This window comes from Maniola jurtina, chromosome 8 (genome assembly GCF_905333055.1).
Source record: "Maniola jurtina chromosome 8, ilManJurt1.1, whole genome shotgun sequence".
NCBI lineage: Eukaryota > Metazoa > Arthropoda > Insecta > Lepidoptera > Nymphalidae > Maniola > Maniola jurtina.
This window is the reverse complement of record NC_060036.1, coordinates 515,177-623,697: the sequence shown is the minus strand read 5'-3', so window position 1 is coordinate 623,697 and position 108,521 is coordinate 515,177. Positions and strand designations below refer to the sequence as shown.

At 38.0% G+C, this 108,521-nt stretch overlaps 1 protein-coding gene and 1 long non-coding RNA gene across 2 annotated transcripts; both read right to left on the bottom strand.

The window, feature by feature from the left end:
* Positions 1 to 13,726: 13,726 nt before the first annotated feature.
* LOC123867338 (lachesin-like) lies at positions 13,727 to 97,124 on the bottom strand. Its single transcript, XM_045909337.1, has 10 exons — positions 96,910 to 97,124; positions 52,612 to 52,709; positions 51,317 to 51,521; positions 43,646 to 43,804; positions 37,367 to 37,495; positions 35,238 to 35,375; positions 30,346 to 30,495; positions 28,100 to 28,189; positions 22,572 to 22,676; positions 13,727 to 15,875 (listed from the first exon to the last, which is right to left on the bottom strand). The coding sequence occupies exons 1-10, from the start codon at positions 96,977 to 96,979 to the stop codon at positions 15,856 to 15,858; spliced, it is 1,164 nt and encodes a 387-aa protein (XP_045765293.1). The 5' UTR covers positions 96,980 to 97,124; the 3' UTR covers positions 13,727 to 15,855.
* LOC123867339 lies at positions 68,352 to 73,634 on the bottom strand. Its single transcript, XR_006796390.1, has 3 exons — positions 73,623 to 73,634; positions 73,150 to 73,155; positions 68,352 to 68,462 (listed from the first exon to the last, which is right to left on the bottom strand). It is a non-coding gene; the product is annotated as an uncharacterized LOC123867339 (long non-coding RNA).
* Positions 97,125 to 108,521: the final 11,397 nt, after the last annotated feature.

The window sequence follows — 108,521 nt, the reverse complement described above, 5'->3', positions numbered from 1 at the left end:
ATATTGGCTAGCCGCTAAAATATCAGGCTTTGAAATCTCATACAACTTTGCATGGTTTGCCCTAAAAGATATCCAATCCATTTCCAAATTTTCAGATCTGATTTCTACATATTCTTTTGTTATTCTTTCTTTTGGACTTTTTTTGAAATTGGATAAATCCCTTTTGATTGAACTATGTAAATCTAACTGTACGTTTATTAGACCTTCCATTTTGTACTTAAATTAAATTATATTGATCTACTTAGCTATTTATTGACCTATTAAATGTCTACTAACTATCTTTCAAAATATTTACAAGTGTATGAAATTACGTGAAAATTTTACAAGTGTTTAAAATTTCATGAAAATTTTACAAGTGTTTGAAATTTCATGAAAATTTCACAAGTGTTTGAAACTTGTACTATTCTAAGGGAAAACGGACATAGGTTCCCCGTTCCCTCGTTTTTATTGAAATTATACTAAGTCTAAACTAACATGCAATTTACTCTAAGTTAAGATTCTCTAATATATTTACAAGTCTTAAATTTTATGTTCTTAGCTTAAATTTTCTAAGTGGTTGAAACCATATAAATAAAGTTCAATTTTGCTTGAAATTAAACCGCTGATATAAAGTTCAATTTTGCTTGACAAATAATAATTTGAAGTTTGTACTCACAGTTTGACACTTCACTTTTGCACTCACACGTCACGATGACAGCTGTCAGCTTGACTTGGCACCTGTCAGACTTGACTTTGACACCTGTCAAACTTGACTTTGACACCTGTCAAACTGGTCCTTGGTAGTCCATCCTTGGCGTACTAGGGTTGTCCTGCTCTGCACCACTCGTCTCGCTCGCTCTCGCTGGTCCACGCTGCTGGCGCCCTCTGCCGGCGCCTGCCACCGCTGCTGGAACCACGTACTCTGGTGTCTGCAGCGATCCACTGCGAGTACGGTGAGTGGTCCACTCCAGTGGACCACTTGTTCTTCAAAAAAGATCCGGTTCGAAGGAACAAAATGTTCCCGCTCCAGCCCGCCGTGCTCTGAGGGACCGCAGGTAGTAACAAAAAAACCACGGTTTGTTCTAAAGAGGCTAGGCCGGTTTATTGAACCCAAGGACGAACACACCTGGCTTAAATTTTACATGAGTATTATATTTCTTAAGTAGCCGACCAAGACCGCGATATACAAGTCTTACAGCGCCATCTATTATCTGGTAGCGAAAGTTGTCTTTAATTTTAAACATACCGCCCGCCAAGGACATTTAGTGAGAAATGGCCTTAATTAAATATGAGACCTGTAAATGATACTGCTCAAATGTTCTTGGTGGGTGATCTCACATAAATTTTGAACTTTGTTTAAATAAACGCTTGAACTTACATAATAGTAGAAATAAAACAAACCAAATTAACCCTTAAATTAACAAAGAGGAGCTTGACCTAACCTAAGAAATTAAATCATTGTAATTACTTATTCATTAACGGGTAAAATACATAATTTGGACGTGGGTCTCTTAATGGTAGAATTTTTTAATTTGTTTTCAAAATTTGAAGTCAGTGGATACAACCACCGTGGGCGCCTAAACCACCACCATCAGGAAGCGAATTACAACCACCATCACAGCCGCCCAAAACTTACCTAGCTGCACCAAAGAACGTGGCACAAACCATCTCCACCATCTATCCACCACCATCTCCATTCGAGTCATCAGAATCCGAGAAAAGCGGTGGCGCCAACCGTGCCGTCACAGCTGACGTAGTTGCACATACTACATCTGGCACAGAAATGGCCAAGCGTGCCAGGCCGGATACCTCATCATCATGGTCTGATGACCAGGAGGATAAGCGGCTGAAACTTTGTCACGTTCCCACTTTGCTGCCACCCGAATCCGCCGCATCGCAGAGCCCGGCGAGAAGCCTTCCACCACCAGAGGCACCTCCCATGACACTAACCCCAGAAAAGTCTCCATTACTGGAAGCGCCCCCCTCTGCTTCTGAGTACCTCACCACACATCTGGAGCCTCCCCGCTCCCCAACAGCACAGTCAACCGCACACTTCGAGTCCTCTAGCTGGCCAAAAGACTCAACCAGCTATGCAGGACTCGCCTCACCCACTAGCAGAGACGTAGATATGGAAGTGTCCCAGCATACTGCACCGCAGCCGAGTACGTCATACGCTGCGACCGCAGCCATGCCGGCCGCACCACGAAACCCTCCGCCACGTACCGCAACTACCGCTGCTGCCTCACAGCCAGCACCACGATCCTCCTACCCGCCTCTGGTCGTCGAGTGCTTACCCAACTGGACGAAGCACTTTGAAACCTTAAGGCGAGAGCTTGGACATGCACCTAACGCGCGCCCTCTTGGCCGGGGCGTCCGATTCCTTCCAAAATCGGCAGATGAGTTCAGAGTTGTACAACGGTACCTAACACGTGCTGCAAACCAGGATTCCACGATATCCTGGTTCTGTTACAGTCCTGAGACTGAACGGCCCACGAAGGTGGCTATCCGAGGGCTACCCTGGGATACACCTACAGAAGAGGTTATCGCGGCGCTCCGAGACCTTGGGTTTCCAGCTAAAAATGCACGTGCCATTCCTCCACCACCTGGAAAGCATGGCTGCATATATTTCGTACAGTTAGCGCACCTAACCCAAGAAGAGCTCCGTGATCTATATGCCATTGTTGAGCTCTTATACATGCCAGATATCACGGTGGAGGCGTGGCGCGGATCAAACAAGCCTCCCCAGTGCCACAGATGTCAAGCCTTCGGCCATGCATCTACTAATTGCCATCGACCGCAACGGTGCGTACGCTGCGCCGGAGAACACCCTACCCGTGACTGCCAGAGGTCCCGGGAAGATACGCCAACCTGTGCCAATTGCGGACAAGCTCATGCTGCGAACGACAAGAGATGCGTACACTACAAGAGAGAAGCGAGGAGAAGGGGTATTCTTCCCATCCCACCCCCACCCCGTGCATCTCAGAGACCTCAGCAACAGCGGCAGACGAAACAAACGGCCTCCGCACCTCCCACTGTACCACCACCTACAGATGCTGCAAAAACAACTCCCGTCATGCAAAACTCTCCACCAGCTGGCGTTGACATCGTGAGGAATGAACCCATAAGGGGTCCTACAACCCTTGCGCCGCCCGCCAATCCACCAACTGAGAGAGGACAGATTCTCCGTAAAAAAAAGAAGAGGAGAAATCGAGCCGCCCGTCCTCTGCGCGCCGAGCCAGCGGCTGCCTCCACGCCTCATTCGAGACAAACAAGGGAGGAGGCCATTGTTCACCTCCCACCCGCCCAAGAACACGCCCAAATGCCCACTGAATCTACTGTTCCAGTATCCACCCAGCTAACCACTCTAACAAATACCCAGATCTGGGCGAACCCACAGACGATCGCTCAGCCCACCACTCCAGCTTCAGTTCAGGTGCCAACCCAAGCACCCGCACGACCAATGCAAGTGCCTATACAAGGAATCGACCAACCGATTCCTAAACAGCCCGCCCAACAACCCACGCAACCACCCATCTCAAGACCCTCTCAGCGCCACGCCCAACAGCCCACTCAAGGCCCACCAACTAACACTCTATCATACACATACCAGGACCAGGGGGAAGCGCAAACCAACCCGGACGTCATGGCCATAGTCCGGGTTGTGGTGGAGGCTCTTATGACCGGCTTCACAGCGTACCTTCAGGGCCAGGGCGTAATGCCAGCGATTGCAGCAGGAATAGCCGTTCTAACACGACACCATTCTTGCTGAAAATACTGTATTGGAACCCAGGTGGCATTAGAGGACATGTCCGTGAGCTAACTACACTCGCCCAGTCGCAGGACGTCCATGTTATCCTCCTGGGTGAGACGAAGCTCGCGGAACACGTTGAGCTCCGAATCCCAAATTACTTCGTGTACCGGCGCGACGAAGTCTCTCCCCGAGGCTATGCCTACAGAGGAACGGCAGCCCTGGTGCGGAGGGACATTGTACACGAAGAGCTGGAACATGCACCGTACAGATCCCTGCGTACGCAAGGAGTGCGTGTTCAAGCCGGGGAGGAGGAGCTTAAACTATATGCCGCCTACAAACCTCCGAACACAACTTTCTACAGCACCGATATCCAGACACTTTTCGAGTCGCAAGGCCCCACACTAGTCGTGGGTGACTTAAACGCTAAGCACCAAGCCTGGGGCTCGCGTGTCAATACCACGACCGGAAGGCAACTACTCGAAGACAGTGAGCGCCACCATTATGGTATTTTGGGACCAGGATCACCGACCAATATACCATCCAACCATCACCACCAGCCCGACGTCTTGGACATCGTGTTGCACCACCAGATCGACCATCCCATCAGTGTCGAAACCTTATATGACCTCGACACCGAACACTTGCCTATTCTTGTCACGCTGAACCTTCGGCGCGACTTTACTATACCGCGACCTCCCAGAACCACAACAGACTGGGAGAAGTACGCCTGCGCGTTGTCGGAGTTTGAGCTGGCAGGACCAATATCGACCCCAGTGGATGTTGACCGGGCCGCTCGCACAATCATGGTAGCCATACAAAACGCCAAAGATGCGGCAACGACCACTAAACCACACGCTGGCCGAAGGGATCTACTGCCGAGCTCGCTCCGAGACAAGCTTGAGAAAAAACGTGCCCTACGCAAGCTTTGGGCGCGTACTCGCTGTCCGAGGGTCAAGCGTGACCTCAACCGTCTTACAGAGGAGTTGGCACATGCACTCAGCGCCCGCGAAGATGACGCCTGGGAGGATATTATCGACGCGGCGTCAGAGTCAGATACCACCCTGTACCATCTCTGTAAGACTCTTACTGGAACTACCACACCCGTCTACCCTCTGCTAGACCGTGAAGGTAGACGAAGGTACTCCGCCATTGACAGAGCAGAGATCATGGCGGAGCATATGGAGGGTCAATTCACCCCTAACCCATCGGCCATCGATGACACCACGTCCAGACATCACACAGCGATCTACCAACAAGTGGAAGATTTCCTGTCGGCCCAGATACCTCCGCTCCGGGGAGAAGATTATATCTCCCCATCTGAACTAAGAAAGGCCGTCCTCAGACTACCGAAAAAGAAGGCACCAGGCCCTGACAGGATCCCGATCGCCGCGTTACAACAGCTGCCTCGAAGAGCCCTCGTAGCACTGACGAGAATCTTTAACGGAGTACTCCGTACCTCACACTTTCCTGAGACCTGGAAGCTGGGAAAGATTATCACTATCCCCAAACCAGGGAAGGACCGCCGCCTGCCAGGAAGCTACCGACCGATCACTCTTCTGCCGCACATTGCCAAGCTGTTTGAGCGTCTATTGCTGCGAAGGCTCACTCCCCATTTACAACCGAGGGATGAGCAGTTTGGCTTTCGCAGCAATCATTCCACGACGCTCCAGCTGGCAAGAGGACTACACCACATCGCCAGTGAGAAGAACAGAGGGTACTGCACCGTCGGGGTCTTTCTCGATATAGAAAAGGCCTTCGACCGCGTGTGGCACGCCGGACTCCTGGCGAAACTTCTCTCTACTAACTTGCCACCCGCGATCGTGCGGCTGGTAGCATCATACCTGGAGGGCAGGTCTTTCTATGTATCAGTGGAAGGCGTGGACTCCCAGCCTCGCCCAATACGTGCCGGAGTACCCCAAGGCAGCTGTCTGTCACCATGTCTGTACGCGGTGTATACAGACGATATCCCTACCCTCGCCGGACATCTGCGCGAGGGGGAGGAAGACGTACTGTTGTCACTCTACGCTGACGACAGTGCGTATCTTGCGTCGTCCTATCACCAAATCGTGGCCACTAATCGCATGCAACGCCTGTTGAACCTGCTTCCTGAATGGCTGGACAAATGGAGAATGGCTGTCAACGTGGGGAAAACAGCAGCCATTCTGTTCGGAGTTCGGAAGCCGCTACGTCAGCTCCAACTTCGAGGCCAGGGCATAGAGTGGCAGACTTCGGTGTGCTACTTGGGGTGCCGCATCGACTGTAACCTAAACATGGTTCCCACGGTGGACCACGCCGTGAACCACGCAAAGGCGGCCACGTCGATGCTGTACCAAGTCCTCACCTCAAGACTATCACCGAAGACCAAACTTCGAATTTACGGAGCCTATGTCCGTTCGCGCCTGACGTACGCGGCCCCTGCGTGGTACGCTCTTTGTTCGGCTTACCAGAAGCGCCGGCTACAGGTTCAACAGAACAAGTGTCTGCGCCTGATTGTAGGAGCTCCGAGGTACGTCAGAAATGACGTCATCCATCGTGATACCAAGACGCCCACCGTGGAGGAGTACGTCCACGCACTTGCGCGGCGCATGTTTGCCCGCGCGGACCATGGACCGTACATACACCTCCGTGGGATAGCACCACTACAACACAGACCACTCAATGGGCGTCCTTTACCTCGTGAGCTTCTGCAGTCACCCGTACCAGCGCAATTTGCTGGTGAAGATGATGACGACGAGGACGACGCAAGCATTACTGGACCTGACAATACCCCCTTGCGCGATGGCGAGTCCATCGCCCACAGTACGGGGGCCCTGGATCCAACACACATCCGAGACCTCGAGGCCCAAAGCCAAGAAGGCAGGCCTTAGCCGATAACGGCTTAAAAGACGTTACCGGGGAAGTGTTCTTCCCCGCGCCACACCCGGGCAAGGAGGCCACGCCTCGAGGCCCGTACCCCCGTCTTGACCTAGGTCAGATGGAGAAGACCCCGCTGCTGCAAATATAAACTAGATTTTTTCTCTGGAAACCCCCTGATGTTTATAATTCGTGGTCCTTGAACATCCTTGATCCCTAAATTTTGAAAATTACCTACTATTATGCACATATATTTTTAGTTATTGGTTTTAGCCACTGCCTTATGACACCGACGATAACTTCGGCGAATTTTAATGATCCGCTGACCCAAAAAGAGGGGTGTTATAAGTTTGACGTGTGTATCTGTGTATCTGTGTATCTGTCTGTGGCATCGTAGCTCCAAAACTAATGAACCGATTTTAATTTAGTTTTTTTTTGTTTAAAAGGTGGCTTGATCGATAGTGTTCTTAGCTATAATCCAAGAAAATCGATCAGCCGTTTGAAAGTTATCAGCTCTTTTCTAGTTACTGTAACCTTCACTTGTCGGGGGAGTTATAAATTATTAATTTACACTTGTTATATTGCAGATAACGGGTGCATACTACGATTAATTTGGTGGTTTTAACTGCCAGTATCTCGACTCAGTTGCATGAGTCGTGGCCACGACGCGACGGGACTGCAGTGCTGCGAGAGATGAAGTTATATATTTATTTATTTCATTGCTGTCATGTACTAATAATTATATAACTTAAGGCTAGATAAGTATAGTTACATGACGCCCTGTCAGGGCATCGCAATTTACAATACATTACATTTATTATACGTTCAGTACAGTTCGAGCTGTCATGGGCAGTACCGATCTACTAGCTTCAAGGTTGTGATCGTTGCGTCAACCTCGAACTGGAATTCCAACGAGTCGCAGGGAGCCGCTGCATTCAGGCGGCGCAAGACCGTGGCGTGTGGAAGTCCTTACAAGGCGCGTCGTGCGTGGCGTGTCTAGCAATGGACGTCTGTCAATTGATTATGATAATGATAAAGTTATTAATCGTGTTTGCATTATATCGTATAGTTCTGGGAATTCCGTCATTTGGTTAGCAAAACAAATGGATGAAATCGGTTTGCGGTCGGATCATAATAGCGCTCCGGGGGAATATTCGGATATGAAACCGATAACTGATACCCGTATAATTTGATTGATTTGAATCATTTTAGCTTACCACAGTTAGCTAAAGCCCATACCATACACAGTTATTTTGCCATCTCTCTCTTAATATCGGCACCTTAAAGTCAAGACTTTAACAATGAATAGGCGTCTTCGAGGCAAGCGCGCTTCATTTTTTTTTAATTTACAGACTAGCGCTTGGCTACAATCAGACCTGCTAGGAAGTGATGATGCAGCCTAAGATGGAGCGCGCTTGCCTAGAAGTTGCCTATTCACTCTTGACTTGAAGGTATTGAAAGTGGTAGGGAAAACTGATGCCGAAAGGGCTTTCCATATCCTAGCGGTTTGGATTAGAAACGAGGAAGCAAATCTTGCCGGTAAGTAGATCCGATTGCAGTCATAATCTATAGAGTAAAAAACGGTGATAACCGAGTAATTAAAGCCTTAATGTTCTTTCAGAGGGTCCTGGGTTCAATACCGGGCACGCACCACTAACTATTCGGAGTTATGTGGGTGTGTGGGGTACTGTAAAAGAAAACTGCATGCCTGAGAGTGCATGCATGTATATCCTAGGAGTGTGAACTCTGTTAATGCTCACGTGGTCAGCGTGGCGCACTATGGTTGATAAGCTCAATTTTTATGAATATTCGTATTTCTTTTTTGCTTTGAATATTTTTGTAAGTGTTACATTATTTAAGAGGTTCTAAATTCCGATTACCCAGATGATAAACAAAATTTTATGATCCAATAAGGTTATGTTATTGAGAATTAAATTATTCATGAGGGAACGATCCCGCACCCCGGGATCGAGGTTATGCGTCAAATGGAGATTAAAGCTCTTTAATGGCATAATCATAATGATGTGTTTACTGGATAGTTAAATGCTTTAGGGTGTAGAACTTAGGGCAGTTGTAGGTACGGTAGTAAAAAATCGGCCTAGTGCGAGTTAGACTCGTGCACTGAGGGTTCTGTACTCGGGTATTTTTCCCGACATTTTGCGCTAAAAATCAAAAACTATTGTTATGCATAAAAATAAAATAAAAATCTATTTTAGAATGTACAGGTAAAAAGCCCTTTCATATTATGATACCCCACAGACGGCTAACCCAGAACTGTGACATATTGTGCTAGGAATGTCATGCTGAAGTGTCGAAATCGTATCCCGGTAAGATGTTACCTCTTGTAGCTCCGGACAAAGGCTGAGACGTAGCGGGCTGACGGACGGGAGCACATTTCAATTGACAACACAAATCTTTTCCGGTCGCCGCGCCGCCCGCCTACTGTGAGGCAAGGGCGAACGGCGCAAGGTACAAGGAAAAGAGTTTTTATTTCCAAACTAGCTATAGTTCAGCCAAATGAGTAGATATCTGTGGTCAAGCTATTCTCGAGTGGAATTTCTAATGCAAATACAGGCTGTAAACCAGAACGACCTTAACACAGTCAAATGCCAATAACCATTTGCCTTATCTTATAGCTTTAGTGATTTAGTATTTGTCAAACCCGCATTGTATGGCGTGCAAAATTTGGGTCAATGCGACGCGGCATTGACTTCGAGTGACCTATTTACCACTTTTTAAATTATCTCATCAGTAGGTAATCATCAGTACTATCACCTGTCTTCGTTTTTGCTAGCGTTCTGGTTACACCCTGTATATCATCATGAACCTATCGCCGCACCGACTAACTACTGAGCATGGGTCTCCTCTTAGAATGAGAGGCGCTTGACTGGGGCCAATAATTATCATCATCTCCACCCATTACTGGCCTACAATTGAGCGAATCTTCTCTCAGAATTGGCATTACACACACTTTTGAGAACTGTATGGAGAACTCTCAGGCGCGCAAATTTTGTCATGATGTTTTCTTTAAGCTTTAAAGCAAGTGTTATTAAATTGCTTAAAATGAATATAGCTTCGCAAAGTTAGAGAAGTAGGTTTTGCCCGGGATCAAACTGCGGACCCCTCGTATGGGAGCCGTTCTTTTAAGCGGTTAGTAACATGCGAAAATACAAATCCCCTTTAATTCCTATCCCGTGGGGATTTTTAAAAAAAATGCCCTCATTCGTTGTCTATAGGTAACCTCTATGCAAAATTTCAGCTTTCTAGGTTCATGAATTTACAAAGACCATAGAATGATGTAATGGAGACCGCATACCGGTAAGCGCATTGTAGAACGACCTTATAGCTCGCTGGACCGATGACCTGGTCGAAGGTGGCGGGGAGTGAAAGGATGAGGCAGGCGGAGGACCGATTTTCGTGGCGCACTCTTGGAAAGGCCTATGTCCAGCATTGGATGCATGCAGGCTGATGGAATGGAATGGAATAGAATGATTTGGTTGAAAAACTATGTAGAACTGCAGTATCTTATGCTCTATCCCAACTGCTAATAAAAACCAATCCGTGGCCTTTTACTTTTGACTTGGAAGGGCCGTTAAATTACAAGGGACAAGCTCTTATTTATTTGGCAGAAACGGGTAAAAACTTGACGTGCGATAGATTAAGTGCTGTCTCTCAAACGTCCGTTTAGTTGAAATCTATCCTGATCTTCGTCCAACAACTTCTATGCCTATACGCACAAGACGGTCATTCCAATCAAATAAGAAAAATTCGGGTTGCTACTCGTTTTAGCTTACAGCTTGATATATTTTATGTCATACCAGTTTTGACAGTTTCATAGGTTATAAGGTTCCCTATAACGTATCTCCATAGAAAACAGAAACCCTTAGCAGCCTTAGGTATAGGATCACGTCGTTGTCTGTCTGTCTGTCAAGAGTCTTCAAGACCCGTCAAGGGAATCTAAACCTATAGGGTAGCAGCTGTAGGTAGCTACTCCCTATTGACCAAGAATCATGTAAGTAATAATAAAAACAAAAACATGAAAAATCCGAAACCGTGAACACAAAAAAAAATTCAAAACTCTCAAACCAAAAAAAAACTTAATTTGTCGCTGCTAAGACCCGAAAAAATAAAACTGTTCTGTCGAACGTACAAAACGCTTCGTGCGCAAGTCTGACTTGACAGTTTATTTGTTTGAAACATCCCTTTTATAGATACTAATTTATATCAAGGTCCTCTCCTCTTCATTCTAAACAAATTCGCCTGTCCATCGCTTCTAAATATTTTTTTGGGTCGGAGTAATTAACCAAATGTAAAAACATTTAAAAAATATCCTTACCAAGTACAAGTTGAACAGAAGTGAATTCCTTCATAATTTCAGGCCATTTCTCAATTAAAACGTTAATTACTAATGAGCAGGCGAGGCTGTGAACCCTGTAATATTAAAACGCCCGACGTCGGTAATGGCTCTACGCTTACTTCAGTTTTACTACTAGTGGTTCTTCGTCTGTCCGATTTAAGGTGGAAATCTATAGAGCGAACTTTGAATTTGCTTAGACTTACGAGTAAGTTTCAATTAAAACGAGACAGATTTATGCCAGCGGTATAACGCTGTTTCGTTTCTAATCCCCGACCCAAAAAGAGGGGTGTTATAAGTTTGACGTGTGTATCTGTCTGTGGCATCGTAGCTCCTAAACTAATGAACCGATTTTAATTTAGTTTGTTTTTGTTTGAAAGACATACAAATGAGTTCAGCCGGTTATTCATTCATATATTTTACAGAAAATTAAAATGCACATACGCGGTCTTATTACGAGATCTCCTCCAGACAACGCTTTTCTCAAGGATCTATGTATGATAATAAAACTGGGTGGGCTTTTGTTAAGGATCTATCTATCTATCTATTCTTATTATCTTAATAAGGGTGGTGTGACAATATGGCGAGTCAAGAAGTCAGTCATTACAAAATACGTAAATATTTACAAACTTCATAATATCTACACGAAAAAACCGACGAAAAAATACAGACGAGACAGTAAATAATCTCCAAAAGGGAGTCCTAAATATCTGGTTAAACAGGAAGTATTCCCGCGGGAGTCTTTATTTAGACAGGTTCGCTAAAGTTTCCTCAGCCCAGGAAAAGGGAGAGCCCATAAAAAGGTATGTGTCCAGCTCTTATTCATGCTAAGCATGACATCTAGAGATGGGCATTGTTGCTACATTTAATTCATTTTCAGTTGCCTAGTGAAATTATTTTTTTTTGTTCACAGGTGAATTTTAAATATCTGCAATTACAATCGTTTGGTATATTAATTTTAACTAGGAGTTTTGATCAAGATCAATAGTGCTGATATTATCACAGGTTCTTTTTCACGGAAAGTGAATTTTCGCACTTACACCTGTCTTGTACATTTAAAGAAGCGACGCGAGTGTTAATATGCTGTGTTGTTGAGTATTTTCACTGCCAATCTTTAGGGTCTTAGCTTAGTGACCATGTGCACGAGAAAGTTAAAAATAAAACAATCAAGTAATTAATACGCTTCCAAATAAAGGATTAAAAATAAAAATGTATTGATTTCCAAACTTTGTGAGATTTGCTTTGTGATTTTTCACATGCTATTTGTGAAATGTCCCATTTCTAGTCAGAAAAATAAATAAAGGATAGATAGAAGAGGGAATTCTAAAAGATAGATACCTTGTTGTGGTTTTCTGTGTCTGCATAAATCTGGCATAAAACCTGCCTTTTGCTGCTGCATTCATTGTCCCCAGAGGTCGTAATTTAGTTCGATGAGGCCTGGTTTATTAGAGGGAAGCTCTAGAGAAATGAACAATAAATGCAAATGTTAAAAAGAATTGTGACTGATTTTATATTTTTTGCTGAAGAGCCAGTATGAAGTTTGCAAAACTTGCAAGCGTGTGCAAAAAATATTTTTATGACAATTTTTGTAGTTCTTCACGATAATCAAAACGATTCGACGTCGTTATCAATCGACAGACGTCCACACCTGGACATAGGTCTCTTGTAAGGACTTCAAGACAAAATAATATGAGGGTTGCATCATGAGAAACTACCAACAAAAATAGCCACAGCCCTTAACCGAAGTAGGCTTGATGAAAAAATCTAAATTACAAAACGGGCAAGAAACAAAATTAATTCCGGATTTCACCTGTTTTCTATTTTCCTGCCGGCTTTTCCTGAAATCATGTATTTAGGTCAAACCAAGCTAAAAGGCGGCAGTCGCCAGGATTGACGAGGGTCTGGTGTTTTTTGTTTTAACCTAAGGTCTGATTGTATAGATATTGCCAACTACATTATATTATACCTATAAATGGAAAAGAATTTAATAGGTGTTTTAAAAATCCCGTGGTAACTTTTGATTTTCCGTGATAAAAATATGTCAATTTCTGGGACACAAGCTACCTCCGTACCCATATAAATTGGTCAAGCGTATGTGCCATTAAGAATCCCGTGGGATCTCTTTGATTTTCCGGGATGAGAAGTAAAGTCTGTCCCGGGATGTAAGCTCTGTAACAATTTTTTTCTAAATCGGTCAAACTTTTTGGCTGTGAAAAGCTAGCAGACTGACAGACAGACACACTTTCGCATTCATAATAATATTAGTGTGGACTTGGTCACACATCACACTTTTACAAGCATTGATTCTTCAAAAATTTCAATATTTCTGCAGAAATTTCAATACTATACTTTGGTGGAAGACTTTGCAAGCTGTTATATTGACAAAAGATTTATTTCCGGGCTACGCAATAGGTATTTGACGGTTGAAAATTTGAAAAACATATGTTTTTTCCAAAAATTTATTTTTCACAACGAAACATATTGATACATCCGGTTTTTATACATTATTTATTAATCTAGCCATTTACATAATAATTTATTCAATTTTGATGCATTTAGAAAATATAAAAATAATGAGCTTAAATTAATTTAGTACCTGCCTAGTTATACTCGGAATATTATGAGCAATGTGCTATGAACTTTAATTAACATGATTTTAGACAATATTTCGGTAAAGATCCTAGAACTGCAGTAATTATTATTAATTTATACATTTAAGTTCATTATTTTAAAATGATACAGTTTTACGAAAAACCAAACTTATAACAGAAGTAGCCCTCGCTTTGCCATAAGCTACGGCCACACTCGTGCGTCATGAACGCGGGATGCGGGATGCGATGCGAGAGCATCCCGACGCGAATTTATACGTGAACACCTACACGACTCTTCTAGCCACGCAGGTGTGCATGGCGCCATTAAATATCATGGTAGGTGACCGTCGCGCGACTGACGTTCCCGTTTCGTATTCACTTTGGTCGCTTATGTTCGGGTGATGCAAAAGTTTATTTTTGCTATAGCTATGTTATCATATTTTAGATGATTCCTTACAAATAAAATATTCTAGGATAAAAATGAAAAACTAATAACATTATTAACAGGTTTACGCATATTATACTTATTTACTTTTGCGTGAGTTTATAGTCTGATATGACTAGTTCGTGCGAAATTATTTACAGCAGTAACTTAACTTATTACTTCAACATTTTATTAAACCCTATTACATAATATTTTTTACTCTATGTACAGTTAATTTGTTTATTTAGTTCATAAAAGTTTAGCTATCGTTGGAATGCGAATTTCGAAGGTGCTATTTTAAACAGCTGTTTGAACGTACATTTCATGTTTTGCATTGAGCTATTTAAAAAGTATACATATTTTATTACATCCGAATATTGAAGCGCATTTGAAGTCCAATTAGCAAAGTAAAATACCAGCGTTAACTAGAGCCACACCTGCGCGTCATGAACATATGATACGGGAAGCGATACGGGGGCGTCCACGACGCCAATCTACATGTGAAGGTGTAATAGCATATGTAATAGCATAGTGTAGATGCCATTATCAATATCGTGGGAGGCGACCGCAGCGCGGCTGACGTTCCCGCTTCATAGTCGCTTTGGTCGCGCAGGTTTGGATAATGCTTTATAAACGGCTACGCTGGAGAAACGCTAGTGGGAAAGGGCAGGCTAATCAATTCCACTGTTGACACAAAATATGTAACAAATTATAGAAGTCACTTCAAACTCGCCCCGAGTCTCAACAAGTTCAGTTTTCAACAAGTCTCCAATTAATGGTCGATTCACGCTTTGCCGAGGCCGTGAGGTGCGGAGTTGGGGAGTTTCAACCTTGTCACGGGCTAATTTAATTATGTCTTAACTTCTGATGCTAAAAAGATCTTGTTCGTCTTGTTTATCTTCATTTAAGTTTCGCTAAGTGTTTTAACTGATCGTGAAGTTTATCAATTAAAAGCGGACCTTTTTTAAATGAGTTTAGGTATCTATTGTTATTTTTACAAACTGATTAGGTGATAAGTTAAAATTTTGGAAATTCATACACTTTAAAATTCCTTATTTTCTTTATTTATACTCGGTAGATACTGGTTGTTAAATGTTTAGTTATTATCTTTAATTTTGCCATTTTTCCTTTAAACCTAAAGATTTTAGCACACATGTTATCTTGTTCATCATTTCAACTTCAGTATCTACTCAGAATATTAATAAAACAGCTACAACAGCTATTTGTTTTTGTGAAGCGAAGCTTCATATCAGTCACTGGAAATGGGTAAACTCGCAAAAAGTGTAACGAAGGGACGAACATAGCCATAGAACGCACCTCATTGACTGGCAGTATATGAGATAGAAAATCAAGGTGCCCGCTCTCTCATTTGCCCACTGACAGTTAATAGAACAATGGTTAATTTTACTTCTTCTTTCTACGGTGTCCCAAGATACCTCTAGTTTAATCTTCAAAAAAGTACTTATAATCAATAATTATAATAGGTTATGTATGTATGAACATTGTACATACTTTATTGCACCACAAAACACAAATGACAGGTTACAAAAAAGAAAACTTAAAATTCAAGTACAAAAAGGTGGTTTTATCGTTAAAAGCGATTTCTTTCAGACAACCTTAGAGAAAAACGCTAGAGACTTGAAATTATAATGATTTCATCATATTTAAAATTAAAAAAAATCAAAACAGGCCCAAGGTTGAAAACTCGGCATAAACCCAACCCACTACCCACAGCCTCAGTCCAACACTCATAGTCCACGTCACATCACAGTTACACAACCCGAGAAGGTCACGCGAAGAGCACAAGCGTCAAGAGCCACAGGCTGCAGTGCAGACGTGGCGCTGCGTCAGGGAGGGGCCAGCCCTCGCCCCAGGGGGACTCGGCGTGTCCCCGCGCTTCCGGTCACATCGTTGTCACCATTTCTGTTCAACAAATATAGGTGTTAAGACAAGTACATGAGTTAATGCCTAGTGGTTAAGATTTCCACCTCTTATTCGGGAGGTGGGGGGTTCGATCCCGGACACACACCTCTAACTTTTAGGAGCTATGTGTGTTTTAACTTTTTAAGCGATTAAATATCATGGTGAAGGAAAACATCGTGAGAAAACCTGCATGCCTGAGGGTTCTCTATATTATTCTCAATGGTGTGTCATAATTATTACGATACAGACGGTAAAATACATAATATGGAACATATTTGACTAATAATTGGATTTATTTCCTAATTGATGCAGTTTTCGGCGGAACTTCGTTAACTTTAATATTACAATGAACTTCTGGCAAAATTTTGAATATTTCAGAATATACAGCACATTGTACCAAAAGCTTTTAAAGTCCCTAGGACGAATATGCAGAAAGTTTTATATGAACAGATCTCAGTGAAGTCAAAGACACACGAAGTCTTTTTGGTTGAAAACTTTGCTTTAACAGAACTATATTTTTAAAGGATACAATGAAGACTCCTCAGAACTTTAAATAGAATTTAGTTCTAAGGTATCTTCAGTTTCTCCAGAAGAAAATTTAATTTTGGTATCCGAATTGAAGAGAGTCTCGAGGATTTGTATTATTATCCTTGGGCTTTAGACGATGTTGATATAGCTTTTGACTTAAACTACCTTGTGTAACACCCACCGATAACAATAACTTTCCATTAGTTTCAGCTTAGGCTTATAAAGCTACGAAACTAACTTAACGGACCCAAACAGCTTTATTAACAAGATTATAATATTAAAGGCCTGCACAGACGTGTCAGTCTTAGGGATACTTTGTTGTCCATCGAAATAGCTTATAACTGCATCGAATAACGTAGGTATCAATACGAGGGACTAAAAGTACCGCTTGCAAAAAGTCCCCTAAATATGTGCGGACATCCATAAAACGTACTGCACACAAGGGTAAATTAAAAATTTATAACAGCCCCCGACAAGTGAAGGTTACAGTAACTAGAAAAGAGCTGATAACTTTCAAACGGCTGAACCGATTTTCTTGAATTATAGCTAAGAACATATTCGATCGAGCCACCTTTCAAACAAAAAAAACTAAATTAAAATCGGTTCATTAGTTCAGGCGCTACGATGCCACAGACAGATAAACACGTCAAACTTATAACACCCCTCTTTTTGGGTCGGGGGTTAAAAATCCCCTCATCTGTGCAGGCCCTATGGTTGACTTTCAAATCAGGCGTAGAAGTTGAAGGTTAAATGTATAATTACCGGCCATTTAGTAGTATTCTGTTTCAGCAATAAAACTTTCAAAATTAATCACAATTTACAGTCTACTCTTATTTTAAGAGGGTCGTAAAATAGAGTTAAGGACTTTTTACACGGACAATTAGTTTATAGCTCTTTTTTCCGCCATTTCAAAATTCATTAAGCTGTATTTTCTTCTTTATATTTAAAGGTATCAATTTAACAATAAAAAAAGTAAAAAGTAAACAAAAAGTTTTGTATTTCTTAAAAGTTCGTAATGTATTTAAATAAAACATCTAACTGACCCTAAAGGTCAACGGACGTTGCGTAGATGGGCGCTGCGGGCAAAAATCAAGTGCAGGCATGGATTTTTGTAGCTATCACACCTCTTCTATTTTAATATTGTTTTTAACCCCCGACCCAAAAAGAGGGGTGTTATAAGTTTGACGTGTGTATCTGTGTAAACTAATAAACCAATTTTAAGGCTATCCTTGCCAACGATCCCCCGTCGATTTCCTACGTATGATATTATTGTTCTTATCTCTATCTGCCCTGGTTCGTGCATTCTCGGTTCCTAGATCGGTACATTTGTGATAACCAAATTTCAAATTGCTGTGATTGGCTGAATTTACCATGTTCTTGCTGCGACAGTGAGTTTGAGCCACTAGCGGAACAATGTTAGCCGGTCAGAAATGATTGCAATTAGTCAACCTGTTTGACGTCCGTGTTCTGTTTTCGATTACAAAAAAGAAAAAATTGTTGTTGCAATCATCAATTTTAGCAAATAGTGAAAGAGAGTCGGCCAATCAGAGGTCACAACTACCGTCACACTTTCTGTCACACTATGGCAGTAGGCATACCGAGTAATGAAAACAATTTTTCATTCTGTCTAGGTCGAAGTAGGGTTGCCACCTGGCTCTTTTTGATTTACAGGCTACCACCATCAAAAATACGGGGTTTAGATTCGAAGAAATTTGAAATTTTGAAGTATTTGAAGAATATATATATAGGCGGTGTTTCTCTCTGAAATGCATGGAAAGCCTATTTAGATATTTCAGTTTATTTATAAGTTTTGTATTTTTTCTCTGTATGTTGCCGTATCTTGATTGGTGAACTGTGTTTGCAATGTGGTTTTAAATAAAAGATTTATTTATTTAAATAGCTTTTAAAAACTCTTAGTGTTGTAAAGCAAAATGTTATACATTTCATGCATACAATCTTCTCATTTCAACTTAAAATTACATTTAATTTGTAATTCCACCTTCACAGTATCAATACTATGGCCGTAGCCAGGAATCGATTGCGGGAGAGGTTTTATTAGGGCCGGAACTGAATCCTGTCATGAGGAAAAAAACATTCGCTCAACTTTATGGGCTAATTACCTGGTTAGTGGAATTTCGCCTTTCAATTTGACAGTGAGATAAAATACAACAATAAAAAAGCGCGAGCGCAGTGAGCGTAAGTGTTTTTGGTTCAATACAGAAAAAATTAAAATGAAAGGGAAACGAGTGTAGCCATAGCAAGATTTTATTTTTAAAGCTTCCTATCCATACTAATATTACGAATACGACAGTATATCTATTTGCCTATCTATTTGTTACCCTTTCACGGCCCATCTTCTTTACCAAAATTTTGGTACTTACTATTCAGAGGTAACTTGCATCCCAGACATTTTTTTTAGGCGGCTTTTTAGCCCGGAAAATCCCCCACGGAATTTTTAAAAATCTAAATTCATGCAAACGAAATTGCGGGGTTTACACCAAGTAATAGAAATTCAAAGCGCGAGTGAAGTGAGCGCGAAATGTTTGATATATTTCCAAAAAAAAATTGGTAAGCAAATGCAAGAAATAGTGTAAGTATTATTTTAGGCTTAGGTTTTTGACGGCTTCCCAGGCGCAGTCGCCATTTCTAAATTTCTGGTCTGGTGGGAGGCTTCGGTCATGGCTAGTTATATGGTTAGTATTTTACTCGAGAAATCAAAAACTGTTATGCATTAAAAAAATATGCATAAAAATAAATAAAAATCTGTTTTAGAATGAACAGGTAAAGCCCTTTCATATGATAACCCACTTGATATATGTAGTTATCTTACTTTGAAAATTGAAAATACTAATATTTGTTCATGAACACATGACAGACGGATAGAAGGACAAATGGACAGACGGACAGACGGAAAGACTGACAGACTGACAGACAACGAAGTGATCCTATAAGAGTTCTTTTTTGCTTTTGAGTTACGGAACCCTAAAAATATTTAGTTTTATTTGCCCCGTATTTTATTTTCATAATTACAGGTTTCTGTATCCTGAAATACGGGGTAACCAGTAAAATACGGGGCCTCTGGCAACCCTATTCGGAAAACACTGTCACATTCAAGTTAATGTCAAATATTTTGTTTTCAATTACAGAAAGCTGCATCAATCATTATTACAATATTTTCTTTGTTGTGATTGGCTGAATTTTTGAGTTTCAGCCAATAAACAGACTGTTTGCCAATTAAACGTCATAACAATATAAATGCCAGAAAGTTTAACCAAATAAAACAAACTTAATGAGAACCTAGTGAGAATGCAAACGGCACACAATTTATAATACATATTATGTTAGTCGTATATAATAGATATTATAGTAGTCGTTCACTTTGGTAATAGTCAGATTGTCATCAGTAAAATTGATATTGGTCGATGTATCGTAAATTATTGTTTCTTTGTTATTAATTTTTTTGTATACCAAGTAAACACTTTGTCGTTGACCTCAACCCTGATGCTGTAAGAAATTGCATTCCTAAATCCTGGTGATCCCTCGGGATTTGAAAAGGATCATCCGTTTAAATATTCTTACGTGATACAGAAACAAGTTGCATCCCGGGGACGGGCTATTACGGAGAGGCAACTTTTGTTCTGGGAAATGAAAGGATCGGGATTTTTAAAAACCTAAATCCACGCGAGCGAAGCTGCGGGCATTAGCTAGTTGTAAATATATTTAGAAGCTACTATAAGATAATAGATAAGGTACTTATTTCCTTATATTTTTATTGTATGGCAGCGCGCGGTTTTTAATTATAAATTGCACGTCCTGTCCTTTTCTGTAATACATTTTTTTCTCAATATCTACCGCTTTATCTCATAGCAAGAGTCCGTAAGACATAATACAGTGAAAATAAGCAAAATATACAATTTTTGCAGTTTCCACGTCAGTACCTGTCGAATTTTTCTAACAGTGTAAGCAGCAGAGCTGAGTTTACCATCAAGTGTTGATATGTGGGTGTTCCATAGAAGCTTTGCATCTAACATTATACCGAGAAACACGGGGTTCTCCTTTATTTTCAACATATGATTATTTATCAATGAATTTATGTCATTTAAGGTCCTGGTATTGGGCAGTGTGAATTCAACACACTTAGATTTCTTTGCATTTGGAAGTAAATTGTTAGCAATAAATCAGAGAGTGACCTGTGATATGGCATTACATATAGTATACATTGTCAAAAATTATAATATTAAAGCTGTGCGTATTGCGTGAGGAATAGGTTGCAAGAGAGTTGCAACTTGCAGGGTTTGATGCATGCGCTATTGCCAGCAAACATGAGACATATTTTTATCTACAGGCAACGTCTACGCATAACGGTAGGTAACGCATACGTCTAACGCAAGTTGAAATGTACCAGTGTATTTAGTTAGACCTATCGACAAGTTTGGAGTTGGGTGCAGTCTAAATGTGGCCCGTGTGTTTAGACTGTCAGTTTCTGTCAGTTTCACGTGTCGTCCCCCGCACTTCACCACCCCGCTTGCACAAATCGAGACAGCACGAAATTTTCAAGATTTCTGGGTGTAATTTCTGGTTTTCGTAGTTCCCACATAATTATAACAATATAAAATATATAACGATAATTTTTTTACTACATAATATTCATTAAATTTTCTAGGTCTGTGGTTTTTCCAAATTTCATTAAATTGCTTCGTTGTCTAGAAAAACGAGCACAAAGTTGGGCCTTTTTTTAAAGAAAAATACAAATCTTTGAGCCCCTGTAATTTTAAAACTACATATTTTTAGAAAAATCTAAAACACCACAGACACAGATATTAGTTTCTAGACTATGTCTGCAAAATTTCATGGACTTTGGTTGCTTAATATTCAAATGAAATGGGAACTACGATTGTATGGAGTAAGTGACGGAGAGAGCTCTGTTAATTTAGTTTTTTTTATTTGAAAGGTGGCTTGATCAAGAGTGTTCTTAGCTATAATTCAAGAAAATTTCAGCCGTTTGATAGTTATCAGCTCTTTTCTAGTTATTACTGTAACCTTCACTTGTCGGGGGTGTTATAAATTTTTAATTTACACTTGTATCTTATAATATCAACATTAAGTACATACATCGATCTCCACATATTCAAATTCAAATTCAAATTATTTTTATTCAATTAAACTTTTACAAGTGCTTTTGAATCGTCAAAATAATCTACCACTGGTTCGGTTCTGGCTGTTCCTACCGAGAAGAACCATACACAGAACATGTTTCTACGTGTGTCCGCTATAGAGTTTGAAACCATCCAATTAGGAGGGCTTGTACTTTTACTTCCATCACTTAATATTTTAGATTAATTAACTTGACGATTCAAAGCACATGTGAAAGTTTATTAATTGAATAAAAACTCTTTCCATTTCTATTTTATAAAGTTATTTCTATGCGATTCATTCCTAAGTATATACAGAAGTTTTACTTCAACTAAATTGTGAATACCACTCCTTAAACCTTGTGAATAGACTCTTACATTTAAAGGATCGTTTCAATAATTTTCTGATAGCAATGAGGTAAGATATTACGCAAATTAGGTATTCGTAAGCTTTTCATGGCTTTCAAGATATTAAAAGCAAATTTGAAGCAATAAAATTGATAATAATATCTGGTTTATGCGGCAAATTGTGATAATAGGTGTTATTTTATTTTCGTTGCTGACATTTCTTGAAAGTAGAGTTACTTTTTTAACCCCCGACCCAAAAAGAGTGGTGTTATAAGTTTGACGTGTGTATCTGTGTATCTTTCTTATTTTATTTATTTTTATAAATATTATATTTCTATATATTAATTATATTTCTGTCTGTGGCATCGTAGCTTCTAAACGAATGAAGCGATTTTAATTTAGTTTTTTTTTTGTTTGAAAGGTGAAATCGAAAAAAATCGGTTAAACCGTTTTTTCAGCTCTTTTCTAGTTTCCTTATAGAGGTTTTTGTGTCGGGGGTTTTTTAAATTTTAAGTTGTTAAAGTTTATAAACTAGTGCTGACTGCAATCAGATCTGCTGGTAATTGAAGATGCAACCTAAGACGGAATGCGCTCGCTTAGAAGATGATTTTTGCATTTATAATATGGATAGTGATTCATCTCTACACTAGAGAAGTCTTCACTTGAAAGTGAGTGAGGTTATATTTACCCAGATTCTGCATTTGATGTTGGCTGAGTACAATGTAGGAGTTTTCGAGCGCTGGGTCCTCTAACACTCCTCGATGAAGTTGCTCCAAGTGCATCTCGGCATCATCTAGAAAATTCCAAAGATTAATCACCAATTAAAGTATGCTTAAAGTGAAAAGTTTTTGATCAATGTGTCCTACCAATTATGACATAATAGTACAGAGACGTGGATTCTCATAAAAATAACTTTACACCACCTCCAAGTTACACAGAGGGCGAAGAAAGAGAAATGTTGGGCCGGTCTGTGTCTTACATAGGGTCCCTAGCTCTGCTCCCTAGTATACAGACAAGGAATGACTGAGATCGTTCGAAGAGAGCCGGCTCTTAAGTGGACCTGGGCGGGGCACTTAATATGTCGTAAGGAGGATGGATGCTGGAGTCGGGAGCTGCAGGAATGGCAACCGCGTACTGGTAGCAGAAGTATTGGTCGACCACTTGCTAGATAGCGCGATGATATCGAAAAATAACAGGAAGTATGACCTGCTAAAGAAGAGGCCTTAGTCCAACTGCTAGAGGCTATAGATGACTAACTGAGTAAGTACAAGGTTGAATAAGTCTAGCGACGCAAGACTGTGGTGTGTGGAAACTCCTTCAAGAGACCTATATTAATGTCCAGCAGTAAACGTCTATCAGTTAATAATCTTCTTTCTTCTTTCTGCTCTGGTTTCCGCACTTAAACGTTTTCGTCTGTTGTGCGTCAGTTAATACTCATGATGGTGATGAAAAAACGCGCACAAAAAGTACATAAATTCAGAATATAATATCACTGCCAAAGTATTGTCCTCACGGAATATATAGCTCTGGCATATTCAATTTGCGTTTAATGGAAACTTCTACGTGATACTAAAATCAATATGATTGTGCAAGCACCACAAGTTATTCATCATCCTGCTGAACTAACACGATATCAGTATTTGGTCGTTGCTCGCTCGTAAATCTATTTGACGTCGTTTCGGCGTCAGCGCGACGTGAACCTGTCGTGTGTCCCAGAAGCGCTCAGGCAAGTGGGTCGTGCTCAGCCTAGTGTAGTTGCGGGCTGTGGTAGCCTCGTGGGTAACTCGTCCACCTCCTAATCGAAAGGTCGGCAGTTCGAGTCCAGGCATGCACCTCTTACTCTTCAAACTAGTGTGTGTTTTGAGCAATTAAATATCACTTGCTTTAACGGTTAAGGAAAACTTCATGAGGAAACCTGCCTGCGTAAGTGTGCTCTATAATTTTATTCAAAGTTAGTGAAGTCTGCTAATCTACACTGGGTCAGCGTGGCAGACTATGGATTAAACCTTCATTACATGTAAGACACATGTTCAAGAGTGGGCCAGCAATGGGTTGATCAAGATGAGGTAGTAAGATGAATATTACGGATGCAAGCACTACAAGCTTACAAGGTATTTGGTTTTCGCTCGCTCGTGAATCTATTTGACGTCGTTTCGGCATCAGCGTGACGTGCGTGGCGAGCCACCAGAGCCGCTCTCAGGCAAGTGGGTCGCCGCTTAGTGCTTCACTCCACGAGCATAATGATCGCATGAGGGTATAATGTGTATGCTCTTTTATGTGGGAAATGTGGCGATTATATTTCTGCGACCGAATTCTGTAGCATTTGCTCAAATTCAGTATTTTTCTTTTTTAAGACTTAATCTCAAATCGTTTTGAAACATACTGCTTGCTAACCGAGATGTTTGTGCTAGTGGTATTTGCACAAATTTTACAGAATTCGTTTTTCATTTTCTTTCACAAGAAAATTTACAGCATTTACTCAGCCTGAGTATAATTCGTTGTATTGTTTTGTTTTCGGTATTGAATGGCGTAGATATATAGGTACAATTGGTTTGACAAAATGCTAAATACCTAATATTTAGTTATTATTGATTAAACTTCCACGAGTGGATTTAGGTTTTTAAAAATCCCGTGGGAATTCTTTGGTTTTCTGTGATAAAAAGTAGCATAATATGTAACTCTCCGAAAAATCACGTCGAACCGTTGCTGCATTGCAACCTGATTGGAAGATAAACCAACAAACCGCCAAACAAACACTTTCGCATGTTTAATAATACTAGCAACCCGCCCCGGCTTTACACGATTGCAATTTAGTGTTGCAATTTTAATGTGAAATAACACACTAAGTTCAAGTCCACGACTTACAGTTGGGTAGTGAATTTCACGACACTCCGTATAATGATTAGATTCATAGTAAAGCGGACTATAGCAAATTAAGTTTTTGGTTCCTTGTATATCATGGACTTCCGCAAAATAACGCCTGCTTCTATACTACATTCTACGAAACATCCGTTAAAATCCAGAAACATAAAGCAGCAGTAAACATAAAGGTCTATTTGATGATTTCTGAGTACGACATAAAGGCTGCTGTATTAATTGGAAATGAGTCACATTCCGCTGAAAGGATTTTGAGCATCAGTATTTCGAATGAAAGCCAAAGAGCTGACATAATTCACAATTATTTTGGTAGGAAATGATACAAAATATTTCCCAGAAAAGTTTCGATGTCCTTTAATATTTTACTATCAAATTTTCATTTTTAATTTATAGGAGTATTTTTCGAATAAGATGATTCCTTTTAGATGAATAAGCTCTTGAGTATAATTTTTACAACAATTGAATAAGTTTTGAGATAAAAATCGAAATGAGGTCAAAAATTTTGTACCTACTCGTAGGTGGCTGTACTTGTTTATATTATTTACTGTCAAATGACATCGAATATTTTATGCATAACACCGCGTTGTGGCCGTGATAACATAAATTATACCTCATTGCTTCGTCCTTTGAGATTAGGTATACATTGTAGTAATACGTCAAAGTATTGCCTTTCTACCACTTGTTTGAAAGCAGAAAATCTGCACTTCTATTTTTTGTATTTTTTGTTGGTACCACTGGAGCGTTCCCATCTCATTCGCGTTTTAGTGCCTCGCCGATCACCACGTTATTCAAGTTTTAAAAAACGTTACAAAAGCGTAGTCACCAAAACGATAGTGATTTATTTATTTATTTATTTGTTACATATTTTTATGTTATAAGGTTTTATTATAATAGTGTCTGGTGATATGATATCACTATGCAATTAATGTTTTGTGCATTGCGATGTTACCTTGACATATGACAACATGGCGATGTTACTTTCACGTGATTTGGAATTCCGGACCATAAGGTATTTCAGTGAAGACGTGTTACCTAATTCTAAACATATTATGAATAGCTTCTGGGACTGTTTACGAATCAAACTAGTGATATGATATATATGATACGTCACTTGGAATCCCGAAATAAAAAGGTATTTACAGTGAAATGTTGCCTACTTCTAAGGATATTGTGAAAATTTGCTAGGATTATTTCCATATCACACTAATAAAATACGACATTACTTTCCTATTGTGTTGTGTACATCTTGTGGGGATGTGACCTTCACATCAATTAGAATCCCGGAACATGAAGGTGTTTACAGTGAAATGTTATTTATTTCTTAGGATATTGTGAATAGTTGCAAGGACTATTTCCGTATCACACTGAGAATATGACATCACTTTCCTATTGTGTTGTGTACATCTTGTGGGGATGTGACCTTCACGTTAATTGGAATCCCGGAACATGAAGGTATTTAACAGTGAAATGCTGATATTTCCGTATCACACTGGTGATGATATGACATCACTTTCCAATAGTGCTGTGTACATTTCATGGGGATGTAACCTTCACGTCATTTGGAAGCCCAGACCATGAAGGTATTTACAGTAAAACATTACCTATTACTAATGATATTGTGAATAGTTATTAGGACTATTTCCGTATCAGACTAATGGAATGATATCAATTTCCAATCGGTGTTGTGTACATCTCATGGGGATGTTACCTTCACATCATTTGGAATTCCGAAAGCTTTGAAAATATTATCGTGATGGAATACATTTAAAAAGGAATATTATTACCTTTACTTTGATTATTATTTGTGAATGAAATGTGTCTACATGAATCATGAGATATCAAGTGCTATTATCGAGTAAAAATGAGATCATTTGAGATTTACACTGAGCAGCTGATTAAAATTTATTTTAAGTAAAATAAATTTGAATCAGCAGCTTTAAAAGTATTTTATTTTTACTTATAATACAGTGATTATAAAAATCACTAAGTATCTACTTAAATACGGATGAAGTAACCGTAATTATGATAATATCTTTTATTTATTTTTGGCTTTATTTTGCTTGTCAAAATTGATAATATAAATACAATATTATTAAACCTAGAAGTGTTTTAATATTTCACTATCTTTCAAAATCTACAATGTATACCTAATCTCAAAGGACGAAGCAATGAGGTATAATTGATGATTAAACGAACTTACCTGAAGTGAAGTTCTATCCCAATTATACGAGTTGCTTCGTCCGAAGAGATTAGGTCCCTCCCAGCCCTAGGACCCCTGATAAGTGAAATATTAATGTTCCAGGCAGGCTTTCAACTAAATGAGATGGGAACGCTCCAGTGGTACCAACAAAAAATACAAAAAATAGAAGTGCAGATTTTCTGCTTTCAAACAAGTGGTAGAAAGGCAATACTTTGACGTATTACTACAATGTATACCTAATCTCTTCGGACGAAGCAACTCGTATAATTGGGATAGAACTTCACTTCAGGTAAGTTCGTTTAATCATCAATAAAGCGGCCGGATATGGCACGGACGTGGTAGGTAGGGCCACAGGTAGGGCCACGTTATGTACCTAGCTATGCCCCGTCCCGTTAAACAAATCTGACTATAATATTTAATATTATTTCAATCAAACACCTTCAACCAAATCAAACTGGAGTAAATTTAGAATATTTTAGATACTACACACAATATATTTCTCATATCACTACCCTCACTACCCATCACTACCCATATTATAAATGCGGAAGCCTTATTTGTCGGTTTATCCTTCAATCGCGTCGCAATGGAGCAACGGATCGACGTGGTTTTCTACATGGGTATAGTAACCTACCCGAGGAGTGGCATAGGCTGCTTTCTATCCCGGAAAATCAAGAGTTTCCACGGGATTTACAATACCTAAACCTAGTCTAAAGCTAGTTTTCTCTATAAAGAATCAAACCTGGGATCTCCCATTAATATAAGGCCACACTACTGAGCTAGAGAGACGTACTAGCCTTTTTTTAATTCATTACAGGCAAGCGCTTGACTACAATCACACTTGATAGAAAGTGATGATGTGGTCTAAGATTTGACGCGTTCACCTAGAAGATGCCTATTTACTCTTGCTTTCAAGATACCCGGATTGTAATAAGTAAGAAACACAGATCGCGAAAGATTAATCCAAACCTTAGCCATTATGAGGAATGATGATGCAAAACGTTTCATGCATGTAGATGGAATATGGACGACATAAGGATGGAAACTCACCCGACGTCTTGTGGTTCAGTGGTAAAATGGTGCCTAGCCTAGGATGAGGAACTGTTGTTGTTCTTATTGGATAGTTTAAATGAGCTCACATGGCTGCATGGTGGTGGTGGGTGGCGGCGTGGTGGTCGTGGTGGTGGTGCTCGTCGTGGTAGTCGTGGTCGTCGTGGTCGTCGTCAACACTGGAAATAAATTTGTGGTTAACGCTCTGTCATATTAACATTACTTGATCGATATGAAATATTTTTTATCATTACTAGATGATGCCCACTTTGTCCGCGTAAGTTTTGATTTTTTTAAGTCCCCTGACTGTTTGATATTTAGAAATAAAAAACAACCTACAAGTATTATTTTCCCGGGTGCAAATTATCTCTATACCGTGTGGATTTAGGTAATTTAACATCCTGTGGGCACCTATACTCTTTGATTTTCCGGGACAAAAATAGCTTATATCTTTCTCCGGGATGCAAGTTAGTTCTGTACCATATTTCATCAAAAGCGGTTAAGAGCAAATGGATCGTCACAAGCTAAATCCGTGTGGACGAAGTTACGGGTATTATCCTACTTGATAATGAGATAGCTTACATCCTGGAATCGGGTATAGTCTATGGTACTACTTTTTATTCCGAAAAACCAAAAAGTTTCCACAGGATTTTTGAAAACCTAAATTCACACGAATAAAATCATGGGGCATCATCTTGTAATTCAATGAAGTTTAATCTTTACAAAATAATTCATTCTTTATTAGCAATAACAATTGTCAATTTTATACAAGTGTAAATTAAAAATTTATAATACCCCCGACTAGTGAAGGTTACAGTAACTAGAAAAGACCGAAAAGACCTGATAACTTTCAAACGGCTGAACTGATTTTCTTGAACTATTCCGCGCCTACGATCTAAAGTATCTGAGTTTTCCAAAACATCATTTTCAAATAAATAATTATGTATTTAGGCAACATCCATCTTGACAGCTTGACATTTGTCAATTGACATAATATTAAGAACCTAACGGTTATCTAACCTTCTTTGCTACAAGAAAACTAGAAAAGAGCTGATAACTCTTAAACGGCTGAACCAATTTTTTTGGAGTATAGCTAAGAACACTCTCGATAAAGCCACCTTTCCAACAAAAAAAAGTAAATTAAAATCGGTTCATTCGTTTAGGCGCTACGATGCCACAGACAGATACACAGATACACAGATACACAGATACACAGATACACAGACACACAGATACACAGATACACACGTCAAACTTATAACACCCCTCTTTTTGGGTCGGGGGTTAAAAATAAAGCTAAATCTAAATCAAAACGAAAAATAATATTAATTAAATTAAAAAGTATTGTTATTATATATTTTAAATTAAAAATATTAAATTAATTAAGATTTATGGTATTCTTTATTTGAACCGCAGATAAACTCTGGTAACAATACATTTAGAGCTCGTTTTATTTATACGGAGAGGTTTATTTTATTGACTCTTTCTTGACCGTTGTTATTCTGATTGAAAGGTTTTGCGAAGGGATTGACCCGTCCATTGGACCTATGGTCATCCTAAATAAACAGAATTACATCAAATAAAAGCTGTTAACGAAGTAGGTACGTTTCTGAAATTCAACATTCGATTGGCTTTCGAATTATAAGGCACCTATACAGATTTTTAATCCATAGTATAATATAATATTATAAATGCGAAAGTGTGTCTGTTTGTCTGTCTGCTAGCTTTTCACGTTCAAATTTTGAAAGACTTGACGTTTGGTACAGAGGTAGCTTGCATCCCGGAAATCGACATAGGCAACATTTTATTCCGGAAAATCAAAGAGTTCAAGCGGACGAAGTCGTGGGCATAATCTAACATAAAAAAAGCAAGTATAATAATATAATATTGGTATCAAATTAAAAGTACCTACCAATATTATAGCTAACGGGAAAAACGAAAGTCCAGCATTTCATATTCTAACCCTGCATGTTAGAAACGAGGAAGCGAATCTCCTCGTATGAGTCCATGGATTTTGTCGTTGTAATTAGATAGATTGAAATATTATATAGTAACATATGAAGCATTATGTTACTATATGAAGCAGTATAGTATCTTTTTACTTATACAGGGTTAAATAAAAACTATCAGAAAGCTCTCGGCACGTAATTGTTATTATTAAAACTAACAATTTTTGTTCTACGACATTTTTTTTAACATAATTTATTCAGTTTTAGGTATGAAATAAATTCATACGAAATTTGAAAAGTCGTAGAACAACAAGTGCTGAGAACTGTCTGATATTTTTTATTTCATCCTGTATAGTAAACCATTCGGTAGCATGTCAGATACTTACTGTGTAGAAACAGCTCAGCTTGCGCCTTGCCCAAGCTGTTTTCAACGTGACAGCGGTACGAGCCCGCATCTTCTCTGGACATGTCTGCAACTTGCAGGGTCAAAGTGTGTCGATATCCTCTGGAAGTCTTGCTGAGTCTGTATTTTGATCCTGGGAACAAACAGGATACATTAGATCATCTATTTTCGACGTTTTTTTTTTTCTATACATAATTGCCGATCATGAAGGGTGATAGCCTGGTGATTAGGAATGTCTAGAGGTCCAGGATTAAATCCCAGATTTATTCAAAATTCTGTGCAGTTTAAATATCTCATGCTGTATCGTTTAGCTAGATGATGCCCGTAACTTTATTCAGCACCCCGCAGGAACCATGGTTTTTTACAAGATAAAAAGAAACGTATGTGATAATCAAAGGTATAATCTACTCTATTCGGAATTTCAGTGAAATCCGACGAGTAGTTTTTGCGTGAAAGAGTAACAAACATACGCATACACAGACACAAATACAAACTTTTGCATGTGTAATATTAGTGAGATTAGCGTTTCTGTATTAATTATTCAATTCTGTATTAATCAAACGACATTTCTGGCTATCTTTTCAGACGGAAGAACTAATGTTTAATGGAAAATTTCTTATTCGTAATGAGAATATTTTGGCAAGCGCTAAAAACTTGCAAATGGCATTTTGATACTGAAGCAGATAAAAACTAGCTGTCTCACAGCAATGGAATCAATCATTGGCGCGAAGCACTTGCGGACAGGCTGGCAAGTAGCCAAGGAATAAGACTTGACGACTAGCGACACTACAAACGAGTAGTGAACGAGGCTGACTAGACACCGTAACAGGCTTGCGACTCCTACGCTCCGCCTCAGGAAGGTCCAACAGTCATTTGTGGGAATGGGTATAATCTTTTATAACAAAATTCCTCAGCCAATTTTGGACTTGCCTTTACACAGGTTCAAAAAATCTATTAAAAATATGCTCCTGAGAAAAGCGTATTATACAATCGAAGATTATGTAAATGATAAAAAAGCGTGGGTTTAACCTGCAATTCGCTCCAGCAATGCGCAGGACTTCAATTGCTTTTATACATGGCATAATATTGTATATCAAATCTTTGAAAAGAGCAACCGCCGAGTTTCTTGCTGGTTCTTCTCGGTAGGAAAGGCATTCCGAACCAGTGGTAGATGCTTTTGACGATTCAAAAGAACTTGTAAAAGTCTAATTGAATAAAAATATTTTGAATTTGAATTTGAACAGTGAAATAGAACTAGTGAAAGACTTTTTAAACATAACAGATACTCTGTTTAAAGTAAAAAAAACAGTGGTTCAACTAGGAATGCTTGAAATTTTCATAAAGGTTCTGATAAATTATAAAGAAGGCACGAAAATACACAAGTCTAAGCCATCAATATGTTAAGTGGTGATGACTGATGAACAGTCCATGCTTATCAAAAGATTCAAAACCCATAAAATAAGTCAAGCACAGGAAAACAAGAGGAACGACATTCAGCAAAATGCAAATGATAATTTACAAATAGTGGCAGGAATTTGGAGGATAGCTGAGGAAAGCTTATGACTTCATTGAATTAGAAATTCTTGTATCTAATAGTGGACTTCCACAGACTATTAATTATGATGATGGTGACAAAGATATTATTTTGATATCAAAACAGCCAAACAGCGAGCTGTTACAGCAATGGTCTATCATTGGTGAAAAGTACGTGCACACAGGATGGATAGTAGCCAAGGAATTAGACTTGATGAAATAGAAATGGAACTAATGCATGGCATTTTGAATATAACCGATACTCTATTGAAAGTTGAAGAAACTGAATACATTCAACTAGCGTCATAGATGAAACGAATGAGAGAAATGAAGAAATCTGTTGAATAAGGTTCTTGCCCAAACCACATTAGTAAGAATTGAAGTGAAATTTTCCCAGATTAAATAACATTTTGATTTAGAAAATGTAAAAGCGGTTTTATAGTAGGTAAGAATGAGAAGAATCGTTGTTGGCAAAAACCGTCAGATGGAGACTTGACTTGATAAATGAGTTGCGATCAGTAAAGTGATTAATGAGGGAACATCAGTTTAAACCAACTTTGAAAACTATCCCGATAATTTTGTTTTACCGTTTATTAAAATTATCTTTTCACCTATTTATAACAAACAGTACTCTGACTGACTGACTGACAGACAACTTTCAACTTCAATCAGTAGACCTAGAGATTGGAAGTTTGGAGGAAATGTTCTTTTAACTTGCTGATACCCGCGACCTTACCTACGTGGATCTCGGTTTTTGCAAATCCAGTGGAACTTTTTAATTTTCAGGGATAAAAAGTAGCTTATGTCACTTTCCAGGTCTTTAACTAAATTTGTGCAAATGATGTTCATCCTTACTCCGTTGCGACGTAATTATAAGACATCCAATAAACCAACAAACAAAGACACTTTCGTATTTATAATATGGGTAGTAAGTTAAGCTAAGTTTAAGTATGATGATCATTTGAAATTCCAAAGGGATTTTATAACTAAATCCATGCAGATGAAATTGGTATAGAATAAGGTGATTGTTTAATATATCAAGGAAGTTTGAAACATCTGGACGTATCGAGAAGAAATACGCAACCAATGACGTTAAGTAGAGAAATGCTTTTAAAAGTTAGTCTCAATTTATGGTTGAGGGCACACTGAAGTAAGAAATACTTTGAACTTTTAGATCATGCTTTACAGTTACGTTACAGTTTTACGTTACAGTTGAAGAGGGAAAGATGATTAATTAGGTATATATCTCTTAATTTAACATTATGATTTAAAAAAAATCATAGCAGCTAAGGAATAAAATTAAGGAGAAAAAGCTATACGTCACAAATACTTAGTTTCAATTTATAACTTTTTGTTACGTACGAATTACTCGTAGGCTCCAGATTAATCAGTTCAATTTGATCCACTGTATAAGTGGTTATTATTTTTGCTATTATTATAACAGTAAATATATTTTATATCATAATAATTTAAAATTAAGCGATCATTTCCGCAATCACGTTTGTTGTGGTTGGGTAAATTTCATGAATGTAATGTAAGTGCGATGGGGTTTGCTATAAACGAAGTATTAACTCAGAAACGAGTAAATAATGATCACTTTCAGCAGCGAAATCAATCATAAGTGACTCTGTAGTGTAGCACTCGAGAACCAGTTAACTGATGAATAAGTTTGGTCTTGTGAAAGATTCCAAAATATTATAAAGTTTCATCGTAGCTGATCGAGATTTTAACGTAATAGGCCGAGATCGCATCCAAAGTCTTCGAATAGTGTATGTTGCCACTTGTCAGTGATGTCATAATATGGATTTAACACACATTTTAATTTTTTTTGTAGGATACAACTAGAAATTCACGGTTTTTGGGTTTTTACTTTACTTGTGCTATAAGACCTACCTCCAAGTTTCATCAATTGTCATTGACAGATAGACAGACGGACGGACGGACGGTTTAACAGACAGACTGAGAACGATCAAAAATAAGGGTTCCTTTTTTCCTTTTGAGGCGCGAAACCCTAAAAATTAGGATCCAAAGCTGGCGGAACGACGACGGAAAGCGCAGCGTTAGAAGACTTGTAATGTAAATGCAAGTGGGTTTGATACGGACGAGATTTTAACTCGTGAAATAACGATCGCTCTCAACACGGAATCAATCATAGGTGAGACGGAGCTCCCGAGGACTAACTGGCGACTGGCCAACAACTCGACACGACGACCTGTTAACTGATGAATGAGCATTTTGATCCTGCAAACGATTAAAAAAATATCTCGGACACTTCTTCCGACACGGGGTTTGAGAAAATATTTACGGGAATGTTATTAATTTGACTTTTGGGCCTGATTTTTCAATCATCAAATAACTTTTATCTGAGGAATAAATTTGAAGGTTTGACAGTTTTTGTACAGGAAATCTGTCAATACGTCAGATTTATTCCTCAGATAAAAGTTTTCAAGGTTGAAAAATCGGCACTTTGAATTTTGACTTTTGTGAATTCCACTTCCATGAATTTAGATATCAAATAGTTATTCAGTTTTGGAGATAACAGGAAACAGACAAATAAATACTAAATCACAATCTTTCAAATCGTAGTTAATGTTATAAGATAAATGAGAGTAAAATAAATGAAAATGAAGACGGCTTTTCAAATTTTCTTTTGATAATTACTTATTACTCAGTAATTACATCACCCCTCTTACACAAAAGATTGAAGTTCTAATTATCTTCAAGGCGAGCATAATTTTCGTGCGGAAGAAATATTTTTTCTGTTATAATTAAGAAAATTAGATTTTTTAAATTATGTAAGTAATTTTTAGGGTTCCGTAGTCAAAAGGAGAAATGGAACCCTTATAGTTTCACTTTGTTGTCTGTCTGTCTGTCCGTCTGTCATGTCTGTCAAAAACCTAACCTAACCTAAGCATTTTTGTGACAGGGGCTATTTCAATAACTAAACTAGTTAAGAATATGAAATTTCGGTATATTATGTAGCATATAATGCATTTAAACAACATATACTAAAAACTGCGATTTATAAAATAGTTTTTAAGCTGTGACGAAAACAAAAGAATATTTTTTGGGGTTTTCTTTCACGGTTTATTGCAACGTTCTAGCTCGGAAAAGAAATAATATTTCATACACCTAAAATAAATGATGTTCATATTTACGTACGGAACCGTAAAAGAGCGAGGCCCGACTCGCACTTGACCGGTTTTTGAGGAGTTGTGTAAAAATCACTATAGAATAGAATAAAATAATATTTTTACTCAAATAAACTTTGACAAGTGCTTTTGAATCGTCAAAATAATTTACCACTGGTTCAGTATAGAGTTATTAAATCTGTAGACTTACCATTTATGAGTCTCTGTTCACCATTCAAGATCCAGTAGGTCTGAGGAAGAGGGTACGCCTCAGCGGTGCACGTCAGAGTCACCGAGGATCCGGACAGAGCTCGGATGGCCACTCGACCAGCCCATACCGATGGCGCAACTGTATGGACAACAAGTGTAAATTAAAAATTTATAACACCCCCGACAAGTGAAGGTTACAGTAACTAGAAAAGAGCTGATAACTTTCAAACAGCTGAACCGATTTTCTTGGATTATAGCTAAGAACACTCTCGATCAAGCCACCTTTCAAACAAAAAAACTAAATTAAAATTGGTTTCTTAGTTTAGGAGCTACGATGCCACAGACAGATACACACGTCAATCTTATAACACCCCTCTTTTTGGGTCGGTGGTTAATAAACTAACCCGTCCTGATTTTTAGGGTTCCGTACCTCAAAAGATAAACCCGAACCCTTTTAGGATCACTTTGTTGTCTGTCTGTTTGTCTGTCCGTCTGTCCGTCTATCCATCTGTTGTATCCGTTGGAACATATTGTAACTATGAAGTGCCGCATCTAGGGGAACATTCATATCGTTGTTAGCCAGCCATTCATTCAACGTGTCCGAACTCCGAACCAACAGAGCGCGGCACGGCCAGCTTGTCAGTGGCCATTTCATTTCTGGCTTTCCCTCCAATTAAGGCCACCTGAGGTAGAGCATTTTTCCGCAAGTTCCACTGGACGAATTACATTTAGCCTTTTGAAAATTACTTTAATTTTCCTACTAATTTTACCTGTTATCTTTTTTTTTAGAAAGATCTGGTACTTTTGAAAATTTGATGGGGAATGTTTGGTTTTCCGGGATTTTAAAATTATGCAAAATTAACTAGCTGATGTCTGCGATTTCGTTCGCTTGGATTCAGGTTTTTAATAAGCCGTGGAAATTCTGAGTTTTCGGGATAAAATGTAGCCTATGTCACTTTTCAGGTCTTTTACTATACTTACTTAGACTGACTTTGAACGTAGAATTGTATAAATTATGTATAGTATGCATAACTATAGTATGCTGTACCATACGGATTAGTCAGTTGGGCGGATTAATTTAGCGAATTAAGCTTGTTTTTTTATAATATCATGACCAACATTTTGCACGATAAATCAAAAACTATTAAACAAAAAAAAAATCTGTTTTAGAATGTACAAGTCAAGCCCTTTCATATGATACCCCACTTGGTATAGTTATACTATTATGAAAATTGAAACATATTTTAATTTTTTTTTATTGATGTAACCACAAATTTGCGGTTTTCAGATTTATTCCTGTACCTTGTGCTACAAGACCTACCTACCTGCCAAATTTCATGATTCTAGGTCAACGGGAAGTACCCTATAGGTGATTTTGGCAGGCAAGACGGACGGACAGACAAACAGACAACAAAGTCTAAGGGTTTCGTTTTTCCTTTTGAGATACGGGACCCTAATAATCAAAACGATTATTATTTTAACCGACAAATTCGACAAAGATTTCGAAACAAAGCCAGATACAAATCCGCAAATTCCCTCACCCGGCGTCGTCGTTCAATCCAATATTGGTCACAGTTAAGCCGCACGATTTAATTTCGCGATGCAGCCATTGATTGGTCCCACACGTGACGTTTATTTGCAGCCCCTCGGTCACTGAGGACATGATATTCTTCGAACCTACACAACGCGCTGGCGATTGCGTGTACCTGTGTCCAGGGGTCACAAAAACAGAGTGCCTAGTTTCCCAAAATAAACAAAACGCGTAGTCGATAGTACCGATAGTGGTTTTAGCGTTCCGGTACGATGTTGTCACTGCATCATTACTTACTACCAGGTTAGATTAGTCAATGGTTAACTTGTGTCTGAATAAAAAAACAACTAGCCACGGCTCTTAAAACCACTCAATGGGTTTGAATATTTTAGTTTATGGAGCCTGGTATACATGTCCAGCTACTGATTAATGCAGGTTGTATTCATGGCTACTATTTTGGAAAAAAAGAAAAATGGCGGACTACTAGGTAGGCCAAAATCTTCAAAGCCCTTTGTGATAGGAGTTCTTTGATCTTACTAAACTTAGCCTACTTAGGCTAATTTATTAAGGATCCTAGACTGGACGGTAAGAGGACTCACACATGACGTTAATCTGTATCCTCTTGCTGACGGAGGGCGGCACTCCGTTGGTCGCTATACAGAGGTATGCGCCCGACGTCACCCGCTCCACTCCCGTTATATTCAGCCACTCGCCGCTATGTTTCGACACTGGAACAAAGACTTACTTTTATTTTTGTTATTTCTGGTTTTTAAGGTTTCGTACCTGAAAGGTGCCAACGGGACCCTACTACTTAGCCTCCGCTGTCCGTTCGTCTGTCCGCGTCTATATCCGTCCGTCTGTAAGCAGGCTGTATCTCGTGAACCATAACAGGTAGAAAGTTGAAAGCTCAGAATGTATATTCCTATCGTCGCTATGAAACCATGATCAAAACATCACCAGCCCACTACTGAGTACAGCTCTCTTCTGAGAACTAGGCCATAGTCCACCACGCTGGCTGGCCAAGTGCAGATTGGCAGACTTTGAGAACATTATTGAAACCTCTCAGGCATGCAGGTTTCCTCATGATGTTTACCTTCACCGTTAAATCAAATGATAAGTCTTAATTGCTTAAAACGCGTATATAATTCCGAAAAGTTCTTGGATATTTAGGCTCAAAATTCAAATAACACATTTTATATAACAAAGAAATTTTTGTTTTTGTAACCTCTCCACTGTTTATCCATATTCGCAATGAATAAATTTTTATTGAATTGAATTGAACAAATCCTCACTACGACAGCGTATTGACAAATTCTTCGGAATCACACTTCACACTATCATACTATCACACTAATAATATTATAATATAAATATTATATTATAAAGGCGAAAGTTTGTGTATATGTGTGTATATATGTGTGTGTGTGTGTGTATGTTTGTTACTCCTTCACGCAAAAACCTCTGAACGGATTTGGCTGAAATTCGGAATGGAGATAGATAATATCCTGGATTAGCACATAGGCTACTTTTCATCCTGGAAAATCAAAGAGTTCCCACGGGATTTCAAAAAAGCTAAATCCACGCGGACGAAGTCGCGGGCGTCAGTTAGTTTCAAATAAATCTAAAACGACGAATGACGTCATGGCTAAAAGCTGGCACATTATATAAGTGCAAAGTGCTATAAATGAAGTTGAGCAGTCGGACAGCAAAAAGTGCAATGTGTCCGTATTCTGTAACCATTAAGGCAACGCGGCGAGATGTTTCCACGACGTGTTGGCACGGTTTAAACGTTTTTAATGTTCCCGGAATGTGTAGAAATAAAATCACACGATACGAACCCGTCCAATGTTATTTTGTTGAAATTTCGTGGCGCTTGTATGGCTGATATCTTCAAATAGGTATTCAAATCTCAATGCTGTTCAGCAATAGTTGTTTTATCTGACTGTGGTAAAGCCAAAAGGAAGGGTTATGATTTTAGCAGTCTATGTATGTACCTACCTACCTATGTAGGGGTGGCGCTCCAAAACCGATATATCTATGCATGTATGTAGTATTCGTGTTGACATGATGTAGAGAGGTGTATCATCGCTAATGTATTTTAGTTTGAGGTATTTAGAGGTCAGTGAATATAAACGTAAAATATCTGTGATATAATATCAATGGCGAAATGGGGATTGTTAAATTCTTATAAGTTTATTTTGTTACCTATAATAATGACAGGCGAAGCTCCTATTAAAATATTGTTCATCAAAGAAAATAAATAAATAGATTTAAACAAGTGTAAATTAAAATTTTATAACACCCCCAACAAGTGAAGGTTACAGTAACCAGAAAAGAGCTGATAACTTTCAGACGGCTGAACCGATTTTCTTGGATTATAGCTAGGAACACTCTCGATCAAGCCACCTTTCAAACAAAAAAAAAACTAAATTAAAATCGGTTCATTACTTTAGGAGCTACGATGCCACAGACAGATACACACATCAAACTTATAACACCCCTCTTTTTGGGTCGGGGGTTAAAAATAAATATAATATTATTAGAGCATTTTTTGTTTCAGTAGCTATTTTCATCAATGTTTTTGGCACGGTTTCGCAACGTTTTTGGCGTCCTTACTATTTAGAGATGTAAAACTCCCCATTTGGAGAGAAATAAGATTTCTCCACAAATCTGGTTTAACGTTTTAATTTAAACTTTCGTGTAGAAACGAGATTTGTGTTGTTTGTAATCTGTAAACATAAAAATACGGCTTGCCGAAATTGGATTGCATTTATTTTAGCCAACAAGAAGGAAAATTAGATTATCAGAGTGAATAATATTATAAGCGGATTATAATTTTATTATTAACCGGAACGAATTTAACTACTATTGTTTTGGTAAGTTACATATTATTATGTAAATATTTTATTTTTTATTTTTAATAAAATAATTATAAAATATAAACTTACCTACTTAATTTTTAATAAATAAGCAATGTAATAGGAAAAGTTGGAATACTATATTGTTTTCATGTTATTCTGATAGATATTTCAATCAGTTTTAATGACTCTTGAACGCGGTAAGGAGATCTCGAGAATGGCCTAATTTGAATTTTGGTAAGAATAATATATTAATAGATTGAAGATGGAACTCATCCTGTTAATATCCTGAAAATAAAAATAAATAATAAATAACTACGATTATTGTTATTATATATGATTTATATAATCTCAATCTCATAATTTTAGATAAGCTGTGTAGTTCCATAATTTATATTCCATACTTTCTGTCATTATTAAATTACTAGATGATGCTCGCGCCCTCGCTCGCAAAGATACAACTTTTTTTAAAATTTTGTGGAACTTTACGATTTTCTGGGATGAAAAATAAAAAGTTTAGGAATATCTGTGTCCGGGATGCACGCTATCTCTGTGCCAAATTTTGTTAAAATCGTTTAAGCGAACGAGCTGTGAAATTGTAACAGACAAACAGACAAATACTTTCGGATTTATGATATGGAATAATGTAGAAATATTATGATTTTATGGATTATTTCCTTACTAATACTGTAAAAAATACTTTAGAAAAGTTAAAAAAACTCAACTGAAACGTATTAGGTACTAAAAAATCGATTGTGTAAAATAGTAGGTAGCACAGAACAAAAGTCCCTACTTTATGTTAGTGCTGAAACTAAGATGTACCCGAAAGGGGAAAACAGTTATTTTAATTTCTCACACCACAGACGCGGTTTGACTATTTTAATCTTCCAGTAGATAGTTCCACTGAGTTGTTCTCAAAATAGAAAATTGGATATTTACCGGATTTACCAAGAGGAATAGTTATTATTTATGTCAATAAGATCTAGTAGTTACATGTTTTACGATTTTAGTAATAGATACTTTTTTTGGCTGTTCTCGCAATTTATTTACATATAAGTTTTCATATTCATACCAATAATAACGGTACACTTTATATCTAAGATTTCATATTTATACCGACAATAACGTCTAGACATGTTTATGACTGGAAAAAGGAAACAATATTAATAAATTATAACCAAAATTTAGTACAATGTTCAAGCACTTCTTATATAAAAATAAAATAGTTGGCAAACGCTTTCCACTTAAGATTTCTTTTAAAAAGAGTAAAAGAGAGTAAAACAAAGTAAAAGCGATCTAAGGCTTTGTGCCAGCTTTGATAAAAACGCAACCAGCCAGAAATTATCTGCACGGAAAGTCCAAATAGTTTTCAAGTGTAAGTAAGAAACATTGATATAGGAACCAGAGATACATTGTTTCTCAGTAATGTTACTCAAAAAGTTATTGGGACTAGGGTGGTGAAGCGTGCGTTTGGATTTTATTAAGGTTTTGTGTCAATGCTTTAGCCACTTAAAAAAATGTCAATTATTAAAACAATTTTTAGTTAGGGTTTACGTTATTGAGAAAATATAGATACGTGCAGTCAAAGGTCGTAAGTCATTAAGAACCTTAAAATCATATTCACGTAGCACGGTAATAAGTGCGACAGGTTTTGTGATGCAATAGTTTCGTGGAATTGCTACTCGATTTCTGAGGCCGACCGTACATGAAAATTTCTGAAAATGTGTTTGTATGTTATTTAACTGCTAATTTTTATGGTCACATTTGGTACAGAGATAGCTTGCATCCTGTCAATAGGCATAGGTCATATCCTGTTGATCCTGGAAAATCAAAGAGTTCCCATGGAATTTTTAAAAGACCTAAATCCACGCGGACGTAGTTGCGGGCATCATTTAATGATAATATAAAGAAATAGATAAGAGCAGCGGTCGTTACACCTATCTGAGATGCAATCCACACAGCAAGAATTAATATGAAAAATAAAAGAGCTATGGTCTTCCATCGAAGCAAAGGTTGCATCAAAGGGGAGCCACGATCCTCAAAATTGAGGGAGCGACGCAAGAAGGAAATATAGAGACAAGAAATACCTATCTTTGGTTGTTTAATATCAATGTGGAAGATTCCTGATTGAACCTAAACGTCTCCTGAAGGAACTACTACGGCGCGAAGTTTACTCGGAACTGGCGAAGTTTCTCGCAGTTCCGACTAAATGATAATTGCTTCCTATCGTTTTTGGCAATATTATTGTTCGGAAACATAATTACCTATATTAATTAATGATCCTATTGCAATAACAAAATTAACATGAAAATAAAGTACGGAGGAGACTCAATAGAGCGCTTGCATTAATAAAAATATTAGTAGTCATGAATGGTACAGTATTTTTTAAAAGAAAATTAGCCATGCTAAACATGACTTATACTGCAACTGGTACGACAATAGTGCAACGGGTGGGGTTTGAACCGCCAACCTTTCGGAATTCAGTCGGCTCCTCAACCGTTGAGCTATCGAGGCTCTATAAATACAGGTTGCCTATTTAGTTTTGGCCTGTTTAGTTTTCTAATATTGGAAGCAGAGTCCTAGTAAACTAACTGAGGTCCGTAGTCTGCGCAGACCCTTAGAAATACAGTCCAGAGCACATTATTTCTAAATGCAAATAAATCCCGCAGCAAAACAACGTTATTATAAGCTGCTTTAATGAAAACAATGTTTTGCTCCCACAATGCGGTCTCCTAGCAGATAGGTGTTGTACAGTTTCATCCGTAAACTTTGTTGGGAAATCCTAGTAATCTGAAGTGTACCACATCTCTGAGTATTCAATAATAACCTTTATTTTGATAGCAGCAAGACTGAGAGTCCTATAAATTGCTGATAATAATATAATGCTGTACACAACAAAAACATTCTCATTGTTGGCGTAGCTAGAAATACTAGTGCAATCGTAGAGTACCTACTAGTAGTGTTAGTACGAGTACTAGTGTTGATATACAAAGGGGAACTTTGCCGCCTGTGGCTACCAATTCAATGTAAACCAATCTAATATGCATTCCGACTCAAACTTTGTGTGCTGTACGAATTTTCCTTTAAAGTTTTCTTGTTTGAGTTTGGTTGTTTTGTACGAGATTGACATTTTCAGCTGCATTGAATAAGTAGGTAATAGGTAAGTAATTAAAAAGCACAACTGCCAAAAAACAATCTAAAAAGTAAAATTTTTAACATTTGAAAAGTCGCCATACCAGCCGCTATTTTTTTTAAAATTTAACTATAGCCAAAGTCACTGGGGATGATATAGGTAAAGATTGACTTAGAAGTTATCTAAATACATAAAAGGAAACTGACTGTCTGATCTATCAACGCACAGCTCTAACTACTGGACGGATTGGGTTGAAGGCATGCAGATCTATATATCTATACGTATATAATAAAATTGTAGAAAAGTGGTGTCTGTACAATGGAAATATTTAAAAAAAAAGTAGCAGGGGTTGTTATTATATCGATGCCGAACCCGAAATTGTAATTAATTTTTTTTTGTCTGTTTGTCTGTTTGTCTGTGTGTTTGTGCACGCTAATATTAGAAACGGCTTATTCGATTTAGATACGGTTTTCACTAATATATTGTAGTAAGCTTCACTTAGCATTTAGTGTTTATTTCATGTCAATCGGTTCATAAATAAAAAAGTTATGTCAATTTAAAGAATCACGCTGCCCGAAAAGTCACTATTCCACGCGAACGAAGTCGCGGGCACAGCTAGTAGATAATAATATTATAACGTAGACATTTTTGAAAACTTAATTCCTAAAGGGGTAAAAATAGGGGTTTAAAATTTGGTTAGTCCACGCGGATGAAATTGCGGACATAAGCTAGTGGTGAAATAAAGAAACATCGAATTAGACCAATGATACAGTAGGAACAGCCAGCAACAAAGCTAGGTTTGCATCCGCCCATAGTTGCTTGTACTGACGGGTGCAAACCTAACATTGTTGCTGACTGTACATGTACATAGGTTAATTCATACATACCAAGCGTTTGGTTGTCAATTTTGAAATGCCTAGAGTCCTCTCTCCTCCAAGTGATGTTAGGTAGGGGGACGCCGGACGCCACGCACCGCAGTGTTGCACTTTCCCCCTCCTTCACTAGCACTTCCCCGCTGCTTGCCTCGTCGTCGATATCTGGTGGTACTGTAACAAAAATTTATTTATACCTAAAAGAAGATATTGAAGAAAGAATAAGGAAATGGGCGCCATAAAGTTGTCAGTTTTAGACCATTTTTGTGATGGGGGCTATCACAAAAACTAAACTAGTTATCTAGCTAATATGTTTAGGTATATCATGTACCACTGTATTTGAACAACGAGGTAATGCAGCCAGCGTCCTGGGCAACCTGCCTCGTTACAGTGATTTGGATGACATTTTCGTTTTGTAAGTATTTATAATATTTATGAATATTGTAATTAATTATTATTTCATTTATTATTATAACAAAATATATTATCTTCTGAAATTATTAAGCAATAAAGTTGTTTAAATAAAAAATAAATAAATTCTTTTTTTTTTGAGGGTTCCGTACCTCAAAAGGAAAAACAGAACCCTTATAGGATCACTTTGTTGTCTGTCTGTCCGTCTGTCCGTCCGTCCGTCCGTCTGTCTGGGGAAACCTATAAGGTACTTCCCGTTGACTTAGAATCATGAAATTTGGTAGGTAGGTAGGTAGGTAGGTCTTATAACACAGGTACAGGAATAAATCTAAAAACCGCGAATTTGTTTTTTTTTTTTCTCATTTAAAGAGCTGGGTCACTAGTGTGACCATGTGGCTCTGGTAGGTGCATACTATCCTATTGTAACACTTAAAACTATATCTACATACTAATAACTATTACCTCTAAGTCTTATATTTCTACGGGCCATCCTGTACAAATGTTTTGCTGCATCGGACGTTGGGTTTGTCAAAATAATATTAACGTATCCCAACGTCGTGTCCGGCACTTCAAAATTTGTGGTTACATCATTTAATAAAAATTAAATTAAAAATTTAAAAAACCCCCGACACATAAACCTCTAAAAAGTAAAAAAATAATAAGTAAGTATGTATGGGCCCTTTAAGAATAGTATAAATAGTAAAGTTTTTATCCAAGCGCTCGTTGCGCCAGGGGACCGCTACCTATCATAAACTATGAAAGTCATCTGTTGTAGAAAGAATAGTCTTTAGCGGTCCCCCGACGCAACGAACGCTTGGATAAAAACTTTACTATTTATACTATTCTTAAAGGGCCCATACATACTTACTTATTATTTTTTTACTTTTTAGAGGTTTATGTGTCGGGGGTTTTTTAAATTTTTAATTTAATTTTTATTTCACGCTTTTTAAACTTTTATTCATAAATTACCGTTAATTTGTGCCATTCTAAAACCCAATTTCTATAATAATATAAATCCAATAAGGCAGCTAATATCTCTTCAAAAGTAACATCAATGTTATGTTAATTATACGTTCCATGAAATATTTTTGACCAAACATCACTAAATCAAGAATTATCTGAATGACTCACATAGTTTAACACGACCAAAACGAAATATCTGTTTCTAACATGTCGTTGCTTTAAAAATGTCCCCTTTTTACGTAGTCGTATAATAGTTCGCTTTTCAAGATATACCTACGATTAAATTGAAATCGACTTTCACCCGATGAAATAAGGAATAAAGTGGCTTGTATTTCATTTTGTTTGTTATTGCATGTAAAATTTTTATTTGACATAACTTTCAAAAACCGGTCAAGTGCGAGTCTGCCTCACACATGAAGAGTTCCGTACAAGTTTTTTTTTATGTAATAACAATTCAGTTGTCGGATTTTTCTGTTTACTTGGGCCACAGGAGTAGAGTGCTTGGCCTATAAGATATTGCTACCTGCCTTTCATGATTCTACGTAAACGGGAAGTACCCAATTTATAAGTTTTGATTCTCTTGAAAGATGACACACAGACAGACAACGAAATGGTGAAGGAAAACACCGTCAGGAAACCTGCATGCTTAAGAGTTGGCCATAATGCTCCCTCAAAGGTGCGTGAGGTGTGCCAATACGTGCTTGGCCAGTGTGGTAGCTTCTCATTCTGAGAGGAGACTTGTGCTCAGTAGTAAGCCGGCGATGGGTTGATCCTGATGATGATGAATTTTTAACGTATTTTGTCAAAATAAATAAGCTGAGTTCAAGCAGATAAAATATAAAGAAGGTGAGTCTAATGCATCATACAAACCTGCGCGACAAAGCGACTACGATGCGGGAACCTCAGCCGCGCGGAGGGTCATCGCCTCCTACGATATTTAATGGTGTCATGCACACCTACGCGACTAAAACAGTCGAGGCTACATCTTTTTTTTTTCTACAGATACCTACTGAACCCTAAAAATAGTTTGACTATGGTTTGGGTTTGGGTTGATTGTTCGTGGCCTTTGGTTGACTGTTGGATACATTCGATGGTTGGATATTATAATTGAATTGATGTTTTCTCGTTTAACTGTGATTATAATATTTTATAAATTAGAAACTCCGCGCCTACGATCCAAAATATCGGAGTTTTCCAAAACATTATTTTCTAATAAATAATTATGTATCTAAGCAACGTCCATCTTGACAGCTTGACATTTGCCAATTGACATAATATTATGAACCTCTGTTACAATAGTGAAAGATCCCAGGGCCACCAGCCGTCACGTATTTTCTGACGAACGAAATGTGGACGATTGAGTAGTGTTAGTATGTACTAAGAACGCATGCCTACAGACCTGCTAGCTTGCTTAGACGGCCAATTTTCAGGTATCAGGTAATCAAGGTACATAAAAACATTACTTACCTCACGTGAATTCTCCAATTTTTTTTATTTTTAGCTGTTTTTTTTAAATATTAATAATTAATTGACATAAGTAAACTATAAGAGAGTGAGAGAGAAGTCAATATATCCTAATACATGTCTTACTCAGTCTCATGCGCGTAGATAATGATGCCCTCGCGCTCAAACCCACAGAGGCATTAAAATTGAATTTAGGGGATGATTGGCCCTCTGGATCGGTCTGTCTTCTTGTAAAAGGTTTTAAAATAGTTGTCTGGTGGACATATACATATAAAAATGGAGCATCAGAATTTACGTGCAGTTAAGTAATTACTTATTTTGGGAGCTTTAAAGCGTCTGCAAAGCAATTCGGCCGACGCGGGAAGTGCCTGGGAGTATTGGCGACATATTTTTAAGGATATTGCCTAAAATATACGTAAAAATCAGTTTGGAGAATTTACGTGAGGTAAGTAATGGTTTTATGTACCTTGATTATCAGATACCTGATAATTGGCCGTCTAAGCAAGCTAGCACGTAGGCTAGGCATGCTTTCTTAGTACTTACTAACACTACTCAATCGTACATATTTCCTGTGTCAGAAAATACGTAACCTCTGGTGTTCCTGGGATAAAAGTAATAAGAAAACCAGAAAAGAGCTGATAACTTCCAAACGGCTGAACCAATTTTTTTGGATTATAGCTAAGAACACTCTCGATCAAGCCACCTTTCAAACAAAAAAAACTAAATTAAAATCGGTCTATTCGTTTAGGCGCTACGAGGCCACAGACAGATACACAGATACACAGATACACAGATACACAGATACACAGATACACACGTCAAACTTATAACACCCCTCTTTTTGGGTCGGGGGTTAAAAAATAATTAAAATGTTTTTCAATTTCCAAAATAAGATAACTATACCAATTGGGGTTAAATATGAAAGGGCTTTAACCTGTACATCCTAAAACAGATTTTTATTTATTTTTATATATTAGTATTTGATTTATCGTGCAAAATGTTGGAAAAAAAACCCGAGTACGGAACCCTCAGTTCACGAGTCTGGCTCGCGCTTGGCCGGTTTTTGAACGTAGTAGCACACGCCGGGTATCTATCGCTCGTAGAAACTAAGACAAGAAGTTGGGTGGAGTTTCCTAAGTTTATTTGAGATAGCCCCCGTACTTCGTATTTCTGTTCGAAGTAAATAGTTTTGGGAATGTTTATCATCGCACGTCTACGATGTTTGGCGAAGTTGACAACCTTCCTGGTACAGTGGTGAGCTCTGCAGTCGTATTAGTAACTAGCATGTGCCCACGACTTTATCCGCGTGGACTACACAAATTTTAAACCCCTATTTTACCCCCTTGGAGGTTAAATTTTCAAAAATCCTTTTTTAGCGGATGTCTTCGTCATAGCTATTTGCATCCTTCGTCCTGTAGTTTGAGATGTGAGTTGACAGGTCAGCCAGTCAGTCAGTTTTACCTTTTTTATAATTAGATTAGTTTGGTTTAGGGGCAATGTAGAAAATGTGATGCAAATACTGAATACATCATCAAAATTATTTATCCAGTTGATAGAAGCCAAGGGCTAACTTGTCATGATATAAATAAAAGTTTTCGAAAATTCGATTCCTTTAGTCTAGTCAAACATCTCTGAGGGTTTCAATATTTGAGATCTCGAGATTGAGGGGTATTTGAGATCTTTTGAGGAACCTTTTGTTGAATCTTATCCGTGTCAATAAGGAGGCTATATAGTCCTTTTTCCAATTCTAACCATTGAAGCTTGTACCAGAGTCACACCAGAGTGAACTAGAGTGAGGGAATTCTCGGTTTTATTCTGAATCGACGGTATGTCAAATATTAGGTAGGCTATAATGACGTAGCATCATAAAAAATAGGGCTATCGTAGGGCTATCTGCATCAAATATACTAACATTTTGCATTTAACAGTTTGCAGTTCTAGAGTAGAGAAGTAAGGGAGGACCCGGGTCTAAAAGCTGTTCAGCATACACTCTGAAATATTGTAGCTCTTCTAGAATTTTGCGTTTTCTGCGGCGCCCGTGGTCGGGAGCTCAACTAAAACCGTTCGCATATTACTGTGTCAGAAACTGTCTGTCAATTCTGATGCACATCGGAGGACACTGCCCATAAATTGTGAACCAAGCCACGTCGCAGAATGTCGAATGCTGCCCGAACGGATGTACGCTTCTGATGATCGCAAAGCGAGTGAGACGGAAAATTTTCTGACAGTTTGTTAGCTTAGCTGAGCTTGGCTCATCATGGGCTCGGTGTTGACTTGGTACAAGCGCCGCCGCCATGTTGGACACTGACGCGTTGGTTCTTGGCGATCACGTGTAATACTCACCGACGACTTGCAGTAGGTGTGTTTGGCTCATCATGGGCTCGGTGTTGACTTGGCACATGTAGCGCCCGCCGTCCGTGGCGCTGACGTCACGCAGGCCCAGCGTCCACGCGCCGCCGCCATGTTGGACACTGACGCGTTGGTTCTTGGCGATCACGTGTAATACTCACCGACGACTTGCAGTAGGTGTGTTTGGCTCATCATGGGCTCGGTGTTGACTTGGCACATGTAGCGCCCGACGTCCGTGGCGCTGACGTCACGCAGGCCCAGCGTCCACGCGCCGTCGCCATGTTGGACACTGACGCGTTGGTTCTTGGCGATCACGTGTAATACTCACCGACGACTTGCAGTAGGTGTGTTTGGCTCATCATGGGCTCGGTGTTGACTTGGCACATGTAGCGCCCGCCGTCCGTGGCGCTGACGTCACGCAGGCCCAGCGTCCACGCGCCGCCGCCATGTTGGACACTGACGCGTTGGTTCTTGGCGATCACGTGTAATACTCACCGACGACTTGCAGTAGGTGTGTTTGGCTCATCATGGGCTCGGTGTTGACTTGGCACATGTAGCGCCCGCCGTCCGTGGCGCTGACGTCACGCAGGCCCAGCGTCCACGCGCCGTCGCCATGTTGGACACTGACGCGTTGGTTCTTGGCGATCACGTGTAATACTCACCGACGACTTGCAGTAGGTGTGTTTGGCTCATCATGGGCTCGGTGTTGACTTGGCACATGTAGCGCCCGCCGTCCGTGGCGCTGACGTCACGCAGGCCCAGCGTCCACGCGCCGCCGCCATGTTGGACACTGACGCGTTGGTTCTTGGCGATCACGTGTAATACTCACCGACGACTTGCAGTAGGTGTGTTTGGCTCATCATGGGCTCGGTGTTGACTTGGCACATGTAGCGCCCGCCGTCCGTGGCGCTGACGTCACGCAGGCCCAGCGTCCACGCGCCGCCGCCATGTTGGACACTGACGCGTTGGTTCTTGGCGATCACGTGTAATACTCACCGACGACTTGCAGTAGGTGTGTTTGGCTCATCATGGGCTCGGTGTTGACTTGGCACATGTAGCGCCCGCCGTCCGTGGCGCTGACGTCACGCAGGCCCAGCGTCCACGCGCCGTCGCCATGTTGGACACTGACGCGTTGGTTCTTGGCGATCACGTGTAATACTCACCGACGACTTGCAGTAGGTGTGTTTGGCTCATCATGGGCTCGGTGTTGACTTGGCACATGTAGCGCCCGCCGTCCGTGGCGCTGACGTCACGCAGGCCCAGCGTCCACGCGCCGCCGCCATGTTGGACACTGACGCGTTGGTTCTTGGCGATCACGTGTAATACTCACCGACGACTTGCAGTAGGTGTGTTTGGCTCATCATGGGCTCGGTGTTGACTTGGCACATGTAGCGCCCGCCGTCCGTGGCGCTGACGTCACGCAGGCCCAGCGTCCACGCGCCGCCGCCATGTTGGACACTGACGCGTTGGTTCTTGGCGATCACGTGTAATACTCACCGACGACTTGCAGTAGGTGTGTTTGGCTCATCATGGGCTCGGTGTTGACTTGGCACATGTAGCGCCCGCCGTCCGTGGCGCTGACGTCACGCAGGCCCAGCGTCCACGCGCCGCCGCCATGTTGGACACTGACGCGTTGGTTCTTGGCGATCACGTGTAATACTCACCGACGACTTGCAGTAGGTGTGTTTGGCTCATCATGGGCTCGGTGTTGACTTGGCACATGTAGCGCCCGCCGTCCGTGGCGCTGACGTCACGCAGGCCCAGCGTCCACGCGCCGCCGCCATGTTGGACACTGACGCGTTGGTTCTTGGCGATCACGTGTAATACCCACCGACGACTTGCAGTAGGTGTGTTTGGCTCATCATGGGCTCGGTGTTGACTTGGCACATGTAGCGCCCGCCGTCCGTGGCGCTGACGTCACGCAGGCCCAGCGTCCACGCGCCGTCGCCATGTTGGACACGGACGCGTTGGTTCTTGGCGATCACGTGTAATACTCACCGACGACTTGCAGTAGGTGTGTTTGGCTCATCATGGGCTCGGTGTTGACTTGGCACATGTAGCGCCCGCCGTCCGTGGCGCTGACGTCAAGCAGGCCCAGCGTCCACGCGCCGCCGCCATGTTGGACACTGACGCGTTGGTTCTTGGCGATCACGTGTAATACTCACCGACGACTTGCAGTAGGTGTGTTTGGCTCATCATGGGCTCGGTGTTGACTTGGCACATGTAGCGCCCGCCGTCCGTGGCGCTGACGTCACGCAGGCCCAGCGTCCACGCGCCGCCGCCATGTTGGACACTGACGCGTTGGTTCTTGACGATCACGTGTAATACTCACCGACGACTTGCAGTAGGTGTGTTTGGCTCATCATGGGCTCGGTGTTGACTTGGCACATGTAGCGCCCGCCGTCCGTGGCGCTGACGTCACGCAGGCCCAGCGTCCACGCGCCGCCGCCATGTTGGACACTGACGCGTTGGTTCTTGGCGATCACGTGTAATACTCACCGACGACTTGCAGTAGGTGTGTTTGGCTCATCATGGGCTCGGTGTTGACTTGGCACATGTAGCGCCCGCCGTCCGTGGCGCTGACGTCACGCAGGCCCAGCGTCCATGCGCCGTCGCCATGTTGGACGCTGATGCGGTGGTTCTTGGTGATCACGTGACCCGCTATCGTGAGTATTGTCTGTGTGTCCACGCGTAACCACGCAACCTGGTCAAAGGATAATTACATATTGTGTTTTATTCATTTTATTCTATTAGAGATAAAAATATAGGGTCAACGGTCTTTTAAACAGAAATGAGAGAAAAATAAAGTAACAGAAACAACAAAAAACTAAAGTGACGGAAATAAAACATTATTTAAAAATATGGTAAAATGGATCCCATTAGCAACTGGGTTGGTCCAAGCCGTCAGTGTTTAAAAAATAATAATTATTATTATTAATGCTGACTGAGTTAATTTCGGAGTCTTGATTTAAAATCAAAGTCACGTTACAGATGAGAAGGCGAGCATTTATCAACATCAGTTGAATGGTAGAGGATCAAGTAAAAATTAAAAATGTGTCAACGTTACGTTTCGACCATTAATCATCGGCAGACAATCGCTGAAACTTGGACTGCGTAATTTATAACGAAAATTGACCTTTGTCGCCGTGAGGTCTCGATGACACTGTGATTAATGTAATGCCATAAATTGTGGATTATTATCTACACGACTGCGCAACTCAAAGCAATGTTATTTTAATTAAATATTTTGTAGGATACACTTTATAACATGATTCTGAAAGAGTTTGTAGATTTGCCATTTAAAAAAATTAAACACAGTAAACTTTGTTAAGTCGCGATTATAATGGCAAGGTTGAATGGGAATCATACCTCAAAAGGAAAAAGGCACCCTTATAGGATCACTTCGTTATCTGTCTGTCTGTCCGTCTATCTGTCAAGAAAACCTGTAGGGTACATACTGTTGACCTAGAATCATGAAATGTGGCAGATTAGGTAGGTCTTATTGCACAAGTAAAGGAAAAAATCCGAAAACTGTAAATTGTAAACAATGTAAACAAAAAAAAAACGTGTTTCAATTTTCAACGTAAGATAACTTAACTATACCAAGTGGGGTATGACAAAATCATATGACATGGCTTTACCTGTACATTCTAAAACTGATTTTTATTTATTTTTATGGATAATAGTTTTGTATTTATAGTCGAGTAACTAAAACACTCGAGTACGGTCGTGTACGGTCTGACTCGCACTTGGCCAGTTTTTTGGCCACAATGAAAAAGTAAGTATGTAACTACCTTAAAGCTCTGTAAGTCATCCACTCTGCAGGTGAGGGCGGCGTCCCGCCCCACCGCCACCGTCACGTTGGAGCCCGGGCCCACGAACCGGGGTAAATCTGGAACAAGGACACAATGACATGATCAACCCATTGCCGGCCCACTACTGAGCACGGGCCTCTTCTCTGAGTCATAGCCCAGTGGTTAGAACGTCCAACTCCTAATCGGAAGTCGGGGGTTCGATTCCGGGCACGCACCTCTAACTTTTCAGTTATGTGCGTTTTAAGCAATTAAATATCACTTGCTTTAACGGTGAAGGAAAACAACCTGAGGAGGAAACCTGCATGCCTGAGAGTTCTCCATGTACTCAAAGGTGTGTGAAGTCTGCCAATTCGCATTGGGCCAGCGTGACAGACTATGGCATAAGCCCTTCTCACTCTGAGAAGGACACAATTAATGGGGCATAGTAGAAATTCTTGCAATATCCCGAAAAACACTAGCTAGTAAAAAATCCATAATATAACGGCTGTATGGCGTCAACTGTGATTTTTTTTATTCTGTAGTTCGTTTTCATTATTTTTCGTATTATGTAGTGCTTGACCTTAGCTTATCAGACAGATCTACAGAGCCCACTTTGACTTTGCTCAGGTTAAAACGAGACAGCGTTATACCGCTGACATAAATCTGTCTCGTTTTAACTGAAACCTAAGTCTAAGCAAAGTCAAACTCTTTAGATTTCAACCTTAGAGTAAAAGTGCAATAATATATTCGTAACTTCTCCAGTTCTAAATAAACGAGTGTTAAAATGAGCTGGAATAAATTATATTTTTGTATGTTCGGGACAGTTCCACGCTTCTAACAAAGTTAAGCGATATTTCACACACAAGTACGTTTCCCCAACAAGAGTGTCGGGGAAGAGGAAAGAAGGGGGCAAAGTTTGTGTAATTTAATAATTAATAGCTATTATAACTCAAAATTTCAAAAAAACCCCGACACAAAAACCTCTATAAGAAAACTAGAAAAGAGCTGATAACTTTCAATCGGCTGAACCGATTTTCTTCGATTATAGCTAAGAACATTCTCGATCAAGCTATCTTTCAAACGTTTTGGTTCGTTTAGGAGCTACAATGCCACAGATACACGGATATACAGATACACAGATACACAGACACACAGATACACACTTCAAACTTATAACGCCCCTCTTTTTGGGTCGGGGTTAAAAATTTATAATAATACCATTATCATATCTACTGTGGTTTATGACTGAATGAATATAATTTTACTGTACACCACAAAATGAATACAGAAAAAACACAAACAAAGAAAAATAAAAATACAGGCAGGCACAATTTATATTTAGGTATTAATAGAAAAATATTAATGATTAGACAGTATTTTGCAATTACCAACAAAAAGCCTCATCAGGTTTTTTAAGAATAGATTTGAATTGTCAAGAAATGATAGAAAATAAAATTGTTAATTTACCTAATGAGGGTAGTTTAATAAAATCTATAATGGACTCAATGGTTTTTATAGTTTTCTGTGATTCGAAACGATTATATTGTATACTTTCGGTGGCTTAGGTCAGGGGCTTAGTAAGTTAGATGTTGCGATAGCAATCGTGGTCAAATACTTTATTTTTGGCATTAGTTCTTTTAGGCCTCTATCCAATGAGGGATCCTTATCGATAAAATAACTGTATATGCACTAACACTAGGATATGATAGGATAGGAGGTTAAGAAACTAAAATGTAATAGTTAAGATTAGATATAAGGAAAAATTTGTAAGATAAGGAATAAATAAAGGCTTAATAATAATAATAATTAGTTCTTTTAGATTAAAAGTCTCGAATAATCTCTACGTGTTGTGATCTTTGCCCTTCGCGTAGGTTTTGGGAAGACATTCCAATTATTCGTAAAAATATTTAAATAATACGTACCTACCTGTTTTTTTTTTTGAGTGACGCTTTTAGTACTCACAAGGGATCAGCGATGGATTTTGATGATGAGGAATGCACCAAATTTCATGTTACTCGAAATTCGTTCATTGAGTTAGTCAAATTAACTAAATCCAGACTACATTTTAATTCACTTCAACTGTAGATTAGCGTAGTTATTATTCAAATTCAAAATTAATGCTGTCATCCAACATCATAAATTTAGTTCCACCGAGAACTAAATAGCTTTTAGGAACCAACTAGGTGGTTTTATATAACCACTAGATGATGCCTGCGACTTCGTCCGCGTGGATGGAGGTTTTAAAAAATCCCATGGGAATTCTTTGATTTCCCAGGATAAAATGTAGCCTATGTCCTTCCCCGGTTTATAAGTTAGCTCTGTAACAAATTTCATCAAAATCGGTTAAACTGTTGACCCGTGATAAGCTAGCGGACAGACAGACACACTTTCACATCACACTAATATTATAAAGGCGAAAGTTTGTATGTGTGTGTGTGTGTGTGTGTGTATGTTTGTTACTCCTTCACGCAAAAACTACTGGACGGATTTGGCTGAAAATTGGAATGGAGATAGATAATATCCTGGATTAGCACATAGGCTACTTTTTATCCCGGAAAATCAAAGAGTTCCCACGGGATTTCGAAAAACCTAAATCCATGCGGGTGAAGTCGCGGGCATCGGCTAGTTTATGATATTAAGTATAGAAGTACGGATATAAAGCACCTTTTCAAAATTACCCGCGAGCACCTTAAGCCTTGTGGATAAGACGTCGACCACCTAGCGGTCTGGGATTCGATGCTGGGCAGGAACCTCTGACTTTTCGGAGTCAAATGCGTTTTAAAAAATTTACTATATCTCGACGGAAAATATCGTGAGAACACCTGCATGCCTGAGAGTTCCCTACAATGCTCTGAAATGTGTGTGAAGTCTGCATATCGGCACTTGACCAGCGTCCCCGGTTACCCACTCAGTATTGAGCTGACGATCAGTTGATAAAGATGATGATGATGATCATTTCAAAATTGCCTATATAAAGTACACGTATGCTTTATTGTTAGACCTTATCAAAATATCCGCGGAACATAAAGCCCGCCGCACACAAAGGAGTAATCCAGCCGTCACCAGCCGTACATAAATTATGTATACACGTACTGGAGTCGTTTGTAGGAGGAAACTCAGGTATAAAATATTACCTTCCCGGAGTCCAGAGCCATTGGGCTCGTAAGCAAATCGACCTCAAGGTGCACCCTTACAATGATCTACCATTTTTCAGCCTCTCCAAAAAGCACCCAAGAGACTACTATCCATATTTTTGGTAACGGACATTTGGAGAGCGATCAGGGTTGTCTCATGTGTATTTTCAACAAAGTATTTCTACCTAACTTATTACAATAGGTAATTAAGTCCTTATGGATCTTAATCAAATAAAATCAAATTTATTTATTTCGAATATGACGTGTAAATAATGGAGATGTTATGAAAACAAAAAGAGTACAGCCGAATTCTTACCTTAACGAAACACAGTAAAATCCACATTAAGTATTATAATATTAAAGTGTTTTTAAAAACTTGAAATTTTTCATGTAGAAAGGTAGATCCCTACTAAGAAAGGCATTTCAGATATTCTACCCAAGCGAAACCGGGGTAGGTCAGCTAGTCTAAATAAATAAAAGGAAAAGATGTCTGACTGACTAACTGACTGACTGATCTATTACAATAATCACCGATCAAACTCCTGGACGGACCGGCCATGCAGTTAGCTAGTATGTCGTAGATATCCGCTAAGAAAGGATTTTTGAAAATAGGGGTTTGGTAGTCCACGCGGAAGAAGTTGCAGGCATTAGCTAGTAAAGTATAAAATAGTTAAAAATTAATGCTTTTAGTATTCATACCTCAAATAAAGTTTGTCCCAAAAACATACAAAACTTTATGATACAGCACTGTCGACAACCCTAAACGAGACCTAGAGAGCTCAAAACGACGATTGCTCCCTAGACAAACGAGTAACTTGAAAACACATCCGTGAATAAGCAACTTTATGGGCCAGAACTAAAGGTCCATTATGAAAAGTTTTGTCAAGAAGAGCGAAAACATACGTATTTCAGTTTCTGTTGTTTTTGTCGTATCTCTTATATGAAATTATATACTGACATGGCAGTTCGTTTTTCAAATTTTTCATAAGTGTTCAGTAAGAGTTATAGTAGTTTTCCGAAACAAAATTCAATTTAGAGCTAAAATTTTATTAAAAATCGGTTAAATACGAAACAGACTCGTGCACCGAGGGTTCCGTACTTGGGTGTTTTTTCCAATATTTTGCACGATAAATCAAAAACTATTATCTATATAATAAATAAAACTCTGTTTTAAAATATACAGCTAAATCCCTTTTATATATCACATTTGGCATAGTTAACTTAGTTTGAAAATTGAATACTAACTATAATTATTTGTTCATGAACAAATATTACGGAATATACGTACGCAATGATACGGAAACTCGAGAAAACCATAAATGTTTTCGAGACGTGTTAACTCGTGCTAGGATAGGTACCTACAATACAATATATGGGGCGTACAGTAAGTGGAAAGGGAGCTGTCACGTAGTGTTTGAAATGTGGCGTGTTACCAGACTGTATTGTTTTAGTGCACGTTTTTCTTTATCATAACTTAGTTTGAGTTTGGGATCTCTCTAGCGTGAGCAATACTCTGAATGTAGGTTTATATAAAAGCTTATGAGAACTCCCCTGGTGCAGTGGTTAGCGCTGAAGTTATAGAATCATTTTGTTGTCCGTCTATCTGTCTGTCCGTCTGTCCATCTGTTCGTCTGTCCGTCTGTCGTGTCTGTCAAGAAAACCTATAGGGTACTTCCCGTTGATCTAGAATCTTGAAATTTGGCAAGTAGGTAGGTCCTCTAGCACAAGTAAAGAAAAAAATCCGAAATCCGTGAATTTATGGTTACAACCCAAATAAAATTAAATTGTGTTTCAATTAGTAAAGTAAGATAACTATACTATAAGCGAGGTATCATACGCAAGGACTCTACTTGTGCATTCTAAAACAGATTTTCATTTATTTTTAAGCATAATAGTTTTTTTATTTATCGTGCAAAATGTCGGAAAAATACCCGAGCAAGGAACCCTCGGTACGCGAATTTGACTCGCACTTGGCCGGTACTATTATTTACGATACATTTGTAGATAACGTTTTAAATGAGAAGGTATTGCCTGCAGTCTTATCTTTCCGCTCAGTACACAGTAATTAGTTGCGAATCGCCCAATAAACACCCGTCAGCCTTATCGCGCAGCGCCATGCGAGTAAATGGTGACTGCAGAGTAACGCGATATTAATGAACGAGAATAATTATATTGAAACCAATTTAAAACGTACTAATAACGTATAATAATATTATAAATAGATTGTAGGTAGGTATCGTACCTAGTAGAGGAAACTTTTTTAATTTATTCCCTTAAACAGAGTTAAGTAGGGGATGAAAGTTCTCGTGGAACTATTAGTAATTTTTAAAGTTTGACAGGAATAATGAAATTAGCGTTTTAGTTTCCGAAACGCCAGTAAAAATGTATGTTGTGAAGTCTAACCATCAATCTCCATATTTCTAAATTCAAACAAGTGTAAATTAAAAATTTGCAATACTCCGACAAGTGAAGGTTACAATAACTAGAAAAGAGCTGATAACTTTCAAACGGCTGAACCGATTTTCTTAGACTATTCCGCGCCTACGATCCAAAGTATCTGAGTTTTCCAAAACATCATTTTCAAATAAATAATTATGTATATCTAGGCAACGTCCATCTTGACAGCTTGACATTTGTCAATTGACACTTGAATATTATGAACCTAAGGGTTATCTAACCTTTTTTTCTACAAGAAAACTAGAAAAGAGCTGATAATTTTTAAACGGCTGAACCAATTTTTTTGGATTATAGCTAAGAACACTCTCGATCAAGCCACCTTTCAAACAAAAAAAAAGTAAATTAAAATCGGTTCATTCGTTTAGGCGCTACGATGCCACAGACGGATACACAGATACACAGACACACAGATACACAGATACACACGTCAAACTTATAACACCCCTCTTTTTGGGTCAGGGGTTAAAAAGACAAATTTTACGTAAATAAACTGTCAACCCCTATATTATGTAGGTACCCCCTTTGTAAATGACTTTTTAAACATCCTTTCCTAGTACTTAATATTATCTAGGTACCTACTGAAAAAATTCAGATGGTTTCTGAGTTGTTGCCCATGGAAAATCCCATCATGCACACAGCTAGTAGGTACCTAGGTATTTACTATGTATAAAATATTTTAATGTTTAAACTATCATGAGTGATTTCCATTTTAAACTCGTCGGGCTTACATCAACTAAATACGTGATAACCGGGACGTTCTATACTGTAATGTATAAAATATTTCTCCGAATATTATTTGTATATTTATTTAACAGAAATGTATTCAATATAATTTTATTCTGGAAAAAAATTACTTAATATAATATAGAGTCAGCAAAACTTGTGACGTGAAAGTAAATTTATTTCCCGTGACGCCATAGTCCATGGCTCATAAAGTTTGTGTTGTGTTGTGTTTTCATAACTTTTATGAGTGTAACTATGTGTATTTTGCTAAATTTTAATTAAATGAAAGACCGTGATCATTTTTTTTAACCCCCAACCCAAAAAGAGGGGTTTTATAAGTTATGTGTGTATCTGTGTATCTGTCTGTGGCATCGTAGCTCCTAAACGAATGGACCGATTTTAATTGTTTTAAGTTAATTTTGTTTGCAAGGTGGCTTGATCGAGAGTGTTCTTAGCTATAATCGAAGAAAATTGGTTCAGCCGTTTGAAAGTTATCAGCTCTTTCCTAGTTTTCTTATAGAGGTTTTTGTGTCAGTGGTTTTTTAAATTTTAAGTTATACATCGTACAGCTTAATATAGAGCACAGCTTTATTTGTTGTATTTATTTATCGACTGGCGCTTGGCTGCAATCAGACCTGCTGGCAAGTGATGATGGAGTCTCAGATGGAGCGCACTCGCCTAGAAGATGCTTATTTATCTGTCTATCTATTAAGTTTTCACACTCATCTATTTAACCAAGTTGGTACATTGACATGGCTTTGCGGAAGAACTGTATCAATCATTTTTATAATCCCATTTGTTGTGATTGGCTGAATTTACAGTACTCTTGTTGCAACAATACACTATAGTCAAAAGTAAGTGAGCGTCAAACCAATCAGAGGTGATGCGATCATGACATTGCAGCTTTTCTCCGTTATCGAGCACCTGATAATAATAAAGATTCAACTTGATTTCACTCCATCTATAGGTACGTATATTGGCCCTTAGAAATGACTAATTTTCCTAACTAACTAAATCAAGATGGCACATCAGGCCGGCACAAAGGGAGGTCCGAACTCAAAAGGCGAAGGATACAGCTGTCAAACGCTTTTGTTTTACGCCCACTTCCAATTTTCACAACCCCAAGCCGGTCGGAGTCAGGGAGTAGGGACTCAGATGTAGGTAGCAATATTCTCGTAGCTTGTTAGCTACCATTACCTTTTTAGGGTTCAGTAATGCCAGAGAAAAAAAAAACCGGCTAAGTGCGAGTCAGACTCGCGCACTGAGGGTTCCGGGTACTCGGGTATTTTTCCAACATTTTGCACGATAAATCAAAAACTGTTATACATAAAAATAAATAAAAATCTGTTTTAGGATGTACAGGTAAAGCCCATTCATATGATACCCCACTTGGTATAGTTACAATATCTTATTTTAAAAATTGAAACACATTTTATTTTATTTTTTTAATGATGTAACCACAAATTCGCGATTCGATGACGAATATGTATTTATTGTGTATGTTGCACTTACGTACTTCAATTTATTTGGAGAGTGTTTGGTTTCATTATCTGATCCCCTCAATTGTGGTCTTCGTAATTAGCCATAATAGTAGCTTGGAAATTAAGTATTATCCAAGTGAAAGCATTAATTCATTTTACCAAACACACCAATTGAAGCATTAACTCAGTAAAGCTTTATTTACTTTCGTCACTCGTTAACTCGTTAATTGACTGTAAATTGAATTCGATTCTAATTAGTCTGAGCGACAATCGTTGCAGCCTGCAGTCACACGAACCCAATGCGTTATCCTTTGACAAGTAAATGCGTATCTAGAATCATATGCACTTTGTAACCCCCGACCCAAAAAGAGGAGTGTTCTTTTTTTTTTGATTAAAAATAATATTAGTCATTTTTTAATCATGACTAACATTCCCATTTCCCCTCCAACTAAGCGTAAAGCTTGTGCTAGGAGTGGGTACGACAATAGTGTTATAAGTTTGACGTGTGTATCTGTGTATCTGTCTGTAGCATCGTAGCTTCTAAACTAATAAACCGATTTTAATTTAGTTTTTTTTTTGTTTGAAAGGTGGCTTGATCGAGAGAGAGCTATAATCCAAGAAAATCGGTTCAGCCGCTTGAAAGTTATCAGCTCTTTTCTAGGTACTGTAACCTTCGCTTGTTGGGGGTGTTATAAATTTTAATTTACACTTGTTTTAATTCTAAATTTTTTAAGACGACTCAACTACAACTCAACTACAGTAAAATCTGTTTAACTGGGCCCTGAATATGTGAGAAACCTCTATTATTATTGATGACTAGCAGCTGACGCCCGATACTTCATCCGCGTGGATTTAGGTTTTTCAAAATCCCGTAGGAACTTTTTAACTTTCCAGGATAAAAAGTACCTCGCCTATGTCTTTTCTTAAATAAATGCAAATATTTTATTTTTTATTTTTTTATTATATCGATTGAATCTTGCAACTGCTCGGAATATTGAAGCGAAAGTAAACGATTAATAAATGTTATTCGAGGGTAATATATCTATGTCCATTTTAAACGTCAGACAAACTTAAAGTAGTTTTTATATATATATACTTTCGCCTTTATAATTTTAGTGACATAACGATACCCCATAATATGTCCAAGTTCAGGCATTTAAAAGGATCATGTGTCGATTTTAAAATGACATCACTGACCACACGCATTGGGCTTTACTTGTACACAAATATTTTATAGCAATGCATGCATAATTATTATCATTCTTCGGAGAAAATTATCTCCTTTCACAAAATTCGATGCAAATTAGTCTGTTTGTAACACGATTCGCAAACTCTACAATGAAATCATTTTATGCAACCATAGCGCTGCATTTCTATTAATTAATCACAGGTGATTAAAATTTCACACAACTATTAATTAAACCAAATTTGAATCAAAACAACTCGGATGATGAATGCTTTGCATTGCGCTGTAATTTTGAATTTCGTATTGTTATCATTCACCGGTGGAATGGTGCCCTAATTATAATTTATTAGCAATACAAATCTAACTCGCTCCAAAATTGCGGAATTCTGTTAATTGAGGCATGTGATTAATACATGCCAATCGCCAATTAGCCGTCTGTCCGTGTATTTGAGACTTCCAATCATTTATAATATTCCAGACTAGCTGATGCCCGCAGCTTCGCCCGCGTGGATTGGTAAGATCCCCTGCAGCATCAGGATTGAGGAGTTGGAATCCAAATTTTTTATGAAACAGTGTCGCAAAGTTCCTCTATCGATTAAAAAAGAAATTACGCAAATCGGCTCAGAAATCTCGGAGATTTCGGTGTACATAGGTCGAAAAACACAACTCCCTTTTTGAAAGTCGGTTAAAAAAGTAGCCTATGTTACTCCCTAGTCAATCCTCTACTTGTCTGTGAAAATCCCGTCAAAATCGGTTCAGCCGTTCCAAAGATTAGCCTTTTCAAACAGACAGACAGACAGACAGACAGACAAAAATTTTAAAAACGTGTGATTCAGTGTTGGTATCGTTCAAATAACCATATGAGCTTAATATGAGGTAGTTATTTCGAAATTACAGACAGACACTCCAATTTTATTTATTAGTAAGTATAGATAGTGTAGTGATCGAATATTTTGACCAACGCAACGCGACGTGCTGGAATAATTGGTCATTTTAATATTGGTTCCGCTTGATTTACTTATATTGCAATACAAGGGGGGTTAGTGTGGGTGAGCGTAGCGTCCCCTCGCCTCATACCCCGATTGCCATCTCAACATTGCACTTAAAATAATCAACCTTTGTACCAAAGTTATAAATATCATACAGTAGTAACTTTGAGTAAGATATCATAGACGAAGTAGTGTGAGTGAGCGCCTTACTTCTCTTACCACGACTACTATTCGCAATATATTCTACCTACGAACTTTCTAATTACCTACCATATACATTTATTTATAATTTTAATGACAACGTTATTACCTACTATATTTGGTTTTAGAATAACCTATATGTTGTTAGTTTGTAAGTACCTAATTGTTATACCTGGATTTTGAGTACTATACCACTAGATTAATGTGTTACCTTTAATACCTAATGTCGACGCTGGCGTACGGTAAAACTCAAGTGGCGAGTTTATGAATACTCCTGAACTATTGTAGACTGTGTAAATGTTTTGCTATCGCTACACTATCGCGCACATGATTCCTGGTAAACAGAACTCCTCTGACGCAAGAATATCTATTTAGAACTAGCTGATGCCCGCGACTTCATTCGCGTGGCTGTAGGTTTTTTAAAATTCCCGTGGGAGCTCTTTGATTTTCCGGGATAAAAAGTAGCCTATGTGCTAATCCAGGGTATAATCTATCTCCATTCTAAATTTCAGCCCAATCCGTTCAGTAGTTTTTGCGTGAAGGAGTAACAAACATACACACACACGCACACATACAAACTTTCTCCTTTATAATATTAGTGTGATCCAGCACAAGGTGTGTCTTGGCCCGATAGAGTTAAAAATATTTTGAATTTCATGCCCCGATTGCCATCTGAACCTGTCGCGTATTATAGTGTTCACGTGATTCCTCGTAATCAAACAGAGCTCCTCGCGACGCGGGAGGAGGAGGGATATCTGTTCAGAATCCGGCGCAAGTGACTCTCGACCCTGATAGAGCGGGAGCGGGGTGCTCTAAGCCGGGACATCGCGTAGCTTGAGTGTCGGTGAGGGGCTAACGACGGACTTTGCACTCGTTTTTCATGTTTTTTGAGTTGCCTTTTTCACCCTAATTGGTAGTTTGTACTCTCTTTCTTTTTTATTCCGGTACAAGTCAGCCCCTGATTGCGATCTCGGTAGAGGAAAAGTGCTGATGCTATCTAATATGGAAGTGAAGTAACCTAAAAGCGATATTATGGCAGTTTTCAGGGTGCCAAACGGGTCCCTATCACTAAGTCTTCGCTATCCGTCCGTTCGATTGCCTATTAGCAAACTATAGGTATTTCGTGAACCGTAAATATGTAGAGACTTGAAATTTTCACCGAATATGTATTTCTATTGCCGCTATAACAACAAAATATTATGTATTATAAAAATTTAAAAATGACTGTCATGAATATTTCAAAAATAAAAAAGTGTTATTAGATGAAGATGATACGGCACCCTTCGTGTACGAGTCCAACTCACACTTGACTGATTTTTAGGGTTCCATACCTCAAAAGGAAAAACGGAACCCTTTGACGGAACGGTCTGTCTGTCTGTCTGTCCGTCCGTCCGTCTGACTGTCTGTCGTGTCTATCAAGAAAACTTATAAGATACTTCCGGTTGATCTAGACTAGAATCTTGAAATTCGGCAGGTAGCCTACCTACCTTTCTTATAGCACAAGTAAAGGAAATATCCGAAAACCGTGAATTTGTAGTTACATCACAAAAAAAATTAACTTAACTATACCAAGTGGGATATCATCATATGAAAAAGTTTTACCTGTACATTCTAAAATAGATTTTTATTTATTTTTAGGCATAATAGTTTAGAATAGGGGATGAAAATTCGTATAAAATTCCGTAAATTTTCAACTTGTGTCTATGAAAGTGGAACACACTTCAACACACGCACACTTCAATTTCAAAATTCAACTGATAGGCTCTTATTTCTATGATTTATCGCGAGTCCTTGAGTGTAGTCGGTGTCGAGTCGTGTAGTGTGCGAAGACCTTTATGCTATTTTCTCTGAGCTCAGCTCAGCTGCTATTATGTGCCAACCGAGAGCGCTTTGGCTACTTAAAGTTGTTATAAAGTCTTGGTAAAAAGTTAAAAAGTTCGCTATTGTGTTGAAGCCGCAACGATCTTTGTGTAACAAAAGAATAGTACGTTATCATCTGGGTGTAGTTCATCGTCCAAACGGGGTCATTTCACCCGCGTTCACTGACCTTTCCTGAATTAATTACCCTTTACTTTAAATTCTAGCAAAACACCGTGATAAATTAATGGGTGATAATTTATTATGTAAATTTTGGATTAAAGACTTAGTCTTATTTATTGTGGAATGGGTCTACCCGCGAACTTTCCGCTGTGTACGAAAATCTAGCGTGGCGCGGTGAGCGGCAAAATCAAATATTCTAGTAATGCATCAGTCAATTGCATTAGTTATGAGTGATGAATGATCGATTGATGGTGCAGAAAATTAATCTGATATATTTTTATACAGTATTTCTGTATAAAAAATCGTGATTGTTAATTATTGTTTAAAAATATATTTTTTAGTAGCTTCACTTAGGTCCCGGTAGTGCGCCCCGGTAACATGGCTAATAATTTCTCTTCGGAGATATTGTTGGCTATGGCTAATGACCTGGCAGGGGGGAGGTTTCTCCGCGTGTCCCTCTGACTAGCAGAGGGCACAGTGGACGAAGCGGAGGATGGGACGCGGGCGACGTGCGCGTCCCAAGGTCGGGGGACGCACTTCGTTGGTGCGTCCCGGAGGTGCGGTGGTGAGGACCGAGCAGGTCCCCGGTGGAGGGTCTGCCTCGGCAGACGTCGCTGGCTGGGTCGCGGTTGTTTGCTTCGGCGTTCCCGTGACCCAGTCGCCAGGCGACGCGCAGTAGCGCCGCTGGGGTTTAGTGGGTATTCCGGTCGCCTCTCGGCCGGCGAGTCCCACATACCCTCCCTCAGCTGGCTGGCTGCCTCACGGCTGGTTGGCTAGCTTCCGGGAGGGGATGCGTAAATGCATTCCCCAGCGTCAACAAAAAAAAAAGCTTCACTTAGGTATGTGTTCAGTCAATTACAAAATATGTTATGTTGGGTAAGATTCAGATGCTATGTAGGTACATTGTACAGTACGTACAGTGGTGACGTAGCATAAGACTCAATTGTAGGCCTCCCTGGCTATGGTCTTATTAGTGGGAGGTCCCGAATTCGATTCCCGGCAGGGGTTTGGAATTTTATTATAATTTCTCTAGTCCCTTCCAGGTTAGCCCGCTTACATCTTAGACTGCATGCACTTACCACCAGTTGAGATTGCAGTCAAGGGCTAACTTGTATCTGCATAAATAAAAAAGGTTCTAATAGGCTCACTCTAAGTTATATCTAAAGGAAGAACAATAATTCATCAAATAATATAGCCCCACTTTATTCCTACATTCCTCGGCTACACAATAATCTTGCGTGACTTATTTAGAGACAGGTGACATACGATCGGTATAAGCTGGAAAATTCCACTAACTCAAGGCTTATGAAATATTCGGACAGATATATTATTTGCGCTGTAGACGTTTGGTACATGACCTCATTTCCAAAATGGATTCTCTCTGTGTAATCCATATTATCCATAATTCCACACGAATATTATAAATGTGATAATATGTCTGTTTGTCTGCTGACTTTCCACTGCCCATCCGTTGATTGATTATGACGTTTAGTCGATACAATAATTAGATTACTATAACTTGCATCCCAGGAAAGAACATAGACTAGTTTTTATTTCGGAAAATCAAAGAGATCCCGCGCGATTTTATTTATAAAATCTAAGTCCATTTTGACGAAGTTTTAGGCATTATATTATAAGTGGCAAATAGATAACTTGGATCCTGGAAACTACCGTGTTATAAAGGTTATAGCCTACTTTTATCATGGAAAATCATTGAGCTCCCACAAGATTTTACAAAACCCATATCCACGCGGACGTAGTTGCGATTAGTCTAGTTAACAATAAAATGTGTAGTTCTTCCATGTCCACTTTTTCTTTTTTTTTCTTTACTGTTACAACTTTCTGCTACAATTTTTATTTTTTATTTTATTCTATTCATATAGAAGTTAGCCCTTGATTGTGTTACGTAGTATATCTCACCTGGTGATAAGTGATGATCCAGTCTAAGATGGAAGGAGGATAACCTGGAAGGGGTATGGCAGTTTTCATTAAACCTATATTGTTTTGGTTTCTACACGGCATCGTACCGGAACGCTAAATCGCTTGGCGGCACGGCTTTGCCGGTAGGGTGGTAACAAGCCACGGCCGAAGCTTCCCACCAGACAGAATTAAATTAAAATAAGTAATAGCACTAAGTATTAAAGATTAATAAAATAAGTATTAAATAGTTTTGTGCGCTTCAACCGTGAGTTTCTAGTTTGAATCAGATTCTTTGTTAAAGAATTTTTGCTTTAATAAAATCTTTCTTCCGTTACAAAGGACTACAATCTTTAGAGAATGTTTTATTAAAAACCAAACGACGTGTTCTGGCATAGTTTAAATCACACTTTTTTGAAAACATAAGTATTTACGTATTATATATTATAGAGTAGGCATCGTGTCTGGTATGTTGGAACAGAATTTTACTAACGATTTTAGGAATGTTGGCATCATGCAATTTATTATTTTATTCAGTTCAATTCAGATGGATTCGAACTAGAAAAACATTTTTTTTTTTGTTTAGATGATCATTCCAGTCCAAAATATATAATTTTACACCAAAACTTATAATATTGGACAAATACTTGGGTAAGTATTTGTCTAAAGGTCGCTTCACAACGAAAAAACTATAGTATTTACTTGTATTTCTTTTCCATCTATGTTTTATTAAGATAAATAACAGATTCATAAAAATAATCAAACCCAACACTATTGTAACGAAATTAATTGGATCAATTTATAACAAACAAGGTTCACCCACTTACAAATTTTTAATGTACAGTCGCATAAAAAAGGTTCTCATTTCGAATCCGTAGGTGGATTAATTAAGCCTTCCATACACACGCACACCACTCCTTTGACGGATTGAATGAAAGCTGAGGGAAGTACGGTTCGCCAAATTTAACCAATTACACGCCAAGTGGTCTGTGAGCATACGGACGTATGTACAGACGAGTATATAATATTCGTTCGTATCTAAATGGACGAGAATTTTTAGTCAATTTTTTTTTTGCTGACTGCATTTTTATTAAAAACTAGATGTCCGCGACTGTGGAATTAGGTTTTTTAAAAATCCCGTAGAGAACTCTTTGCTTTTTGGGGATAAAAAGTAGCCTATGTCCGTCCCCGAGATATAAAGCTAACTCTGTACAAATTTCATCAAAATCGGTTAAACTATTGGGCCGTGAAAAGCTAGCAGATAGACAAACAGACACACTTTCGCATTTATATTATTAGTATAGAAAGTATCGGTTTTGATGATTTTTTTGTGCAATAGCACGTGCTGATAAGCGCTGGCCCCGATTTCTGGCAGAGATAATTTGAAAATTTCATCACTATTATCATCATCATCTACAGCTCGATCAATAGCTGAACATTTAAGGAGCGGACTGAAAACTGAAAGATCGGCGATTCAAACCCGGTTGCACTATTGACATACCTACTCTTAGCTATAAAATATAACAAGGGGAATAATAGTCATAATGATTGATATTCTTTTTTAGGGTTCCGTACCGTCCGTCCGTCCGTCCTTCCGTCTGGACGGTAAAATATATATACTTTTATTCGGGACTAATAGGCGCAAGCACAGTACATAGAATGAACATAGATAAAACATAAATACTAATAAATTAAACTTAAAAACCTAAATATTTACCTAAAACTTTCTATTTATTTCTATTGCTATAAGAACAAATAATAAGAATTACAAAATGACTGCCATGAAAAAAAAAGAAAAAATATACAATATTTCATGTACGATGGTACGAAACCCTTCCTATACGAGTTATGAAAAAAATATTATAAATTCACCAATTAGAAGCGGGATCGAGCGTTTTAAATTCTATTAAAGCGATGAACAAATGAATTGAAAAACACAAATACAATTGAGTTCCCAGTCCCGTTCATCCAGGGTTATAATATTTCGACATTCAAAAACCTTTTCTGTACCATTCCGTAGGGTTGCCGCTTTCGCATGGATCACACTAATATTATAAAAGCGAAAGTTTGTATGTGTGTGTGTGTGTGTGTGTGTATGTGTTGTGTGTGTGTGTGTATGTTTGTTACTCCTTCATGCAAAAACCACAGGACGGATTTGGCTGAAATTCGGAATGGAGATAGATAATATCCTGGATTAAACACATAGGCTACTTTTTATCCCAAAAATTAAAGAGTTCTCACGGGATTTCAAAAACCTAAATCCACGCGGACGAAGTCGCGGGCGTCAGCTAGTTGAATAATAAATGATTAGCCTTTATTTTCATCTTGAGACTTCATCATCAACCCATCGCTGGCTCACTACTGAGCACAGATCACCTTTCAAAATGAGAAGCCACTCACTCTTACACTGGCCAAGTGCGGGTTAGCAGGCTTCACAGACCTTTGAGAATATTATGGGGAACACTCAGGTATGCAGATTTCCTCACAACGTTTTTCTTCACCGTTAAAGCAAGTGATATTTAACTGCTTAAAATGCACATAGCTTCGAAAAGTTAGGTGCGTGCCCGGGATTGAACCCCCGAACCCCCGAATAGGAAGTTGACGTCTTAGCCACTAAGCTATTACCGATCTTATACATGGCACTTAATCTTTACTAATAGCATAAATGCGTAGTGACTATTTTTTTTTTACGGCTCATATTCAATCGATTTTGATAAAATGTAATACAAAAATAACTTACATCTAGAACACGGATATTGGTTTTTATTTTAATGCCGGAAGAGTTTCCATGGGATTTTCAGAAAATTTAATCCACATAGGCGTTGGCATATAGGCGAGTAAATACGCATCTTCTAGGTTATTACAACATCACAACAGTCATGATCACTTGCCAGCAGTCTGATTGCTAAGTGCTGTAGGTTTTGGAAAAGAGTTCGAACCCTTGTTACTAAAATTTCTGACAAGTGACAACCCTATTTGACAGCAATAATATCCAATTTAATTAAGCCAAGAGGAGGTTAAAGTATACCGGTCAAGTGGGAACGCATTGACGTTGAATCTCAAAGCTGCTTAACCGGCCTTGAAAACCAGGTCTGGGAAATTTTGCATGGAAAATGTCAAGGCTAGAAATTTCAACCAAATTTTCAATGCATTTTACTACATTTCCAACTAGCTTTAGTCCCTGCTGACGCCAGGAAATATAGTATTTCAGCAGAATCTTTTACCGGAAAAATCTTTCACTACATGTGAAAGACTATGAGTGAAAAAATTAATATTACCTACCTACTAGATTTTGATCATGAAAAAGACAAATTTAAGTAATGTCAGTATTTTTTATTTATGCTTACTTCTAAATAGTAAAAAAAGCTAATAAAATATCGTGCATCATTTTACAGGAGGAACAAAAAACTAAAAGCTGTTCAAACTTATCTATGCTTACCTACAACGATACAGTTATCGTTTTGATTGAAATCACGATCTTCGGACTCAGTTTTAGCACAGTTTTAAGCCGTTTTACTTAGAAATAAGTTCAAGTTTGTATTAGTGATCGAAATCAAATCTTTGGACTCAATTTTAGCACAGTTTAAGGCCGTTTTGCTTGAAAATGTGGTCTGATTTGTATTCAGTGGGCTGACAACATCCAAAATAAAGAAAAAAATACTTTGATCAGAAGCACAGTTCACGACAGTAATGAATAGAGACAGTAGTTGTAAAAAAACGTCGCGGCTTCAATTACACCTTAGCCTTAATTGGCGGACGTCAAACATAGGTGGGCTGTATAGGCTATGAAAGGACTAGGTAAAATTGATTTCATAATACCTCTACCCAAATATTAGAAAGCTAATGTTGATTCAGGATCAAACCGAGCTTTCTCACTCTAGTTCACTCTGCCTTTACCTACACCGTTTTATTCACCAGGTCCTCAATCTAAATAGTAATAAACACATAATCATCACCTTCTTTGGTCTAAGAATGCGTTCTTTTCAAAGGTCGTAAGAACCCTTGGAATGAATTAGTTTAAAAAGGTTCATTAAGGGTGTACTTATAACAAGAAAAGTTATTCGCAAAATAACATTCAAAGCGCACAAAGTCGCAGACAACCGCTAGTTAGCCAGAAAGTTTTAATTTGGTACGAAAATATACAGATCTACGTGGCCCTTTGAAGAGCTTCGTATACTTAAAAACTGTAAAAACAGGTCAAGTGCAAGTCCGACTCACACTCGAAGGGTTCCGTACCATCATACAAGATATTATAACGCTATATCCATACTTTTTAGTTTGCATGGCGGCCATTTTGACAGTTTTATTATTTGTTGTTATAACAGCAATAAACATACACACTCTATTATAGCTGTAATAGTACTTTTATATTATTCTGTCGCTCTACCTACACCAGTTCATGAGATACAGCCCTCTGACACACAGACGAACAGACGGTTGGACAGACAGTGGAGTCTTATTAATAGGGTCACGGGTACTGAACCCTAAAAAGCTGAGTAAAGTCAATTTTGTCCTACTTTACCAATTTACAACTTGATGGCAAAGTTCCTTGTTATTATTCCTTTTTGTTTGAACATGTTTAAAGAGCTATTAGGCTTCGAGAAATATCTAGTAAGTATAACAATTGAATTGGCGGCCTCATTAGTTCGGGGAACGAGATTATCTTTCGAGATGAAACTCTGTGGTCTTGGTAGCTCGTTTATAAATTACTAGCAACTTTCCCCGGCTTCATAGGGATAGCTTATTACAATTTTCGTAAGGATCTCTATTTTTTAAACAAAATATAGCCCAATAAGTAAATCTGTATTTCATTAGATGTACTCGGTGTGGATGGAACAGCTGCTTTTTATATCATTCAGTGTTCAAAAATTAAAACTTTAAAAAAATTCTGTCTATTAATTAATCTCTCGCATCCCGCCATTCAAATAAAAGGCTAGAGGCCGTCTGGTTCACCAATTATTATTTACCCGCACTGGATAAGTGAATAGTTAGACTGGGCCGTCAATAAAATAAAATAAAAAATGAAGCATGGCCAGAGAAGCCAATTATTCTGCACATTAAGTACTGGATTCAGAGGGGTAGGCTTTCCTATGACGTCCATAGACAATAAGAATGTGCTAAATTACAAGACACTAACAATACGATAACTTTCTCCTAAAATGCTCTGAACGATATTAAAAAAAACCCGTAGTGAAATGCACTGGAAAGTTAAGTAACTTAATTTTTTTTACTGAAATGGAACCTGTTGCTAATTAATAAGGAAAGAAATGAAAGTCTGTAAGTATAATATGGTAAGCAGTCTACTATTAAGCAAAATATTGCACTGATTGCCATTGATTTACTGTTTCTTACCCATTGAGAAGTTCCATCCTGTACCTTTGAAAATATTGACCAGAGCACGAAACTAAGTACCTGACAGTAAAACCTTTATAAAAAAAAGGATTATCAAAGTTAGCCAAGATTTGAATTTTACGGAGTAATATATACAAACCTTACCTCTATCCAGAATGAACCCTATTATTTTTGGGATAAAATTTGTTATCTTATTTTAAACTGAAGTTATTAGGTATTAGCTATTAGTTTGCTAAGTTGCGTTCAAATCTCTCCTAAACCTTTAAAAAAATATAACGTTTTGGGTTCTATATCCATAGAAATACTTCTTTCGATTAATTTTTAAAAATACTTCTATCTATTTATATGTATATATAAAACATACAAGTCTATCTTTATTTTTAAGTCTTTGTCAATTGAATACTCCTACATGTACCTAGTCGTATGAAAAAGCTTGTGGAACTTTTTAGCTATAAATGACTGGGATTCAATCAGTTTTGCGCTTTTTACAGCTGAAAAAAACGTCCGGTGAATTTATTTGCCTTCAAAGAGATGGTGAAATGGATAGTGGTTTGATGGTGAATTGAGCGCTGTAAATGGCTGTAAATAAAGGCTTGAACAGACACAATCATCATCATCAACTCATCGCCAGCTCACTACTGAGCACAGGTTTAGGGCACAGTCCACGACGCTGGCCAATTGCAGATTGGCTACCTTCACACACTTTGAGAAAATCATGGAGAACACACAGAGGCAGGCAGGTTTTCTCACGCTGTTTTCCATCTATTTTCATCGAATTCATCATATTGACTATTATTATCATTAATCTGCAATAGGTTTAGTTTCATGAAAAAATATTTATTTCATTCAAAATTAAAATCCGTTTCTCGATATTGACAAACAATATTTGCAAAGCTCTATTCAGAAAACAAAGCAATCCCTTTCCATTCATATAATAAATACAGAACAAATGTATCGTATCAATTTGTTTCAAACAATCACTAAGCTGACTTGAAAAGACTGAAGAAAACAGTATAAGTACAATGGTACCTACTTCGTCTCAATAACTTACCTTTCACGATAACCTGCAATAGAGACCCTATGTATGGACTGTAGTAATAAAATGATGTGATGTTTTGTATAGCGGTCGTTTTTGGGGCTATAATTCATTATTAAAGAGAATAATTAAAAAAAACCGGCCAAGTGGGACTCAGACTCGCGCACCGAGGGTTCCGTACTCGGGTATTTTTTCGACATTTTGCACGATAAATCCAAACCATTAATGCATAAAAATAAATAAAAATCTGTCTTAGAATGTACAGGCAAAGCCCTATCATGGGATACCCCACATGATATGATTCTTATAGTACAAGACCCTTGCCTTTATTGCAATGAGTAAATTTTAAGAGTAACCCTAGTACTCTCCCTAGCGCTTTTCATACATACGTAGTTTTTATTTTATATTATTTATTATTTATTGGTACACCAACGGCAAGTTCACCAAGCCCTTAAATTAAAATAATATTTAACCTTTTTCTGTATGTTACACCACTTATATACATATATACACATAACGATTGTAAGATAAACTATATCATAAGAATGACTGATCACTTATTATCTCATTTGAATATTAGCGGACATATTGACGGGCAACTACGGAACCCTACATTGCACGTGGCCCAACACGAACTTGACCGGTTTTTTTCATAAAAAATTTTTACTTAAAAACTAACTCTTGGATTCAGGATTGATTTTCCGGGATAAAAATGCACCTAGATGTCACTCGCCAGGTCTTACAAAATATCACGTCGATCCGTTGGCGTTGCTCCGTTGCGGCGTGATTGAAGGACAAACGAACAAAAAAAACCTTTCACACTATAATACCAGTATGGGTAGGTGATGCTCTAGAAAATACAAAGTACATAATACTGACCTTATCGTTATAAGTGCGATCTTCCAGACAGATAAAAATAGCTACAGGATGGCAAAAGAAAGGAAATCTTATACATGTGATTTCCTTAGAGACGCAAAATATTTATGATACTAAAAATCGTTTTTTCCTGTGTATCCGTCTCGTCCCAAAATACAATATAAATTTTATTGTTTCATCTTTTTTTGGTTCCCGTATCTCAAAAGGAAATTCTTCTGATTTTCCTTTGTGAGGTAAGTATTCTTACGGATAGTTCCTTTATTAGATTCTTTACATATTATTCGTTCATAATGGATACTGTTTAACAAAATAGTCATTCTTTGGCGTTGCTTACAACTGTACAATTATTTTATTTTATTTTAAAAGGTGAAGATACAGTAGTACCTACGCTTGTGCGTGTGACACCAAATGCATAGCGATTCAGTCTACATTGATATTGGTGCGTGGTTTACGCACCTTTGGACACCTATGAGCAATGAGCATGCATCAAAATATGGTTGGGTTATACCAGGGTTGGTTTTACTTGAAACTTTAATAAGATTTAAAGACGCCGCTCTTTCCTTTTGTCTGAAAATTTCCGTCGCTTAAATATCTGTTAGCCGAGATATTATCAGATCCGTCTCGCGATATTACTCGTTGGAGATTGCAGTCTGGGCGTCTTTGCAGATTAATATTAAACTTAAGAAAGGGTATAATGGATCTTATCGGATTATGTTCTTCAAATTACGTAAATTGTGTATAATTTTGCTGATTAAGAGGGAAGAAGATTTACTTACTTTAGTTTCTTTGCAACTTTTGCTTTGATTTTTCCTGTGAAATTATTAACTCATCTCTGGTTTATGCTATTTGTCTTTTGTTTTAAAAAAGCAGCGAAGTGCGAGTCAAACTCTTGCACCGAGGGTTCCTCGGGTAATTTTTCCGACATTTTGCATGATAAATCAATCATTCATCAAACTATTATGCATAAAAATTAATGAAAATCTGTTTTAGAATATAGGGGAAAGCAGGTAGGATTCGTACACTTTTTACTCTAAGTCATCTAAAAGCAAAACTAATAGATATTTCAAAATAATTTCAATGCTGCTGAATTGCCTATTTATCTGGCTTTAATTATAGTGTAGTTCAGTGTTGATACAAAGTAACATGGCGAAGCTATGACGAATTTTCCAAAAAATGCAAATCGGACGAAAGCACCCCACCCACACACGGGGTAGATTCATACATCGAGTCGGGTACATTTCTTTTTTCATTTCATTTTAATTTTTTTTAAATGATGTAACCACAAATTCACGGTTTTCAGATTTTATTCCTATACTTGTGCTATGATCTACCTACCTGCCAAATTTCATGATTCTAGGTCAACGGGAAGTACCCTATAGGTTTCTTGACAGACATATCGGATGGACAGACGGACAGACATGCAGACAGACAACAAAGTGATCCTATAAGGGTTCCGTTTTTCCTTTTGAGGTACGGAACCCTAAAAATTAAAAAAAATGGTTCTATGAAAACATCTATTTGCAGGCAGATCACAAACTACGAGTACAAACTGCGAAGCTATCAACTGATAGGCTCCGGTTATAGCCGCGATTTACATAACCAAATTGTCTCAAGCGGTTTATTCTTGCGGTGTCTGCGAATTTTACTAGTCTAAGGGTACGATATGAAAATAACCACTTAATTCTTCGACGAAGAAACATTTTTTACAAATTTATTATTTTCTACAATCTAAATGATAAAGAGAGATCACTATGGAGAACTCTTTGCCATGTAGGTTTCTTCGCGATATTTTCCTTCACCGTTAAAAAGTGATACTTAATTAATTAAAACGCACTAAGTTAGAGTTGCTTAGAACTCCTGACCGAGTAGAACCACACCGTCGTAACCACAAGGTTCAATTCAATTATTTTAGGTTAGCTTACAGACCTGACGACCTCAAGAAGCGGAGAGTGGGTGTATTTGTATTTTGTATTTATTTATTCTTCGTTTCAGACTTATAAAAGCACTTACGAAAGTCACAATACACTGAAAATGAGGTGGATGAGGAAGGCGGAGAATCGTGTGTGGTGGCGCGCTCTTGGGAAGGCCTATGTCCAGCAGTGGACGCAAACAGGCTGATTGATTGATTACAGATCTAATACTCCAAATATCTACCTAATATAATATAATCTTCTAGTATATACTTATTCAAGTGGTTATCACCGCTTTTGAAACCATATATTTGTATATTTTTCGCTGAAAATATTAGTATAATTTGGTTGGAAGTAATAGTGGAAGTATTTGCGTCAATTGGAGAGACTCCAGTCTATCTATCACAAACTCAATCTGGGAACGTCCGGTTAGAGCCCGTCACTCGCATTTGCTCGGCATTTCGAAAGTCCCAAGTCATTTACCTCGAAGAGGATTGGCATAGTAGCAGATAGGCGTTGTCACGACTTCGACTCTATAAATGTCCCTTTTGTTCTAAGACATTGCACAGATTAACCTTTGAACTCAAACGAATTAGTGTTTAATTCATCCAATCCTTTGAACGAATACCTATTATTATTAATTTAACATTTACTAGTAAAAACAATTAATAAGATATTTACAAGTAAGGTTAATAGCTCTGTTTCATATTAGGAGGGTCGGGGGTTTGACCTCGGGAATGCACCTCTAAAAAAATTTCGAAATTATGTACGTTTTAAGCAATTAAATATGACTCGTTTTAACGATGCAGAAAAACATCGTGAGGAAACCTCCATGCCAAAGAGTTTTGAGTTCTCCATAGTGTTCTCAAAGGTGTGTGAAGTCTGCCGCTCCGTACTGGGCCAGCGTGGCAGATTATGGTCTAAACCTTTCTCTTCTGAGAGAATAAGTAGGTTTATTGGTATGGGTTTAATAAAAACTGCTTTACCTTTTACTTAGCTTAACTACCAGGTTAGTCCGCTGTCATCTTAGACTGCATTATCACTTACCACCAGGTGAGATTGCCGTCAAGGGCTAACTTGTATCTAAGTAAAAAAGATAAGACCCATGCTTAGTAGCGGGCTGGTAATGGGTAATGTACGTTGTGTATATAGTAGCTCCTTAATTATTTTTCAATAATGTACAATGAATATAATAAGAGATGTAGCTACATAAAAAGCCGTAGGTAGGACTTATAGAAACAAAAATATGTTTTTTATTTCTATTATTGTATTGTAGCGACTTATATTATATAAAAGCAGCCGTGTAGAAACATTACCGATAGGCCGTGTCAGCGTTCCGTGCTCGACCCGTTCCGTTTCGTTCAGAATCATTGCTCGGTCGGACAAAAACGACCTAATGGAATTCATAATTATACGAAAAGTCATATTTCATATTCTCTTTAATATTATATTCTGTTCTCGAATATTGAAAACGCTTTACTTACTTATATTTAATTTTTGTGTTTCAGATGGAATGTTAAAGAGCTCAGATTATTTTGAGCTTTTCTTCTCAAATGTTGCTGCTATACTGGTATATTCTATTAGAAAAAATGACAACTTATAAAATGTGAAAGTTAGTGATATCCGTTACCTGTTTTTTCAAAAAGCGGGTCTTTAAGGTCTAAAGTATTATTTATATGGGTTATTTAAATAACGTTTAACGATTTTGACGTTTCGGACAGAGATAGCTTGGATTTCGGGTAAGAGCATAGGCTAGTTGTTGTAAAATTGCCTACGTTACGTTACGCGGAAGTCGCGGGTATTATCTAGTGCTAAAATATGTCTGACTTATCCCATGATTACGATTTCCATTAACAATTTAGCGCATTCATCGTTCACTCAGAGTTCATTCCACGTTCAGTCGCGCAATGAGTTGGAATGGAAAGCGAGGGAGGGTGCGTCGACTCGGAGCGGCTTATCACTAATCTTAATACACGAATGCTTTGTAAAGTTTGTACATTAGATTATTATCCATATTTCCTTATAAGTACTTCATTTAGTAAAATATGCGTCTACTTTTTACTGTCGTAATAGTATTTTAGTGTTTCCGCATTCTTGCGATGATAATGCGAAATTTCAGTGATGATCATCCTTTTATACTTCGAACGTCCGTTGTGCCAGATTTTTTTCTACGCGCAAATGCCGGCAACTCACTGGCGGTTCAAATGCAAATTGTTCTCCAAATGTTTATGGGCGGCGGATAATCATATAACGTCTATTTTAATGTTTTTTATTATTTTGTATTATAGCGGCAATATAGGAACGCATATATTCTTTATCTTTATTTATTTGCATTCATGTCTTACATCATAATAAAAAAAAATATAATATTACAACATGAAGCCCCGTCAGGGCGCTGCAAAGTAATTAAATATAAATAAAATGTCACGTATATAAAAATAAAAATAAATGAACGAAATGTTAAAATGTTATATTCTGTAAAGGATTCAACTCTTTATCTATTACGGTTGAAGAGATACGGTCCGCTGATGGACTGACAGCGAAAACTTGGTAATAGAGTCCCAGTGGTATCATTCAGGTAGGGAACCCTAAAGAATGAATTTATAATTTCGTATCTAATAATCTTGCCCAAAAAAAATATTTTAATTATTGCTCAATGAATCTTCCAAATTAGCCTATTCCAGCCCAAACCCACAACATTTGAACATCACGAAGCCAGCAATGTACGTGACATTTGTGTAAATTGCTGTTATTGCTTGTTGCTGTTATTGCTTATTGCTGTTATTACTTGGAACAAATCGGAGCTGAAATTACAATGGCTATTAATTCCGCAGGTACGCTTTATGGAACTGATACGCAACTTATTTGACTTATCAGCCATACTACGTGTTTAGATTGTGGTTTAAATTATAGGTAGAAGCGGTGTTACTAGTAGATTTAGTGGAAGAGCTATATGTTTGTTTAATGTTTTGTCCTTCAATCACGTTACAAAGGAACAACGGATCGACATAATTTTTTTGCATAGATATAGTTCGAGACTAGGAAAGTGACAAGTGCTACTTTTTATCCCAAAAAATCAAAGATTTGTAGCGGGATATTATCAAACTAAATTGTAAAATGTGGATTGTGTTTTGGAAGATCTGTGTGGTGTTCCTGTTTCTTTAGTATTTGGAGGTTTGGTGGTGCATATTGTATACTGCACGTTGTATGTGCTGTTGTTTTGGTTGATCATAGTGAAAAGAGTTTTTAGTTCCTTGTATTTTATTTTATTTTTACAGATCCTTGCTATCAAAGCGTTAGAACACAAACAAGTTAGACTTACTCTATTCATATTTACAGTTATTTTTATAATTAGTTGTGATCTATACGTGAAATCTATTTATATTTATAGTAAACACGTCGAGGCTCTGGTGCTTAACAATCAACTCGTTTAGCATAGAAATATACCGTATCTTCACTGTTTACCCGGTATAATCACGCTTAGGTAATGACTAACTTGACACAAAAAGCTTTCACAAAGTATTTTGCTTCTAAAACTCTATTCCCAAAAACCAGATCAGCAATTGGGCCATCGGTCAAGAGTGATTGCCCGTCGCAGCGGCCGCCTCTCCCGCTGCGAATTGATTGCTGCCATTCCTCTATTGATGTGTTCACCCGCCGCTGCTTTATAATGCTCATTCCCTAATTAATTTAGATGCTCACTACCTACATGGCATTATCCATCTCAGATTAGCTAACCTTGTTAGGCACTTGCCCCACTACCGATGATTAGAGAGAAACGAGTTGAGCTAGAAACTAGAAAGTAGTTGGCGAGCAACGAAAAGTCGGTGTGTATTATTTGAGATAGTTTTGTCGCTGGGTTATGAGTGTGCATGTGCGACGGGTGCTTACTCACATTGGAGGCTCAGAAAAGACCCTGAACTGTATGATCTGAAATTTTTCATGGAGTTTTTTTATAATGTAGACAAGGAACCACAGACGGTTATGCTAATCCTTAGTAGTGTCACAGTTTCTTAAAACTGATAGTGGCCAATCAAACATTTTTTTCAAATTCTGCTAGCAGAATAGCCGAATTTCTTTTTAGTTATTCTTGGTAGAAAGTGCTTTCCAAATTAGTGGTTAATACACTTGATAATCCAAAAGCACTTGTAAATTTTTATTTGATTAATAGATCTTGCAGTTTTTCTGTACTAATTTTGTGGTGTACAATAAAAATATATTCATTCATTCAAGTATAGGCTTAATACACCCCAGCATTCAGCAGATGTACACAATTTTTCCCACAAATACAACCATTCGTCATCCGTCAGCCCCAACGGATGAAGTCAGTGGGCAAATAAACACTGGCAATATTTATCAAAAGAGCCCGCATTGTTATTGTACAGGGCACATTCATAAAGGGAGACGGAGAGAAGCCATTTACCGAATCACATACAAAAATAATACGATTTCTGGGTATATTAAAAGTGCTTTTGCCTTTATTTTGCTTATGGAGTGGGTTTCTTATGTTTGCGAAGCTGAACGGCTGTTACTTCACTTAGTAGGCACTTAGAGGAAACTTAACTTAGGTAAAATAGTCACGAAGCACCTATCTTGCGAGTATTTTTTCTGTTGATTTGCAATGTTATTTTTTGGATTTGAGTTTTTGTGTGGGTACTTGCTTTGTTATAATTTTTAGAGTTCTGTACCTCAAAAATAAAAATGGAACCCTTATAGGATCACTTTGTTGTTTGTCTGTCCGTCTGTCGCGTCTGTCAAAAAAATTTATAGGGTACTTCCCGTTGACCTAGAATCATGAAATTTGGCAGGTAGGTAGGTAGCACAAGTAAGGGAAAAAATCTGAAACCCGTGAATTTGTGGTTACACCACAAAATTAAAACTTTACCAAGTGGGGTATCATATGAAAGGGCTTTACCTGTATATTCTAAAACAGATTTTTATTTATTTTTATGCATTATAGTTTTTGATTTATCGTGCAAAATGTCGGAAAAATTACCCGAGTACGGAACCCTCGGTGCGGGAGTCTGACTCGCACTTGGCTGGTTTTCTTATTTATTCAGATACAAGCCAGCCCTTGACTGCAATTTCACCTGGTGGTAAGTAATGGTGCAGTCTCAGATGGAAACGGGGTAACCTGGAAGGGGTATGTAGTTTTTATTAAACCCATACCCCTTTGGTTTCTATGCGGCATCGTACTGGAACGCCAAATCGCTTGGCGGCACGGCTTTGCCGGTTGGTTGGTAACTTGCCACGGCCGAACCCTCTCACCAGACCAGACCAGATAAAATTTAGAAATGACTAAATTCAAAATTTCCCCTGCCGGGAATCGAACCCGGGACCTTCCACTAATAAGCCCACAGCATTCACCACTGCACCAGGAGGTCGTCAGAAGGGAAACATATCAAGGAAATCTTTTCATACCTACATAAAATTATTTTGTAGAGCAAAACAAAAATAATATTGTTACTTTAGTAACAGATTCTTTCAAGCCCATACTCGAGCTGACGGATCTAATATTAACTTTTAATTGTAAAAACAAAACGGTACAAGTGGTTAAGCCAAACCAAATCCCTTTTGTTTCAAGATAAAAGCCGCGGGCGAACAAAATTTCACGTAATTCTCCTTGTATCCTCGCTCAACCCTAAAAAGTCCTTCGTCAAAACGCTCGTGTTCCGACCCTTCCTCTGTTCGCTAAATCACCAGTCATTTCACAGCGGTTTATGGAAAAATGGCTGTCTCTGGAATACTAAAGCCGGGTTCAACTTGCAGTTTCGCATGCGGAATTCAGAAACTGAATTCGGGTTATTACATGATCGGACACTTGCCTCATAATAATTGTTGCTTCACAAAATGTTATTTATTTACGATTTAGGCTTATTTTAACCCCCGACCCAAAACGAGGGGTGTTATAAGTTTGACGTGTGTATCTGTGTATCTGTCTGTTGCATCGTAGCTCCTAAACTAATGAACCGATTTTAATTTTTGAAAATCAAACAATGATATACAAAAAGATATCACCGAGATAGCAACAAAAAAAATGAATAAGATTTCCGTCTCACAATAAAATTGTTTTCTTAGAACCTACTCGTCTATGAAACGCTTAGGTACAAGTTTTACAAACTCTATCAGTTTCTAGAAAAAAAAAAACAGACAAACACTTACGTAATTTTATTTATGCCCGTTTTGTCTCATGTGACCAACCCTTTGTCTGTTCGCTAAATCACCAGTAATTTTGCAACGGTTTATGGAAAAATCGTCGCCCGTCCTCTCGAATGCTAACATCTCCGTGTTTGCGACGTGACAATTTGAATCGAACCATTACTGCAAGGAACAGAAAGCATTGGAGTCCGCATTCCAGCAGGGATTTGCGCAATTCCCCACCTTTACGACAATGTTTTATCCGTCGGCGAAATTGCTTTCGTTTTGCAGCTTTATGCCCGTTTGATTTTAGTACACCGGTTTTAAAATTTTCTGCAAGTGTTACAAGAAAAATACAATTGTTTTATTTTTAGTGTGACTCTCGGAACCGAGGGAAAAATCTTAGATAGAATTGTCTATAGCTAGTACAATGCCATTTTATAGTTTAGTATTTTCGAATTTGAAATTATAATTTAAAACCACGCGTTTCCTTTAGAGAAAATATTAAGAAAATATTATTTTGACAGTAGGCTCTCAATTTATTTACAACAATATAATTTTTGTAAGATATTCTAGAAAACTGGTGGTATACATGATAAACCTAGATGATAAACTATAAATCTTAATAGGCTTGCGACGCCTCCACTCCACCTTGAGGAACTCTGAAAGTCGTTTGTGGGAATGAATCAGTTTTAGATAGGTAGGTATACCTTTACATAAGTTTAAAAAACTATTCATTAGGTATAGATACCTACCTACTCTTGAAAAAAGCACATTATACAATCGAAGTTTATGTAAATAATAAAGGATTTGACTTGAAGCTCGCTCTAGTAATGCCCGGACTGCAAATACTTTAAATAGCTACATTAATAAAATACAAACTTATACACGAACTTTTGTTACTGAGTGACTACTTAGCAACAAAAGTTCGTGCAAAAGTTTTTTGAATAAAAAATCTTTCTTTAATGTATTTCTTTCATGAAGTTCTAAAAAAACCGGTCAAGTGCGAGTGGGACTCACACATGAAGGGCTCCGTACAAGAAATAACACTTTTTGTACCACAAATTCACGGTTTTCGGATTTGTCCCTTTGCTTCTGCTAAAACATTGCTATCTGATTTTATATCAACGTAAAGTACCTTGTAGGTTTTGATTCCCGAGTCTTTACAGACGCGACAGACAGACAGGCAACAAAGGTATAGTCTGTTCACTAACATAATTTCGCTACACCCGCAGCTTATTATTTTCCTTTTATCAGTAAATTATATTTTACCGTGTTTGTTCAATAAATGCTTTCTATTCTGAGAATAAAATAGAATACAATATTATTCCTATCGCTATATGGGTTAGTGAACAGACTTTATAAGGGTTCCTTTTTATCTGGCGTTACGAAACCTTAAAAAATTTACCTTACCGCTCTGCTAAATTAGATGCCCAAAAGATTGATTGATTCAACTTATTCACGCCGGCCTAAAAAAAGGGCAAAGCTAATAATATTGTTGCGTCATAACTCAGCAGCAAAATGAGAGATATCCGGCAGCTAAATTAAACGTCGCTCCGCCATAAATCATCGTGGCGGTTTTAAGAGACTGACTTCCGGTAGATTTTACCTACTTGTAGTCTACAAGTGACTCTTGGAATTGGAATTAACTTTGAAAGGAAATAAAATTTTTGGATCTTTTTGAAAACTCATTCATCATCATTCAACCGATAGACGTCCATTGCTGGACATAGGTGTCTTGTAGGGCCTTCATACCACGGTCTTGCCGCCTGTATGCAGTGACTCTCTGCGATTCGTTTGTTGTCGTCTGCCCACCTAGTAGGGGGTTGGGGTCTCCAAACGCTGCGCTTTCCGGCGCGAGGTCTTCGTCTTGGGCGCTGGAATTTGACCTCGCAAGGACTTTTACAGGCTAATGATGATCATGATGATGATACTTTTTTATCGATGGGGGGGGGGGGATCTTCTAGTTAGGGGGTTAAGTGGGATCTATACACACTAAAACCCCCTCGGTGGCCATTCGAGACTCCGGGAACTCTTACGAACGTGCGCCGGTGCCTCCCTTGCGCGACGCCCAGTGGGCCCCTGAAGGAAGCACTCCCCTCTGGCCTCCTGGACTAAGCATGTAGGCAGCATCCGGACTACTGGATGATGTACCAGTGAACATCAGTGTGTCCGTCTGTTATATTTTAACGGCCCATCTGCTTAACGGATTTTGACGAAAGGTACTACACAGATAAAAAGCATCTGGGAGACGGACATAATTTTTATGCCGGAAGAGTCCCAAATTTAAAATACTTAGTTTAAAAAGAAGCGATCAAAAATATTAAAAAATAAACTTTACAAGTAACATTTAATATTCCAGCCGCACTCACATTGAAGGTAAATCTCTTTGCAAATAGGAAATGCATGAACATTAACCTCACGCTTAGTTGAAGGCAAAGAGGAATATTAGTCACGTTAGGTATACCTATATTAACTGTTTTACCTTTTGAGGTACGGAGCTCTAAAAGAAAGGTCTAGTACGTATTAATACAGAAATGTTAAAAAAAAAATGAATGAACTTACAATAATATCTAAAAAAAAAACAACTGACAAAATAGCTTGACAAAAGCAACATTTAATATTTTATTTCTTCCAAAAGCAATATTATTCATAGCATATTTGTAAATTACATTGTATTGTATTGATTCTCAATAAAATATTTAAAAAAAAGAATCTGTATTTTTATTAATTCTCTACAATTCCAAGGGTAAAAACGTCGTTGAAAAAATGTTTTGTAAGTAATTCTTGCGCCAATTTTACGTCAACTCGCTTATTGAAAGCAGTCCTTTATTCTGCTTCTTTATATTACGAGTGAAAGCCTCTTTCGCTAATATTTTGTTTATTGTAAAAATTACGTGACCTCTAAATATTCGCAAGAGGGTACAAGAATTTATTATTATAATATTTTGGTTACTCAAATTGTGTTTATGGATCTGAGACAAAGTCGCTAAGTAATAAGAAGTCGCTTAGCGAGCGATCGTTAGTATACATTTGAGTTTCTACTCGTGATTAAATTAGAAAGGAGGAGATTCATAGGAGAAGCAGAGTGTGTTTATTCACACGAACACGTTTGACAAATCGTCATTTTTCACGAATCTCTTTTCTGTTTTTTCCACCGACATCTAGTGTAGTTACCTTACCGTAGGTACAATAGATGTTGGTGGTTTTTAGGGTTCCATACCTCAAAAGAAGAAACGGAACCCTTGTAGGATCACTTTGTTGTATGTCTGTCTATCTGTCAAATAACCTATAGGGTACTTCTCGTTGACCTAGAATCATGAAATTTGGCAGGTAGGTAGGTCTTATAGCACAAGTAACGAAAAAAATCCGAAATCCGTGAATTTATGGTTACATCATTAAAAAAAAATGTGTTTCAATTTTCAAAGTAAGATAACTATACCAAGTGGGATATCATATGAAAGGGCTTTACCTGTTCATTCTAAAATAGATTTTTATTTATTTTTATGCACAATAGTTATTGATTTATCGTGTAAAATGTCGGAAAAATACCCGAGTACGGAACCCTCGGTGCGCGAGTCTGACTCGCACTTGGCCGGTTTGTCACTATGCATTTTGGATTTGGACAAAATATCTCCGAATCTTAAGACTCACACAAACTGACTTCCACGCTCCGTAAGAACCAGTTAACGCACAACAGACGGAAACGTTTAAGTGCGGAAACCAGCCCAGAGAGAAGAAGAAGAAAGAACCAGTTAAAAAGCAGCGAAACATCGGCTTTTGTCTGTTACACATACATAATAATTAGACTATTGTGCGTTGCTAAGTTGCGCGAACAAAGAGTAAAGGCCCATCATATTATATTAGTATGAAATATGATAGCGAAAGCGTATTGTTGTTACAGAGTATAGGTACATCCAAGAGTCCACTTCATCGAAGCAATTACTGGTTGGTGGGTGGAACCCAAAATATTACTGTTTCCACAGGTGACAGAAACAATGTTATTTGTGCGTGGCACCCTTTCTCTCTAACTGCATCTCACCCCGAGAGAGGCCGGGTGAATGAAGTTCGCTTGAGATTCAAGATTTTTAGTCCAAAACGGTAAAGTGAAAATGACAAATCGACGTTTGGAATTACGTCTATTATTGGCAAAAGGAAACATTTTTTTACACAAACTAAATACATTTGAAATTATTATGAAGCAAAGCATGACATGAAGTTTTTAATTTTTCAATTTTCTAGTTGTTTATTATGCACGAAGTTGCCTTAAAATTTGCCCTAAAATAACTTGTCATAACTTTTTAAATAAATACAATTTTACTACAGTAATTATTGTTTTAAGGCATAGTTAGTGGAGAGATATATCAATATAATATGGCTTAGTTTTAGATCTAGAATACGTTTGTAATACATTTGTATGGAGAAGTGCGTAAGAAGGGTCACCACTAACACGCACCACGCACCGTAGGAAGCCAGTGTAAGGGCAGTGAAACATTGGCTTTTGTCTGTTACACTAATTAGACTATTATGCGTTGCTAAGTTGCGCAAACAAAGACTAAAAGCCCATCATAATATGAAATATGATAGCGAAAGCGTATTGTCGTTACGGAGTAGGTACGTCTTAAGTCTCGCGGATCATTGAACGCAACCCTGTGATGTCGCATTATCCAGAAGCCTTTGAAAGCAGATGACAACGGCTTTCATCTCCCTTTATGATCCGGTCAGATTTATAATACCTACTTTCAGCTGTTGTACTCCTAGAATTACATAGGTAATGTTCTTTTAGAAATAGAAAGAGGAACGATATTTAACCCTCGACCCAAAAAGAGGGGTGTTATAAGTTTGACGTGTGTATCTGTCTGTGGCATCGTAGCTCCTAAACTAATGATACGATTTTAATTTTTTTTTTGTTTGAAAGGTGGCTTGATCGAGAGTGTTCTTAGCTATAATCTATATATATAATACACTTGTAATAAAAATCTATTCTATTCTTTTCAAAATAAATACCTAAGTAGTAGAAAAGAAATCAATAAGGTCAGCTTTGGATAAGGGGTCCGTGATGTAATCAGAGGTCGTGACCAAAGTTATTGAATACGTGGACACGGCACAATAGCACGAGCCGTATATATTTCACCCGAAAAGGACATTTCAAAACCTTTTACGAAAAGTTTCTTATAACAAAAACAAATAAGATTTCAAAACTTTGACTATACTTCGCCACAGGCTGCTTCTATGATTTTACTTCACCATGATCTACCGGCTCACTACTGAGAACTCTCCTCTCAGAATGACGAAGCACGCTGGCCAAGCGCAGATTGACAGACTTCACTGATTTTACTTACGGAAAAAGAAAAAGCTGTTTTGCCAACCATAAAGACAGAAAGTATTACAGTACAGTCTTGCTGAACATTTTGTATACATACGCATGTCTGAGAGAAAACGAATATTATTCATAACTTACTGACATAGTTGCGTGGAATATGGTGTAATTGTATTGTTACATATTATAGCTATTTATGACTTAAAAAGAGCAATTGCTGAGTTTCTTGTCAGCTCTTTTCTGTAGAGTGCGGTGCGGTGGTGGTAGAGTCACAAGCATAGCATAAGAGACACTTGGTAGTCCTGCATGAAATAAATAAATTTTGATTTTTACTTGCTAATGCTTGTTAAAGCCTAAAACTTCTATATGTAAAGATAGCAGCATTTTTACGAACATCAAAGATTGGTGCGTAATGCGTATATTTACACCCATGTTCGCCATATATCAGGATTCAGGACTAGAACGAAAACAGGCAGTAATAATTTATCTCCACCCTAATCGAACAAAATGCCGCCAACACCCCGCCTTCTCGGATAACCACATCAATTGTTCACTCCGGTGCTTCGTTAAATGAATTAATGCCCAATTGCTTGTTCACGCTCATCTGTTCTTTTCTTAATTAACTCTACGAGCATTCAAGAGCTATTGGTTTCATTATAAAATATATTGAAGCAATGACAAACTCTTAATTACCTGATGTTACTTTCACTGTCAAAGAGTGATGGAGAGAGCTATGCTTAAAGTTTCTCTACGTGATGAAATGAGAAATGAGGAGATCCGTAGAAGAACTAAAGTAACGGACATAGCTCAACTAGTTATGAAGCTGTTAGTGGCAATGGGTAGGGTACTTAGTTTGAAAATCGAGAGACCCAAGTTTGGAAGACCCCCTACTAGGTGACCAGACGACATCGACTGAGTCGCAGGGATCGCTGGATGTAGGCGACGCAAGACCATGGCATGAGGATGTTTGACAATGCGTCGGCATTTCACAATCGAAATAGTCATAGTCATACGTATAGTTGAAATCCCACAGACTCGTACGAAGCGATTTGCTTCCTCGTTTATAATACGCACTGCTAGAATATGGAATGTCCTTCCGGCTTCCGTTTTACCCGCTAGCTAAAATATTGGTACCTTCAAAAGAAGAGTGAATAGGCACCTTTTGGGCGGACGCGTTCCACCTTAAACTGCATCATATCCTGCTTGGTGTGATTGCAGTAAGCGCATGCCCATTTAGTAATGAAAAAGGGGAAGGAAAACATCGCGAGGAAACTTGCAAGACTGAGAGTTCTCCAAATTATAATGTTCTTAAAGGTCTGTGAAGTAGTGCTTATATTTACTTGACTTGCGGGTGGACTCCACACGCAAGTCAAGTAAATATAGCTGTTTACTATTCTAGCCTAAACCCTTCCAATTCTGGGAGGAGACTCATTCTCAGTTATAGTGGACTAACAAGGAGTTGAGATGATGATTGTCTTTATTTATGTATTTTTATTCATTTCCTTTGTCATCTTACGGCCGGTTCACACATGTCTCCGTTTTACTGTTCCGTTTTATCGTGTACGTGTTTTTTTCGTCGATGGCGTATGTAGTTGTATGAGCGACTTCACACATGGCACAGTATTCCGTATACAGTAAAAAATATCGTTCCGTAAAAAAATGACATTCCGTTTTGTCATCGAATACTGGACAGTCGGAACGGAAATATACGGATACGTAGAATTTTTACGGATAGATCCATCCTTGTAGAATAGCGGCGGTATACTGCGAGTTTTCTGTTCACACATCACATCCAGTAATGACGGATCCGTTGAACGTTATACGGTGCCTATGTGTGAACACAGCATTTTATGACGTATCCGTTAAAAACGTACCAGTAAAACGGACTCCCATGTGTGAACGGGCCGTTATAGAGACTATTTCAATACTAATATTTTGATACAATATTTCTTATCAAATATTGTTTTATTCCTCTTTTATGGTAGCTCAAGCGTGAAATTACATATTACATTATTGTTTTCAAATATATTTCGATTTCTATGCCGCGTATTACATTTTCTCTGATAAGTACCATTATATAAAGTAGGTTTAATATTGAACACTAAATGAAGAATATGCAATATCGCAAAATACTAAAAAAATATTATTAAACCAAATATGTCGTAATTGAATAAAATATAAACACAACTCTGCTCTACTGAAATTTTCACATTTGAAAATGGCGCTTTACAGCCGTGATATTTCATTTTTTTTTTAATTATATCCAGCGTCACTCACAGCAAATTGCGCTTTTGATTGAATGACAAACGGACATGGCGGGTCCATTGTTGACTGCAGAACCCTAAAAAGTAGACGTTCTATATCACTGCCCTCCCTTCAGCAATCAACTATGACAGAGTCCCGTTATCTCATATTCACAAATAATATCGAAGACTTATATCCCGATGGATATTAAGCTTAATCCAATCTAGACGAGCTCGGTGATATCAAAGGGGAATAAAAGGATTCGGGGGAAATTCCCCTTTTTCGTTTCTTTCGGATATAGATTGAAAGTGATCTCTTTCAAGGGGAATGTGGTACTTTGGGGATTAATTTACTATCTTTATTTATTTTAAAAAGGTAAACAGAAAATTGTTTTTTTAATGGATGAACAACCATGATCAGAGTTCGAGCGAGCAGATTTTAGTTATTTTTCAAGTAAGTATCTTTAATTTGTGACCGCGTAGATTCGTATGTGTAATAATATATGCTTTTTTTGTCAAAAATTTCGTGGTAACTTTATGTTTTCCTGAGATCAAAAGTAGTTAAGACGCCGCACCGGATCTCCTATTTGGGTGGTTCAGAGTTCACTCTTGTGCGCGCGTTTCTTTTCGGTGTGCGTTTGAAGCAAATAAATATCTATCACATCATGAACAAAACTGTATTCCTAAAGAATTAATAACTAAACAAACTTACCTGTAAATGAAGTTCTACCATAATAATACGAAGGTTTTGTACGAAAAAATAAGCGTTCATACAAATGGTAATAATAATTTGTAACGAGAAAATAAGGTAGTTGAATAAAGGAGTTCTTACTTATTTTATTTTATTTATTGATTTTATCAGTCGTCTGTTTTGTTATAACCACTAAGCTATCACCGATTTTTTGGATATACCTACCTACTTACGGAATATTTCTAATTTATAAAATCTAATTCATAATTTGGCGATCAAGAGGGAACTCAAGAATCACAAACACAAAAACACACACACACACACAACTGCCAAATATTAAGTATATATAGGAAGGGTATTCCAAACCACTTATAGATTTACCTACTACTTAGTTTTGATTTGAATTCGAGTTCTATTTCCAAGAGTTGTGAAAAAAATCTTTTATCTCATCTAAATTTATTTTACCTCGATACCTATATATCTTAGGAACCGTCTCCCCCACTCTACTATACCGCTGCATAATACACGACTTAAAGTTTTCTTCAAAGACTTCCCTGAAGATTTCCTTTTGCACACCGATGCAATAAATTACAATTTGAGCCTCTTACTTCTGCGTATAATTTAAAAATAGTACACTGACGTAGGCAAAGATATCATAAAAATCCAAATAGGTAAAATACTGAAGCAAATACAGTATTTGGAACTAGCTGATTCCCGCGACTTTGTCCGTGTGGATTCAGATTCAAAAATCCTGAGGGAACTCTTTGAACTCTATATTATATTTTATTTATATTCTTTTAAAAAGTAGCCTATGTTATCTACTCTCCAGATCTTTAACTATACCCTTAAACAAGAACACCCCCGACAAGTGAAGGTTACAGTAACTAGAAAAGAGCTGATAACTATCAAACGGCTGAACCGATTTTCTTGAATTATAGCTAGGAACACTCTCGATCAAGCTACCTTTCAAACAAAAAAACAAAATTGAAATTGGTTCATTAGTTTAGGAGCTACGATATCACAGACAGATACACAGATACACGTCAAACTTGTAACACCCGTCTTTTTGGATCGGGGGTTAAAAAATCATAGCGGTAATCATACAGGTAGCTTGCATCGCGGAAATTGACAAAGGCATCCTTTTGTCCCGGATAATCAAAGAGTTCCCACAGGAATTTGAGAAACCTAAACCGTCGCGGGCATCATTTAGTGCCTAATGAAAAGCAGCGAAATCTAGGTTGAAGTGCGTGCCTAGAAGATGTCTATTTACTCTTGCCTTGAAGGTATTTAGGTTTTGCGTGGAAGGAAACCCGGAATAGTTTGTTTGATAATACGTATAGGTACTGTTTTGAGTAAATTTCAGAACGATACGTACACAAGTGTAAATTAAAAATTTATAACACCCCCGACGATCCAAAGTATTTGAGTTTTCCAAAACATCATTTTCAAATAAATAATTATGTATTTATTAGGCAACGTCCATCTTGACAGCTTGACATTTGTCTATTGACATAATATTATGAACCTAACGGTTATATAACCTTCTTTTCTACAAGAAAACTAGAAAAGAGCTGATAACTCTTAAACGGCTGAACCAATTTTTTTAGATTATAGCTAAGAACACTCTCGATCAAGCCACCTTTCAAACAAAAAAAACTAAATTAAAATCGGTTCATTCGTTTAGGCGCTACGATGCCACAGACAGATACACAGATACACAGATACACAGATACACAGATACACAGACACACAGATACACAGATACACACGTCAAACTTATAACACCCCTCTTTTTGGGTCGGGGGTTAAAAATGACGTGTGACTTGTTTAATTCAAATAAACAGTAGGTAAACGAGGATACAAAAGGACCGTTCTCACTCCAGAAGTTGTACTAGTACCCTCGTAAGGAGGTCCGGAGGGATCGCCTCTGTGAATAAAACTTAACTACACTTTGAAGTGCTTGTCCGAATTATTTACCTTCTCTCTACGAACTAAGATATTTTTACGTAACTTTTGCACTTTTAATGGCTGATATTTTTGAATGCTCGACTTGTTTTGTAAGTTTTTTTAATTAATAAAAGTCATTTATATATATTGTGGTTTGTATGTATTTAGACAAGTTATTAAGAAAAATAAATCTCAAAAACTGAATAATAGATCTACAAAAATCAGTCAAGCGTGGGTCGAACTTGCACAAGATGGGTTTCGCACCATCGTACAAGAAATAACACTTTAATTTTTTTAAAGTTTCATGGCGGCCATTTTGAAATTTTTACCTATTTGTTCACATAGCGGCAATAGAAATACACACTCTGTAAAAATTTCAACTCTCTAGGTACTTATTATGGTTCACAAGATAGAGCCCGCTGACAGACAGACGGATAGACGGATAGACGGATGGACGGATAGACGGATTGACGGACGGACGAACGGACGGACGGACAGCGGAGGCTTAGTAATAGTCCCGTTGGCACCTTTCTGGTCCGTAATAGGCAAAAGCAAAAAAAAATTTTGGAGACTCCCACTTTTTTGGATATTAGATAGATTATTAGATATTTTCGTTCGTATAAAATGTAGCCTATGTCACCTGGACCATACAACAAATTGATTGACATCTCATTCATCAAAATCGACTCAATAGTTTAGGTGCTACGGTGGAATACACATAAATACAAACCTACATGTACATACATTGACTGCTAAAATCATAACACTTATTTTTGGCTTTGCCGTAGTCGGGTAAAAACAGTTCTTGACTGTAAAAATTTGGACAAGCGCTTGAGAAAGTCTTTAACTTTTATTCACCGTTAGACGTCGCACCCCCAGGACTATCAAGGGAGGGCGATAATAGAACCTCTGGAGTGGAAATAATTCCTTCTTGAATTACTTTTCTTCAGTGAAATGCTAAATTTCTGTGAAAATAAATAAGAAAATTCTGTTGGAGAAATAGAAATAGTTTTTGGCAACAACAAAAAAATATTGTTAAACTCCCGTTAGGTATTTATGAGGTTTTCACCAATCTGGGATAAACAAATAAATATCCAAAGTATTACTCTATAAAAAAGTATATCTAAGAATTTATTTATAAGAAGAAATTTTTGCTAGGCTCGAGAAGTGGAACCATACAGTTTTGGACAGTGTATCTTCTTTGACCACCTTCAAGCTGTCATCGCATTCCTAGCGATCCTGTTAAAAGATGTTTAAATAATTTATGTTTATTAAAATAAAAATGAGCGTCAAACTGCGGTGTTATTATTAAATAACACCGCAGTTTGACGCTCATTTTTGGCTGGCAAATGTTTTCTTGTTTTCAGCTTGACATAATTTTTGTACTCCTTTGGATTTGTTTCATATAACAAGTGTAAATTAAAAATTTTCAACACCCCCGACAAGTGAAGGTTACAGTAACTAGAAAAGAGCTGATAACTTTCAATGAACCGATTTTCTTGGACTATTCCGCGCCTACGATCCAAAGTATCTGAGTTTTCCAAAACATCATTTTCAAATAAATAATTATGTATCTAGGCAACGTCCATCTTGACAGCTTGACATTTGTCAATTGACACTTGAATATTATGAACCTAAGGGTTATCTAACCTTCTTTTCTACAAGAAAACTAGAAAAGAGCTGATAACTTTTAAACGGCTGAACCATTTTTTTTGGATTATACCTAAGAACACTCTCGATCAAGCCACCTTTCAAACAAAAAAAAAGTAAATTAAAATCGGTTCATTCGTTTAGGCGCTACGATACCACAGACAGATACACAGATACACAGATACACACGTCAAACTTATAACACCCCTCTTTTTGGGTCGGGGGTTAAAAAATGTTGCCAAGTTCAAAACAAGTAAACGCGAAATGTTTCAGTCTTGGCCTAGCATGCAGTGTGTATATATACTTATTATAACTTGCCCTGACGCACTCCTAGCGTCTCGACTCTGGATATGGTAATGATTATTCTGATTTCTATGCGCACAGAAAAGTTTTCGGGCGGGTTGGGCTGCCGTGTTGGCACTCGAAGATGTCTAATATCAAGGGACGAAACATAATAATTGTTTGTAAACTTACTTTGCTCTTCGCAATGGACCCCTCAACGACCCGACTTCAGTCCTCAAGGACTTTTGGAGTAATGATCCTTACACCGTATTATAATAATAGGGAATAGTTTCTGAAACTTTACAAGTTTTCTATCTCTTGATTATAATGTGAAGCCGTCTCTGGCACAGTTGTTAGCGTTGTGGTCTTGTAAGTCGGAGGTCCTGGGTTCGAGGCAATTAATACTAAAGATAAGAGGTATAATTATATAATATTAATACTAATAGAGGTTTGTAATACTAAATGACCTCTGGTCTGGCCTGATAGCACGCTTCGGTCGTGATTAGTCCGTAGAGTCAGGATCCTTTCCAGATCTTATGAAATACAGTAAATTGATTCCTCTTTTCAAATCGGGCAGTAAAAGTGACCCAAATAATTACAGGCCAATTTCGATTTTGCCGACTTTTAGCAAGATATTTGAAAAAATTATGCTCAACCAACTGCTCTTGCACTTTAACTTGAATAAATTACTTCACTCGGAGCAGTATGGTTTTACTAAAGGACGATCAACAATCGATGCGGGCGCAATGCTTTTAAAGCATATATTCGATGCGTGGGAGAACTCACAGAATGCCGTTGGAATTTTCTGTGATTTGTCTAAAGCATTCGACTGCGTTGAGCACGAGACTCTCTTAGCTAAATTGAGCTATTATGGAGTCAAAGACACTGCGCTTAGTCTTATTGCGTCTTATCTCAGTGATCGTATACAAACAGTATGTGTAAATGATGTGAAGTTATCCGGATCAGCCTCATTAATGGGTGTTCCTCAAGGCTCTATCCTAGGTCCCTTCATGTTCTTGGTATATATAAACGATCTACCATATTTTGTCCAAAATACTTGCGATATTGTACTATTTGCTGATGATACGTCTTTGATTTTTAAATTAGATAGAAATGAGAATAATTATGACGATGTAAATAGAGCCATATCGCAGGTCACTCACTGGTTTACTGTTAACAATTTGCTTTTAAATGCAAAGAAAACCAAGTGTGTCGAATTCGCACTGCCCAATACCAAGACGACAAATAACATAAAATTAATGATAAATAATGATATGTTGAAAGTAGAGGAGACCACCGTGTTCCTGGGGATAACTTTAGATGCAAAGCTTCAATGGAACGCCCATATATCAACACTTGCTGGCAAACTCAGCTCTGCTGCTTACGCTGTTAGAAAGATTCGACAGATAACTGACGTGGAAACTGCAAAAATTGTATATTTTGCCTATTTTCACAGTATTATGTCTTACGGAATCTTGCTATGGGGTAAAGCGGCAGATATTGGAAAAATTTTCGTTTTACAAAAAAGGGCAATACGCGCAATTTATAATTTAAAACCGCGCGATTCCCTACGAGAGAAATTTAAGGAAATAGGTATCCTTACAGTAGCTTCTCAATACATTTACAATAATATAATTTTTGTACGACAAAACATCCTCAGCTACAAAAAAATCGGTGATTTCCATGACAGGCCAACTAGAAATCGTAATAAGCTCGCAACTCCTACGCTCCGCCTCAAAAAAGTGGGAAAGTCATTTGTGGGAATGAGTGTAATATTTTATAATAAAATTCCACAGTCAATATTAGACTTGCCTTTACCAAAGTTTAAAAAATCCATTAAAAGTATGCTCCTGGCAAAAGCATATTACACAATCGAAGATTATGTAAATGATAAAAAAGCATGGATTTGACTCGCTCCAGCAATGCGCGGGTCTGCAATTGCTTGTATAGTATAGAATATTATTGTAAATTGCACAATTGAAAAGAGCAACCGCCGAGTTTCTTGCTGGTTCTTCTCGGTAGGAACGGCATTCCGAACCAGTGGTTAATTATTTGACGATTCAAAAGCACTTGTAAAAGTTTATTTGAATAAAAATCTATTCTATTCTATTCTATTCTATTCTATTACTTAGGCTTTACCGGAAAATTCGTACCACTACGATGCCACGTAGATAACGGGGTAATAAATTATATTGCCATATTAATTCACAATAAAGGGTTAACGAGTATTTATACGTCCGTGCTTGTCATCAAATAAAATAAAAATAATAATAAAATAAACAATAATAATTCGATCATTTTATTAAAATCAAAATAAGTATTAAAAAAAAAATAGATACCAAAAAAGGTAGGCATTTAGTTAGTTTTTTTTAAATGATAAGTAGCCTACCTATACTTGTTATAACAAACTGCTATTCGCCCCTATTTGCTAGTTAATGAACTAAATCATACAACATAATATTATCTTCCTAAATTATTTACTAAGAAATCTATTAAAAACTACGATAATATTTCCCGAGAAAAATGATTTGTTACTAAGTAGAAAATATTTTAAATATTTTTGAGCACCCTATTTACATAATATATATCTAAGCTGTGCCTAAGTAAAGATGGAAAAGAGAACCATCAAATTCCACTTCAGGTACAATCAAGTATTCATGAAAAAATCTAAGTAACTACTTAGGTACTACTAGATACTTAGTTTCAAATAAAGTATAAAACTTACCGACAGAATCCGTACATCTGAACAACACTGTAACTCCCAAAAGTATTAAAATCAACAACCGCCGCCACATCACTGAAACCCACTCACTAACAACGTCACAACAACAAAAAATCTGAACCAAACTTGTACATTATCGGTACGAAAACGTCTTCGCAATGTTGCGATATTACGATAATCGTCGCTTAAAAATTCAAGATGGCGGTAATATCCCTCCCGAACGGTTGATTCGCAACTGGGAGAGACAAGTTTGGATTTCAAGGAGCGGATCCTCCGCGCATGCGCGGTTACCAACTTGACAATGTTAAGGTAGAGTTTTTATTCAAATACAAGTTAGTCCTTGACTGCTCTCTCACCTGGTGGTAAGTACTCAGTGATAGTGTAGGATGGAAGCACGGCATTATAACGGAACCTTAGTTGTTTAATGGAAAAGACCTAACGAAGTCAGGGCTGATCAACTAGTCTGGCATATTATGACTTTTAGGGTTGGCTAAGTGTACGGAACCCTGAAAAGTTTATAAATTTGCAGTAGTATAATTCCAAGCCATTGCAAATGAATAGGCACTTGTAAACCGCACCGCCAGAAGTGCATTACTTCTATGCAGGGCAAATATTCTTTACAAATTACAAGAGCGAGCCCGTTGACACTGTCAAAAGAAAACACTCAAACGGGATTATGTCGTTGGCGATATGAAAAGGAAATTCTTTTCTGTTTCTATTCAAACTATGTATGGGAAATTCAAAGATACTTATGCTAGTGGAACCTAAAACTGGCGTTAGGGAACGTTAAATGTTGACCGAAATTTTAAAATGATACCTTAAACGAGACTTCCTAAAAAAAAAGTGTACCGACTTAATGTTTTCAGAGTTAATGTAAGTACATGAGTTTCTTTGTTCCACCATAACTTCTTCAATCTTCATGCCAGAACAGATTTGGACGTATCGTTGGATTTTTTTTAACATTTTGAGTGAGTGAGTTTTAGTATTTTGAGAGATAGATATAAAAATTCAATAATAGCAGAGCAGTCTTGTTTTTGAATTTTTTATAACTATAGTACTGACAGACACGATAGACGGACAGACGGGCAGGCAGATAGACAGAAAGACAGCAGAGTGATCTTATAAGGCGGAACCCTTTTTTCCTTTTGAGGTACGGAACCTTAAAAAATCTATTTCTACCAGAGTAAGTAAAATCACATAGATAAAACTGCATATAAGCAAACCTGTTAGTAAATACCTAGGTACGGTATAAGTTTCTAAGCTCGCGTCGTTATCAGTCAAATGTCGTAATGCAAATGTTTGACTTGTTACTCGGGTATTTTTTCCAACATTTTGCACGATAAATCAAAAACTATTAAAAATCTGTTTTAGAATGTACAGGTAAAGCCCTTTCATAATATGATACCCCACTTGGTATAGTTATCTTACTTTGAAAATTGAAACACATTTTTTTTAAATAATTTAACCACAAATTCACGGTTTTCAGATTTATTCCTGTATATGTGCTATAAGACCTACCTACCTGCCAAATTTCATGATTCTAGTACAACGGGAAGTACCCTATGGGTTTCTTGACAGACAGGCAGACAACAAAGTGATCCTATAAGGGTTCCGTTTTTCCTTTTGAGGTACGGAACCCTAAATATTGTATTTCTTTTCTACCACAGTAGTTAAAATCGCATAGGTAGATAAAACTGCATAATATAAGTCAGCACATTAGTAAATACGTAGGTACGTTTTAAGTTTCTAAGTCTGCGTCATCAGTCAAAGGTCGTTACCTACGTAAATGTTCGACTGGCAGGTTCGCTCGCATGATCGAGCAGTGTGGATGTCGCTCCACAGAGAGACCCGCACTCGACTGGAAGCCGAGCAAAACCTGCGATGCGTATTTACTGACGAAGCTCAAGCCGTTTACATGAAGCAGTTTGCTTTAATCAGTCAACATGTGAGGCTAGAGGGGATCATAACTCAAATCAAATCAAAATTCCATGAAATCACTCAAATATAGGTGAAAGTTTGTGCGTATGTGTGTTACTCCTTCACGCAAAAACTACTTGACGGATTCGGTTGAAATTTGGAATGAAGATAGATAATATCCTGAATTAGCACATAGACTACTTTTTATCCCAGAAAATCAAAGATTTCTCACGGTATTTCGAAAAACCTAAATTCACGTGGACGCAGTCGCGGGCATCAGCTAGTATACTATATTAGCCGATGCCCACGACTTGTACTTATATAGTTTTGTTTTTTAAATCCCGTAGGAATTGAGGAAATCTATAAATTCTGCCTGAAAACCACACTATAAATAAATTATTATAAAGGCGAAAGTTTGTATGTGTGTAATGTGTATGTTTTTTACTCTTTCACACAAAACTGCTGGTTGAAATTTAAAGTGAAGATAGCTTATACTCTGACTTGACACAAAGGCTACTTTTTATTCCGGAAAATCAGAGAGTTCCCGCGGGTTGAAAGCATCGATATCCACGCGGATGAAGTCGCGGGTATTGATCTATCTAGTTCTCCATAATATTCTCAAAGGTGTGTGAAGTCATGTCAGCGTAGCTATAACCTAAATTGTTTTAATTCTGAATGGAGACCGTATTCAGTAGTGGACCGATGATGAGTTGAGATGATGAGGACCCAGATAAATGTCACAGTGAATCGCTATTTTATTGTTTTATATTTAGAAACAAGTCATTTTGGAAACCCTAAAATTATCCACTACCTATCCGATGGATATCTATTCAGTTCAAACAAGTCAAACCCAGTCAAAGGTATAGATATAAATACATCGATAGTGTACCACATTTAGGTCAAATAAATACCGAATTAATTCCCTATTCTGTGAGCACGTCTATTATTATCCTTTGATTTCTAATATGGCAGCTTAACCCGCTTGGAGCCTTCATCGCACAAGTGTGACTAATAAAATATTCTACCATTAATTGAGGTGAGGCAATGTACTTGTATCATTATCATCGTCATCGTTAACAATCGATAGACGTCCACTGCTAACATAGGTCTCTTGTAGGGACTTCCACAAGCTACGGTCTTGGCCTTTTGGACAAGTCACAGCTTTATGCCTGGTTATACTTTGCTTTATTTGCAAATTGATTATGCACACGAGCGATGATAGCCTAGTGGAGTAGCCTATTCGGAAAGTCGGAGGTTAGATCCAAGGCAAGCATCTCTAACTTTTTGTAGTTATGTGCCTTTTAAGCAACTAAACATCACTTGCTTTTACAGTGAAGGAAAACATCGCGAGGATACCTGCATCTCCATATCGTCCTCAAGTTCTTATTCGGAGAAGAGATCCGTGGTCAGTAGTGGGCCGGGTTGATCATGATGATGATGCTATTCCTGTCAAAGAAAATTTAGTCGATAAGGCAGTGCTCTACAGAATGATCCCGCCAGTCTACGCTAGTACCTGTGTTTGCAAAGGTCGGCCATTGTTGAGCCGCGGGATACAATTATGCTGAAAATAATTTACGTCCAGAGTTATGAGTATGTACGTGAACCTACAATCGTTGTTCTGAAATACTGTTTGTACAAGTTACGACTCACAATAGGTTCATATGTTTTGGACTAAATAGGTCCCGGTTTTGTACCTATTTAATTTATCTAGCTTTGATTATTCTACATAATTTTCACGACGTCCGTCGTTGACGTCAAAACTCCTGTCCTTCCTTTTGATTTTCACCTTTCAAAAGCAGTTTACTTCAAAAGAAAAACTTTGCTATCCCTATTTCGCCAGGAATGTCTCAGTTTTACTATTCCGTAGGTAATCGGTAAAAAATTCTACCTTTTGAAAGAAAACTCTTTTGAACAGTTATAATAAAAACCTGTCAAGTGCGAGTCGGACTCGCACACGAAGGGTTCCGTACCATCATACAAGAAATATATTTAACATTTTTTTTTTTAATTTTCATTGCGGCAATTTTGAATTTTTTATGATTTGTTAATAAAGGCAAAAGAAACACATTTTGTGAAAATTTCAACTGTCTACCTAATATAGTTCATGAGATCCACACATCCTGCTGTCAGACACATGGACGGACGGAGGGGATGCAGAGGCTTAGAGGAAGGGTGCCGTTGCATCTTCGGGTACGGAACTCTAAAAATTAGAAGGTTTCTCTCAGTGTGCATAAGTGAAGCACGTACACATCTAAGGTGAAATACATGAATGATAATACCTACCTAATACCTAACCTAAGCTTTCTCGACCCTTTTCTGTCCAACTGAACATCATAATCTATCTCGGAGGTATATTTAACACAAGATTGATTAAGCTCTTGTATCTACAAAGGAATGGAAATGGAAAATCCGTCATAATGTATTTACACACGAAATTTCCAGGTGAATTACTGCAAAAGTGAGGTATTTACAATTTATTTTAGAACCTTATAAACAAGATCAGGTATTTTGCTTTGCAGTTGGTTGAATCCAAATGAAAGCTCATATTAAGATTCTGAAATCTGAAAGCCCTTTGAATTTTATTATTCTAAAACTTGAACCTGTTGTTTTTAATGTTTTCTATTTGTAGTTTCGGAGATTACAAACTTTAACTCTCTATCGTACCTACTTTACTTTTTACTGTAGATTTAGTAGGGCCTATTTATATATCATAGCTATAGGATCACTTTGTTGTCTGTCTGTCTGTTCGTCCGTCCGTCCGTCCGTCCGTCCGTTCGTTCGTCCGTCCGTCGTGTCTGTCAAAAAACCTATACGTTACTTCCCTTTGACCTAGAATCATGAAATTTGGCAGGTAGCTACCTACCTGCCAAATTTCATGATTGTCATAGATTTAATGGTCTTATAGCACAAGTAAAGGAATAAATCCGAAAACCGTAAATTTGTTGTTACATCATTTTAAAAAAAATGTGTTTCAATTTTCAAAGTAAGATAACTATACCAAGTGGGGTATCATATGAAAGGGCTTTACTTTTATATTCTAAAAACAGATTTTTATTTATTTTTATGCATAACAGTTTTTGATTTATCGTGCAAAATGTCGGAAAAAATGCCCGAGTACAAGACCCTTAGTGCGCGAGTCTGACTCGCTCTTGGCCGTTTTTTTATATACTATAATATAATTAATACGGGTGTTTTAACGGTTCTTATTTCAGTCTCGCTCCGAGATGATTAATGAATATATATAGTGTTTATATGGTGAACTGGGTAATTAGATGTTGCAACCTCTCTAATTAAATAATTTATTCTACCATTACTTTTTCCTAGATTATAAGTTTCTCGTGATAACCTCTACACGTTGTGATCAGTGAGGCCCTGGCGCATGTTTCGAGAGGACATTGGTGGCTTTTAATTTCAGTAGATAGTTTCTATCATTTCGGTGACAAGTTACATCATTTCGTGGCATCTAAATTTTAAACACGTATTCTCATGAGTTTAAATAAGACGTTTATTGACGGCATTTAGTAAGAGCTTATACAATAACTAGAAGAACAATAACTTCAAAGATTTAAAAAACCCCCGACACAAAAACCTTTATAAGAAAAAAAAAGCTGATAACTTTCAAACTGCTGAACCGATTTTCTTCGATTATAGCTAAAAACACTCTCGATCAAGCTACCTGTCAAACAAAAAAAACTAAATCAAAATCGGTTCATTCATTTAGGAGCTACGATGCCACAGACAGATACAAAGACACACACGTCAAACATATAACACCCCTCTTTTTGGGTCGGGGGCTAATTAACCATAGTTCTAATTTGAAAAAATTTACCTAATAGTAAAACAGTCATCCGAAATTCAAAAAAAAAATAGCATTGTTGAAATTAACCCACATACCTTTGTATAATACCTGTTTTTCTGAATCATGCTTACAGTTGTTATTAACGACTATTTCCATTTCGGAACCGCACATAAAATATATTTAGATGCATCGACGCGGAATGCACATACGCGTTAGTGAAATTGGTTTAGGATTTATAATTGAACAGACATACGCAGAATTCGAAATTATTTGCAATTAATTCGAATATTATATAGGTTTCGAATAAACTGCGTCCTCAGTGACCTACTACTGGATTTTGCGAAAGCGCAGCTATTGGGAAAAAATTAACTTGTCATAATAATGTAATGAAGGCGAAAGTTTGTATGAGTGTATGTGTGTGTGTGTGTGTGTTTGTCACTCTTTCACGCCAAGACTTAACACATAAGCTACATTTTATTCCCGAAAATCAAAGAGTTCCCGCGGGATTAATAACATCTATATCGACGAAGTCACGGGTATCATCTAGTCTCTAATAACGCGTAGGTAGGTACCTACTCCTTTATCTCGATTCACATGTTTTCACACATTACCTATAGGTTTATCGATCCATTTAACCTACAAATAGGACTGAATGGACCTCAGACTGGACTTTGTGAGTTACAAGAACATTATATTAGGGTCAAGTAGATATGTAAGATGACAGTTTATAAAAATAACCGCGCCCCGAAAACATCGTTAAAGATGTTTTCGCGCGCTGCGTGTATTAAATCACAACTTTTACCAACAATTACCATAAATCCGTCCCAGCGCTGAGTAAATCAAATTGTGGGTCACTGGTACCTTACTTGTGTATTATGTATGCTAAAGCACTTTGCTCCAAGAGTTTTATAAATCAAATCGCTTATTCCGTGACTTGGTTGTTTGATATCAAGTATTTTCTTGGCGGTGGTTAAGATGTCGCCTGGAGTCGGGGGTTCGATTCCTGACACAAACCTCTAACCTTTCGTAGTAATGAGCGTTATAAGTACTTAATTACATAAACTGTGTGTGAAATCTGCCAATCCGCACTTGGCCAGCGTGGTGGACTCTGGTCTAAACCGTTCTCAAGAGACTCGTGCTCAGTAGTGGGCCGGCGATAAGTTGGTTATGATGATGATGATGATAATGAAGACCTCTTTCTGGTTCACTCGCTTCCACGTAAGACTGCACTATCACCCAGGTGAGAAAGCAGTCAAAAGCTAAAGTGCCAACGAATGAAACAAGTTGCAATACATATAATATAATAGTAAAATTGCATCTGGTGCAGATAGAGTGCGTATATTGCGTGTACAGCAATGTGCAGAACGCTCGCGAAACTGCATACAAGCACGTACGATTTGTTTTAATATTTCACACTCTGCCGCTCTGCATTCACAGTTTAGCTATCATACAGTAAGGTGTAAGACATTCAATTGCATCCGGTGCAGACAGAGTGCGTATATTGCGTGTACAGCAATGTGCAGAACGCTCGTTAAACTGCATACAGGCACGTACGATTTGTTTTAATATTTCACACTCCACCGCCCTGCATGCACGGTTTAGCTATCATACAGTAAGGTGTAAGACATTCAATTGCATACGGTGCAGACAGAGTTCGTATATTGCATTTATCTGAATGAAGCATTTCAGATGGTAGCAAACCCCTTTAGGCGAATAGTGCAGAAAGGCAGCTTTAGATACATTTAGAGCATAGGTTGCAATTTTAGTGAACGGGGAATATCGAGCATGGCCCGAACTGTATGATTGCTAAACCGTTGCAGTTTCATAAATAAAACTCTAACAATACGCGAAAAATATTCTCTGAGCGGCCCATTGAAAACGTCAGTTCACATTGTACTGTTTATATTTATGTTTGTTGTGGATGTGCTGCATGTTTAATGCGTATAAACATTTGATTTGGTCGCGGATTTGTGTGTTTTACATATTGGCGTGTAAATAAAACTGATTGACGGACCTCGCGTTCATACAATCTTTGTTGAAATATTCATACTTAATTTTAGTGATTGTTCGTCTTGATAATGTACTTAAATAGTTGATGAAAAATTACTAAGTAGCTATTTTATGAATACAAAAGTGTGTTCTGTTTGTTGGTTTGTTCTTCAATCACGCCGCAAAGGATCAACGGATCGACCTAATTTTGTACATGGATATAGTTGAAAAACTAGAGAGTGACATAGGCTTCTCTTGATCCCGTAAAATCAAAGATTTCCCACGAATTTTTTTAAATCCTCATCCACGCGGACGAAGTCACGGGCATCAGCTAGTCTAAATTCTCTTTGAATTTAATGCTCTTAGTTTAGGAGCTACAATGCCACAGACAGATACACAGATACACACGTCAAACTTATAACACCCCTCTTTTTGGGTCAGGGATTAAAAAATAAACGTTTTTTCTTTCTTTCTTTTTAAATAATTATCATATAAACTCTATGACTGGCTTATCATCCTTGGGCTTCATCATCATCATCATCAGCCTGGGACGTCCACTGTTGGACATAGGCCTTCCCTAAACAGCGCCACCACACCCGGTGCTCAGCCTTCCTCATCCAGCCGCTTTATATCGTCGTCGGTCTTATCTTATTTTGAAAATTTAAAATACTAAGTAATTATAATTGTTCCTGAACACATTTTTTGTGATATAACCACAATCATTTATCAATGGAATAGGAAAGCTCCCCGTTTCTTTAACTCATAAACTCCACAACAGATGGCTCTGTAGGATATTGCAGCGTGCTAATTTATGTCACTTAATAATATATATGTATCGAACGTAATGTAGGACTTTCTGTCTTAGCAACTATTTTCACAATATCTTATCATTTAATTTTTGGATAGTCCTTCAACCCTGATACTTCATAGTTAACAGAGGTTGAGGACGCAGAATTGAGGAACTAATCGGTTTGCATCATTTGTCGTATCCCAAGGTTGCCTACTAACGGGATATATACCTTGGGCTTAGAAAACTGAAATTTTGCAGCGGCTTTCTTCACTAATAGATAAAGAATGGGTCTACATTTTTCGAAATGGTCTCATTAGTATTATAGTAGGTACCTAAATACAAACAAAATGTCGTAACAATAGTGATGCGGTGATGCGAGTAGGCTATTAGCTGTTAACTGCAGACTCGGCCGCAAAGCGGGTGTTGTGGCCGCACTAATCCTCGACCCGCTCCTTACTGCAAACTACGAGAGAGCTTGTCGCAATACGTAGGGTAACCATGCGTCAGGAATAACTAGGAAAACTTGTTAGTGAATGAATAAATTATTTATTCAATAAAATGTAGGTACAATATGTTGAAATAATGTCTGTCTGTAATGTTTAAAGGCCACTGGTCGCGCCACAGCGAAGTGTTTTCAACGATAATCACCAGTTAGCAGACGCCAGGACTACCTGTCTTGTAGGACTACACAAAAACTCAACCTTATTACAGTGTCTTCGTCGGCGAAGACGAGGTCCCCGATTTCGTACATCACCCGGACGTGGACACACGCCACGGCCTCCGAGGCGCACCTACGGACTAACTAGTCCAACCAAGTCATCCTAAGCCGTGTTCCGCCTCACAGGAGGACGTTGCCCCCCAACCTCTCCAATATTTTTTGGTTAACAAATTCCATACTATTTTTCCACCAAGAAACACAATCACGGTCACCACACAAACAACAACGGGAAGCATCAATAAGATTAAAGCAAATTGTACTTAGCAGTTTTTAGAGCGCAGAGTATTATAAAGTGTACCGGCAAGTTTGTTTAACGTGGAGCGATGTTCAAAGTTCCCAGCCAATGATATACATAGCAAAGGACATTCAGTCGCACGACAGAGCTTACATCCTGGGGACGGACATGGTTACTTTTTGTCTAAAAAACATCCAAGCCTTGAATAAGTTTCATTTATTTGGTATAGAGATAGCTAGTATCGCGGAGACGAATAAAGAGTACTTTATATCATGGAAAATAAACGAGATTTTTTTCACTAACCGCACTTGAGAGTTGAGACACAAAAAAAATATTTCTAAACAGGTCTGTATCAGGTTTGTGGATCAAAGTTGGCAAAGTGCAGAGTCGCCAAGTTGAGGTGCGCTGCTAATTAGCAGCTGGATACGTGGAGCCAAGTTCAAGATAAATTACCCCTTTTTGAAGTATTCCTTTCCTTTCTAAGCAAGTGTGTATCTTTGGTTTGCATCGGTATCAAGGTTGGCAAAGCGCAGAGTCGCCGAGCTGAGGAGCGCTGCTAATTAGCGGCTGGACGCGAGGACTGAGGAGCCGAGTTCAAGATAAATTTCACTTTTTAACCGACTTCAAAAAAAAGGAGGAGGTTCTCAACTCGTCGGAATCTTTTTTTTATATTTTTTATGTTTTTTCCCCGATTACTCAAGGACGCCTGGACCGATTTGCAAATTCTTTGAGTTATGTCGGTCGCAAACTTAAATTCGCCTTAATGTAGCCTATAATATTTAGCACATTAATGGCTAAGGGCTAGTTTCATAACCGCCAAATAAACTTTAAGTAACGGATAAAATCAGTTTTCAGATTCCTAATACAAAAACTGCCATAACGTCAAAATTCGTTTCATAAAGTTTATCTAGAAGTTGTGAAACATAACTCTTTAATCTTTTAGTGAAGTCAATGTATATATTGTTTTGACGATTAGGTCGGGATGATAATAGTTTAGCCTAGGCGCAGTTGTCATTACAAAGTAATAACGAAGCTACGGAAATTGTGTGCAATGAACGGAATAGCCAAAGTTTCCTGAATAGTCCAGGAGCTGACATTCAAAAATATCTACTATATCGTACAAGTTTAACAATTTCGACCATCAAAAGGAGTACAATTGTACCTACTTTGAATAAATGATTTTGACTTTGACTTTGACTTTTGACTTTATCTCAAGCCTATTCAGGCGACTCTATTAGTGCATCTATTTATATGTATCTAACTATCTATCATTCTTTGTTGTCCTGTGTTGCAGAAGTATAGGGACAGATTTGAATAATAGACACTTTCCAATTTCACTTCACTGTATTTTTGAGAATAGTTTTCGCTTACAATTATTATTTCTCAATACCCGTCTTTTATTCGATTCCTTCGCCATTTCTATCAGTTTGACAGATATATTTTTAAGGTAGGTAGGTACTAGTTTTCGGGTAGCTATTTGACAAATTACCACAGAGGTAAACCTAGGTGATGTAATAGACAATTAACGTAACAATTATATCAGCTAAATGTAAAATAGGACACAATATGTATTGATCTAAATAGTTAATAACTAAATGTGATTTATAATCCATTCCCGCCAATTATTTATAAATAATAATAATTAATCTGATATAAGTCTAGATGTCTATGACTCATGATATAAGGCAGCATCTTGAGGTAGTTGTTAACACTCGGCCATCCTGGAAAGGCCGTGCCCCACGGCCCGCAGATAACATCCCGGCTTTCGCATCATCGGCCACCTGGCAAAAGAAAAACACCGAACAGTAATATGCACTTAAGAGGTTACCTAAAAAACGCTTGGTCAATCTGTTTCGCCACCAAGTGATCAACATTAAAACGCTAAATAATAATAGTGTCTCACTTAGTCAACCATGGTCATGTAGACATTCATAATTTAAATTAGAAATATGTACATATGATATAATATTCAATAGATTCATTTTAGTTATTACCTACTTCAAATTAAAATTGTTATTGATTTTCTTCTTTTTTTAATGACTTGCTATAAGATTTAGGTATTAAATAAAAATAACTTTTGATTACCAGTGGGTATGTGATTAACATTGACGAAATATAAGTAACAGATTTCGTTATAGCTTCCTACTATCCAAAATTGTAGGTACTT

Bases quoted from the DNA above. Each gene is read 5' to 3' on its own strand.
- LOC123867338 (XM_045909337.1), bottom strand. From the start codon at position 96,979: ATGTGGCGGCGGTTGTTGATTTTAATACTTTTGGGAGTTACAGTGTTG. The intron at 43,805-51,316 runs GTGAGTATTACA...TTTTTGTTACAG, and splicing joins ACACCTACTGCAAGTCGTCG to TACCACCAGATATCGACGAC. The intron at 37,496-43,645 runs GTATGTATGAAT...TCTTTGTTCCAG, and splicing joins AATTGACAACCAAACGCTTG to TGTCGAAACATAGCGGCGAG.